This window comes from Amblyomma maculatum, chromosome 3 (assembly GCF_055883805.1).
Source record: "Amblyomma maculatum isolate TAMU_Amacu chromosome 3, ASM5588380v1, whole genome shotgun sequence".
In the NCBI taxonomy this organism is placed as follows: Eukaryota; Metazoa; Arthropoda; class Arachnida; order Ixodida; family Ixodidae; genus Amblyomma; species Amblyomma maculatum.
In genome coordinates, this window is record NC_139346.1 from 75283303 (window position 1) to 75427481 (window position 144179).

Here is a 144179-nt window from a genome sequence, read left to right on the forward strand (position 1 = left end):
TTTTTTCCCCCATTGGTATGGTTTTTCTTTATTGCTTTCCTTAGACCTCCTCCCATTCATGATGTTTTCTTGCCGCGCCATTCACCCACTGTTTGCTTTTTTTTCTCTTTTCTTTGTTCCGTTTTCTCCTCTGCTTCTTTCCTCACCTCACCCATTACCTCTTTCTTTTCCTTCACCTGTGTGACAGTCATTTTGACTTCTTCGCCTGCCTAGCCAATAGATTTTCCGCCCGTCCGAATCTTTACTGTCCCGAACCTTGTTTGCTACGCCGTACTTGTTTGTGTTTCTGATTGTGTCTATATAATGAATCTTAGCTCAAATTATGAGCCACATGCTTTATATGATTTAAGTTTGCCAAGCACCTGTTCTGCGTTTGGATCGGCTTAGGTTTGCGAGAAAAACTACCCGCTTAACAGTTTGCAACAGGTATCGTTTGCGTAGCTCCGGAATGGAAGTGAGTGAAATTCCAAATCTACTACTTGAGAATAGTACTGTTACTTCAGCACCCCTGATAAAAAAAAACCCCGTCTCTTATATTCCACATTTAGTGTCGCGACTTCTCGCAGCAGTACTGAGTTGGAACGCCTTCTTATCTCAGCCTGAGTACGAACACCGCGCGTACTACGAAACAACAAATGTGTACGAATATATACCAAGGCAGTATCCAAGCTCAGCATAAATGCGCACTCCTATAATATATATAATGTCATTCATGGCAGTCAGCGAAATCGAAGAAGTCTATAGGAACATATATAATAACTCTGTCATCAATAAAGGAATGGGTCGCCAGAACTTGCAAAATTTCTTTTGATAAACCCATTCAAATATACAAATGAAACATCGTAAGGTTTTGCAGGAGTTCATGTTTAGCTGCGACACCCGGTGCATTAAGAAATAGAAAAAAAAAAACGGAACAGCATTTGTTGTCTCTTGTCAGCGCGCGCTTCGCGGGGCACCAGAGAGGAGGGCAACCCCCGCTTTTTTTTTTCTCTGTGCTCGCGCACGGCCGTCTGCATGCGAGCCCACGATGGCCGCGCGGCCATCGCGGGCTTGGAGCAAAAACCCCCCGGCGCCGGCCACCGATTTCGGGGAGTACTGGCACCATTAACTCCCCTTCTCGGGCGAGCGCCGGCGCGACGGAGGCGACGGAGGCGACGGAGGAGAGAAAAACCGGCTGTGAGAATGAGGCCTAACCCGAGAGCTACTTCGCAGCGGAGCAGAGCACCGCGGTGGAACCCCGGAGAGGGTCTGCGCGCATTCCGTCCGTGGGCCGAAAGTGCGTGGCGTCACTGTCGACAACACACGGTTCACAGAAGCGCTGTCGGTGAATTATTCTAATTGCTTTTCTGCTAGCTCGATCTGCTTTCCAATGTCAACAAATAAGACGCTTCCTCATACTATGAGCGCTCTTGTATCTTTAGTGAACTTGTTCCCTCACGTAGTTGGTCACAGGTCATACGGTCAGTTGCAGTTCCGAAATTGCATGTAGTGCAAAGTTCTCGAAGACCATTTACGTAAGCTTAAAAGTTCTAACCGGGTAGTTGCTTGCGCTGACAGAACAGGTGACGTTCCACAAGGTCGTTTGTTATCGTTGCGAAGTGGGCATCCAGCGTTCCGAGAGCAGCATTGAAGAAGTAAGTCTCCGTCAGCACTTGAGGTGACAATTGCCCAAGGATCTTCGGAACTTCTGTTGCGCTGAGGCTGTGGAACACTCGTTGGCCTTCAACTCCTAAGAAGTTCAAATGTATTACTTTCCTACACTTGGGCAGTAGCTCATCGCCCCCAACCGCTTCCAGGAAATTTAGGAAGACCAGCTTCCATTATTTCCAAGCTCCTGCCGGTTAGCCTGGCGTAGGCAAGAGCAGTGGGGGAGCGATCCGCCCGACCCGATTCTGAAAGTAGTTCTCGCAATGAAAAACAATGCACGAGTTCTCGTCGCCATCCTGTAGTGTCCGTTATCCGGGCGGAGGGTAGGCTATTCACAACAGTGTGTGAGTGTGCGCCCTAAAGGAGAAAAAAAAAAAAAACTGGTGATGGATGATAGCATGGGCCGAGGAAAACGAAACTGAAACTAGTGCAGGATACAAAAGTGATGAAGAGTGAATTTAGACACGCACATAGAATAAGCCATATAATTGATAGTTATGTGTGTCTCCTTGATACTCGGCTGTTTTTCAGAATTGTATAGAGGAATGACACCGAACTATAGCTCTAATGTGTGAGCACATCCTAGATTCGGTTGCATGAACAAAAGCGTGCCGAGCGGGGAACATTGGAACGTAAGCATCTGTATGTAAAGCAGGGGTTCTCCTCTTAACTTCTTCATGGTTGGCAGCTAAAAGCGCGAGTGTGCAGCCTATGATCTGTCCTAGAGTGGCAAGACGTAGTCGCCATCTTGAGACTCCTCCGCGTAAAGCACAATAAATCGTTGATTATTTTTTTGCAAAAATGTCGCCGTAAGCTCACCTTCAAAAGCAATATTGGTGAGGAGATTCCTGTATCTGTGTGTTTAATGATCATCAATGAGGCATTATCCATGGAGGGATGCGAGCTGTTGTCTACAGAAACTATAAATGGCGCACTGCAGCCGTTGGCCCCAACACATTTCTTCTTTTCTAATGCGAACATCCAGATTTTTATTTCGGTCTCATATGCGCGCGCATAGTATTTCGCTTTTTGTATCGGGTGCTGCCGAAAGCATGCGAACGCGGGAACACCTAAGATTGCTGGAAGGGAAATACGTAGTGGGTTGTTAACATTAAACTTCTTCAAATGTTAGCATATTTTACTTTGTGTAGCTTGAATAAATAGTGGAAAGTAAAGGAACAGTAGTTTAAAATAGGTAACGAAGTATTCGAAATGGTATGCGAGTATGTCTACTTAGGACAGGTAGTCACCGCAGACACAGACCTCCAAAGGGCAATAACTAGAAGAATGAGATTGTGTTGGACAGCATTTGGAAGGTACGCAAACATGATTACTTGCATCTTACAGGCATCACTCAAGCAGAGAGTGTACATCAGTGTCATCCTACCGGTACTGACATATGGGGCGAAAGCATGGAGGGTAATGAAAACGGTTCTACTTACGTTGAGGACAACGCAGAGGGCCATAGAACGAAAAATGTACCGTTAAGAAATAGGAAGCGTGCCGAGTGGGTCAGAGAAATAACTCATGTTACTGACATTATAGTCGAATATAAGAAATGGGCATGGGCAGGGCTGTAGTTCAAAGAGAGGATTACCGATGGCCTCTAAGATCTGGGTTCTATGGGAATGTTAGCGTAGCTTGGGGCGGCAGAAAATTAGATGGGTGGATGAGATGTATAAATTTCCAGGGGTCAAGTTGATGCAGTTAGCACAGGACTGGGGTAAGTGGAGGGAAATGGGAGAGGCATTCGCCCTGCAATGGGTATAGCGAGTCGGATAATTATGATTATGAATAAGTGAAAAGGAAAACGAATTCTTTCTGCTCGTAAATTAAAGTGACTTATTACAGATATTGCTACTGAAGATGAAGGCGAACAACTTGGAAGGGTTGAGTAATTTTGTTCCTTCTTCATGAAGGAGGCCATTGAGAGCTTTCAGCGTGCATTGTTCACGTCTTCAATGCGTTGTGCGAAACTTAACAACTAATTATGTGAATCCGATCCAGCAATTGTTTGCCTAAGTTTAGATGAAGAGCAGCTGTGGCCGAAACGATGTCGCCTTCCATCATTCCTCGCAATGCCAAAAGCTGGCAGCGCGATGGGACGCTGCTGTAAATCGATAAATTCATGACCGCCTAATGAAACGCATTCCCCTCAAATTCCTGACTAACTACATGCAGAGTTCATTCGTATTGCGATTTATAATCTTTGTCAAATAGACATGGCTAAATTCTGATGACCCCTTCATGGATCACTGCCTTGTCGTGGCGGAGGGGCTTGCGAAACTCGATGAAGTCGTGAACTTTGCTGTGTAGGGCCACCCAAGATAGACAGGTCACGGCAGAGAGTTCTGACATTATGTGATTCACTGGAGAAGGTAATGGCCACCCACTACATTATTTCCTGCGAAGAAAACCCTATGGCCAGTCACAATAGCATTAATGATATGGCGGCGGAAGATGAGCCCCCAGGTTGGAAGGCGTCGAACATGTTACTGGCGATGAACAAAGGGCGACTCCTAGTAGCTCCAGGACGAATGAAGCGGCTGGGCTAAATCCAAGAGGACGTTCAGTTGTAAATGTGTCGGGAAGCGACCGGCAAGTCCGATTTTGCAATGATATATATCACATAGCAACATGGAATGTAAGATCTATGACGCAAGGTAAACTGGATGTTGTCAAGCGAGAAATGGACAGATTGAACATTGATATCGTGGGTATCAGCGAGCTCAAGTGGACTGGAATGGGAGAATGTAACTCCGGCGACCATTATGTCTTTTACTGTGGGCACGAATCCAAGAGAAGGAATGGCGTCGCTCTCATAGTAAACAGAGGAATGGGCAAAGCCGTGCTTGGGTAAAATCCCAAAAACGACCGAATGATTTCACTTTGGATCCAAGGTCACCCTTTCAACATAAGTTATCCAAGTCTATGCACCAACCACTACTGCTGAAGAAGCTGACGTTGAGAGCGCCATTTACCCGCTGTTTGCATTTTTTTTCACTCTTTCTTTTCTTTGTTCAGTTTTCTCCTCTGCTCCTTTCCTCACCTCGCCCATTACCTCTTCCTTTCACTTCTTCACCTGTGCGGCAGTCGTTTTGACTTCTTCTTTACTGCCTCGAACTTTGCTTGCCACTCCGTACTTGTGTTTGGTTCTGGCTGTGTTTGTGTCTATATAATGGCTCTTAGCTCAACTTGTGAGCCACATGCTTTACATGATTTCAATTTGTCAAGAACCTGTTCTGCGTTTGGATCGACTTAGGTTGGCGAGAAAAACTACCAGATTAACTATTTGCAACGAGGTACCGTTTGCGTATCTCCAAAATGAAAGGGAATGAAATTCCAAATCTACTACTTGAAAATTACCTCAGCATCTCAGATAAAAAAAATACCCGTCTCTTATATTCCGCTTTTAGTGTCGCGACTTCCTGCAGCAGTTCAGAGTTGGAACGCCTTCTTATGTCAGCCTCAGTACAAACACCGCACGTACTACGGAACAACAAATGGGTACGGATATATATCAAGCCAGTATCCAAGCTCAGCATAAATGCGCACATCTATAATATTATTCATGGCAGTCAGCGAAATCGAAGAAATCTATAGGAACATATATAATAACTCTGTCATCAATAAAGGAATGGGTCGCCAGAAGTTGCAAAATTTCTTTTGATACACCCATTAAAACATACAACTAAAATATCGTTAAGTTTTGCAGGAGGTCATGTTTAGCTGCGATACCCAGTGCATTGAAAAATGAAAAAAAAAGAAAAAAGAAACGGCATCTGTTGTCTCTTGTCAGCGCGCTCTTCGCGGGACACCAAACAGGAGGGCAACCCCCGCTCTTCTCTCTGTGTTCGCGCACCGCCGTCTGCATGCGAGCCCGCGATGGCCGCGCGGCCGCTCCGCCAGCGCTCGCTCGGTCGCGACACGCAAGCCGTGACGTAGTTACGTGAGAGAAGCGAGCGCGCTCACTGGTCCGTCTTTCGTGGGGCGGAGTCCGCCGCTCGCCGGACCGGCGGCGCCTTGGAGCTACCCCACGGCGCCGGTCACCCGATTTCGGGGAGTACTGGCACCATTAACTCCCCTTCTCGGGCGAGCGCCGGCGCGACGGAGGCGACGGAGGAGAGAAAAATTGGAGGCTTATCAAGGTTAAGCCCAGTGGATGCGAAGCATGTTAAGCAGCTGCCTCAGTGTGGATGGGGCTAAGTAACGGAGACGTGGTTTTAGTTTAATCGTCGTACTTTATTCTTTGCAGCCCGACAAACACACTCTTATGGTCCGTAAATGCAAGACTCTTGGTTTGCACGTCACTTACGCATACACGCCCGGCGCAAAGACGCTGGTGCGGTTGCGGGCACAGAGACTGACGCGACGGCGGGCGCGCGCCGCTATAGTGCTCTAGCGCCGCTTCATCCCTGGCGTGACGTCACATATCACGTGATGCAGCGATGGTGGCGCCTCGCGCGCGACTGCGCGAACCGAAGCGTGGAGGCCTCCTCCGGGAGGCGACCGACGGCGCGATATGAGGCCCCATCTGAAGCCGGTGTGACGTCATTGCGTGACGTCATGTCACGTGAACCCACTTCAGGGTCAATGGTGGCTACCGCCGGGCGTCGCGCGAAGGCCCGAAACCTACGTTAACATGCTTTGCATAAAACCGGCTGTGAGAATGAGGCTACCGCCGTCTGCATGCGAGCCCGTGATGGCCGCGCGGCCGCTCCGCCAGCGCTCGCTCGGTCGCGGCACGCAAGCCGTGACGTAGGGTCACGTGAGAGAAGCGAGCGCGCTCACTGGTCCGTCTTTCGTGGGGCGGAGTCCGCCGCTCGCCGGACCGGCGGCGCCTTGGAGCACTCCACGGCGCCGGCCACCCGATTTCGGGGAGTACTGGCACCATTAACTCCCCTTCTCGGGCGAGCGCCGGCGCGACGGAGGCGACGGAGGAGAGAAAAACCGGCTGTGAGAATGAAGCGGTGCGCTACACTGAGGCACTCTCACCACGGCGGACGCGCAGTGCTGATGCGTTGAGAGCGGCAAAGACAGCGCTGATTTAAAGGCGTACCGCGCTCAAGGGCGTTTCGTTTTTGCTCCTGCACTTCTCCCCTCCGAGGGCTTGACTGAGCGGTGCCAGGCGGTCACGTGAGCGTGCAGAGCCAGTTCCGACACCGGCGTTCGATGGCAGCTGCCAAAACGAGTACGCAAGTGTAGGACTCTGCAACCTAGGAGACGCGTGCGCGCAGTATACATTTCATGTATCGCGTGCTATAACATGATTTAAAGGAACATGGATGCGCTATAAAAAGACAGCCACAGGAAAAAGCCAAGGAGACAGACAGAGCGCAATGCTTTAAAGGTTCCTTTAAAGCAATGCACCAACTCGCCCAACAAGAAGTTCTTCTATAACATGATCTCGAACCCAACCTCGGCGGCTGCGTTTCGATGGAGGCGAAACGAAGAGGTGTTCGTGTGCTGTGTGATGCCAGCGCCCTTTAAAGATCCCCAGGTGGTGGAAATTACTCCGTAGCCCTCCACTACGGCTCCTCTTTCTCTTTCCACTTTCACTCCCACCTTATTCCCTTCCCTTACAGCGCGGTTGAGGTGTAAGCAGAGAACAGGTGAGGCAGTTACCGCGCCTTTGCCTTCCTATAAATCAATCGTTATGAGAGAATCAATGTTGTAAACAGTTGCCACGAGTATTGTATGCAGTTTCCATGGGTCTGGGACTGGTAGGTCACTGCCGCTTGCGGTGGGGCTAGCCTGCCACCACATTTTTTCTGTTGTAGGCCGTCATTGCACCCGCAACCATTTTGGTGGTGGACAACAGCTGTTGCGACGCGTGTCGTTCTCTTTCTTCTTTTTCTTTCTTCTCTATTTACTCTACTGTACACACGAGGCACCGGAGCTGGCTCAGCTACAGAGTCAGTAGCAGGCCGGTACACTTCCTTCAGTCGCAACATTTAACGTTCTCAGACTGGCGAGACTCCGTTTAGGTTCGCCTTTGTTTTGATGGCGAGTGTGAGGTGTTCACTGTGTAGTAACGGCGGCTCCGCAGCATGTAGGTAGAAAGTGGTGATCCCCAAAAGTTCTTTTCGTGTTTAGGTTCACATAAGTTACCCTCCGTCTCTCCCCACGGTTAGGCGTCGTTTTCTGCGCGGCAGCGCTGACAATGGGAAATAATTTAGTGTTGAAAAGCGGTTAATTTCTGTCTTCGTCACTGCTCTAATTACCACCGGATGCTATGCGTTATCATAACATAACCCCAGGTGGTCGAAATTTCCGGAGTCCTCCACTATGGCGTTTCTCATAGTCTGAGTCGCTTTGGGACGTTAAACCCAACAAACCAAACCAAACCAAACCAGCTTTTTTAGAGCATCTGTAGTGTACTTGTGGGCTGAACGTCACCTTAAAGTAGATACCACTGATTTCGGTGGCTCGGAATCGTCTCACAATCTTGCCACGGCTGCGCAGTAGGTGCAAGTTATACTGTATGGTGCTAGACATTGCAGTACACTAAACAGGCTGCCAGCGAACTGTCGTGGCGCCCCCTAACATCAATCATTAAATCCTAATATTTGCGATACTTATACAATTTACGTAGTTCAGGACCTGTGCGAGAGACGTACAAATGTAGAAGCTTGCGGCCAAAACTTGGTATCACGTGTGGCGAGAATTAACGCTGTCTTTATAGACCGGAGAAGCAGCCAAGGTAATGTGAAACGAAAAGCTGTCTCAGTGTTCTGTCGAAAGCTTTACATCCCTTAATGCTCAAAAACTTCGACTCTGACAGGCTCTGTGCTGTGCTCTGTGCTGCCTACTCTCTTTGCACTTTCTCGCTATACAAATGTCGGTTGCATTCAGTTCATTCCATTTGGCTCAAGACTTTAGTGGTCACCCAAACCAGCGGTCATAGTTTCCTGTAATTAGGTGAAGCTCTCGCTGCAAAGTGCACGCTTGGCCGAAGCAAATAATTGTATTGTACACTGGACCAAATAAATGTGACGTTGTAACATCTAGCTATTATAGTGATTTATGTTCATATTTTTGCAGAGATGTGTTCTCATATATTGTCTGGGGGTGCGAAACGTGTAGAAATCTGAGTAATTTCGAATACCGCGGTAAAGGCGGTAAAACAAATAACAGTGAGCATGTGCGCCATGAGAGAAATTGCTTGCCTCAGCTGGGTCACCGTTAATTACACCGGATGAACACATAAGCTTTTTAATAAATCGTGATATATGTGTTATAGCGTGTAGAAATTTCTGTAGTCGTTAAGTCCGCTAAAAAAAGAATGAAATACTTTTATTTCAGCGGTTAGTATTTTTATGCTGTTTTCAAATCGCGCGATTTTTGCGAAGCCTTTTGAAGTATTTATCGAACGAAATTAATAGCCGTTTTCTACGACATACTTTACCACAGTACGATCCCTAAAAGTAAACTACGTGAAACGCTAACACTGTATAATAGTCGTTGCTGGAGAAAAAAAGGTGGTGTTTATAAACTTCCCAAAAACGGGCTTTCGTACTTTCGAAGTCAAACCCAAATAGTATTCAGTTTCACTCGATTAAGATATTCCAATTTTTCTGTGTGAGCATTCCATTTTACGCTTGCATAACTTTAACATTTGGGCTGTGTGAGCGTGTACAAATCTCTTTAGGTCTTACGTTTTGTATTCGAGGCTAGATAGCTTCTTTTCTCGCTTTCAAACTCGCAGGAATGCGCCATCTTCCTTGGACCATTCGTCAGATAAAGGGATGCTGCGGTGCCTGGCAGTCATCTGTACGGTGTCCACTTTGGCCTCTACTGTACCCGCCGCTTCTCCCCGACGCATTATATTTGGGCGTCGTCAGCAGCGAACAACCTCACAACGCAGCCGCGTTATCGGAATCCTCTACCACTCCGATTCGAAGAACTCAAGACAAGTGCATCGCCGCCAATGAATGTGCCCAGAACTCGCCTTAGAATCGGCGCTAAAATCACGTGCAATTGTGAATTAAGTACATCTGTATTTCACATAATAAATGTATTATACGGAGCGTAAAAGCAAAATCATTTGTATGGATTGTCATTTTCCGTATGTACCAGGCGCATTATTTTTGCGCTCATTAAGTAAAATTTCGTATAGAAATTTGCGCGAAGAAATGTATACGTTTTGTTTCCGTAGCGCGCACATAATGGCTGGCTTTCTTCAGTTATTGAGCATTACAATATCTCGATGTTCAGGACGTTACTAGAATATGGTGTGAAAGCAAGAAATATTCGTAGTCTTGTGGCACTCGAATAGCTGGCACGCGTGGTCGGCTCGAGCAATGGCGTCCATGGCGTACTCAGAAGGTGCCGCAGCAGACATATAGACAAGGGTGTCGACGTGCCACTTGGAAACTCGGCCGCTCAAAACGTAGAAAAGATATTAACCAGCCGATATTTCGCGATAGAAGTTGTAAACAAATGCAATAAATTGTACAATGAGATCCCAGTCACCGTGGTCTGGTGAAACGTACAGAGCGATCATATAATATATCCGCGAAGCTAAAATTAAGGCACTCGGGGATAGGAAGTGCGAAACGGGTGATAGGTGGCGGATAGGAGAGGCATCGCCGCTATTATAGTGCCTCACAGTGAATGTTTTGACGTGGGGTAATGTTAGTGAGGGAAATTCTCGAAGCTGTTCAGTTTGGGCTTCCTAAGGATCTGTTGCTATCACAGACGTGAAGGCCTCTGTGGAAAAAAACTGCGTTCTCTTTTATACTACATGGTTTTCCTTAGAGCTCACCTCTGATCGTTTCCGGAGAGATTATAGCTATTTTGTCGTGTTTCATGCCTGAAATAAGGCTCGCGTTACAGATGTTATTTCCCTAAGGACTTGCACATAAAGCGTCGTTTGAAGAAGGTTCTGCACATGGCGACCTTGCGCCTCTCATTGACCTACGGCGGTTCACCGTGGCACATTACATTCGCGTAAGGCTGCTGCGTTCGTCCTCCTCAGGTCCCAATATTCCAACATCGGACGTGGCCACCTCTGAATTTGTCAATTCATTCTAGTATTGTTGCTTCAATTAAACAATGTGACTATTCGTTTGAATTTCTTTGTGACACCGCACACGAAGTGGGGTTTATATAGTTTAGTTTCAGAGCGCCAACCCTGGAAATGAAGCGCAAGCGGCCCTCCTATTTCCCTTGCCTTCGCCTACTTTCTGCTGGAACTGTCTCTGCAACTCATCATCATCATCAGCCTGATTATACCCACTGCAGGGCGAAGGCCTCTCCCATATTTCTCCACTTAACCCGGTTCTGTGCTAGCTGCATCCACTTGACCCCTGCGAACTTCTTAATCTCATCCGCCCACCTAACTTTCTGCCGCCCCCTGCTACGCTTTCCTTCCCTTTGAATCCAGTTTGTTACCCTCAGCGACCATCGGTTATCCTCTCTTCGCACTACATGTCCTGCCCATGTCCATTTCTTCTTCTTAATTTCCACTAGAATGTCGGTAACTTGAGTTATTTCTCTGACCCACTCTGCACGCTTTCTATCTCTTAATGTTACCCCTACCATTATTCGTTCCATAGCCCTCTGGGTTGTCCTCAACTTAAGTAGAACTCTCTTGGTTAGCCTCCACGTTTCAGCCCCATAGGTGAGTACAGGCAAGATGCAACTGTTGTATACTTTCCTCTTGAGCGATACCGGTAAGCTGCTAGTCATAATCTGCGAGTGCTTGCCAAATGCGCTCCATCCCAATCGTATTCTTCTCTGCAACTACTCGTTCGCTAATTACGAAATAGATTTCTCGAAGGTTTTAATGTTTACTTAATCTTTATTTTCCACCTCTATCCACGCGTTGAGACTTTCGTCAAGCTGGACATAGACGCTACCTACTAAGCACTGCTCACGAAATATTCTTAGTACGTAAGCTCTACTACTCGAAATGCAACGTTGTATTTGGCTTTGCCGGGTCCGAATGTCATTGATCTCGCCTCGCTGGTACGAAATGGCCTTTACTGAAGTTTAGGTATACACAAAGGGGAGACAGATATTGTGCCATTCATATCACCGAAAAATACAAATTCGTTGGATATTTGATTGGTTGATAAGCTGTATTACCTGAAAATTGGGGGTTAGTGGTAGTGAGTTAGGATAGAGTGGGTGAGGCAGCAATGATTAGCAATTCTTGGTCTAAGGGTTCGTTGGCCTCGACTGCAGCTCTGGCTCGCTCCACTAGCATCAGCTGATGCTGCACGTCTGAGTCGGCTAGAAGGTCGGCTGCACAGGACTGCTCAAGACTATTTAGGCATTATGGGCCTAGCCCTACATCCTTATGTGTCGTATAATGGAGCCGAGTGTCCCCGCACCACGCAAATTAGCTATTGTATCGCGTAGGCAATGTGTTGTACAGGGCTCTGTTTAGATATGTGTTTTGTTGTAGATTTCTAAGTGGTTGCTTTCAGCTCAGTGTGTCATGTCGAAGTGCGTTCTTTCTATGCTTTTTCCTATACGCCCGTGTTGTTTCCTCGCATGTTTCTACTGTTGTAAAAGGCTCTACCGATGGCCCCGCTGCCCGGCTAGCTGACACATTGGGCGACGGAATATGCTCTAGTGTTACCCTTTACCCCAGCGTCTGGGACCCGAACAATCGTGTGTTGCCTATCTGTGTCCTTTCCGTCAGGCCGCGCGGCCAGGAACTTGTTTGTTATGCGACTAATCCTGTTGTTTTGGAAGGCTCGACAGGCAGCCTTGAGTCCTAGACTATCCAGTACCTGTGTTGTCTTCGGTTTGCTTCCGAGATTAGGCTATTGCCACCTTCTCCGCCATCCGTATGCATTTGGTCCGTATATTTCCGTACATGGGCTTGCCTCGTGAGTGAGGTGAGCGCGGTTGCGGTCACCTCTCTGCCTTTCTACATCGCTGCGTCGACGTACATCACAAAATGTTTCCTATTCAGGTGTTGGTCAAGAGTTTTGGCTGTGGCATTTACTCTGCCGTCATGGTTGGCTGGGTCCATATTTCTGAGTAGTGGTATGAAGACGAAAGAGCATTTGATTTCTGGTGCGCTGTTTGCGTGGTTTCCGCGGTATGTAATGGGATGTCCAAGCTTTCTGATCTGGGGGTGGAGCGTAGCTTCGCTAGGTTCTTCGAAGGCGCAGTGCATTCCCAGATCATCAAACTTTCTTTTATAAGCGTATGGTGGCATTACAAGAGCCAGTTTATATACCTTCCTGATCAAAACGTTTATCTTATTCTTTCCGCCTCGGTTGTTTTATAATACGGAAGACCGTGGGTGAGGCGCGGGATGACGAGCGCTGTCACTACATGCATTGCATCTTGTTTCTTGATCCCATTTATTCTGTTATCTTGGTAATCATTCGGGAGACTTGGTTAGTCGCAGTGGTAAGAGATTTGATCGCGTAATCGCGCTTGCCTCCTTGCAACCACAGGCCTAGTATGCTCATTTTGACCGTCTGAGGAATCGGGTGTCCGTTCATGATTATGTTCATGTCCACTGGTTTTTACCCGGGAGACTGTAATGTTACGTATTGTGGCTTCTCTGGTGAGCACTGCATTCCGCTAGAGCGGGCGAAATCTTCAAGGTCTTGCGCAGCGAGTTGAAACTTTCTTCGTTTTGCCCAGTAGACCCCTTCTGGATCCTACTGTTACATCGTATGCGTGGATTGCGGTCTCACATCATCATCATCATCAGCCTGATTTACCCACTGCATAGCGAATGCCTCTCCTATATTTCTCCAAATAAACCGATCCTGTGCTAGCTGCATCCACTTTACCCCTGAGAACTTCTTAACCTCATCTGCCCACCTAACTTTGTGCCGCCCTCTGCTACGCTTTCCTTCCCTTGGAATCCAGTTTGTTACCCTAAGCGACCATCGGTTATCCTCTATTCGCACTACATGTCCTGCCCATGCCCATTTCTTCTTCCACTACAATGTCAGTAACTCGAGTTATCTTTCTGATCTACTTTGCAAGCTTCATATCTCTTAATGTTACCCCACCATTTTTCGTTCCATAGCCCTCTGCGGTATCCTCAACTTAAATAGAACCCTCTTCGTTAGCCTCCACGTTTCAGCCCCATAGGTGAGTACAGGTAAGATGCAACTGCTGTATACTTTCCTCTTGAGCGATACCGGTAAGCTGCTAGTCATAATCTGCGAGTGCTTGCCAAATACGCTCTATTCCAATCTTACTATTCTTATTTCCCTTTCATGGTCAGGATCTGCGGTTACTACCTGTCGTAAGTAGACATATTCGCCTACTACTTCCAGTGCTTCGCTACCTAATGTAAACTGCTTTTCCTTCCCGAGGCCGTTGAACATTGCCTTAGTCTTCTGCATAATGATTTTCAAGCCTACCTTTCTACTTTTCCTGTCTAGGTCATCAATCATTCTTTGCAGTTCATCCCCTGAGTTATTTTGCAAGGAAATGTCATCAGCAAATCGCAGATGGCTGAGGTATTCTTCATCTGCCCTTACCCCTAACTGCTCCCATTTCAAGTCTTTGAATACTTCCTCTAAGCAAGCTGTTAATAGTAATGAGGAGATCGTGTCTCCTTGCCTATAGGTGTTATAACACCTTTCTTTAAAGGAATTTTGTTACTTTCTTTATGCAGAACTATGGCTGCTGTGCAGCCAATATTATCTTCCAGCACTTTCACGTAGGGCTCGTCTACACCCTGATTTTGCAATGCCTGCATGACCGCCGAGGTTTCTACTGAATCAAATGCTTTATTGTAATCGATGACTGCTATGTATAAGGGCTGGTTATATTCCGACCATTTTGCTATCACCTGGCTGATGGTATGGATATGATCGATAGTAGAGTACCTTTCCAAACACCTGCTTGATCTTTTGCTTGATTGCAGTTTAAGATTCTCTAGATTCCATTAGCAATTAAATACCTTATATGCAACAGACATTACGCTAATTGGTCTTTAATTTTTCAGGTCCTTAGCGTCTCCTTATGAATTAAAATAATGTTTACGTTCTTCTATGATACCGGTGCCGTCGATGACACCAGGCACTGCGTATTCAGGGTGGCTAGTTTTTCTTAATCTCCAATTAATCTCCAGCTCCGCATTGGCGGGTCGGCGGGGGGGGGGGGGGGGGCGGGTTTTGTAGGAAACATGTAGGAACGGGCAGCACACTTAACGGTTTCGGATCAGTGCCTTCGCGCATGCGACAAAGAAACGAGCGAGAGAAGTGCGCAGCGAACAGCTAACACAGTGGCCTACCCTCAACCTGCGCTCGTCAGTTAGAGAGACGGACCAGTGGACGCTCCTTCACTTGTGACGTCATTGGCGAGAATCGACGGGCCAGAGTAGAACGTGAGAAACCTGGCTATCCATGGGAGAGCTTTGATTAGCAGTTTCCTGCTTTCCGACGCACATATCGTTGTAGTATTTTGCAGAGACTATCGCCGATGCGTTATCGAAGTATTGGGATTGCTTGTTCAAAATTTCATAAGTTGAACTGTTCCAAAAAACCATAATCTATTACTGCGAGAGCCACTGTCTCTATCCGGTCCCTGTCAAGAGGCTGAATAACGCGCAGGAGCTACCTCTGCGGCGCCAGCAGACAAGAACTCTTCTCTGCCTTGCCGTACCTTAACAATTTGATGCCATCTGTGATGGGCGTTGCCCGCACCATGGAAAGATCTGCTAGATCTATCACAAGAGGCGGTACGTGCTGAAAATCCTCACCTTTCTCCTTCCCCTACCCTTACTTGAGAGGCATGGGAGACTGCCCTTCGCGACGTTTCCACAAGGGCGCGAGACGGCGCCTCATCGTGCGATGTTGCCGACTAAGGACACTAACCATGTAGCGGTGTCTTCAGAGTCGGACTCTCTCTCTGCACATCAAAAAGTTTTCACCACCACCATCACATGGACCCACGCGCTTTGGGAGGTTAAACTCCCTAATTTAAACGAAAGGTAACGATTATTTTGTATTTTGATAGGCTGGCTGATATAGCTTCTAATATAGTTTTAGTTTAGGTTTAAGAGGTCACTTTTAACTATTACAATGGCTATGCCTCCCTAAAGCTTGCTTACCAACTCTCGGTTACAGGGTTAGACTCGACACTTGATATTTCAGTACGTTCATGCGCTAGGGATCTAGATTTGTTTGCGAGAGTAGCAGATGAAAAAGATGCTAAATATTTTGTACGACCGGCAACTATATTCGAATCACAGACATTGCCGCTGTTTTATGAATGCCATATTTGCACATGTGCGTAAAGAAGAAAACGAGGGTATTTGTTTGAAGCCATGAAGTCAATGCAAAATGCATGCTATAAACAATAAACTCCTACGTATCTCCACATGGTTTCATAACAACCATCTAGCTTAAAAAAAAAAAGAAATGTGTTATTTTCATTCAATACAAAAGTTTATTGATCCAAGTGTTCTTTATATATGTGTTGAAAAATATATTATTGGGAGTGTGATTTCCCTCAAATATTTAGGGTTTGTGTTTGATTGCCACGTGTCTTGAAAGGAATAGATGAACACTGTGTGTAAAAAGGTTGCGTATGATTGCTTTTTGGTGGCACATTCGACGCGCTATTCTTAGATCGCTATACTTTTCATTATGGCACAGTCATCTCAGTTATTGCAGTGAGTCATGGGGAACCACATACAAAACGTATTTATCATCATTGTTGAGACTACAAAAACGCGCATTGAAAATCATGGGATTGCCTACTTAACATTTTTGACGCACTAGAAATAACGTTGTTCACAACCTTACGTGTTTACAAAATATCCCTTGTTATTATAAATACCAACTACCCCTTACCTCTTTACATCAGTATTCCTGTCCGCAGCACTATGCAAGCCAGCAATGGCAATTTTATTCTTTCCGTTTGTCACAATGAGTACGGAGAAAGACGAATAGAATTCACAGGAGCAAAATTTGGACCGCGTTGTCAATTGAAATAAGGCAATCTAGAATTTTCAGACTGACATGCAGAACCATTTTCTCGGAACAGAAGGAAGGCTACAAATGTAGTTTTTCTTCAGTGTGGTTGTAATGGTTGACCGCTGACTAGCCTCATTGGCTATCGGCCCAAATATCCGTGTGCAAATTTTCTTTGTGTAATTGAATTTAAGAGCCCCATCGCCCCTCCGATATCGAATGCAGAAGGCCACCTAGGCTGATGTTCCTTGCCTCTTCAGAGGCGGTGCATGAAGTGTAGTGTTGAGCGCATGTGTGCATTTTAGTTCAACCCACGGTGCGGGGTGCAAACTGTGTAGCGTGCCAGACGGAGCCCGGCGTAGCCCGTTTTCTTGGAGGTGAGGTAGTTGCAGGATCTACCTTCATCGGGGTTTTTGATGACCCCGTCCCAAGCTCGCTCTGTGGCCTAATGACCAGGCAGGAGTAGGACATCGAAATGATATTCTCGTTATGACATGCATATGGAGGAAGCGGATAGTCACTGAATCCTAGGTAAGCAAAGGGAAGCTGCAAATTAAAAATTTATATTGATAGAAATTAATCGCTGAAAGAGAATTGACTAGAAAGTTTATTTATTTATTTATTTATAATACCCTCAGGGTACAGTTGTACGTTACAGAGGGGAGGGGCGCATACAGGATATATATATATAAAACAGAAGGTTAACAAAAGCGTACAAATCTGAAAAACAAAGCAAATAAAAAAGAAAAAGGTACATGTGCAATTTAGGAAATTTAGGAAAACGGCATAGGTGTTAAAAACAACAATATAAAAATATAATAAGCAACAGTATACAATGATTTTATGCAAATAACCATACAGTAAGTTTTAAAACTAGGCAAAAAAGAAAGATTGCAGCGCGGATTTAAATTTTTGTTCTTCAGTTATACTTGTTAGTGATGCAGAGAGGTTATTCCAGTCATTACAGGTGCGGGGAAGAAAGGAGTTAAAATAGGCAACTGTGTTTGTGTGCGGAATGTTTACCTTTTGACTATGGTTACGGCGAAACGAAATGTAGGATGGTGGCTGAACCCATGAGGAACGCAAGGTGGAGTTATGGTAGTATATTTTGTGAAAAAGTGAGAGGCGGGATAGTTTTCTTCGAGTAGATAATAGCGGGAGATGTAAGTATGCTTTCATATTAGTAACGCTGTCCTTTGATAGTTATTTAAGATGAACCGGGCTGAGCGATTTTGTACTGCCTCAACGGAGTGTATGAGTGTTGCTTGACCGGGGTCCCAAACAGATGAGGCGTATTCCAGTTGTGGACGAATGTATGTTGTATACATTAATAGCTTTAATGAAAGTACAAGAAAACCGTCGCTGTGATCTGAATTACCACCTCAAAATTTCGCGTACGCTTTTTCCGCAGTCTAGGAAGTTACAAGAGAAGAATTTCATGAAGTTGTTCAGGATTGAGGATAAGATTGCTAGAGATTTCACGAACACTGAGCGCTCAAAACACAGCGAGTCTTTAGTGTCCTCTGTTATTACTAATCAATTTCAGGACGTCAACTGCAGGACATGGGCTCTTCCTACAGATCTATATCCTGCCTGTTAACACTCCTCTGCGAGCTGAGACCAAATTAGATCCGCGGAAGCCTTATTACCCACCTGCCCGTGTAACATGGTCCGAGACGAAGTGTAATCTTAGGTGATTATAAAACATTCTTTGATGGCTAATAGTACATAGCAAAAACAGCAAGAAATGGAATTGAACCTGCTAGAAATGATCCTTAATCAGGGAGTTTATATGAATGAGAGGCGATATGTCAAATAAATCAGGTATTCTAATATGGCAATTTTGAATTATAGCTCAAAGTACCCAGTTATACAAATTTTAGCGCATTTCTTTCATATATTTCGGCTTATGGCTTAGCATCTCAGGAGATTTTAGCGTTATTATGTTCTGTGCAAAGAAAAATAAGATTACACAACCTGAGGTGTCCGGTAGATCGGATTCAAAAAGTACCTGCATTGGGCAGGTTTTCTTACAGCAACGGCCGAATAGCTGCAAAGCTCCAAATATTGAATAACGACACCCCACAAGTGCAAGCATGGCAGATTTATTTGCATGCATTTACACAACACTTTGTTAATCGTCACACGGCAAACATGTTTTAGAAGACAATCCCCAGCTGCTTCATCAGCTCTCCAGCTTTTTTACAAAAGCGTGAAACGCGGAAAACTGAAGAGAAAGAGCGATTTATATTTCAGAAAACATTGCTGACGAAGTTATTGACTCATGAAGTACCACACTTGATTCCTAGAGTTTATACAATTTCAAAAAGATTCCGCAACCATGAGTATATATCAAGAGCACAACAGACACGAGATGGTTGCAGATCCCTGCAAAGACGCAACTGAAAACATCGCAATAATATACTGATTCGCTGAAGAAAATAAAATTTATTTGTCGATAAACCACGGAACGCAATGTAGCCTACCATATGGTGCTGTGTTATCCACGCTGCCATAAAGTAGCTACACCACTGAAACTAGTCTCTTGCGATTTCGGCGACATACTGCTAATTCATGCATGTTGCGTATGTACGCACTCGCAGACTGTTCGACTCACTGTTCGACTCATTCCACATATAATCTCACGTCTGATGTTTACCACGCACGATCACAACGAAGGTGATGCCTGCCGGCTAAACAGGCTCGGTGACACATTCGGAGGTTTTACAGAGCGACTAGTGAGGCATCCTAAATACGACATCGATAGAGGGGCAGGAAATTGCTAAAAGGTTAATCATTCTTCTTACTCAGTAAAGACGGGAATGGCAGTAAGATTGTATTGCTAAATTACCACCACAAAGCAACCAACTTAACAAGTTGCATGTGGCCTTGCTTCTTGTGGCATTCAGAGGTTAGACTGCTACTCTGCTCAAATGGGTGTCTATATAAGTATAGCCTAAATATACCGGCCTCGTCTGAGACAGTGGCCTGTCTCTTGGGCTGCTACAAAATATAAAAAGAATACTCGTAACAAGCCACGTGAATGCCACATTGCATTAGTGCAGAAATCTGCCAAAATTAACCTTTCTCGCGAGTAGTTTTCTCAGTCTTGTGTATGTTGATAATTCAGTTCTGGATACGCATGTGATTGCTATAAGGAGCAACTAATAGTGTTTTGAGGTCACAACTTCAAACCTGTTTCAATATTGTTTCAGTCCCGTAATTTTCAGCCACTTCTTCCTTCACAGGAACCAGATGAAGTTCCGTTAGCAGTATCTGAGCCTAAAGGAAAATGTTTTTGCTACATGCATCACAGTGTTGGTTAATTGGGAAGTGTGTTCGCTCGCGCATACGCTGACTACCTGGAAAGGGTAACGGAAAAGAATGCCAATACCAGCTGCCCTCTGATATACTTGTTCGTGACAAGTGCAGGCGTTTGTGACCCACTTTGCATCTACCTATCTGAATGCGCTTTTTCTGATTGAACTCTGACACTTCCTATGCTGTCGATAACACGGTGACATATTTGCAAACTAGACAAACAGAATCAAAGAGAACATTAAGCGTCCAACGTCTCATGCTATTCCCACTGCCTGACTGCTTACATCAGCCGGGACCGCGTACCCGCAGACTTCTCGATCATTCTTCTGCAGTTATCGCGTGTTTACTGATAACGAACAGAATATCTGCTGTAGTAGCTGCACACAAATTCTCCTTTCAGAATCCACAAGCTTTTTCTTGTGATATAAACATACAAGTCAACGCCTGCTACCGTAGTCTTCGAAAGACACATGTGCCATGACTTCATATCAGCCGAACTGCTCGAGGGCTTGGTGCCTCACTACGGAACAAAGCGAACCCGAACTGAGTGTTTTCTTCCATACGAGGCAGAGTGCTCGTTGACAGCGTTACAAAAAGCCAGCGCTCGAAAGCAGAGAATTTTAGTAAAGCACATATCGCATCTCATATGGAAGCAAAGTTGCAAATAAATAGCGTACTAGATTTACCTTCAAATTTCCTGCAAGGTTGCAGGCGCAAAATTCAGATTTTCAGTTCCTTCAGAATCAATCTGGACGCTGCTGTTAATAGTATCGGAAAATATAATTTCCTATTACGTTTCATGTATTACGAGCACTTTGTTATTGTGATTCTTGCCAAACGCACGTAGCTGTTTACGATCGCGGTCGCCGACCACAATGTTTCTGGGAGTTTCATAAATCTCACCACATATATCCGTCTTACCTTGATAAATACGGTATTCATACGAAACACGAAGGAAGCTTATCTCACTAACGCTCCCTTAATTTACTGAGAACAAGCGCGCGTCACTAGATAGCAATCTATTTCATTGACATGCGCGCAGAAAATGATTTTATCACAAAATTTTGGCAAGGCATTAATGTCTTCACTTCAATGTCAACTGATAATAATTAGTAAATGTTGAACTCAGGGCTTGATGCGTGAAGGCTGCGTGTCACACGAAATGTTTCTCAGTATCTCTCCGCAACCTTGAAATATGTTTTATTACATTACATCTTTATCTTTCAAAGTGCCTGGAAAAGCATTTTCCTTTTCCACGTACTATAACTCCTCTCCGCTATAATACTTTGCTATGAATGTGCTTGGATCGAAGAAATATTAGGGGCTTGATGCATTCATTAGCCGAATGCTGTTTCGATCAATCTTTTTGCAAAGTGGTTTGAAACTTGATTCAGCGACTGGCGCAGAGCACTAGGAAAAATTAAGTTTCGTATGCTTGGCCTTCCCTCTATACCATTAAGAAAGTTGAATATAGGCTGATGCAAACACGCTAAGGTAGACTGTTGCCGAAAGTCACCCACACGCACTTGTTACAGGGTTGATGGGTGTTTCCTTTCCACCTTCAATGTTTGTAAAACATGAAATGCATTCAACGGCTATCTAATAGGCCTTTGGAACATATTCCAATGTTCAGCCTGCTATCGTCTAGTCAACACATGCATTGATTCCATCTTTATTGCCGCAGATCGATATCTTTGTTATTTGCGTCGGTCCCAGTTCCGCTTCGCACCAGAGGGCTGCGCTGCTCGGCAATGAGTCTAGAAAAAGCGTTCTTTTTTTCTTTGTTGAAAGAAAAAACTTCTTGCCTTCGTAGATAATTGGGAGCTACAATCGTCTGCAGTGGTCTCTAATTGTCCTTAAAAAGAGTCAAAATAAACCGCCATCAGGAGTAGCGCGCGAGGCGCATAAAGACCAAAGCGGAAAAGTGCGGCTCGCTCCTGGTATGCAGCCCATTCATGCATTTGGCAGTACAAATTTATATTAAAATAAAAGACAAGTCCGATGGTGCGAAGCTGAACTGAACTTACAGTGAGTGTTGGGAATTAAGTGTTCTCGAGGCTGTTATTGCGGGCTAGTTGGGGTAACATTGCTTAAAAGGGGGATGAGCACAAACAAAATTAAGAGAAGAACGAACAACACAGGCGCTGACTTATAACTGAAGTCTGGGTTTGGGCCCCCACCGTTGACGTTGATTCAGCTGACGGCTTCCCTCTCGACCACTGAATGTATGTGCTTCTTCCGAACAAACTTCAGTTGTAAGTCAGCGCTTATGTTATTCGTTTCTATTTTGTCCAGCGTTTGCACTGTTCCCCCTTTCAGCAGTTGGAGGTTGTAATCAACAGCATATATATTATGTCGGACTTGGCCCCCAACAAGATCCGAAACTATTTCACGCGTGCGCACGTTCGTCAGACCCAATATATGATTCATTAGGATCCAATAGTGGCGTTGACTGATAAAACCTACAGCACAGTTCTTCGGCAATTCGCCAGCATTGAGCTATCGTAGTAACCTAAAAGCTCTGCAATCGGTACTGCGCTCTGTGAAGGTTGCACAGACTTGCGGCCTTCTGCACTGTCCGCGAGACGATGGCCCTTGGTGAAAGAGCGCTGTGAGGTCACATGAGGTAGCCAGTGTAGTCACCTCTACGCGAGGCGTCATGGCATTCCTGGGTGCGGTGGGCTCTGGCCGCGGCGGCATCATCCTGGAAGCCGCGATGGCAACGCCAGCAGAAGAGACGGCGGCACGACCAGCACGCGCCCACCTTTCCACCGCTTGTGGCGCTCTGGTCGAGGCTTGCCGCACAGGCCGGACACACAGCCAACGTGCCGGGGTCTCCCTTTAGCCAAGACTGCGGGAAGGGAGATTTCGGATTGGTCCCAATACAATACAATACAATACAGTACAATACAATACAATACAATACAATACAATACAATACAATACAATACAATACAGTACAGTACAGTACAAAAAATACAATTCATCTTTAGTTTTCAGAAGAGAACTGGATAGCCTCTTGTGCTAAAAACTACAGGAAATGCTTGACAAGGTCCAAGAGACTATTCACATGGTAGAACCATAATGAAAGCAGTGAACAACTTGCTACTAAACATTATTCAACACAAGAAAATGACCAGAAACATAGCAGTTTACAAAGGGTAAATTTCAAATAATGTAACCTGCATCCAACTAAAAGCAACCCATTATAAAACAATGAAAATCGTATAAGATGCAAGGAGTATAATAAATAGATCCTATAGGTGCGCAGTATGAGAATGTAATTGCTATTTTAGTATCATGCCTTTTCAAAACCCTTATTTGCTGAGTATTGTTAACACATACAAAACCACAGGAATTGTTAGGGAACAGAGGGATGCCTTTTGCGTATGTTTTCTGGCAGTCCTCCTTTGGTGCCTGATCCAGGGCAAATAAAAGTTGGCTTGTATGAACAGTGCACATCCTTGTAATCACAAAAGGATCGCTATCACTGCAAACGTAACGTTTATAGGCCAGAAAAGAAAATGAAACAAAGGTGTCGCCACCACCGGCCGATTTTGCAAGTAACATGCTTGCACACTGATTTTGGATTGGATCTCAGCGGCTATGCAACATCGCCGTCCACGTCAAAAAATATGGTAACCTGCTCTTTTCAATACGGGCGCCGCGAGTTTGAAATGCCTTGCGGCAAGGGATTTGAATCCAGTTTTCTTGCTGGTGCATGCGTCGTTTGCGGCGGGACAATTAACTCCAGCACAGCTAGAAAAGGGCTGAGAAATTTTTTATGACTGCGGTAATTGGACAGACCTGCCTTCGGTATCGGTTTAAGCAAGCTAACATTGTTTTCGAAAGTAAAGATCTGCAGTACAGAGCCAAGTCTACGACAACTACGTCGTTCAGCCGCGAATAGTACAAGTATCGAGCTGCATCAGCGCAGGGGCCTAAAAATAGCGAGGAAAGTATGAATAAATAACAACGAATTAGTAAGGCTTAAAAATGTGAATAAAAAAGAAAGAAAAATCCCCGCTCTAAGAAGGTGGGCATTTGACACCACACATGATCTTCAGCGCTGCAGTTATGGACATTCAAGCCTGTCTTTGGGAGAATAAATGTTCATTCGAAGCGTGCTGCCTGCGAACTGAGATATAATTTCTTGGTTTTTCCGCCATCGGCAGCACACAGATATTTCCATTGTTACTTTTCATCGGAATTTACAACATTGTGCTTTTTGAGATAACTTTACACTGAGTAGGGGTTCTACTACGGTGTGGTATTATACGTACATTTAAAGGTTGCGGAGCTGCCAAATACGTCGCAGTGGAGGCGTCGGATTGATTAAGACCTTTTTTTGGATACTTCAGTTTACACCGACATCACAGATATGTGATGTCGGTGTAAACCGACCGGCACGCACAGATATGTTGTAGCGTTTCAAAGGGATTACATCCCATGAATTAAGACTGACACTAATGTTGAATTCAGAATGTTAAACGTAGAATTTTAGTGTAGAATTTTAGAATGTAGTGTTACACCCGAGGAAACCCTGTGGGGTATTTTAAGTTGTTACCAAAAACCGATCTCTATTTGGCTAGAAAGAATAATATTCTTCTCATGTTTCTTATGATACTGTAGCTATGTTGTGCTACACAATCTAGATTGCATAATATACCGATGTGGGTCAGAACTCAAGGCAACAGCAAGGGAGTGCGCCACGTAGACAGGGACGCCTGAACAGCGTGGTGTTAAATATACACAGGTACGCGTAAAAAGGGCAGTGGTAATGCTGGGAAACAGAGGGAAATGACCGCTCTTGAACTGTATACATGATGCTGCAATGTAGGTAAGAATGGGAATTGAGCAATCTCCCTAGTATGTTGCGATACAGCCGTTGCTGCCACTTCCTTGTCCATGGTCAAGAGAGTTGTGTCAGACGTCGCGCATGTTTAGATTCTACTCTAATTTTATATAAAGCTATATTTATTCGAAATAAACATTGAAAGTGGACTGGCACTCTTGAAACGAAAAAACAAATATTCGATTGAATAAACCTACCGCGCGAGCGTTTGGTCTTAATTTGTAGTAAGCTGCAGCTCTAATTGCATACTAGTCAGAGGAAAGTATTTGTGGAAGATGGACCATTTCGGTTAGAATAAACCATTAGTTATGATTGGTTTTGCTCAGTTCAGGGCTCACTAGTTTGTGACTGATGTATTGCCTTCCCGCCGCAGTCTCGCGGTAGTCTTTATGAGAAAAAATGCGACAGACACATTTACTCTTTCTCTTGAGTTACACTCGTGCTTTGCCAGCTACGACCACCTTATCCGTGCCCAGCTTCCAATCTCTTTCACCCACCTAGCATTCTGCCCTCTGCTAGGCTTTTCTCCTCTGTTCGAATCTAGTCCGTTGCCCTTAGCGACCATCGGCTACCTTGCTTTTGCACTGCGTGCCCAGTCCATGCCTGTTCCTCTTCTTGAGTTTCGCTAGAACGCAACTTGTGTTTGTTTTTGTGGGCGCCACTCTGCTGGCTTGTTGCCTCGTTGACGTTACACCTATCATTTTCCTTTGCGCAGCTCTGTGTGTTTCCTCCATTTTAAACTCAATCAGAGTTGCCGTCCACATATTTCCCCATGGGGGATTACCGGTAGGGTACAGATGGTATGCATCATATATTATATATATATATATATGAAGGAAAGAAGCCAACAGTCGGCGAGGCCAAGGAAAGCGTTGGGGATAGTACTTTGTCTTTTTTTTTTAATGTTTTATTTGGACAATCAAAGAAATTAGTAATGTAATCTGTTTAGGGGAAAGATATAATTAAACACAAAGTAGAAGAAAAAATAACGTGCCGATGGTGGGAACCGAACCCACGACCTCCGAATATCGCGTCCGGTGCTCTTCCAACTGAGCTACATCGGCCGCTGTCCCCCCTGCTACTTGCTTGGGTATTTATGTTGTCTGTATACTGAACCTTGAGAGTGTTCACCAGCGCCACCCTCAGTCATAGCAATTATATATATATATATATATATATATATATATATATATATATATATATATATATCTTTGCAATTACTGGGAAATGACCATCCACGATCTGAGATTACCTAGAATGTGCGTTCCAACCCAATCTTATTCTTCTAGTTGCTTCAATCTCGTGGTCCAGACCTGCGCTCACTAGTTTTAAGTCGAAGATTGTCGAACGGCAGCGCTAGCTGACGTGGTAGGGTAGCGCACACAGCATGAGTTTGATTCGCATCTAAAAAGTGCTGTCAGGTTGTCAAGGCTATTCAAGTTCAGGCTTGAAACATCACACAACGGACAAATGGCGTCTCGAGGGGCAGCTCTCGTGCTAAATCATTAAATTTATTTTGTCCAAATAGTGCAAATAGAGAGGAAAACAAAAAACAGCCCCAAGAAATCCTGAAAAGCGCACGGAAACTACTGTACACGAGCGTTCTGTCCTGCCACGTGTTAACTGACGAGTTCAAAGCGTCCAGCGATTCCTGCACCGTTGCTGCCATCAGCCAAGGCACCATTAACAAGCTGTTGTTAACGCGACTCTGAAGTGCTCAATAAGAGCGAAAGGTCTCAGAAATGCATTTCGGTTTCCCTTTTGTAGGTAGCGTTTTGCCCGTTCACTGATGATTTTTGCAAGGTTAGTTGGCACATTGTTTGAAACAGGTAGACGTGAACACGCAAATGTGATATCTGTGGCGCAGCAAGAACGGATACGCAAACGATTGTTACATATAGAAATGGTGGAATGTACCGCATCCCGTTCCTGAACTTTGCCCAACCAACTCGCATACCTTGTCGGAGGAGTCCTTTGGCGCCATCGAGGCTCTGAAGGCGGCGCACGACATTCCATAGTGGTATAGTGAACGGCACCTGCATGAACGAATTTCAGGCATCAGTCACATCTGTGGTTCATTAGAGTAGCCGGAGATTTAGTTTTTGGGGGCAGTGGAGTGCGCTCGACTACTCATAAATAGACTTGGACATGAGTGAACTACGCCTTAAGAATACAGAGCGAACCAAGCGTGTTTAGAAGAAGGGAAGACAGCTTAGGCAGCCGGCAGCTGGTAACTGAAAATTAAAAAGCTTTGGATTCACTTGCTCGGTGCTCATACTCGCGTGACAAAAAAATATGTACTGTAAAAAAGTATGTTACGAATAGGCCACATTGGTGGCTAAAATAAACAGATACTAATTAAAACAAACTCCATCTCTTGATTTTCTGCGGCATTGAAGTTCCCAGCAAGAGAGGATCCCGTAAAAAAATCCCTTTTCTTTAATGGGAGAGCGAATAGTACTAAGTAATACTTGAGGGGTTTGCGGCCTCGGCAGTTTTGATAACGTCTGAGAGTTGCTGACTGCTACACTCTACAACCACCTCGATGTGAGCGTTTGTGTAGCAGCAGTAGCAATATTTTGTCTCCATCCGCAGAAAAGTGGCCAAGGCCGCACTCTAAGGCAGACTGTGCTTTTTCACAATGGCTGGCTTAGCTTAATCGTAGTAGACACAGTACTGAGCGCTTTTGCAGTCTGGGATAAACCGGAGGAGGCCGTGCTGCCACGGTTGTCGCTTCACCGCAGAGCAATGAGAAAACTTGAGGTGTTTTCATCGGTGATATTAGAGGCCTTTATTACTCTGTGCGCTTTTGCAGCCTGGGATAAACAGGAGGGGGTCGTGCTGCCACGGTTGTCGCTTCACCGCAGAGCAATGAGAAAACTTGAGGTGTTTTCATCGGTGATATTAGAGGCCTTTATTACTCTGTGCGCTTTTGCAGCCTGGGATAAACAGGAGGAGGTCGTGCTGCCACGGTTGTCGCTTCACCGCAGAGCAATGAGAAAACTTGAGGTGTTTTCATCGGTGATATTAGAGGCCTTTATTACTCTGTGCGCTTTTGCAGCCTGGGATAAACAGGAGGAGGTCGTGCTGCCACGGTTGTCGCTTCACCGCAGAGCAATGAGAAAACTTGAGGTGTTTTCATCGGTGATATTAGAGGCCTTTATTACTCTGGTCGCCTCCTTTTTCTAATGCGAATATAATGAGGTTGCTCCCACGTTTTTCTATGTCTGCGTCATTGTTACATGCACTAGTCTTTTTAATTTATGATGACACACCAACTAGTGCAGCTTTCTGCTTTGATTACTGCAAAGGATTTTGAACAAAGATTTTAGCTAAGATGAAAGGTGAAAGAAAGCACAATTTACTTTGCTCTACTGGGATGGCTTAAAGGAGTATAGACACCTAACTTTTGGTTGCGTGTTTTATGCCTTGTAGTGATGCCTAAGATACAGATTTACACAAATCGCGAAGGCCTATTCGCCAACCATCGGTTTATATGTTATTTATTTTACCCTCAGGGCCACACAAATATTACAGAGGCGAGTGGGTAGAAAAAATGGGCGTAAATAGTGTAAAAGGGAGTACACAAATAATGGATGCTGTATGCATATCTTCAGCTAAGAAATGGGCAATAAATTAGTTGCTACATACAAAAATGGCAGTGCTTATACAGAGAAAGCTAACACTTTCTAATTAAATTGTTTCTGCTGCAGATACAAATAACTTTTGCAAATATCGTTCGTCAAATTTTTCTTCTCACCTATATCAGTTTCGGCTTCAACAGCTGAATCATGGCTGTGACGTCAAGTGTTGTCTAGGTAATGTGAGGGGTTAAAAGTGGCAATATCGGTATTTTTTCTTTGTGATTCTCCTCAGCACTACAACCAGCCTGCCTCAAAAGTAGGAATGGTGACACCTACAGTGAAGAAGCAACGAATATATAGCAGTTTTTCATCCGTCACTGACTTAGAGTCCACTTTGACATCATAGCCATTGCTCGCTAGTTGAAACTGAACTTGTGAATCAAATTCGATTGTAAATTATTTAGAGGTCATAGCGGGAACCACGTGGGGATCCATGAAATGTTATGTCTTACTTATCATTAACAAGCAAAAAAAAAAAAAAAAAAAAAATCGACGAAACTTTGGTGTCGATGCTCTTGAAAGGTAAGAAAAGTTAGACGTAAGAAAGACTAACAAAAAGATGGGTAGAAGAAGCTTCGCATAGCAACAGTCAACGAGGACTGAAATGACAGCGTGGCGACTAGGAACAATGATCACCATCTCGGCAAATATTTTCCTACACACGGCAACGAAGATTCCTCGAGCATTCTGCGCTCTACGGGTGTTAAGAACTCAATTGAATGAATTTCATATCAAATAAAGGCGTTGCTGCCCTATTGCGTACAAAACGAAGGCCTGTCAGGGGTCTTTAATTTTAAAGAGATTGAGTAATAAAGGGCATAATGAGATAAGAGCAGACGATGAAGGTATTGTCCCATACTTGGGTATGCCATGTAAATGGGACTGACTAAGCGCACTTATCAGCAGTGAAAAAGAGCTTCACAAAGCGATAGCTTTCACTTCCTTGCCTCTTCCACTCAGCTGATCGAAATGAGTGCTGTATAGATGGTACTAAGCAGTAAATGACCCATGGACCTTGTTCTCGGCAACAAATCCTTATCGGTGGCCTGGTGTTGCGGAGGTGGCAATGGAGAACCCAAGAAGTGGGACATGCTATTTCTGAGCCCACTCGTTTTAAAAGAAACGAGTAGTACTCGTTTTTTGTCTTTTATAGCAACAACTGTTAAGTCATTGTATGTAGTTTTAATGGTGGATAAGTGTCGTAATGCCTGAAGTGCGAGTTATCTGCTGCGTGCAGGCCACCTAGCCTCGCCCGTGAATATAAGAAAAGGTATTTACCCCGCGCTCTAGGATGTTAAATCAGCATGCAATAATCTTAGTTTAGCATTTAAGATTTTGGATTTGCATATAAGACGTCCTTGTTATCACACAAGAATATTCAGCTGGTAATATACTCCTCTCATTTATAATTTTCGAATATTCCCTCGCCGGTTCTTAATACTTCATCACTGAGAGCGGTTAATCATTTTTTGATTCTTTTGATTAAAAAAGGAGCCAAGGACACTAACTGGAAGCACACGGCGTTTGTGCAGCCGGGGCAGATGTGCACATCTCCCAAGACGCGGACACCTTGGTCTCCGACTTTGGCCTTGGCGTTCAGGGTGAAGTGGCACTCTGGAGTCGGGCAGGGCAGCCATCGACCATCCGCATCCTCTGCTGCGGCAGTCCACTCAACCGACCTGCGGGCGAGCTCGCTCAGCAGCTCCGCGTCGTTGTTCGTCACGTGGGCGATGTCGGCGATGGCCCACGGTGAGGCACAGTCCTGGAGGGGCCGTGATGCTAAGGTTTAGCGACGGCGATATACATGTTGACACTGAATGATTCAGAGTGAACGTCAGTGTGTAAACAAAGAAAGGAAAACAAGCTTGATCTACGCTTTCTTAAAAAGACTATGTTCGTGAAGAGCGGTACAACACTGCTCGCGCAAAATATTGACACTCGATTTGCAGTAAAAAAAAAGAAAGAAAAAATATCCATGGGCTAGCAAGGGACGCGTATATCTCAAATACAATCTTCACCAGAAATACAGACCACACATGGTGCACTCGCGTACCTGCCCATTTACCGGCACAAGCGTTCCTCGTGACAAAAACGAAGAAATAGTGTTAAATGCGAACCGCGTGAAAAACATTGTTAAGGTTAGGCGTTACTACATTAGTGACGGTTGTACCTGCTGTGACTCCGTCAAGGCCCCGTAGTAGCTGCGCGTTTAAAATTATATGGGACAATTCCGCCTTTTGAGTGTATGACGTGATAGCGTATAGGATACCAGCCTACATATAAAACCTCGCTTTAACCGAGCCGTACGAACGTGCCTGAGTGGCCTGTAGGGGCAACGTTAATATCAGGGTCCTGGCAGGCTGATTCTAATATAACCCTCCTATGTGAATAGAGAGGTCCGATTTTGCAGCTCAGGTCAAACGTAGTAAGGCAACCTTGGGCCCAGTTATTGCTCGGCCATGTCAGCTGCCAGCGCCATGCTCGCGATTGTTTGCTCACTACGCCAACGCCGGCAGATGGCCGCCAGCCGCCGAAGCCGGAATTTTGACTGTCGCGTTAAAATATAATCCTCTTTCTAATTCCAGACTGTAAAGAGGCCCACGAAACGAGTTTCCTTTAACGAATTGCACGGTCCACGCTTGGGATATCTAAGATTTCTATGCGAGTTCAGTTCTTGAGACGTACCCGTTTTTCCAGCTGCGGTCAACGGCACTAAAAATCATGAACGCATGTCACTTTTCGTTTTTAGATATCGTAGTTAGTGGTCTGGTCATGATAAGAATATTTGTCACTGTTCAAGCACAAAACATGTAAGCATAAAGGAGTTTCAGAGGAACGCTGCCACAAATTGTTCAGTTAAGCCATTTTGATGTAACAAGGTGACGTTTGCGGCTTAGTAATACGAGTGCTGACGGAAATCACAAAACAGGTGAATAACATTAACTAATAATCTTGTTGACTAAGTTCTAGGGATTAACGTTTCAACCATTACAGACATACACACCTAGTTGCAGTTAGCGCATAGATGGTAATTAATGATAACAATATAAGCTTTTCTAATTTCGAAAATGCAATTGCTCCTTGTGATGTAGCTCAACCACTTTCGGCCATTTCTGGCGCAATTCGAAAATTGTGCGCTGGGGAAGTTCCCTGGGTGACGCCCATCAAAATGCGTCACGTCACTCTTTGTGTCAGTTCTACGTAGGCGTGTGTATTTCGGAAGGGGGCAGAAGTTGCCGAAACTGGTTGGGCTACAGGGCAATGGGTAATCGCGCACTCGACATTATGAAACCATATATGGTAATTATTATTGCCCAGTTGCATATCTAATTGCTACAAGGCGCATGCCTGTTAGAAATTTAAGCAGAAGAATTTGGTTACCTAGCTACCAAATTACTTATGTTCACCGATTTTCTCTTGTTCGCCAGCAGCGGTGCTACTATGCTACAACGTCGTATCACTGCACAAAAATGTCTATCTTTAAAATTTAGTGTGGGCTTCTCTTGGAATACATTGTACGCTTACATTTACAGGTATGTGTGATATGAAATATTTCGAAGCGTGGGGTCTGTGAGTACAATATCCATTTTTGAGAATTTTTTTAGCCTGCCCAGTTCCTTTAGTCTACTCATATTGGACGCAGAATTTAATAATTCTTGTTCTTAGGTAGAAACAGTACATTTCATTTTAAAACGAATGCAACTTTGCGGCCTTGTCATATTAGCAACATTTTCTTGAATTTATGTCAGTCACACAACCAAAGCAAAAATTCACCGGCAGGCTACGATTATGTGTTTTGCATATAGGGCAGCCAAAAAAATATAAGGGGGACTCTTAAGCTCCGCCATTAAGGGTATGAAGTGATAGCTTAGGCTACCAGACCGTATACGTATAAAGCCTGACTTTAACCAAACAATAAGAATGTTTCTGAGTGGCCTAGGTGTAACGTGAATGCAAGGGTTCTGGTAGGGTGATTCTTACATCGCCTATGTGAACCGAGAGACCCTAGTTTGAAGCTCCTGCAAAACAATGTTAGATAAACCTACTTCCACTCATTGCTCGGCCGTGTCAGCTGTCAGCTACTTCCTGCAAGCGCCATACTGGCGATTTTTCGCTCACAACGCACACAGCGGTTCACAAATATGCAAACCAAGGATTAGCATGCAAAGGGCGTTATAGAACACCTGATAAAAGACTGCCCTCCAATAGAAAGATAGCATAAAAAACAAATTTAACGTTGCCGTGTTAATACCACTCCACAGGCTCCGCCTACGTGAACGCTGCGTATCTACAGCGCACCTTCTCGTAGCACGACAGAGGAAGGGTCGCCCTCTTGAAGGCCAGGATCAGGCACGACTCGCAGTGCCAGTGGCCACACAGCTCCAGGCGATGTCCCAGCATAGGGGCCTCTTTCTTTCCTGGGGGACGCTGAGGCTCAAGGCAGATCGGGCAGCGGTTCTCGGTCTGCGTGGCCTCGGCCTGCACCCGACGTCTGGGCAGCTGGCTAACAAGCTCTTCGGCCTGCAGCAGCAGTAATTGCGGATCTTTGACACACACGCTTTGGCTAGTAGCCTGGCGTTTAGTGAAATATCTTCAAAACATTTTCCCCTACATCAGGACGAAAATGCAAAAGCAATGTTGTACTGTAACTTTACTTATGTCTGAGAAATAAATCTTTCAAATTGCCCTGAAATACACAGATAAGACATCCTCGATAACGCGCCAACATGCCCCTTTTGTTATGAAACTAAAACTTGATTAAAATGAAAAGATCGGTGAAATACCAACCTCATTCTGTGCCATAAGGGAACAAACGAAGAACAGGCGTGAAATGAGCAAGGGAGATAAAGGTGCCACTATGGACCCTTGTGACAACATCTTCCTTGGAAAGAGAACGTATACCCCAAGCTTTCGTTAACGACAGGCTGAAACACTGATTCGTCACCATCACCCCCAGATGCCTTCAATGCTTACCTTGGCGACGGCTGTGTCTGTTCCAACAATCTCGACTAGCCCGAACCGACCGTCGAACTTTGCCGAGTCCAGCTTGCACTCCTTGGTCAGATACCAAGTGTCGTCGCCGAATGCAGCCACGAAGGATCGCAACGAGCTGAGGCCCTCGCCGACAAGCTGCAGTGTCTTCCTCTTGCGTTTGTCCTGTGAGAGAAGCGGGGAATCACCAATTCTTGTATTTTCGAAGCACTTCAGGGTAATACGGTATACGTACAACGGGGAATGGCTGTCATGCAGACACCCAGTGTTCTCATTTATCATCAGAGCAACACGCAGAGACCTCACTCCCCTCAATACGGAATACGGAACTTACATCGTCCTTACATCATTTATAACCTTAAAAAGCGTTTAATTGATTCATTCCGATGACGTTTTGCAGATAGCTATAAATACTTGGGAGCTTGAGCCTATTAAAACATCACCTGGCAAAAAAAATAAAATTCGCGCTATAGTGTGACAGAATGTGTCCTACTACTGGAACAAGGTTCGTTGAAGTAATTATGTTAGTATCCATTGTACTTAAGGGTTGGAGTGTAAATTTGCATGCTAAAAAGCGACAAAGCGAAACTCAGGGGCAGGGGTAGTAGGCGCACTAAATGCCATAGGGCCATGTTATTGATCTCATCTAAGAATCGCGTTTCGTGCATTTTCGACGGCATTTGAGCGTCTCAGCAGAGGGCTTAAGCTCAGCATGGCCTTGAGCGTCGTTTAAATGAAGCAGCCAAATGCGGCAAATCTTTGCCACAAATATGCTAAGCGGAAACATGATAATTTATTTGCTGGGGAACATCTGTAATTCAAGTAAACCTAGCATAGGTTTAGTTTCTGAAGGGTTTAGTTGAGGTCTAGCTAGTAGTTATATGAGCTTTTATGGCGCCATCTCGGCATCACAAACGTATTGAAGCAAGCTTCATTAATGTTTGAAATGCTGTCGATCGAAAATGTTGCTTGTTCTCTTCCCTTTCAACTCAGCACAGGCCAACGAGAAAAAAAAAATGAAAAAAGGTCGCTACGGCACACAATTCATTGGGCCCCTTCCTGGCCGGGTCACGTGGACGCCCAATGAGATAACCATGGTATTTAGTTGACGTCGATGGGCAGGTGACTTGGAATTTGCGGTAAGGTATCGTCCTAGTCTGGTGTGAGTGGTCACGAGGACCAATTAAAAAAAGCTATTAGGAAATTACAGTGCCCATGTGGCACATTTAAATTTCACTGCCAGACAAAGACTACCTGTGTGCATTTTTTTGCAATATAATATCCCCATGAATATCTCGTCAGCATATCTTTAAGGCCATGTTTCTCGGTTCGAGAACGTCAACGTCACTGACGTAACTCCGTGCCATGCTTATCGGTCAACATTCAGAAATGTAAGTCATCGAAGCACTCCAGCCAGCCTTGAAGATTGGTTCGAACACACTGACATCACCCGTAGTTTGCCGGAGAAGTGGAATTAATGAAAAAAAAAAAATATCTTATTGTCAACTCGAAAGTTCTTCGCGTGACTATTTTAAAAGGTTGCGGTAAGATTCACTTAATTCAGTCTCCCAGCAAATAAAACGCACCGCTCTACACGTTAAACAGGAAAAACGAATTCATGTTGTACATCCCGATAGGATTAGGCACACAAATGAGATTCTGACTGTAAGGTATCGCTAGGCACCCCCGGATTAGCGGCTATGTACTCAGTACCTCGTGGTAGGTTTGCTTGTAGCATGAATTGGTGCTAGCTGCACGCAGACGAGAAGGCGCCGAGAATCACCGGATAAAGCAGGGAAAGCCATTAGAGTGACGAGTGTCACTGGGCGGCTGACAGGCGATCGAGTCCCAAGAGGGGGAAGTTAAGCTGCTTTGTGCATACCTGCAGTATGCTTTTCATACGAGCCGACACGACACCGCCGTCGCGGTTGAAACGTCCGTTCATAGACACGCCGCGTCCAGACAGAAAGGTGACATTCGGCGCCGGGGGAAGAGTGATGGGGAACGTTGAACAAAAGGGAAGACGTCCGCGGGAGGACCGATTGACCGGGCGTCTTTTCGTCGCGCCGCCGCTAAGCCGGAGGTCACGGACTTTACAAGTTCTAGGAAGAGCGGGGGCGAGAGACGGTGGCGGTCCGCTAACGACCCTGCTCATTTGCTTTGATGATCTTGACGCGAGAACGCGGCAAGGTGTACAGTGGAATGTGGACAGCATGTGACATTTTGTGTTTTTCTTTCTTTCGTCCTGGGGAAAGGGTTTCACTCACACTGCTGAAGTTGCACGTGGCCACGAACCAATCATGTTGAAGTTCGTGGCGATTGGACGCAACTGAAATGTGGGCTGGACACGGAGGGCTTAAAACCAAGCCCGAGAGACCAGTCTGATGTTCTGAGCTATGGCTTGATGTGTACATCTTCGGCTAGGCCGAGCTAGCCAGATCCATGTATAATTTGCCTAACCTTGCTGTAAATATTGTAGTTTTGTATATAAACTTCAGTTAATCTCTTTGTAACTCTGAAGTGTCGTTATCCATATTTCGTCGTCTCTGATCACCGTCTTGGACGGGGCGCACCTGTGGTGCAATCTGCCACGTCTTCAAGTCACCGAAAAGAACCTAATTTCGAGAAGAACAACGAAAATTCACTCTGACTTCTGATTTGTATTTTATATTCGGTTCCTGAGGTATGTGCATCGTTGGGTGAGAAAGTGTGTCTGCGTCCCCAGAGGACGCCTCTGGTTTCCCGAACAGTTGACCTGTTGTTAAGAATCTCAACACGCCTATGACTCGGCAGTCACCTCATTATCGGCAAGAAATGTGCCGTGCAATTGGAGCACCATAAATAATCATAAAAGGAAAACATATCTGCATTTCTAAATGATGAAAAAAGCGAAAGCCAAGTTTTGCTCATATATGTTGAAATGTCCGCCGTATGCCGGATTTGTCGCTAGACAAACGTTTTGTAAGCCCGCGAATATAAAAAATTGAAATTATTTAAGAAATAATAATCAAAAAATCCCTTTCTCGCTTTCGCGTAATAAACGCATCCTTTTAGATGACGCAGGAAACGTCATTTTTAAAACTCTGCGACCGCTACATAGGTGAAACGTCGAGACTTCTGCAATTCGCCATAGCGGGCAGAAAGTCGATGAGAAACCTGCGAACTAGTAAACGCCGTGGCAGGTCATAAAATGGTTCTGTTCGATCTGTCAGCTGTTCGATCCGAGTTTAATAGCACGTTGGGACCGGTCTTGGAGCCTAAATACCGGAGTAAGGTTTCTGCCAATCATATAAACTTGCTTGGCCTTGAAAGAATTATGGGCCAATACATACGTTACAGGCTTGGGTTCAGAATAAAAGTTACTACACATCATTGCAAGCAGAAACTACTGAACAATGCAGTTTATTTCACTTGAAATCGGGTCGCACCAGAAAAAGCATTATTCCAGCATCCAATTTTTGTCGAGCCTTTAACGCTTCCTATTTTTCTGAACATCTTACTCCACGTAATTACCGCACTCCTTGCCTTTGATAACATTTGTTAAAGAAAATAAAATGAGTTTATTATAAAAAAAAAACACTAATACACCAGGTGAAGCATTCTTACTGTGTTATGTCGGTAAGAGAAATACTACATTGGACACTTACCCATGCTTTGACGTGCTTTTTCAGCATTTCACTTGCCGCCGAAATTAGCTCCGTATCTCCCACCAGGCGGTTTCCATCAGGCTTGCTGTACACATAGATGCCTCCACCCGGCGCTGCGGCCTTTATCACCTCCCTCACTCGCTCATGGCGCAAGCGGGCATCGACGCGAGGAACGTCAGGGCCGATCAGGAGGGAATTGAACAGATGCATAACCTTCTGGAAGTCGTTGAGATTGTTAGCTTTTAGCTTGACGCAAACTGCAGTTCCGCAGGGTGTCGCGTCGCACTTGAGGTTGTCTTCGGGCCGCAGTCCTTCTTGACGGCGCAGTTCCTCTTCGAGTCGACCCTGAATTGCCCGGAAGAATGCGAGCGGAAAATACAAGGTCTCTTCTAAAAGAACATCAATAGTCAGTTGTAGTGGAGTGCTGCCGCCTACAGTGTCAGACTCGATGGCAATCGGTGCCCCCTTGAGCAACGTGCAAACGCTTTGGGCTACCACGGCGTCCTCGAACGACATCCAACCATTTTCTGTGTAATCGGTATCCCTGGGAGACTTGAAAACCAACTTTGGAGCGCGTGTATCGAGTGCTTCATCGAAAGTCTTCTGAATGGCGTCTTCTATGGCTTGCAACCTGGCCTGGGTCGTGATTCGAGCGCGTTCATGGACGAGACACACGGTCTTTGGCTCTACTGACAGTGAACCGCGAATAAGGTTCTCCACAGACGACTGGTCTGCAGTCGGAGGCAAGCCCTGTATATACAACTGGCCCGAAACCTTTTTGTCACGCATGAACGTCACTGTGCTTCCATTTAAATTTGCTCTGAGGGGCAGCTTGGTTGCGATGCGGTCAAATGACGCTTGGTCAGCTAGTTGGGCGAAGCCAATGCCTACGCAGCGCCGACGCGGAAGAGAGAGCTGCGCGTGAAATGCTGGCCTTCTCTGCCTCTGCTCCTTTCGGTACTCGTAAGCGTGGCCCTGCACGAAGACGCGAAGTTCATCTCTCTGTGCGTTGAGGACGCGGTAAGCGGCGTCGGCTTCTTTGGCCGTTTTGTACGTGACCTGGAAAGCATTGTCCTTGTAGAGGAGCCAGTACTGGACGACGTCGCCCAGTTCGTTCACCCTTCTTCCAAATTCGGGTAGTGGGATCCTGATTTCGCGGACGATTAATGTGCGGAAGGATGCCGGCGAGAGCACTTCGTCGATGCGACCTCCGATGCCGAGCACGGCGGACACGGGATGCGTGCTGTACGGAGAGTTTTGCGGCGTCAGAAATGCCTCCCTGTCCTTCTTGCAGAGTTTTGTCACTTGATCAGAGACGATGCCTTGGAGGTACTGGCGAGCTTCGAGGCAGTATTTCTCGTGACCTTTTATTAGTACACACTGGTTTGTGGAATCCAGCGAGAGGGAGCATTGGGCTCCATCAGCCGCGAATCGCAGCTTTCCCTGAATACCTTGCAGAGCTTGCAGGGAGCTGAACTGGCGATTCCAAATTAGTTTCCCGACAGGACCGAACCTCTCCTCAAGATTTGGAGCAGTGTCCTTTTCAGAGCACGTTGAAGTGGGAGACACGTGTTTGCTAGTGGAGTCCGGCAGGTTTGAGAAATTGAGCAGCTGCAGTTTTTTCTCGTTGTGAACCTGGGCGAAGAGAGAACAGACTACGTTTTTCGCTTGTTCCGTGTGAGTATCGAACAAAGAGAGATCTGAAATGTGCAAGTTGTTCCCTAGCGTGGGGTGCTTGTAGCCTTTTTGTGAGGGTTGGAGCACAGCATGTGGAAATGACTCCACAAGAAGTTGGCCTAAGGTGAGTTTAGCATCTTTCTCTTGCTTAAGAGAGTCCGCGCACAGATTTCTTCCTCTAAATGTGTCAAATTCTGCCTGGATGGCCTGAGCGGTAATGTGTAGGCGGGTTATGAATGCTTCGTTGACGCCATTCAGTTCGCACCACGTGCTCTTCATTTTCTTGGGCACAATAACCCAGTTCTTGTAGAGCTCAATCACTCTCGCGAACACGCTCTCTGCGTCAGACACGGGAATAGAACGCTCAGTTCCGTCCTTCTTGAGCTGTCTGTACACAGCTAGTAAGTCCTCAAATGCCAAGATTGAAACAAGGATCGCGTCAAGCGACGGAGCTCTGCCCATTGACCCCAAAACTAGCTTGCCTAGCCGAGGCTCAAGGCTTGTCTTGCATAGTTTTTCGCCAAGTTCGGTCAATCGGCCATCATGGTCCAGCATTCCAATTTTTTGTAGTGCACATTTTACCTCTTTTATTATTTTTTTGGGAAAGCTTCCAAGATAGGAGTCGCTTGAATTTGCTCGCAGAGCGGAGAGTCGCAGGATGATGTCTTCTAGAAACCTCGACTCGCTGACATCAACCGGCGGTGAAGACACGCAAGCTTCCCTGCTGTACATACGATAACAAGTGCCATGGTCGTGAATTCCGGCCAAGGCTCTCCTTTCTTCAGCTTCTACTTCCGACACATAAGCAAGTTGCTTAATTACGGCACCGCTGCGGTAAACAGTTCTCAATGTTAGACCGCTGTCAATGACACAGCGCACGTGCATCATGCCAGCAAATGTGTCTGGGCACTCTGCAGCGAAAATTATCCTCCAAAACCCCTCCATTGGTTGCCCGTTACTGAAAGTGGAGCCCATGCAGCCGAATAAGACTTCGTGACTAATAAGCACTTCCATGTCTTTTCCGTTCAACTTGTGATCGAGAAGGGCATCTGCGCGAAAAGCATCCGCCAAAGATGGCAGAAACACAAGGACATCTCCGCCTGAAGCCTTTGCGTTCAAGACGAACTCAAGGGCGGCTGACACGCATGAATTTATTCGGTTCGTTGGTTTTCCTTTCCATACAACTTCCACGGGAAACTTCACATCGCACTTGACAATGTCATGCGTTCCGAGGCCGAATGCTTCTTGGATGGAAAAGCAGACATCTGACTTGTTGCTGCACAAGACAACACCGACATTGGACACAAAATGCTTGCGTAACATGGTGAGTACGACTCTCTGGTAAACGCTGTCTTCTTGCAGTCCATCGACGACAATAGCCTGGAAATCGTACAGAGAATGTTCACGGCGCACGAACTCGTGGACAAAGTGCCGGGCGCTGGTGAAAACGACTTCTGACTCTGGTTTGACGAGCGTATTGGGCTGCAACCAACACTGCACTGGTCCCATTCCACTCACGGATCCAGCTGACTTGGCGCACTGCTCGGCTTCGAGGTCGCTTGGCTGAATACTAAGCACTCGCTTCCCCACATCCTGCAAGTACGAGGCTATCTCGACGGCCCTTCTGGAACCCGCTGTTGTGACCAGAAAAACTATCTTCTCCTTGTTAAAGTTATCAAGAATCCTTGACTTAACGCTGTAAACGAGGGAGGCTCTTCGCAGTCGGGCTATTTCGACTGTCGCCCAGTCTTCTCCTTCGTGGTATTCTCGGGAGTGGTCAGAAACGGTTTTCATAAACTCGTTCAACTGGGCCTCGTACACAGCAGCGAGCTTTCCTAACGCCTTCTTTTGTTTTACACCTGCACTATTATCGCTTTGTACACTGCACACTTTCTTCCTCACTGCTGCCAGCCTTTCTTTGTGAGTGCTTACAGCGGCTTTTACCTTGGTGGCCAAATTTGATGCCTCTGGCTTCGCTGTACTGTCGCCAATGCCGTCGTTCGAAAGTATTCCTAAGCAGACTGGCGAGTCATCTTCATCGAGAAGGGGTTCGCTGAGAGCTGCTACGGCCGCTTTCGCCTGCTCTGCGCTGGGATACAGTAGGGATACGACGTCTTTGCCGGAAGTTCCCACCTCGATGTCAAAGTGTTGTGAAATATTGAAGTTGGACAAGTAACGATTCCAAAATTCCTTGTTTAGTGGCTCTTTCGGAACGAGCAGGCCAACTTTTGTACACAAGCTAGCCTGTGTACTCGTCACTGGACCTCTGGTCTTGTTTAGTTGTACCGTGCTTTCAGGCTCGGCTTCACTGCCATCGATACTGCTTAGAAATTTAGATAAAGACTTTTTCTTTGTTTGTTGCTGCATATCTTTGTTGCCACTTGCACATTCTTTTCCGAAACCAAATGGCATTTCCTTGATACCAACAGGTCTGTCTCGCGCATTGGGAGCTTTGGCTGTCTTCGTTCCGCTTTGTCTCAGTTGCGCTACGAAATCAGTGTAGCTGATGCTTTCGTTCGCTGCATCTCTTAGCGCTCTCTTTGCCTGGTCATTGTGAATTAACACAACATGGATTAGATCTCTGTATCGCATCTGGTGTATCTCGGCCGCAAAATCAACGTCACCCGAGATGAGAACGATACGCGAGTTGGTTAGTTTGTGGGCGTCAGAGAAGCGACGCAGGACGTGGCGGAGTTTTTCATCCGCCGCGTTCTTCTGATCGCCAGGGACGTGGATCACTGTCACGAGTGCCTCGTTCAACTCTGCGACAACCGCAGAATTCATACGAGATATATCACAAGCCACGATGAAGTCCGCTTCTCGGTGACCTGCGTAGAAATTCTGGCGCACCTTGCGAACGATGTCGTAGGCAGGCACTCCGCTCGGTACTGCGCAGTTCTCGATATCCCAGAACACGCTGATCATGCTAGTAGGAGACAGTGTAGCAGTTTGAGCACCGAGCGGCCGTTTCAATATGGCACCTTCGTTTGACCGGCTGCCCGAGTGAGCTTTGTTAGTGATACCATGCAAGTCCCCAGCTAAGCGTGATGAGGAAATGGAACGGCCATCGTCTTCGCAGTGGTCGAGCTCCTCAAAATTCAGGCAGCTACATTCTTCCGTGCCTCGAATGCGCTCATCTGTGCCGTGCTGACACCTCGCGTCTGATAAGCTATATGCACCACTTTCGGACGTCACCGATTTGGCGGGGTCGGTAGTCATACGACGTACGGCCCTTTTGAATGAGAGGAGACTTTCTCCTGCACTGACGGTGCCATCCCTGTGATATACTGCACTGTGCCAGTAAGCCTCGGTATCAGCTGGGTCTCTCTGCTGGGCGCCCCTCATAGAGGCCTTAGCATTCTGAAAGCTGCCTGGATCTCTGTGTGCGTAACCATCACGGCGTGGACCATGCTGTTCATACTGCTGGTTCTGGTAGTCGTAATAGTTCACGTGAGTGCCTCCTCGACCGTTTGCGAAATGATCTGGCGGGTCACTTAGGTGATACCTGCAACAGCATATAGTGCATGCAATCACAATATGAATATAGTGCGAGATCATGAGAAAAAGGCACACCTAACCTTTCGACGCCGGCTTGCGTAGCATACTTATTGCATATGTTATTTAAATGATTTGATAATAGCATGCGCAGCTCGCGGTTGTTCGTTTGTATTGGAATATACAACGCTACGCTTTCTAATAAAGGGGAGTGCATGCACTACACTTGTGTTTGGTATCGCGCATAATCTGCTCCCCTCTAAATGACCGCGCTGCGTAATTCGTTTTGAAATGTCACGTTCACGAGCTTTCAGTTATGTGCTGCGAAGCAGAGTACGGACGGGAACAGTATTTTTTAAAATTTAAAATACCCTCAAGGTACAGATGTACGTTACACAGGGGAGGGGCGCACACAGGATATATATAACAGAAGGTTAATACAATAAGCGTACAAATCTCTGAAACCAAAGCACATAAAAAAGAACAACGAGGTACATGGGTAAATTTGAAAGGCGGCATAGGCGCAAAAAATAAAACATAAAATATAATAAGCAAAACAGTATACAATGAAGATAAGCAAATAATCATACAATAAGTTTTGATACTAGGCAAGAAAGAAAGTCTGTAGCGCGGATTTAAATTTTTCTTCTTCTGTTATACTTGTTAGGGATGCAGACAGGTTATTCCAATCATTACAGGTGCGGGGAAGAAACGAGTTACAATAGGCAACTGTGTTTGAGTGTGGAATGTTTACCTTTTGATTGTGGTTACGACGAAATGAAATGTAGGATGGTGGTTGAACCCATAAGGAGTGCAATGTTGAGTTATGGTAGTATATTTTATGAAAAAGTGAGAGGCGGGATAGTTTTCTTCGAGTCGATAACAGCGGGAGATGTAAGTATGCTTACATATTAGTAACGCTGTCCTTTGATAGTTATTTAAGATGAACCGGGCTGAGCGATTTTGTACTGCCTCAACAGAGTGTATGAGTGTTGCTTGACCGCAGTCCCAAACAGATGAGGCGTATTCGAGTTGTGGACGAATGTATGTTGTATACATTATTAATTTTAATGACGACGATGCAAGGGAGAAATTACGGCGAATGTATCCGAGAGTACGATTGGCTTTAGCGATGATGGAGTTGACATGCGATTGCCAGATTAGATCACTAGTAACGATTACAGCAAGGTAACGGTATGACTTTACAGATTCTAATGGGACGTTATTAAGCATATACATAGGACTTGTTACATCAGTTCGAGATACCATCATTGATTTGCATGTGTTAATGTTTAATTGCATGCACCATTTACTGCAGAATTCGCTAATATTATTAGAGTCATTCTGGATTAACAAGGACATCAGAATTATCAGCAAGTTTACGGTACAAGACACAGCCATCAGCAAAAAGGCAAATTTTCGAAGAAACACAGGAAGGCAAGTCATTATGTAAATCAAAAATAAGAGCGGTCCCAGAACCGCCCCTTGCGGAACGCCGGACCGGACTGGGCTCTGTTAAACAAATTCTCATCCGTACCTGGCTTCTCCCGTTTGTCGCTGGCCGGAACTGGCTCTTGCTCCGCGAGCAGGCGGGGGTCCGTAAAAGCCTGGACCGCGCGCTGTTGCTCCACCACTGCCTCGACCATCGTGTCCGTATCGCGAGTGGTGATGGTGCCCCCTGACCCGATGGTCATGACTACCGCCCCAACTCATGGCCGGGGACTCCGCCTCCACTGCAGCAAGTACAAAGAAATCTGCTTCAAGAAAGCGTCATTTCGGTATAGTATAGAGGGCTGTTACGTTTCGCCACCGACAAGTGTGACAGCTGACGCGGCCACAGCATAGCAACAGGCAGAACAGCGAGCGGTACGGCCATTTCGGCGCCGTTCATCGGCCGCCCAACGCTTCCTTCCGCGGGCAAGTCTCGACGTGATCTTGCCACGCGCCAAATGTGTGTGCGTGCGTGTGTGTGCAAACGCTGGGCAAGCCCGGAGCTCGAGGGAGAGTGCGTTGCCCTCGCCCGTCTGCAGGAGGTGGAGGAGATGCGGTTGAGTCACCCCGTCTTGCCCAAACTTGTTGGGCTCTCCATTTCCCTTTGAGGGCTCTCCCTTTCCCTGTGAACTGGCAAGACTATAAAAATCAGTGGCAGACTCCGCTGCGACAGAGACTACTTTGACGCGCCGTTGACACAACGCTGGACACCAGCTGTGTGAGAGTGTCTGTATTCTCTCCGGGTCAGCTTCTCTGCCCGTTCCTTCATGATGTTGTAGTAAAGGTTGTTTCGTTAGAAGACGCCTCGTCTTTGCTGGGATCGTTGATGCCGTCCGCCGCGCCACGGAGCCACCAAGCCAACTCTCGAGGGGCCGCGAGCCAAATGTAATAACTGGTGGCAGCGGTGCGATACTCTGGCGCGCAGCCCAAACGTAATGGTGGCAGCGGTGGGATACTCAGCACGCGAGCCCCAAACCTAATAGGGCATAGAAGGAGGCTTATTTGTACGCATGGGCTGGGTGGAGTGTATGAGCACGCAAAAGTTTAGCTCACACCTGACAGTATAGCAAAGGTCGCGCGGGCCCCAATTAAGAATGGGAAGCAAATTTTCTGATTTTGAATTTGACACTTTTTACTGTAATATGTGACATCACGCCTGCCTTTGTTGTTTATAAAAGGCTAATGCCGAGACACGGCGGCTGCGCTTCGCAGCTTCATGAAGTTTCAAACACTGGTTTAAAAATTGGTGCAAAATTGTAGTTCAGGCATTCTAACATGCTAGTATCATTTCCTTCAAGTGAGTAGTTCCAGAGACTAGCCTTCAGTGTGTAACCAACCTGCATGCCTTGTTTCGAATCTACACAGCAAGAATATCTCGTTGACGCAAATGCAGCAGTGTAATTATTGACGAACCCAAATTACATAGATAACAAAGGCTAGCTTATAAGGTACATATTTCTAAAAAAAGCTGTTTTCGAAATACGCACGAATTGAAACTGAGGCGGCTCACGTGGCCAAAATTTATATAAAAATGAATAGACAACACTTGATCTTACTCTAGACGTGTTACATTATATCTATTTAAAAGCGCCAGCGTTCAGGGCCTCGTTCTTTAGAAATTCCGCTGTTGCGGTTTATCATCGTTATCAGCCGGACTATAACCACTGCAGGGAGATCTCTCCCACATTCCTTCAATTAACCCCGTCCTGTGCTAGCTACATCTACTTGACCGCTGTGAGCTCTTTAATATCATCAGCCCTCCTGACTTTCTGCCGCCTCCTAGAACGCTTTCCTCCCATTGGAGTTGCTACCTTAAGCGACCATCGGTTATTTTCTCTTCGCACTATATGCCTTGCTCATGCCCATTTCTTGTTGATTTCCACCAGAATGTCATAAACGAGATTTAATTTTCTGATCCACTCTGCACGCTTCCTTTCTGTTAACGTCACAGCTACTATTTTCCGTTCCTAGCCCTCTGCTTTGTCCTCACTTTAAGCAGAACCCTTTTTACTAGTCTCCACGTTTCAGCCTCATAGGGGAGTACAGGTAAGATACAACTGTTATAAAATTTCCTCTTGTGTGATAGAGGTAAGCTGCTAGCCAGAACCTGCGAGCGCTTGCCAAATGCATTCCATCCCAATCATATTGTCCTAGCTATCCCTTTCATGGTCCATATCTGCGGTTACTACCTCTCATAAGTAGACATATTCGCATGCAGCTTCCGGTGCTTCGCTACCTATTGTGAACTGTTGCTCCTTTCCGAGGCTGATTAAAATTATATTAGTCTTCTGCGTTTTGATTTTCAGAGCTACCTTTCTGCTTCTCCTACCTAAGTATTCAATAATTCCTTGCAATTCATCCCCTTGATTATGCTTAGTTTGTTTTGTGGGGTTTACCGTACCGAAGCGACTCAGGCTATGAGAGACGCTGTAGTGGAGGACTCCGGAAATTTCGAACGCTTGGAGTTCTTTAATGTGCACTGACATCGCACAGCACAAGGGATCCTTGCTTTTCGCCGCTTTTGAAAAGTGGCCATCAAGGTCGGGATTCGATCCCGCATTCTTGGGCCCAGTAGTCGAACACCTTAACAACCAATGCGCCACCCTGGTGGGGTTTATCCCCCGAATTACTTAGCAAGGCAATGCCATCAAGGGAATCGCAGATTAACGTATTTTTCATCAACCCTTATCCTTAATTGCGCCCATTCCAACTCTCTGCATACTTCCACTAAGCACCCACCGGTAAAAATGGGTACAAGCGTCCCCCGGCCTGGCGCTTGGCTTTTCCAGAGGTGTGCGTTTGGGAGAAGCTCCGTAAACCCCGCTGCGCGCCCCTCCTCCGCAGTGGGCCCAAACCCAGTTTCGAACCTCGCAGCCTGCAAAGGTGGTTCTGTTTGTCTTTCAAAGGTACTTCCTTTGACCCCTCACCTGAAGTGCTCCCTTAGAGCCTCAGCTGCAGCAGTCCTAAAAAAAAAACGCAAAACAGTTCACATCCAAGAGCCAGCGTCTCACTAATTGGAAAGAATTTCGTGAGCAATTAGCGGTAGTCACTTCCGAGGACAGCAATCTCCCACTTGACGCCTGGGTAGAAAAGCTTCAGTCTGCACTCAAACGCACCACTAAAAACATCAAAATTACTCCGCCAGCACCTTAAATCGACCCTCATCTTCTGCATCTCTGGGAGGCAAGGCGAAGCCTCGTTAGGAGATGGAAAAGACAACGCCACAACAGAAAACTCCGCCTCCGAATCGCACATATTACCACTGAGGCCATAGAGTATGCATCCAATCTGGCAAACTCGAACTGGCGAAACCTCTGCAATAGCCTTCAGGGTACTTTAGGCACGCGAAAAACTTGGAATATTCTCCGAACCCTGCTCGACCCCACAGCCACCAAACAACAGACAGCCATCAACACGCACCGCCTCATTCACACTACAGCACAACAAGGCACAGACATCCTTCAATACCTCACACAGCGATACATTTCGCCCCCGCTCCCATCTTCTTCCACGCCCCCATCCCCTCCCCCACCTAACCCAAGGCTAGATGAGGACATAACCACCGCGGAGGTACGGTCCACCCTCGCCCATATCACTCGTAGCACCGCACCCGGGCCCGACCAAATTACATACAAACTCCTTGGAAACCTTGATGATACATCTTTTTCTCAACTCACAGCTTACTACAACCAACATTGGAGGGAGGGTACTTTACCAGCCTCTTGGAAACATGCTGCAATCAACTTCATTCCTAAGCCCGGAAAACCCCTTTCCTTAGACAACCTACGCCCCATTTCTCTCACAAGTTGTCTTGGCAAACTCTATGAACATGTAATCCTTAGACGGCTTCAACCTGAACTCGAATCTACCGGTTTTTTTGCTCACTCTCAATTCGGCTTCCGCCCACATCTCTGTACCCACGACATTCTACTGCACCTGAAAGAGACCATCCTAAACAATGCCCTGCATAAACATGCCACACGGGCTATACTTGCACTTGATATACAAAAGGCATTTGACAACGTGAGCCATGACCACATTCTGTCTACCCTTGCCACAACTAACTGCGGGCTACGCATCTGGCGCTACGTTGAGGCATTCCTAACCAAACGCACGGCTCATATCACACTCGGGTCCTACACCTCCCCGACCATCTATTTACCCAACCGAGGCACACCGCAGGGCTCAGTCTCTCACCCATCCTCTTTAACATCGCCCTAACTCCATTAGCCCGGATACTCGAGACTATACCTGACCTTCAGCACGCAATATACGCAGACGACATCACACTATGGACTACTAAGGGTTGCCCTGGCCAAGTTGAACAAACTTTGCAATTCGCTACAGATGCCATTCACACATATACAAAGGCTATAGGTCTTGCGTGTGCACCGCAGAAATCTGAGCTCCTAGTCATCAAGCCTTCCCCACGTGCCCCAACCATCACCGTACTCCTTGACAACGCTCCGATTCCCAAAGTACCACGGCTCCGACTGCTAGGTCTCCACATTCAACAGGACACTAGAGCCACCTACACCATACACCTCCTGCAGCGCCAAATCAACCAGATAACACATCTCATTCGTCGCATTTCAAGCCGCAATCATGGCCTCAAGGAAAAAGACACTTTAAGACTCGTTGATGCCCTTATCGTTAGTCGACTAGCTTACCACCTCCCCTACCATCACATCACCAAAACCAAACTCAATAAACTTAACGTCCTACACCGCTCAGCCGTTAAAGCAGCCCTCCATTTACCTCGTCATACCAGTACAATTCGGCTCCTTCAATTAGGCATTCATAACAATGTTGAGGAGATCATAGAGGCGCACCTCTCCAGCCAGCAACGTCGACTCCGCACAACATCTACAGGCACTCATCTCTTGCGCTCAATGGGCTACAATACCCCTGATCCCTCACCTCATACTCATATACCCATCCCTCCGCATCTGCGGAGCCTCCTCGAGCTCAAACCCCTCCCACAAAATATGGATCCCGAACACCACAAAGGTCGTCGCGCAGCCCGTGCCTCATATTTTTCCAAACAGTACTCCACACGCCAAGACATCATCTACACGGATGCTTCACACAATCCGGACATTCCTCACATCTGCACTGCTGTATTCCCGGACATTCGCCGCTCAACATTCAATGCCGCCTCCATCCACTGCACTAGCATCGCCGAGGCCGAATGCTTGCCATTACACTTGCAATTGCACACATCAGTCAGTTGCAGACTCAGCACACCACAATATGCACAGACTCCCAAACAGCATACAGATATCTACTGCGAGGAACCCTCCCACACTCATCTGCTAAAATATTATCTACTCTACCTACCCCTCCCGATACCATCACCATCACATGGGTTCCTGGGCATGAGGACATCCTCGGAAATGAGCGCGCTCATGCGTTTGCCCGAGAACTAAGCTTCCGGGCGCCGGTGGATGTCCTCCCCAAACCTTCATTATACAACACCATCGAGCCTCTTGACTACGCTATAATTGTTCAGTACTGTCGTCGCTGCCGTGCCACGTTCCCGCCACCACATCCCACGCTTTCTCACATCGACAGCACGTACTGGCGACAACTCCAAACACATTCGTTTCCATCTCCTCAATTTGCCCACATATTTCACCCCACGGACTTCCCACCGTACTGCACCACATGCAACGCCACCCCACCCACCCTCTACCATTACTTATGGGAATGCCCACATCCAATCCGCGTTCCTCCCGTCAAACACCCCACCCCCTCCTCCTGGGAGGCTGCCCTTCTAGCCACGCAACCTGCAGATCAGTTACGGCTGGTCGAGCGGGCTAAGCTAGAAGGAACAGCCAGAGGGCTCCTGGACTAAGAGGTCCTCCTGGGAGTGTTTACATTTTTTTTTAATAAAGTTTTTTCCTCCTCCTCCTCCACTAAGCAAGCAGTGAATAGTGCTGGGGAGATCGTCGCTCCTTTCCTAACACCTTTCTTTGTGGGATGTTTTTACTTCATGCACAATTATGATTGCTATGCAGCAACTATAGATATCTTCTAGTACTTTCCCATATGGCTCGCCTACACCCTGGTTTCGAAATGCCCGATTGATTGCCGAGGTTTCTACCGAGTCGAAAGGTTTTGCGTAATCAATGTGTGCTATTATATATAAGAGCTGGTTATATTCAGAGTGTTGTGGACATTGAGAGCGATAACCCAGTGCATTTCTCCGGCAGTTGGCAGGCGGCATTTTTCAGGTGACATGACCAGGAAGTGCGTCACCACCAAGACATTAAAGAGGCCTGTGTATCACCTTCTTTCCCCACAGCGAAACGCAATTCCCCTGCAGATGTATTGCTTTTCAGGTGCCTTTGGAATGCCTGTCCCCCTTCAAGAAGCACAGGTCAGCAAGGAACCTGCCTTAGGTGCTGACTCATCATCCACACCGCATTGTAGTTTCCCCTGCTGCTGCCGCTTTTTAGTTTCTTTGTCAAGTCACGAGATCACAGGTTTCAGGTTCATGGAAATTCATACCCAAGGAAGCATTCATCCACTCCTTGCCCTGTTTCTTTCTCAACCTCCCTCCCTGGCCTTTATTATTCGTAAGAAAAAACGTATTTAAACATCGCCAGTAATGATCGCGCTGCCCAAGCGAAGACAAGTCCTCTTGTCGAAACGTTTGCTCATCCTGCGCACTGAGGCTCTCCTTTAACCTTTGTTAAGTGCTCTTTAATCACATGACACGTACAGATAGCAAAAGGCTTCCGGTCTATGTCGAATTCAATCCTTCTCCCACGCGGTGTCACGGCGGGACTCAATCTGTGCATGTCAACTGGGGAGGATCACGTGACAAGGGTCACGTAGAACCTACGTCAAGGCTACTATCTGACTCCTTGCTCTTTCAGCAGGCTTTTCAAACTTCTTTCTCGCCTGTCTGACGACCCAGTGCGTGAATGGGATAGTGTGCGCATCCTTGCCATCTCTGCACTCTTTCGAACCTTTTTTCCTTGTTTTTCTGAGACCGGGTGGGGTGAATGGGGGAGCGGTAGCCTGGCGTACAGGAGGAAGCGTACGCGACGGCTGCGCACAAAATGTATTTTGTTCTCTCTCTCTCCCCACTTTTTTTGTGCGCGTGCTTAGTGGGGAGGAGGTTTCGGAGGTGCTGTGCGCCCGCTGCAAAGCAAAGTTGATGTTGATTACTCGGAAGTGGCACGCACCTACGTGTTTACTTGCATTTCGTTTTCTCCTCTTTTCGTTTACAATGGCAGGTCGTCAAGCCGAGTTTCGGAAACGAAGCGGTAGCAGAGTATGTTTAGAGGGAGGGAAGAAGAGCGTGATACCCCCGAGCTGGACAACTAAGGAGAGGCCCTTGTCATTCCCAATGCATCGGAGAAAGTTTGGCGGAAGTGACGTCAAAATTTGGGGTTAGCCAAGTCGGGCCATTAGCAACGGCATCGCTGTTGCTATGAAAACTCGGGCCACTAGGAACAGCGTCGCTACGGGCCTGAGGTACATGAGCGTCGCGGAGAAAGAAAATGCGGAGAGCAAAGGAGGAGGAGAGACATTGCAGCGTCCAGTCGCGGCGCGACCATGCCGTCTTCAAAATAGCGACGTCAGGGCCTCTCAAGTTTTTTCTTTCATCCATGCCTGCGAGTCTTGAGGCTGCCCATCTGGGGCAGTTAGGAAAGGAGAGAAAAAAGTAAAGCAAACCAAAAGAGCATGAAGAAGAACCACAGCCCACAGCGCCGGAGCGCCCGTCGCTAGTGACGAAAAAAAATCGCCAAAGAAAAGTGTGCAGGGGGCAAGGAAGCGCCTACTCCCCCACTCTCCCCAACCGGTCATCAAAGCGGTGGGGGAAAAGCATAGAGGGAGAACGTTCAAAATGAAAAACGCGTTGAGAGGGCAAGGCGGACCAGATTGGTAATACGTAGCCCTGACGTAGGTTCAACGTCAACCTTGTTGTCACATGATCCTCACCAGTTGACATGCAAAAACTGAGTTCTTGCCACGGCTGGTCTCCATAGTCACGCGCTTTCCTCGAGATCGGCCTTGTACGGAGTAAGCGCTGACGGTAGGGTTCCCTCGAGCTTTTCAGCGCGTAGTATTCTCGTAATCCGTTCGCGTTTTATTTTGACTGACTTTCGAAACATCAATAGTCAATGCCGAAAAGGTGTTACAATAAAATGCTGCCATTATTGGGTGCCACACACTGTGCCGCGCTGTGTTAGAAGTCTGTATTGGCTCATCTATCTCGGTCCCCGTGCGTATGTTGCTCATCGGCCGCCGGCCAAATTGCGCGAAAGGCTTTCATAGCTTTCACTAGGCTGCGAAAACGAACCATCCACCATCACTCTGGGCCAGTGATCTAAGAGCTGTCACCGAGTGGAGAGCTACCGGTATAGCAGTAGAAGCGCTATCTATACCGCCACTGTCCCCATCTATCTAGGCTACACTTCATCGTTTGTGGCATGTCCGAGCCTATTACGTCAGGCATCTTTTTTAGCGAGCTTTAGGAACGCGGCAGCAGTGGTGTTCCTAGTGTGTGTACAAAACATCTACTACATATTTTTTGTGCGGTTGTATGTGTGGCGTGGAAGCAAGAAGTAGCAAGCTTACTATTCTTTCCCTTACCGAAACGAAGGCTCAGCAAAAACGATCAGCTATATTTCGGCCGCTAACACTACTAAGACATTATTTAGCCTAGAATAAAGGGGCTTGTGATCCGAATAGCGGTAATGTTGTAGTTAGACCAGATAATTCTGTTTTGAAATACAGGTTAACCGAAGGAATTCGCTAACATGCCTACTGATATAGTGTAATGTGGGGCAAGCCATTATCTTCAGCATCGCTTTTGCGAGTAGTGACACTGTGGTCACGACGCTCGAGCATACTAAGGATCCCAGCCGCAGCGGCTGCGTTTAAATGGCGGCCAAATGTAAGGCGCCCAAATCTCACGATTGCGGTGGGTGGCTTCTTCAGCTTCTGCTGCTTCCAATGAACGAAAGCCGATGTTACGGCATCGAGTTTGACCTTCTTTGTGCCACAGCTTTGAGGAGTCAACTACCCAAACTTACTCTGCGTGAATTGACCCTTCCCAAAAGCGAATAAAAATGTCACTGTGAAACAGTAGTGCATTTTAAGCATGAGGATTAACATGGCGTATCTTAATACCCCGCAAAGTCTTGCATGTCTCTCTTTTCCTTCACTATTTCTCTTTTTCTGTTCCCATGGGACTGAGAAATACCTGAATTAACCCACCTGATGCATTCTGTCATTCTTGAAATATAGGTAATTCATACGGCGTATGTAAGCGTTGCCAAGGCCGCCGCGATCAGTGATATTCGCCAACAACAAAGATAATTTTAGGGCGTGAAGCCACCGGATTGATGACGTCATTCCGCAAGTAACGGAGCCCTTAGCTTGGCAAGGTGCAGTCATTCTTTCATTAAATACGGTGATACATGAAAAGATGCGGTGAGCTATATATCCAGTGACACACTTTAGAAAGCGTGACCGAGTTTTGATAAAAAGCACGGGCTTTTGAAGTCTAAGCTGCACGAAGGTAAGGCGCGAAAAATGTAAATAGACGCAGCGCTGACACAAGGCATTTAACAATGCGAAAACCTAACGAATGTGCAATCAGTGGGTGGCGCTGTACAAAAGGTTATGAATGAGAGGGGAGTCACTGACCTGCCTCATAGACCTGCGATAATTGCGCTGAATTGAAATGAGCCCGGCTGATTATACGAAGCTAAACCGTCCTTCGTGCCGCATCTGAATTCGCGAATGGTATCTTGAATAGCCGCTTGCTGTCACTCGACAGCGCACCAACAAGACATCGCCAACGAAGGGTTATGCTAAAAGCTATGCAAACGAGGCGTGGAACGTAGCGAAACTTGCTGTTCGCGAGCTAGTGCCGCGTGCGCTGTTGGGCACCTGCGGAAAAAGAGGTAGCATCTCGACATGAAAGAAGAGTTTTCATGAAAACGCGTGTTGGGCTTTCGGCTAATGGGAGCGTCGAACGCCGTAGCAAGACGCAGGGGTTGATGTAAGCGGCAATCTTTCCTAGATAGCAATACTTTTAGTTTATCAATAAACATACAAGGCCTGGCGCTTTACCTGACTGCGGTTTCCATAACTGTCTGGTCGCGGCATACATATAAGCAGAAACACAGCAGAAACAAAGCTGTTCTTGCTTCCCCCGAACCGATGCGAAGATGACAGGTTTATTTCATTCCAATCTCACGCGACCCTCTCTTCGTTAGGGCCGTTTAAAGCTGTCTCGTTAATAAAGACACCTAGTTTAACGCTACCGCGCGAGCATCAGTAGCATACGCTTGTCACCCTGATATAGACTGACAACGTCGCGCTCCAGTCAAATGCAGGCGGATTCGGCACGCAGGGGCCAATCAGTGGTTGCACCGCTAACGGCGCGCGGTAGCGGTAGATGGTAGCGGTAAGCGGTAGCGCTAAGCTAACGGCCGCCATGGCTGAGCTCGACCCTCGACTTTTGGGGTGAGATGCGGAAAACAAGAGCTACATACCTTTCCTGATGGATCAGGCAGCAGATGAGTAAAGCTTGTGAGAACAGTGAACATTAATTGCTATCATCTCTAAAATCAGAATGCTGAAAAGAAGCCCACGAGAAAATAACAGGTGAAAACTAGATCGCCACGCGAGAACCAAGTCTTAGCAGCAATGCTTTCTCTAATTTTACATTTATGTCACATTTAACCACTGCAAGGGTTCGTAAACGCAATAGAAGACATTTAAGACATTTTACAGGACTGTTGATTACTAACTGAGTCGTCATTGTAATCCTTACTATCATCATCATTCCTATTGCTATTATAATTATTAACTAAATGCAACGTCACTGTCGTCACTACTATCATCATTTTCACTAAGGTCATCGTCATGACCATCCCAATCATCCTTACGCTAGACAAGGAGAATTACGATCTTGTCGTATGGCCGGCGTGGAGTAGTGGTTTGCGCGTTCGGCTGAGTACCGGATGGTTAGTGGTTCAATTCTTTCTTTACATGTCAGTCTGTGCGGACACTTGCTCCAGATGTCTACAGCCCATGAGCCAAGAAAGGGTTTCGCCTTAAAGTTTTATCATCACCAGCCTAACTACATCCAATGCAGGGCAAAGGCTTTTTCCATACCCCTCCAGTTAATCCGGTCCTGTACCAGCTGCATCTACTTGAGCCCAAAGAACGTAATCTCATCAGACCACCTAAGTTTCGGCAGGAACTCCCTGCTACGCTTGCCTTGGAGTTCAGTCAGTTCCCTTGGCAATCATCAGTTTTCCTTCGCATTACACGCCTTTCCAATGTCAATTTATTCTTGATTGGAACCAGTATATCAGCAACTAGCAATTTATACTTGACCCATTCTGCATGGTTCCCGTCTCTTAACTTTACGCATATCATTTTCTGTTCCATAAGTCTCTGTGTTGCCCTGACTCTGTACTTGTGAAGTTAATATGCTCACAAATATTTTTCCAGGCTCAAGCACCCATCAATAGCAACAGAAGAGCAAACGAATAATCAGCAGCTAAGATGCAGTAAAAGGGTTTGCTTTCAGAATCTATTAATTGAATCATAAAGGTTCCATAGGAGGCCGAAAAGAACCTCTGTGTCTAGGAACGGTGTTACCGCCAGTATAGTCACGTCTATGATAACTACACGAAAATATTTGACTCTGCGTTGTGTTCAGGTTAAAAACACAGCAGTGTCATACATTTCCTTTTTACTCGCTTTTTGCAGTCGTTGACTGTTTTTTAGTTTTATAACACAGTATATGTATGCGATGGAGTTGTCTGCTTTCTACGTTATAGATGAATGTTATTTTCGCATGGACTTTACCTGCTGATTTGCCATAAAATCCTGCTGAGCACTAACGGGCGATCGGGCTTCAGCAATCCAAACTGAATAGCATGTTGTCACCCAAAGTCAAGCTTGTCTGAAATCAATCAATCAATCAATCAATCAATCAATCAATCAATCAATCAATCAATCAATCAATCAATCAATCAATCAATCAATCAACCATCAACCAACCAATCAATTTATATAGGCTAACCTGCACCGAAGCGCTGGTCTCATTACAACGCAGGAAAGGGGAAGAGGATTGATGATATAAACAAAGGTGAAATTTTAGACACAGTGAATACAGATTTAATTTGTGATAATCCAACTTCTAGCATGCCTTTACAGCGTTTAAATCCATAGTGTTCAGTTATTATTTGCAGGTTATTGGGTGGCAGTGCAGAATGCAGTTGCAGTATGCGGTGCATACGCGGTGCATACTGCACTGCGTATGCAGTTCGCAGGCATGAGATAGCTGCAAACACGATTGAAAGGCACATACGGCACGAAAACAAACAAACAAATATAGTTGCAAATAGCGCTTTTTGATTCGAGCACATTGCTTTTCTTGCCCCCTTTATTTTCAGTCTCCTGTTCTTTCAACGCTAAATAGGAGCGAACTATCGCATCTTGAGTCCCGCCTTCGGAAAGAAACATGTTCTTTTAAAGAACCTGGTCAGTCTGGCTGTAGGTAAAAACGTCATCGGAAAAAAAGGCCCGCGAGGAAGCGGCTCCTAGGAAAAATCTTCTCAAAGCAAAATTTTGTCCGGAGGATATAACCTAAAACTGGCTTGACTCGCTCGGAGAAAAAAGGAAGTTTATTGCATTCTGTGCTGACTTCGATAATAGATGAGGGCATTTTGCATGGGCTGGTTCCTCTGGATGCCTGGTTAGTAGCCTTGAATAACCGCTAACAAGAGAAAGCGCTACTGAATTACCCTCACAGATCTTTCAGAGACGAGGGGGCAACCATTCCGGTGGGCACGTCTGCATTACAGGTGGTGATAGGGAAATGAGGATGGCCGCCCTGAAGCATCCCAACCTCCGCTGCTGACGCCGGTGGTCAGCGCGCAAACAAGGCAAATACCAGGTCGCTGTTAGTACCAGACCATGCCACAATCATGCAGTGCAGGTCACCACTTCCACTACGCACTTCTACTAGTGTACGCTTCGATCAGTGAACGTCGTTGCAGCACAGTCTGATCCAGGTACACACTTGCCTTTGGTCTCTCTTTTCGGCTGCCATCATCTTTTTGTTATTGCTGTGAACGCCCCGCATGAGGATAGATCATTGCAACTCGCCATATAGAATCACTGACTGCCTTTGTAGCACAATGAAGAGCTACAGCGCGTGGAAGGAGAAAACACGCCGAGAAACAAAATCAAACCAGACTCAAGCTAAAATCATAAAAGGAGATGCATGGTCATATAAGCAAGCATGCGCTGACATAGTTAGCGTCCTCGTGTTAATTCATCGTGTAAAAGCCGCCGTTTATCACTCTATGTTAGGTAAAACACCATTCTTGAATAAATTCATTCCTGAGAAGCCGAGCGCCAGGTCAGGAGAAAAAATTGACGCTACGATACATTTGACTTCGTCCGTTTGAGGACATTTATTCCTACTTAGCAAAAATACTTTTTTCCGCGGACGTTTGTTCAGGAGACATCTTTTGCAGGGACATTTCCTCCGGAGACCTTTATTCCGGGGACGTTTTATCTGGGGGTGTGTTTAGCGGAACCCGGTCAGTGTATATCTGAAAGCAGATAGAGTGGGACAGAGTACGAAACGTCGCAAAATGCCACACCATGGTACTTGGGGCTCTTAAGATTTAAACCTGCAGTCAAATTAATTACACTCTTACTTGACATGACCCGCGTCATGTTTACTGCAACTTAGCTGAAGTCTTAAGGTAATTTGTTTTCTAAGCAAAAAAAAAAAAAAAAAGAAAAAAAACTCGTGAAGTAATCGTTGGCTATCAAGGCCATGCCTAAAATTCGTGATTTAATCCAGACCACAGTTTTCTGCACTGCGTAGATCAAATGACAAAGCTCCCTGGTCTCATGGAGGGCTCGAGTTTTAATGATCGCGTAATAATCATTCCTTGCGTAACGCTTAGGAATGTTCTGCGCCTAGCGAGAAATATTTTATCCGCACGCAATGCGTTAGCGATAGTTGAGGGGTGACGTTCTACAGGGCTTAAAGCGAACGATGATTTATTGCTTGCTACAGGCGCAACCATTGACCGTATCTAATATAGCACGAGCACGAAAATTGTGTATTGTAAAAGACTTGTAAACTAATTAAGGATTGTTGTTAGAAAAGTATGAAATGAGATCTGAAGAGTATCAAGCAGCGAATGCGGTCAATAATTTTATCGTTTCCAAAGACGCCCCACCACATAACTTCAAACGAAACGACGGAACATAAGGGGCAGAGACTGCTTAAATATGGTTGAAAGCTGAGCTCCGCGCTATTTCAGGTATGAAACAACGTCGCCTTATAACACGCACTCTGAAAACGAAGGAAGCTTGGTTCGGCGAGACCTGCAGTTGAAAAACTGCCGTTTCAGTGATCGGACTCTGACTAACTCGCATGCCAAATCGATAGGATTGATCGAAATAGCAGAAACTGTGCCAATGAAAAACGGGTTTGAAGAAGGTGAATATTCAAAGGAATCATGGAGTCGCCGAATGCAACGCAAAGTCATGTCTTGTCTTTAGGATTAATGAAACAATCCTCTGTGTCAAGTTTGGTTTGGTTTGTGGGGTTTAACGTCCCAAAGCGACTCAGGCTATGAGAGACGCCGTAGTGGAAGACTCCGGAAATTTCGACCACCTGGGGTTCTTTAATGTGCACTGACGTCGCACAGCAGACGGGCGCCTTGCTTTTCGCCGCCATCGAAAAGCGGCCGTCGAGGCCGGGATTCGATCCTGCGTCCGTGGGAACAGTAGTCAAGCGCCGTAACCACTGCGCCACCCCGGCGGGGTCCTCTGTGTCAAGTGGGTAGGTCAACAAATGCAGTAAGTATTATGAGGCCAACTCTATGCGAATTCATTTCAACGATTTGCAAGGGCGTCTCATATTGCCCTATCCACTGTATTGCAGGTTACTCCTAAAATAAAATGAGTTGCAGGTTTATGCAACCTGTTCCCTCACAAAATTGGCAGAACATGTAAATGCAAGACGTAAATACTGCTTCTACTGCCAAGCGTTGCGCTGTGGGTCGTCTATGACATTCCTGTATTGCAAAGAAGCAAGAAAGGAGTGGTTCTACGCCCATCCTTTCGTTCACTACTGCTCTACCTTACTGATAACGGCTGGATGACGCATGTTGTGTACGTACTAACCAGAGACACATATATAGAAATTTACCCCAAGTTAAGGTCAAAGTTATTTTTCTCCAAACATTTTTTTCCTGTCACGCGTTTTGACATTGCTATCACGAGTGCATCAGTTGCAACATCAGCCACTACACCGAATGCGGAATGGCAAGCCTGCCATTTGGGTCACCCAGGTGACGTGTTGCGTAAGTTGCCCATTTCCTGTTATTTCCATAATAACGTTGACCCTTGACGAGGCTATCAGAAGCAGCACTTCCTAGCTACATTGAGTCATCAAGCCGTTATGGCGTATCGGCGTGGAAGTAAATGTTGCGTTTTTGCGAAGTTGTTTCATGCAGAGTGATAACAGAGGACTAGGGATATTTGTTACGCTGACACGACGGAAGGCCAGCGATGTTGGATCACCGCGGTGCTCTTTGGGCCGCATAGATACCTTTTGCATCAGCTCGGTTTTGGTAGTAAAAAATGATACCCTGCAGTACGCGATGCAGAAAAGAAAGAGATACGTCTCATTTTTTTTTTTGAACATCAGCGCTGCACTGTTTCGAGTAATTTTGAGGACGTTTCGAGACTTTAGTTTGCGTTTTGTGAGATCGTATTGCCAAGCGTGACGGGTACGAAAAACAGCCCTCTTGGTGGGCAGGATTTTCATTTGCACATGTGCCACTTCACAAATTTCGCTGTTCACAGTGATATGGTATGACATTGATGTGGTTCTGGTTGGCGATTCTATAGTTATGGTATGGTAATGTTCAGTATGGGTTGGTTCGGCTTATAGCGCTTAACGTTACAAAGCGGTATCGGCCAGGACGGGAGCCGTTGTGGAACTCTTTAGATTATATTCGCTTGCCTGGGGCTCTAACGCGCGTCGACACCGCGCCGCACCAAAGCCAAATACAAGAGGGAGGTGTCTTGGTGACTTTGGCAGTACTTGTGTTTTACCTCCATTGAAATGAAGCAGCGTTGTCGGCAATTGCGATGCGATAAGGCACGATACGCTAGGTTGTGGTTTTGTGTGGCACAACAGGTCCGTGCAAGTAAGCAAATCTGATTGAAAACGCGTGCGCCAACATTTAAGTGCGCACAGAATAATACGCTTACATCCAATCATTTCAGTTGTGTAACACGTTTTCTGTTTTATTTGTTAATGTTTTCGGTGCGAAGAGCTGCTTCTAGACAATAAAATGAGATACAGTGGATTTATAGTTGGCTACACAATGGCTTAAATTGTGACGTCAACCCGAGCACAATGAATTAGCATACATGCTAAGCCAGCCTACAGGGTATGCCGATGCTACTTGACGCTTTTATTCTGGTGTCCATCTTTTTACTCTTCGCATATAGTGACATTTATATGCAAAAAATACCCGTTCCTGCTCTGAGCGCTGTTGCATTTTTTTTAACAGCTTGAGAAACGCAGAAAATAAACTAGTCCTTCGGAACGCCATTAGTACTTCGATGATGCAAAAAAAAAAAAAAAGCTGTGCGTCATGGCGGACGCGACTCGCTCGCGTTAATCTGCGTCATGCGGAGCTAAGTTTCAGGTGAAATGCGCTACGAGACAGGCGGAACGTCAGGCGGATAGAAGCTGGAAAAAACTGCTTAGGAGAAACAATGCACTCAGATGAAGCACATCAATCAAACAAAGCTTTCTGCTGTTATCGGTATGGTGACGTCTAGAACTGTACGCCCAGTGTACAGGAACGTCGAAAAGAAAATTCTAGATTACAGATGCATTTATTCATGAGCAACGTAAAAAAATCTCAAGAAAACGGTTTATCGCTCGGGGTTAGTGACATTTCATGAAAGGCTGAGTTCAGCGGACAAGCACAAAATAACACTTTGGGTGAACAACCGCGAAATAATAGGCGGTGCAACAGTGTGCAGATAAAGAACAATGGTGGTGGTGGTTTGGGCGCTGCGCATATGTTTTGCTCGGCTATAAGGACTTTTTGCAATCCCACTTTCTTTTTGCAAGTACAGTGCTTTGGCAACTGAGGTTACTGAATTTAATTACTTAAAAAAGAAAGTAACATTTCTCAGAAGTTTGGATGGAGATGCAGCAGCTGCATTAGGGTTTGTTACAGAAAATATGTTCTTAAACGGGATTCTCGTTCTTTCGGGGACACTGCGCTAACAGCTCCGTATTTCTCGAACTCGTTTTCTTCCTTTTAACGAAAATATTTCATAGAGCGAAAAAAAGAAACAGGAATTGTTTATAGCGACACCATAGAGAAAAGCTCTGGAATAAATTCGACCATAAGTGGCGGAGGCAATGCAGTAGGCGACAAACGAGCGCACGGGTGTAGCCCTGAAATCAACTCTTTATTGGCCTGACTTGCGCCCACAAATAACTAAGCTGCTCAGCGGCGACAATAGCCGCAAAAGGAGCTTCCTGGTCATCGACCTACGAATTCCCGCTTTATGCAGCAACACTGAATTTAAACTCGGCGAAGAAACATCTAGATAAACTAACCGATGATAACAACAACCTGGAACAATGTGAAAGCTTTCGGAATTGGCTGGAAGTATTCGAGATACATTGTTGTGCATCTTGCTCGACAAAGAAAACGATAAAGCCGTGTCCAAACTGAGCGTGAAGAAATAAAGTTTATAAGATAGTTCGATGCACTACAAGCAAAATGATAAGGCCGCACGCCAGCGTTTGTTAGAAAACAAATAAATATTACACGAATCGCAGCAATCTGGGGTACTTCAACTTGCGTGCGGACATCGCACAGTATGCACATGAGCGCTTTGGGTTTCGCTTCCACCGAAACGCGGCTTCCGTGAGCGAGGTCAAACTTGCGTACTCGAGCTCAGAAGTCAAATACCGCAACTTATTGCTCGCCTTGGCTGGAAATAAAGTTGGAGCAAATAAGAAAGACACAGTGGTTCAAACTATGTTTTGAATTGGAATGCAGTGCCCTGGTCTGGAAGCAATAATAGGCGCTCATATTTGCGACAGAAGTGTAGCATGTGTCTATACATGACCCGAAACTTAAGTCTGCCATCGAGGATGCCAGTCATTGTCTGGCGCATAAAACATACAGTCCCCTATTGCAGTAAAGATAAATTGTAAACATCATGAAACGGCTGGTAATTCACCAGTTTTCGGGATAATGCGCAGTTGGACACAATAGCTATACCTTTGGGTAGGGCGGTTGCATGCAATCGTTAAATGTTTTCGATGAGAGCAATAACCACCCCTAAGATGAAAGCGCAGCAGGCTAATAATCGTTGAGTTCAAAGGAACCATTTTTATGTTGTTCAATGTAAATTATTGTAATTATGAAGATACTTGATCAGAATGTAGAAGAAAAATTTCACGTTGATGGTGCAATCGGAACCCATAACCCCCGAATTCGGCATTCGGTGCTGGTTGCTACAAAGCTACAGTGATGGTTAATTGATCGTCTGCTTTATACTGTATGTTGCCACTAACCTATCCTTCAGTGTTCGTCAGCGTGACTCCATAGCGGCAGACGTGGTAGGTTTTGTGTCCCCGCGAGTGACATGTAGAACATGCTCTAACGAGATAACAGTGGCGCTCGTGCGCGACATTTAGGCACTGAACAATGCTAACAGATCATCGTCCATATGCAGCTTGCAAGTTGCTCGCATAATCTTGCGGTTTTCACACCTAGAACTTTCGAATACTCTGAAATTTCTACTAGCATATTTATCTCTTGTTTGCCTGTGAGATAGATTATTAGCGTCTACACAGCCTTAAGCAAGTTCAGCCTCTCTATGTTCACTTTAGTGCGGCAACAGGTTGTCGGCAAACGTACACCCAGAGCGGAAGGTTTTCTTCTGCTACTTGTACACTCTGTGACGTTCGAACTCGAAGAGTCATCCGCGTCGCTATGAAAGTGGTACGACTGAGAGTATTCAAACTTTGAGGTTCCCCAGAGGACATTTTCTCTATAGGCAATGAAGCCGTAGCACTGTTCATCTCGATCGATCGTTTGTGCAGAAACCTGAAGGCGTTCGTTCAAAACGTTTGTTGAGGAACAGTTTCTGACACACAGGTCAGAAACTGTTCGTATTTATGAAAGCAGCCTATAATAGTCGGCTAGTTTGTCAAGTTGCTTCCCGGCCTTGACATTTTAAGCTTCCTTTGGCATATAGCCGGATATCGTCACTTTGTTAGATGGACTCTTTGAGCGACTGTGGCCAGATGAAATCTGGGACTCTCTTTCGTACCGAGTGAATAAATTATATCCATGTCTTGCTGACACTTCTCGAACATTGCAGGGTTACTCCCCATGCACATGTCTTGTCTTGCCGCGATGGTTGCTCCGCACCAGAGAAATCCTTAAGAAACGGTGGCTTTTGGAAGCCAGAGCAGCAAACAAGGGTTAATGCCTCAAAATAAATTTCGTGAAAATAATGTATGGCTGTCAACATGTAGGGATAAGTAATGATAATTTGTGGGAACTTCCTAACCCACTATTACTCTAAACCCTCTTTCTCTTTACTAACAGACACTCATAATAACTGGAAATTAACCTTTTACTTCGAGCACTTTTGAGCGAGGCGCCCGCACGAGGCCCGCTGACTCCCTCAGAACTGCAATTTCTGAAGCTGCCAACAGAAGACGCTAGTGCCGCGCCGTTTCGCCCAAGTTTCTCATTTTAGCAGAAAGAGCTCAAAACCATGTCGAACGGAGAGCAATATGAAAATTATGTTTTATCACGTCGGAGCAGCAAAAGCCCGATTTTCATTATTTGTGAAGGAAGAAGTGGGTGAAGTCTGATACAAGTTTACGCTCCCCTAGATATAGGATGCGCTTTGCATGCAGTGCATGTTCGAGATATTTTTGTTAGTACTACAACACTTTGTTAATACAACAACCGTCATACACTGCACTGTCTTTGGCCAAGTAGATTCCGTGTGCTGTGCGATGTCAGTGCACGTTAAAAAACCCCAGGTGGTCGAAATTTCTGGAGTCCTCCACTAATGCGTCTCTCATAGCCTGAACCGCTTCGGGAAGGTAAATCCCACAAACCAAACCATTATTTTTATTACGTTATTCCTACTCCTAAATTGCATCCCGTCAGCACTATTGCTGCAGTGCTGCGCTGCAGAAATGTCAGCAAATAAACAAAGCTAAATAATGGCACACAAAAGCAAATACAAATAAAAGTTGACTGGCATAGCAATATTAAAAAAAATTAGAACAGTGGTAGCCCAATAAATATGCTAGCAACTTGCTAGACAAAAAAGGGAAAGAAGATAGCAAGAGTACAGTTCTTACATTGTAGCCTGCTGACGTCTGGCCATCAAAACGTAAAGATCGTTGCCAGTGGCTTAAACAGGAAATAGTAGTTTGCATGATTTGTTTACTACCAACGGGTTAAAGTACGCTTAATTAAGAGACTGGCTTGGTATGAGGTGCATGCGGAGTGTAAGAATAAATAAGTTGCAGCCCATTTCCACAGTTTGCCATGAACACGCTATCTCTACACCGGGGTCTAAGTGGTGCTGTGTTTGCTATAGTAACAGAGTGCGCAGCCATATTGAAGCGAAAACCTTCCCTAGGCTAGTCAACACCGGGTCTTGCGTGCGTGTGATCACTTTTAGTCACAACTGCGCATGCGTGAACTCACTAAGAGAGGTGCAGGTGTTTGAAGCGAAACGTTTCACTATGAGGCTCAGAGCCGACCTTCCAGTATGCCGTTTGCCATGTGCCATATGCCATGACGTCACAGCCAAGGCCAAATGCGCTGCCCCCTCACCAAGCTCTGCCGGCGTTCCCTAGCAACGCTTAAGAGGTGTCCGACTCCTCCTCATTAAAAAATTAGTATCCATCCGGGAATCGAACCTCCATTCCTTTGATCCCCAGCCGAGCGCTTAACCGCTGTGCCACGCTGCTTTTTTTTTTTTTTTTATTTCCTATTACCAATGATATTTACAGTGGGGCAAAGTCAAATTGTAACGCCACGAAGCGCTCTAGCAAAAGGAAGGGTTCGCAAAGTTTCAAAAACGCTTTAGGTTAGCCAGTTCCCTCAAAACTGGCATCCATTCAGGTTTCTCGCTTTGAGTATTACAGATGGCGGTCAGGTTGTTGATACTCTCAATGAAATGCTCCCTCGCTGAGCGAGCATCCACGTCCGCGTGTCTCACAGCCATTCTCGTTTTCCATACACTGTGGAGGCAAAGCAGCATGAATAAGTCATATGGCACACCCTCTTGATTTGGACCGACAGGAGCCGTATATCATAGGGTGTAATTGGTAAGTCCTTTTTTTAAAGTCCTCTGCAAGATATCCCACAGAAAGACTGCATCCCAGCAGCCAAGAAAAATATGGTCTATGGTTTCCGGCTTATGGAAAGTCAAGCAGTCCACCGACCACGGAACAAAAACCTTTTTTCCTCAACCACGGTTTAACAGGTAATGTACCAGTGTGTAATAGGAAGAAAAATCTTTTTGCTGACGACCGTACTGGTATCTTTTAACTCTTTTTTTAGGACCTCCTTACTTTCCCCTCCACAGTGCAATGGTCGATACAACAGCACTGGCATCATTACATCAAGCAGGTCCTTATACATTTGCTTTTGGGTTACAGCGCTTACGTATTCCATTGAGAATCTCACTTTTAAAATGTTAAAGGAAGCCACAACCTCACGCAAAAAAACACTCAGTCTTCTGTGTTTAAAGTTGCTAGAGGACAGTAAAAATACGGGTAAGTCTTGTCTCAGCCTGACTTGAAAGACCGTTTGCAGAAAAGAGCCGGTTTGGTTCCGTAAGAACATAAACCTGGGGCCGAATCCAGCAGAGGTTCCTTTTGTGAACCGTTCTCTACCAAGATGACGTCAATTTGACGTCAGAAAGACAGCGGCCGCCACCTCATGGCGAGCACGGGAAAGGCAGCGGCCAATCAGCGATGGCGCCAGATCGTAGGCTCGTCCACCACCAGCATGTGACTTTTTCTGGTACCAAATACTTGTACCAAAGTGGTGTTAAGCACGAACTAAATCTAATAATTACATAGTAATGCAAACTAGCGGATAATAGACTGAAATACTCTCAGAAACTTCCTGTTAACAACAGCCAAGCAATTTTCTAGGCTCATGAGTACTTTTTACGCCGCTAGATGGTGTCGCGCGCGCGGAGGCGTCGTCTGCTTCCTCGCTCGCTGTGAAATTTTTGTAAGTTCTGTCTTTCGCACAGAATGGCAGATATCCTAAGAACAAGGTCTACCACGCCCGTAGTATGCAGTCCGAGTCACGCTAGCTCTATGACGGAGGAGTTGCTGCCGCCGTTGCGAGTACGAACGAGCTACTTGATACCGGCACCGCGCCGGCGCCTGCCTATGTAGCGGGGCTGCGTCCGTAGCCTTATCGGCCGCTCAAGCATCTTGAGTATGCGTGAACCTTCCGTGAATAGCTGTCAATGTAGGACGCAGCCGATGACATATGGAATCCGACCGCACTCGATCCAGTCAGCCATCGTCTGCTCCCCTTCCGTTGATGTAGGAGGGAGCAAAAACTCAGCCCGCACACTTACGGACGCGAAATATTTGTCTCTATGACTGCCGGATTCAAATGGTCGCACTGCTGTTGACCGAGAGCTCCCTATCGCAAAGTAGCGATCGAAGCGCGTAGAGCACCTTTGCTTCTGACGGCACCCAGGCATACGCCCCTTCGTCCCCACTTCGCTTCGCGGTCAGCACACAGCCTTAGCCAGTGTTGCCGCAAAACCTCCTGAGATATGTAGAAGGTGTCGTCTCGTTTTTTTTTACTGCGTCAGCTTACTAAAACAGCAAAGTGCTGCCCCCCCCCCCAAAAAAAAAAAAAAAAAAAAAAAAAAAAGATACCATGGCCGTACTCAAGCAGCTGCGCGGCGCGCACCGTCGCTCGACTACGACCATGAGGCGCCACAGCGAGCGCAGAGCGGTTCCATTTAGAAGCAGACCAACTCATCGCAGTTCCTGCGCCGGCCGGCAAAACGGTTCCTTTTGGAGCGATGGCCCCGCCCCGTGACGTAGGCGAAAAACGCGGAGCCGCCTCCGGGAGTTTTGGGGATCACGCCAGACGTGACGCAGCAACCAATTAGGAGCAGCGAAAGGAACCGGTTCCCGAACGAAACAGTCACTGGATCTGGCCCCTGGATACTATTTGTCGTAAAAATGAATGGGCCAAACCAAGTTGCGTCCTGTCGGCGATCTCTTCGGCCCACTCAGTGACCCGAGCCTGGATGGCCGGGTCCGAGCAGCGCAGCACTGCCTCCCACTCCTCCAGAGATGGAGCTGGCAGCAATTCGGCGGGTGGCGGATAGGCCGCGCACCCCCATGTAATGTGGTCTAAAGTAGCGTCGACGCCACACTCTTTGCATTCAGGGTCAACCTGCTCTTTGAATATATATGAATAAACTTAGGGGCAGGGGAAGGAGCGGGTTTGTAGCTGGCGCCAGAGTATCTCCTGGGCCTTGCTTAATTAATTGTGTGGTGGAGGGAAGATGCGCCTTCCCAGGCTAAAATGGCGAGTTATATAATGAAACGAGAGCAAGCCCTCCCTCGCGCCCGCGGGAAACGAGGTGCTCACCGCCCGGCCGACGAAACCTCGGGCATATTCGTGAGCCTTCTCGTTCCCGGGATTGCCCGAGTGAGCCGGAACCCATACCAGTTCTATCGTCCTACCAGGAGCTGGACGGTAGCTTTTAAGGATATTCCTGGCGGCAGCCGACAGATGGCCCCTCTCGAAATTCCGTACGGCTGTTTTGGAATCACTGACTATAACATCTGCTTCGGTAGAAGCGATAGTCAGCGCGATGGCTGCTTCCTCTGCAGCCTCGGAGGTTCTGGTGCGTACAGTAGCTGAAGCTAAGATTTTGGTAGGCGTGGACTCACGGGCCCCATCATCATCATAATCATCATCATCATCAGCCTGATTATACCCACTGCAGGGCGAAGGCCTCTCCCATATTTCTCCACTTAACCAGGTTCTGTGCTAGCTGCATCCGTGATTAAGACATCACGGGCCCCAGTCACCGCACAAATCGCGAAACCGCGGTCCGTCTCTTCATATTCGGCCGCAACCGAATGGTTTCCTTTGTATTTGGTGTGTAGTGCACGTGCGCGTGCTAGTCGCCTGCCTTCGTGGTGAATGAGGTGCATATTCTTAGGGAGGGGCTTGATAACAAGCTCCTTCCTGATTGCTGTGGGTATTTGCCTGGGATCGCCCGCCATGGGTTCGGCATTGATGCCTAGCCTCAGCAAGACAAGCTTCCCGGCTTTGGGGCCCGCCAGTCTGGAGTACTGCGCTATTAAATGCGCTTCCTTGAGTTCATCAAGTGTGTTGTGCATTCCAAGAGCTAAGAGCCTATCGGTTGAGGTGTTTCTCGATAGTCCTAGTGCAGTCTTGTAAGCTTGCCGGATAAGACATTCAACCTTTTGCTTTTCGTCTTGGTAAAGGTGCAGCTAGGGCAGGGTGTAGACTAGCCTGGTGATGACGAAAGCCTGAATGAGTCGACAGGTGTCGCGTTCTTTCACGCCCCTCCTCTTGTTGGCTATTCGCTTGGTCTGGCTGTTTGGGTGACTGTTGTGGTCAGTTTATCTAATGTTCTTAAATTTATATGGTTACTCTGAATGAACATGCCTAGGATTCTGATGGTGTCTACTTGTTTGATTGGCAGTCCTTTGAGCTCTACCCTGATTGCAGGAGGCGGAGGTCTGTTCTTTCGATTGGGGACTTCTCGAACTACAAGGAGTTCGGACTTAGAGGGTGACCATTCAAGACCCGCCCTTAGAGCGTAAGTCTCAATGGTGTCGACTGCGTCCTGAAGCACACTTTCTATTTGGGCATCACTTCCCCTGTTCACCCACAGGGTAATGTCGTCCGCGTAAAACGTATGCTGTAGCCCTTCGATGGCGGCGAGTCTGGGAGGCAGTGTTATCAGTGCAATGCTGAAGAGGAACGGCGACATCACAGAACCTTGTGGTGTTCCCTTTCCGCCCAGAGATATGGGGTCTGATTTGATCGCGCCGAGAGTGAGCTCGGCCGTCCTGTTCGTAAGGAAGGACCGGACGTACCCGAAGACTCTCTCTCCAGGATTCAAAAGCGAGAGGTTTTCTAATATCGCCTCGTGCGAGACGTTATCGAAGGGTTTACAGAGATCAAGCCCAGGTATTGCCCTCGTTCCATGACAGTACCTGCGATCCATAACATCCCTCGACAGCTGCATCATGACATCCTGCGTAGAGAGGTTGGGTCTGAATCCTATAATGGTTGAGGGGATGAGGTCGTTGTCCTCTACATAACCCTGCAGCCTGTTGAGAACGATGTGCTCCATTAATTTGCCTAGGCACGACGTTAACGAAATGGGTCTTAGGTTTTCTATGTTATGCTTCTTCCCTGGTTTCGGTATGAATGTCACTTTGGCATGTTTCCATTCTTGCGGTACCTCTCCTTTCCTCCAGTAGGTGTTCATGAGGTCAGTTAGGGCCGAAACTGAACCGATATCTAGGTTCCTGAGGATTTTGTTTGAGAGGCCGTCTGGTCCCGCCGCCGAGGTCGTCCTGAGTTGTCCTATCGCGTACAACATCTCCGCTTCCATAAAGTCCTCGTCCAACTGTTCATTGGAGAGTCCTCCATACATAGGGAGTGGGCTAGTGCTAGGTGTCGTGTTCAGGTGCATTTGACATAGTGCATTTAGTAGCTCCGCGTCCGTACCTTCATACTTTTGTATAATTTGTGCGAGGTGATCCCGCGCAGCAGATTTTGTTTGCGTTGGGTCGAGCAAGTGTCGGAGCAAGAGCTATGTTTTCTTACTGCCGAGCTGTCCGTTCATTCCATCGCAGATTTGCCCCCACTGTTGTTTCTCCACGTCGTTGGCATGTGCCTCGACCTGCCTTTCTAGTTGCGCAATGCGCCTTCGCAGTGTTCTGTTGAAACGCAGCTTTTTCCAACGGCAAAGTAAACTAGCGTGAGCCTCCCACATGTGCAGTAGCCGCGCGTCCGTGGTTGTGTTGTCCTGACCTGCGGATTGTTTTCGGCTGTGGTGCTGTGAACGTCATTAATAAGTGCGCTGGTCCAGTCTTAATGGTCGGTTATGTTGGAGGGGGCGGTTTGTTCCCTCAGTTTGCTAAATTTGTCCCAGTCCGTAATTGTGGCTTTTGAGGTTAGGCGTTTATGTGGCGTTGTGTTGAACTTGACGGAGATAATGTAGTGGTCACTGCCTAGCGAGTGTTGCGTGTTGTTCCAGCGAGCGTCCCGAATGTTTCTGCTTAGTGTTAGATCAGGAGAGTTGTCTGCACTTACGCTGTTCCTTATTCTAGTGAGTTCCTGTGGATCTTTAAGAATGGAGAAACCAAAATCTTGGGCTGCTTCCCAGATTCTGATGCCTTTGGGCGTGGTTTTATTGTAACCATATGCCGTGTGACGTGCGTTAAAATCGCCTACCACCAGTAACTGCGCCCTGGCTGCGAGCTTTAGTACCTTCTCTAGTAGACGCGGTATTCCTGAGCCCGCGTCTTTGGGTGAGCTGTACAAGTTTAGGATCTCCTTTTTTCCTAAGGACAATTTCTAGCAAAGTGTAATTGACGTCGGTGTCATCGAATGTGTGCTGTATGGCGGTGATGTTTCGCTGAATGAAAGTCGCGGTGAGCTGGTCCCGCTTGTTCGACACGCCTGTTTGTACAAAAGCTTTGTAGCCTGGTAAATTGATTGGTCCCCTATTTTCTTGGAGCGCTATTACATCTGGTTTGCTAGCTGAGTTTTGAATGTGGAGCAGCAGGTTGCCCCGCTTGCCGCGGAACGTCCTGCAGTTCCACTGCCATACCTCAATTTCTTGGCGAGGGGCCATCTTTGTGCTGAAGATTTGGCAAGGTTGTCGGAGTTGCCGACAACCTGTCGATAATTATATCTAGTCTGGCGGATTGACTGGCAATTGCTGTTTCTATGGCTGCTACTTTAGTTTCCATGGCTGCCACTCTAGTTTGTAGGTCGTCTAAAATTTTATCCTGTGTGTCCATACGGGCGTTGCTAATTGCATCCCTATCAGTGAGACTTTTGTTTAAGGCATTGAGTCTGGCGTGATGGTCAGTTGTGTTGGCATTAATTATGGCTTCGAGTTTCCTGATGTCCTCGTCCCTGGTTGGTTCTAGAGGGGTTCCCTCAGGGGAGCTTTCCAAAGGTTCTTTGGCTTTGATGCCCTGCTCGTCCCTGGTTGGTTCCTGAGGGGTTCCCTGAGGGGAGCTTTCCACAGGTTTTTTTAGGTATGACTTCCGGCTCACTGTCCGAGGGTGCCGGACGTTTTAAGCTATTGGATGATTCAACCTCCATATCTTGTGGCACAGTCGCATTTACGACACACGTGTTAAGAACGCCAGTAGGTAGGGGTTTAGGACTTTCCGTTTGTTTTGATGTAGGAACTGACGCTCTCGTGATTCTTTCGAGGGTTTCTATTCTTTTCATTATGTAAGCCAACTGCTCTCTCAGAAGTTTGTTTTCTGCTGCCAGCTGCTTTTCTAGAGGAGTGGAAGGCGCCATAATGGCTGCACTGCTCACCTGTGCGTAGGTTCCTTGGCTTAGAAGCGGGGGGAATGCTTGGTTCATTCCTTCCTTTGTCCAAGCTGCGGGCTTTAGGCTGGTCGGTCCGGCCGAGATCGTGGTGTCTGGTCTCCCGGCTCGGTGTCCAAGTTTCACAGTCATGCCACTGTTCGGCTGTCGCTTGAAGCGGAGTTCACACTTCCTAGAGCCCGTGAGGTGTTGGCCTCTGCATACGACGCACCTTGGCGTGCAGTCAGGTTGCTCTTTCGTTGGATGCTGCATTCCGCACCTCCTGCAGAGGCTTTTCCTCTCCTTTATGCAGACGTCTGCGCGGTATCCAGGCTTCCAGCAATTGAAGCACCTTTCCACCTTGTTCCTAAAGGGTTCGCACCGGTAAACTCCCGAAGCGAACCGCATTCCTGTGGGTACCTGCGTGATGCCTCTGAAGGTCACCACGACAGACCTTGACTTTCCTATACGTCTGGCGTCGGCGATCTCGTATTGGGGGTTCAATTTCTGGATGTTCTCAACAATCTGCTGGTGCGTCTGTCCATCGAGCGCTCCACGTAGGAAGCCTTTAATGCAGTTGTCTGGTGCCGCGATGTACGCATTAACGCGTAGCGTCTGGTCTTCGATTTTCACCTATTGCAGGGCTACGGTCCTTTTAGTGCAAGACGAGCTTACTGTGAAGGAGTTATTGGTGGGATTGATCCTCACCTGATCGAGGTACTGGGCTTCCTCGAAGTTTTGCTCGGCTCCTTTACACACGGCGCGCAGGAGCGTCTCTGCAGTGGTTGCACGGAGGTTAAAACCACCTTGAGGCCTAAATACCACTTTATAGTGTTCTATCGGTAGTCGAGGTAGCGGCTTCCTTCTCGGTAGCTGCCTCTTGGCCGGGGGCTTAGGAGCTGCGTTGGCGTCCGTGACCGGAATCGGCGGTGTGTTGCCAGGCTTCGGATGGGCCCTGTCGTGGGCTTTGATGGCCAATGTCCACAATGCAGGATTGTTATATTCCTCCTCGGTGATCTCGTCCCCCTCCACCGTGTACACCATGGTGTCGGATCGCGGTGGAACTTGATGTGGAACTCAGTCGGAACGCGGCGGCCTAGCTCGCCCGCGTAGCCGATGATCACAAAAATGCCCAAAAATGGGCCACAGGACGGTACTTGTCAACTGACAGTCACTCTACGTGGTCACCACCAGCGTTCTTGAGTCGTGTAGAACCAAACTCGCGAACAGAAAAGTTCTTGTCGCAGGAGCCCATGTGAGGCATGTCCTCACAGTCCAAGCGAACGGGCAAAACCCCCTCAGCCGCCGAGGTCGGGCTCGAATCTGGGTACTCCGGCACAGTAGTCGGGCGTCTTTTCAGCACATTCCCGAGCCAAACAAATTTGTACGACTTCTCTCCTAAACCGAATCCCAGACGAAAACCGCCAGCAATCGGTGGAATTTCTGGACGCTAACCCTTGACATAGACAATGCTTGCAAAACATACCAGACTTTCGCAACAATGAACAAATTGCATATCACGGCGCGCCCCGCCGGGGTGGTGCAGTGGTAAGACGCCCGACTACTGTGCCGGAGTTCCCGGGTTCGAACCCGACCACGGCGGCTGCGTTTCGATGGAGGCGAAACGAAGAGGCGTCGTGTGCTGTGCGATGTCAGCGCACGTTAAAGATCCCCAGGTGGTCTAAATTACTCCGTAGCCCTCCACTACGGCTCCTCTTTCTCTCTTTCCGCTTTCATTCCCACCTTCCTCCCTTCCCTTACGGCGCGGTTCGGGTGTCCACAGAGCAAGTGTGACAGTTACTGCGCCTTTCCCTTCCTGTGAACCAATTTATTATTATTATTATATCACGGCGCGGGTCATGAAACGCGACTGATAATTCCGCTTGTGTACCGTGAAGATGATAGCGGGATTCCGCGCGTGACAGATACTGCGATTAACGTGCAATTTGAAAGTACCAAAGACTAAAATAGTTAATTGACTCAATTAGGCTGACATCAAGGATATGACGTCATCCATCTGTCATCAGCTATGAGGACCAAAAGAGAACGAGTGTGTTCGAACGCCGCTGGGCGTTCGAGCGCACTCCGAAATAACTGAAAAAGTTGCGGTAGCGCTCGCTTGCGTAGGAACGGAAGCAAAATTCATAATTAGTCACAACAAAGCAGCCGTCTACAATTACTCAAAGGGGAGGATCGCACCAGAAGCGGCGAGAATCCTGACCGGTGTCACGAAATCGGCGCCCATTTTCATCAAGCCGGTACGGCGCGAGGCCCGCACGGCATCGCGTGGAAGGCATGGAGAGAAAAGCCCCCCTTCCCCGCGCGGGAGAGCGTGTAGCTTTGTACGCGTTGCCGTCACCCTCTTTCCCCTTGCCCGGGGAGGACGGTGGTTCATCGGCCTGGAATGCGCCAGAAAAATGGAGAACTTTCAATGGGACCTGGCCAATGACGACGCGCGGCTCGGCTGGAGGAGAAGAGAGAGCTATAACCAGCGAAGCTAAGTGTGTGTGCGCGCTAGCTTTGACGCGTGCTAACAAACAGACGCGGCGCGCCCTATTTAAAGCGGCCGCGCCGCTTGTTGAGTCAGTCAGTCAGTCAGTCAATTTGTCAGTGTTCTGCGACGTGCTCGCCTCTGCTTCGGCTGGACTCCCGGGGATCACCCGCTGCTGGCAAGCCCACGGACTTTCAAGGGAGCGGCGCTCGTCTCGTATGGCGGCCACATCGTGACTCTTGAGGCGTCGGACTGCAACAGTGCCCGGTGAACAGTTTGGTGTTTGTTTATGTACTCTCTCGTGTTTCATCTGTTGTAAAGCCTCTAAGTTATTGGATACCTGTGTAATTGCATGCTTAGCGTTTGTATTCTGTGAACCTCTCGTCTGTGTATCTCAAGTGATCTTGTGTATTCCTTTGTATCGTCTCTTGCTGTGCATAAATTGTGTTTTGTTTGTTACTTCTGACTCCGATCCTTTCTCTGGTTTGAACCGGCGACCGCTGGGCACCAAACGACCACCCCCTTCTGTCACTACAAGGTAGTTGAATTCCGGCTGAGCTTGCCACGCAGGTCGAGGGCATCTCCTTTGCGACCGGAACAGCTACCCCCTCTCACTCTAAGGGTGTCTGGGAGTGTGCGCACCGTTAAGGGCGCGTCGTTAATAATACCCCATAATTATTAACGGGTGACAATTATTCTGGCGTCCGCGACAGGACGTTTGGTGCATTCAAGCTCAGAGGACGGAGAACGAGTTAGAAGAGTTTACGAAGAGGTCGTAAACTGTGTAGCAGCAGAGCGATAGCGAGAGGTAGTGCAGCGCGGAAGCGTTTAGGCGAGGTTCGCTAAGCAGACTTAAGGCTACGCCCAAACAGTTCGTGCTTCAGAGATGAATCTGAAAGAGTTGATTGAGGCTGGCACCCAGCTGGGGTTGTCCGGTGCCGAACTGCGCAAATGGGTTAGCCAGAGAGAAAAAGAGGAAAAAGAGAGGGAAAAAGAAGAGAGAGAGAGAGAGAGAAGAAAAGGAATGAGAGAGGGCTCGAAAGAAAGCCGAGGAAGAAAGAGAGAGAGCAGAAAAAGAACGAGAGAGGGCTCGAAAGGAAGCCGAGGAAGAAAGAGAGAGAGCAGAAAAAGAGCGAGAGAGGGCTCGAAAGGAAGCCGAGGAGGAACGAGAGAGGGCTCGAAGGGAAGCCGAGAAAGAGCGAGAGAGGGCTCGAAAAGAAGCCGAGGAAGAATGAGAGAAGGCTCGAAAGGAGCGTGAAGAGGAATTTCAGCGAGAAAAAGAATTACTGACTATGAAACTTCAGCTCCAAAACTCAGGGAACAGCAACGGTTTAGCTGAAGTGCATAGCGCCAGTGAAGGACATAGCAGCTTGCGGATAGACGCAAGCAAATTGATCCCGAAATACGACGAGAGAAGAGACGATCTCGACGCGTTCCTCTTGCGTTTTGAAAGGGTCGCCATAAATGCAAATTGGACAGACAGTGAATGTGCTACCATCTTGAGCACTTGCCTTAGCGGCGAAGCATTAAGTGTGTTTGGGAGACTTCCTCCTGAGGATGCAGGCAGCTATAACAAAGTGAAAGCTGCATTACTTAAAAGGTTTAGATTTACGACGGATGGGTTTCGAGAGAAGTTCAGGACTGGAAAACCTATGGACGGCGAAACGGCAACACATTATGTTGCGCGATTGAGTCATTATTTTGACCGCTGGACTGAACTCTCAAAAATTAAACTAGAGTATGGCGCACTTCGCGAACTCCTAATTAAGGAACAATTTCTGGGTAGCTGTCACCCTCGTTTGTCGCTTTATTTAAAAGAAAGAAAGGCACATACATTGGATGAAATGATGGAGCTCGCAGACCAGTATTTGGAAGCCCAGGGAGGCGAAAATTTGAGCAAAATTATAAATTTTGAAACCCCTCGAAAGCCCGAATTCCGACAGACACAACCTATCGTAAAGTCACCCCCGAGGTGCTATCTCTGCGGACAACTAGGCCACATCGCCCCTAACTGCCGCAAACTCGCAACCAACAATCCATCCTCGTGTTGGAAATGCGGACAGAGGGGCCACAAAGCAATGTCGTGTCCCGACGTTGACAAGGCAGCTCCGCAGGCGGCATGCGCGAGGACTCCGTCAGAGTCGGAATATCGCCTGGAGGAAGAAGATGCCGATGGCTTTGTTGAGCTTAAGAACGGCAGGAAAGTCCGCGTGGTGCACAACCTAGAGGAGGAGGAAGCAGAGAGGGTGGTTAATCGGAAGGACAAGAAAATACGGGTGGTGAACGCCGTAGTACATGCACAACCTGGAGCTGCTGTGAATGGTATGCCGGTTTCGAGGGGAAAGATAGGAAGAAAGTCAGTTTCTGTGCTACGAGATACAGGTAGCAGTGCCGTAATCGTTAGACGCAGTTTGATTCATGAGAATGATCTAACTGGCAAGAAATGCCCTGTGAGGCTGATTGACGGCTCAATCCAATTACTCCCTGAGGCAAAATTGGAAGTACAGACGCAATACTATTCTGGAAAATTGACAGCGCTGAGCATGGAACGCCCTATCTACAATTTGGTGTTGGGAAATATCAAGGGCGCAACATTTCCCGAGGATCCTGATCAAGGTCCTGCGCCTGTGCGCTGCAAGGAATCTAAAAAGAAAAATACAAGGCGAGGAAAGCAAGGCCATGAGAAGCCGGAAGAAAAGACTCGAGACATGATTAAACAAAAGGAAGCACCTCAGGAGGAAACCGAAAAGAAAGAGGCAACACAGGCAAATAAAGTCAGGACTGCCTAGGCCTTCGTTGATGCAGGTAGCCCAAGTGTTCGTCCTACTTATGGGGGCGTTACTGGGGATATTTCACCTTCAGCGGAAGGCATACCGCTGCCTAGGAAAGAACACTATTACAGTGATTCTTTTTGTTGGTCTGTGTGCGTTGGCACATGTTCCCGTGTATCCGTCGGCGCTACTGGTTGTAGGGGCAATTATCGGCACACATTGGTTGTGTGATTTGCAAGAGGATAAGTCCTGCCTCAGGGAATTTTCAGTAGCCCGATCGGAGAACATAGAAGCGTCTCAAATGCGAGAGCCTAGAGCGAAGGCAGAAGTCCTGGCGGACAGAAGCGTGTCACGCACTGATCGCGGGTTATAATTACGCTCGCAAATTTAGGTTTGTGCGCTTCGCATTTGAAGAGCTGAGTGTTGTTGATTCCTATGTGTATCTGACGACAGCGTGGTGCTATGTTTGTGAACATCATGGCATTGATGTGTGAATTTTGTAATGGGTTACTACAGTTTGTGAAATTTGTGCAATGTGTGTTATATGGTGATTTGCCCCATATATTTGTGAGCGCATGCATGTGCGCGCGATGTTCGTGGTTGTTGTGAATATTGTGGGACAATATTCTTTAAGGGAGGGGCAGTGTCACGAAATCGGCGCCCATTTTCATCAAGCCGGTACGGCGCGAGGCCCGCACGGTGTCGCGTGGAAGGCATGGAGAGAAAAGCCCCTCTTCCCCGCGCGGGAGAGCGCGTAGCTTTGTACGCGTTGCCGTCACCCTCTTTCCCCTTGCCCGGGGAGGACGGTGGTTCATCGGCCTGGAATGCGCCAGAAAAATGGAGAACTTTCAATGGGACCTGGCCAATGACGACGCGCGGCTCGACTGGAGGAGAAGAGAGAGCTATAACCAGCGAAGCTAAGTGTGTGTGCGCGCTAGCTTTGACGCGTGCTAACAAACAGACGCGGCGCGCCCTATTTAAAGCGACCGCGCCGCTTGTTGAGTCAGTCAGTCAGTCAGTAAGTCAGTCAGTCAATTCGTCAGTGTTCTGCGACGTGCTCGCCTCTGCTTCGGCTGGACTCCCGGGGATCACCCGCTGCTGGCAAGCCCACGAACTTTCAAGGGAGCGGCGCTCGTCTCGTATGGCGGCCACATCGTGACTCTTGAGGCGTCGGACTGCAACAGTGCCCGGTGAACAGTTTGGTGTTTGTTTATGTACTCTCTCGTGTTTCATCTGTTGTAAAGCCTCTACGTTATTAGATACCTGTGTAATTGCATGCTTAGCGTTTGTATTCTGTGAACCTCTCGTCTGTGTATCTCAAGTGATCTTGTGTATTCCTTTGTATCGTCTCTTGCTGTGCATAAATTGTGTTTTGTTCGTTACTTCTGACTCCGATCCTTTCTCTGGTTTGAACCGGCGACCGCTGGGCACCAAACGACCACCCCCTTCTGTCACTACAAGGTAGTTGAATTCCGGCTGAGCTTGCCACGCAGGTCGAGGGCATCTCCTTTGCGACCGGAACAGCTACCCCCACTCACTCTAAGGGTGTCTGGGAGTGTGCGCACCGTTAAGGGCGCGTCGTTAATAATACCCCATAATTATTAACGGGTGACAACCGGAAAACAGCTGAGTAGAGAAAAGTCAACGTAATATGGACTCCAGCGCACGCGTATGCTCCTGGTAACGGGGCTGCACACGAGTTGGCCCGAGATCTCTACTTCCGGGTAATCGTGAAGCTGCCTGATTGCAAGGACATGGACGAACGTCTATTAAATTACACAGAAATAGTCTGAAATTATAGACAAAGCAGAAAGCTGGTGCCACCACCAGATAAGCTCCTGAGCAACAAAGAGACGACCGTATGGCGGCGTCTATAGGCATAGGTGGTGTTGCTATAGGCAGGGAATTACATCCACCCGGTGTCGGCCTATCACGTCCACAAAGATGAGCAACAGGACGATAAATGTAAGCAATGTGGGGATAGAGGGACCCTCCATCACGTAATTTGGGAATGCGCTAGCTCGCCAGGGGCTAAGACAAAAATGCTTAGTAGATAGGCCTGGGAAACCCTCCTGTGGAGCGAGGACCTAACTCTTCAGAAGCAAGCCATCTGCCTGGCAGAAGAGGCCTCAATGAACCAGGGCCTCTTTGCTTGTATCTAATCGCGGAGGTTCTGGCCCTCGTGCCTTAGGCCTGCTTGCCGGGTGCGGGGAGTAGGGGGCCTCCATTCTGTTGGAAATAAAAGTTTTTCACACACATGCATATACGAAGCTGAGCCCGCCTGGCGTCCGATCGCGACGTCCGTGCGACGCCTTTCATTTGCCGCTTTGAACGCCGCACCACACAGCAAACAAGCAGACCAAGGTGTTTAAGAAGCGTTAGCACAGCAGGCATAAGCGGCATTTGAAATTGATTTTCAGGATAGAAAAATTGCAGTTGTCACAACTGTTGTGGCTGTAGGAAGAAAGAAAAAGAAAATACACGAGCCTGCTACTGGCTCCGTAGCTGAGCCACCTCCGCTGCCTCGTGCGGACAGAAGAGACTGATTTATTTATAGGAAGGGAAAAGCGCGGTAACTGTCTCACTTGATTTCTGTGGACACCGCAACCGCGCTGTAAGGGAAGGGAGGAAGATGGGAGTGAAAGTGGATAGAGAGAAAGAGGAGCCGTAGTGGAGGGCTACGGAGTAATTTCGACCACCTGGGGATCTTTAACGTGCGCTGACACCGCACAGCACACGACGCCTCTAAATAGACAAGAAAAAAAAGAAGAGGGAGAGAAAGACGCGCGCCGCAACAACAGCCGTCGTCCACCACCACCGAAGCGGTGGCGGGTGCAATGACGGCCTACAACAGATAAAATCAGTGGGTGGTTAGCCCCCGCCGCAAGCGGCGTTGACCTACCGTCCCAGCCCCGTAGGGCCAGGAACTGCCACCCTTCGACGAAGGCCTCACAATTCTCCGCCGACACATGCACCGCACCGCAAAGGGAGTGAGGAAGGTGGGAGTGAAAGAAGAGAGGCAGATAGAAGAGCGTTAGTGGAAGGCTACGATCTACCGCGCTATAATGACTTTCACCTCATCGCACTTTAGTGGTCCAATGTCCCTGTATAATTTTTCACGCATCTCAGCTTAGCTTCAGGAAAGGCTTTTGCAGAGCTCCACGAATTTGCAATACACTCGCCTGGCTATAACGACTAGGAGCGACCTGCCTTCACCTCCTATTTCTGCACGTCGTATAATGACTAAAATTTTGTTATTTATTGCGTGTTTCACATCGTGATAACCTTTAAAGCATCCCCTCCTTAAAGATGATGGGGCTGGGACAGGTAGGCCACTTCCGCTTGCAGCGGGGGCTAGCCTGCCACCGAATTTTTATTTGTTGTAGGCCGTCATTGCCACCGCTTTGGTGGTGGACGGCGGCTGTTGTTGCGGTGCGCGTCTTTCTCTCCCTTTTCCTTTTCTTTCTTCTCTATTTCGTCCGTGGGTTGTGCGATGTCAGCGCGCGTTAAAGATCCCAAGGTGGTCGAAATTACTCCGTAGCCCTCCACTATGGCTCCTCTTTCTTTGCACTTTCACCCCCACCTTCCTCCCTTACCTTACGGCGCCATTGAGGTGTCCACAGAAAACAAGTGAGACAGTTACCGCGCCTTTTCCTTCCTATAAATCAATCAATCAATCTCCTCTGTCTGCACGAGGCAGCGGAGATGGCTCAGCTAAAGAGACGATAGTAGCAGGCCCGTGCATTTTCGTTTTCTTCTTCCTACAGCCCAAAAACAACACTCCTTAAATTACATGTACTTCGCATATAATAAAAAATGAGAGCTGAGAGTCCATACCGAGGGCATGCGTTCGGATGTAGACGCGGGGATTTGTAGTACCAAGCAGATGGCGAGAGGGCGTTTTTCAGCACTGTTATGGCGCCCCCTAGGCAGAGCATGACGCCTATAACGAAAGCTAGAAATTACTCCGAGGGATCCTGTATCACCGTCCACTCTTTGGATTGACATTCCTACTCTTCACTGGTAGATTATAGATGAAATGAAACGCTCATTCCCCAAAGTACGCAGTCGCCATGAATGTGTTTTCACTTCCAAAAAGTTGAAAGCGTTTTTTTTTTTAATCGGGATAGCTTGCGCTTAAAGGTCAATCACTTGTGTTAGAGCGCAGCTCTTTATTGCCCGTTTCTGCGTTTCGCGATGCCGCCTTTGTTCCTCATAACCACCTCCATACATAAATCCTGTCTCCACCGGGAATCAAACCTCTCTCCCTTGGATTCCCAGCCGAGCACTTTAATCAACCTCGCTGCTCGGCATTGTTAAACGCACATCGTAATTCCCCTTGTTTACCGTGAGGATGATAATAGCAATGACAATAACGCTGCGTTATTGATAATGACAATGATTACATTAGCAATGATAATGACGGTTAAAGTTGATAATAGCAGTGAGAGCAAACATGATGCACCCTGTGCACTAGCAACACTCAGGATTTCATATTTCTGCGGTGTAGATTCCACAGCGCCCGTTCCTGCGCTTCGCTTAAGCTAATAACGTAATCGTCTTCATCGCCGTATTCCCTTGTAACTAACTCGGCAGCCAAAAAAAGTATGGTACAACAGAATAGGAGATCAAAGAAAGGTGTGTATGACTTTATGGTCACTGTAAAAGAGGAAGTGAATAGCATTTCGAATAAAGAATGGTATCATAGGATACAGCGTCAAGGAAACGAGTGCAAGAGACAAATAGGGTGACGTGATTTAATTCAGTAATTAATCAGAGCCAATAACAATTGTAACAGGTTCGCAGAACAAGAAAGCCACAATGTATGTCGCATCACCTCTGTGGACACCTTAACCACGCCATAAAGGAAGAGAGAAATATGAGTGAAAGCTGAAATGTGAAAGGGGTGCTGTAGTAGAGGGCTCCGTAGTAATTTTGACCACCTTGGGACCTTATAAGTGCACTGATATCGCACAGCACACGAACGCTTCTTCGTTTCGCCTCCATGAACATTTTAATAGAGCCAGGAAACCAAAGGCCCAGTAGCTCTCATTCGCGCAAGAGAAATTGGTTGATATGAAATATTTGGGGAAAAATATTCTGTTATTGTACATGTTTTTGCTTGAATTCTTTCACCCAATCTATCGAAAGGCTGAAACAGCTGATGAGTTGCGCTCAACTTTTGCATTAGGAAGTAACGTAATCGTCCGCAGGTTTGCTGCGCAGATGTACAGAGCAGCTTGGAATTTTCGTTGAGGAAGAACTCCTAAGGAAATTCGCAGTGAACCCCTATAATTATTTCTTCGAGCAAAATATATTAAGTACACAAACAACTAAGAACATCACCATCATCATCATGAACCATATTGCAATGAGGTGAAGGCTGAAGAAGAAGAATTTGACTATTGAGCCAAGCCATTCTCGAAGGAACCAATAACCACGTCTGCGTAGCATCAGCGGCGCACCAAATGGATTTTAACAAACTACCGACAGAGATTATTTTAAAGATATTTTCCTACCTTCCCCAATCCTTTCTAGTTACAATCAGCAATGTTTCCGAGAGGTGGAGGAAACTGGCATTCGACCCTTATCTGTGGACCTACGTGTGCATTGACGCACGGCTCCAGAGTGCCCAAGATGTCCGTGATCTCCTGGATAGGACTACAATGGTCCGGAAGCTGGACATTTCAGAAGGTACTGTTCATTTGACCGTGGTTGCGTCGACCTCAAACCAATTTACTCAACTAACTACACTGGTAATTCAGGGCTGTGACCTGTCACATCCTACTATGCCACACATACTGCGAAACTGTCCGTCACTCACTAGCATAACGCTCAGTGGTGAAGGAAGCATTTTACCTTCTGATGTACGCGTGCTCGAAACCTTAACGTCGCTCAAGATGCTGATTGCATATTCAGTACACATTCAAGATGATGGCCTTAAGCAGATATGCGCTAGTTGTCCTACGCTCGAGCGACTGATTTTTAAAGCAGATAGGATCGCTCGCAAAGACACGTGGGAATGCTTTCAGGGACTGCGTTATCTGACTCACCTATGTGTCAACTACATCTCAACAGCCGCACTGCTGCATGCTTCCAAGAGCTGTCCCCGCCTGGAGAGGCTAACAGTGGGCACAATGTCCAATGAGAATGGGATCACTGCAGCGCAGGCGCTCCAGGGATTCATGAACCTCAAAGCACTTAGCGTGATTGATTCGTGCGGCAGCGGGTGGTTCAACGCTGACTTCAGAACGCCAAGACGTCTCGAGCATTTGCACATGCCCTGCCTTGCCATGAATCGCAACCAGCTGAAGGAGATTGTTAAAACCTGCAGTGATACGCTTCGATACATTGGTATGGACGGCCGAGACATTGGCCGCGGCACATTAGGTATGCTTTCTGAATGCAAACATTTAAACAGCATCACAGTATTTTCGCTTATTGGCGTTAACTTAGTGATGTCAACTTTTTGCAAGTTTCCAAAGCTCTCACGGATGCAGCTGACCGTTTCTGGAGGCATGCAACACGTGATGCGCCAGTTAGCATCAATGGTCGATATTCTGGACACGTCAAGACATGGCAGCACAGAGCTGGTGCTCACATTGTACTGCTCTTCGCAGGCGTCTCAGAATGTAATGGTCCACGAACTATCTCTCTTCAATGACTTTCTCGCCTTGAACACGTGCCTACCTCGTCAGCACATACAGGACCTAGAGCAACAATGCTGGCGTATCGAGGACGAAAAGCTGTTCTGGCTACCTAGGGGCAGTGAAGTTGAACGCACAATCAAGACTTCGTTTCCAACAAGGAGCAAGACGTTGAAGTATCTTGCGATTACCATACATGAGCAGTGATTATGTCCTGCTCGTACAGCCAAACAGAAGCCCAATCACGGCCGCATATTTATTAAATGTGGTTTTGAACATTTGAAACTTTGTGAAAATGTTCTTATCCTTTAGGATAGAATCACTGATACACACATTTCTGCGAATGGAGAGTTGTTGATGTTCCACACGCAAAGCAAGTAGAAAAAATACCTCACAGGGACCGCTTGTCCTTTGGATTTTTGTACTGATATTTCTTAGTACAGGTATAGGAGCACTCACTCAGACTGCCCGACCAGTGTCATGAAGCTGGCATATTGCGGGTATATTGGATTAAAGTGGTCCAGCTTCAGGTTGACTAAAATGGGACAGCAACGCGTACGAGAATTTTGATTGCAATAAGTGCATTGCAAAAGATTACAAGCGCTCCCTATAAGGCTCTTGACCAAATTTCTTTAATAGGTGCGCGCAGCCTGCTGGCTAATCAAATACTGCAGTTAATAAAAGAAATTAAAGGGCACTGCAGAAGCTGCACTGGAGCAACGCGAAAGCACGGATGCTGCTGTTGGTTGCTTCTAGTTGCTTCTAGTTGCCTAATTCAGTTCTTGTTTATCCATTTTAGTCTGGTACTTTCACATTTCGCGCCAATCCCTTCCTATGCCTTTTTGCGGCTATACTTGCGGATGCGTGGCGTCACATCCTCCACGTCACATTATTCACTTCTTGTTTATTCATTTTATTCTTCGGTACTTTCAAATTGCGCGCCAGTCCCTTCCTATACCATTTTCCAGCTCTACTTCCGGTTGCGTGACGTCACCTCCTCTGCATTACATTTATTCACTTCTTGTTTATTCATTTTAGTCTTTAGTACTTTGACATTACACGCTAATCCCTTCCTATGTCCTTTTTCGGCTCTACCTCAGGCTGCGTGACGTCAGATACTTGGCGTCGCCCTAATTGACTGCCTTAACTACTTTAGTGTTGGGTTCTTTCAAATTGCGCGCCAATTCCTTCCTATGCCCTTTCTAGGCTCGACTTCAGGTTGCGAGACGTCACATCTATGACGTCATCCTAATTGACTGATTTAATTACCTATTATAGTATTTGATACATTCAAATCTGGCGCCAAGCCATCCGCTAATGACACCATTCTTGGCTGTACTGTTAAATCTTTTGCCTCTAATTATTTACCCAATTACCGTATTGGCCTAATTAATATTTCGGACACAACATTACATCACCCTCTATTGATTGACACCACTCATTAACGCCTAACACTTCTCAATTACAACTGCTGCAGATAACTTTTTTATTTTTTGCCTGTACTTATTTCCTAATTAACGTATTGGCCTACTTATATGTTCTGCAGCAACATTACGTCACCCTCTATCGCTTGACACCACTCATTAACCTCTACTACTTCTCAATTGCTCACAACTGCTGCGGACACGATTTTGCGGACACGGTCTGTGGACAGAAATCTGAACAATGCGAAGTAACGCTTTCGCGTTAATAAAAAAATTAGGGGGCCTCTTAGAAGTCTCTTAATGGGAGATTGTCGGAAGCCTACCCTTCCTCCCCTGTGATATGCTTCTCATTGTCCATTATCGGAGTTCGTCGCAGTGCTACATATAATTATAATTGGTTTACAGCAAAGGCCTGCGACACACTCGCCGGCAAAGAAGGTACACCATCACTCCTGTCACGTGGCGTTCCATAGCGCGCGTTGAAATGTGGGATTGCAGATGGCAGGAACGCTAGAAAAGAACACATTTCGCGGAATATGGCAGATCTGGCACACAACTCTCGCGCATAGAATTTCGTTCTGGGACTAGAAAGGCTTTCGCCTTACAAAGAGAGCGGCATGTGCAGGATAAATTGAACGAGGCAGGGCGAGGATAAATTGCCTTGTCGAAACGCTTGGCTTGCAAACTGATGCTCCCCTTAACTCTTGTTCAATGCTATTTCATGCGTTTTAGCCATCTTATTACTATTGTTCTTTTTGGCATTAGTGTTTTTATAGCGTTCTACACTTTTTCTCTTGCCGAGTATGTTTATTGGAATTAGGAAGTGGAAGTGAGCGCTTGGACCTCTTGTTTTGTACCTATAGTCTCACTCAGTCCCAATATCACGCACGTTAGCTATAGGATCTTGCGGCTGAAGAATACAGCAAGCGTCAGCATCTAAACTTTCAAATTATAAAAAATTCGGCCCACTCCACAATCTGTACTAGAGAAATTCGAAAGCCTGAGCATTGCTGCTGCACATGGTATATCGCGCGTCTTTTGTATAGCTTTTGCTAGCAAGGCCGGGGCTCGTGTCGCATAGTGGAAAATTCCTTTCCTTAACGCACGTTCGTTGCAGTGTTGTATATAATTAGTTTACAGGAATGGAAAGACGCAATATTTTTTACACTTTTTTCGGCAAGTGGGTTTGGACTTTACATAGTTTCTCCAGTGAGGGCGTTTTAATTGTTTCATCGCGCAACCGCAACGCCTCCTAATTCCTAAAAGCCTGCGATGTGATGTGATAACTTTATTTTCCACCAGATAAGGAGGCCCCCAATCCCCGCCTCGGCATGCAGGCCTAAGTAATGAAAGTCGATACCTCTGCGATCAGAAGCAGGCAAAGAAGTCTTGGCTCTTCGCGGCTTTTTCCACCAGGCGGATGGCTTGTTGCTGTGGAGCCGGGATCTCGCTCCGCAGCAGGGCTTCCCAGGCTTCTCTACAATTTATATTTGTTTTAGCCCCCGGGGGACTAGCAAATTAACAGATTATATGGTCTCTTCCCACAATGCTTGCATTTATCGTTTTTTTCTATCGTCTATCTGGTCATAATATGCGAAGACCGGGTTTAAAAAGTTCCCAGCTTGCAGGCGCCGCCATGCGACAGCCTCCCTATTGTTTAGACTTTTATCCGGTGGTGGCACCAGTCCTGCTTAACCTGTAATTTTTAAGAATCTCCGTATACTTTTGCAGGCGCTCGTCCATGTTCTGGCAGTCGTGCGGCTCCACAAGTTACCCGGAAGTAGAGAGCTCGAGCTAACTCGTGAGCCGCTTCGTTGCCAGGGAAGGACGTGTGTGCAGGGGTCAAAATTAGGCGAATTTCCATGTTTAGTCGTCAACTGGCCAGAATCCTTGCCGCTTCGGGCGAGACCCTACCCTTTTTAAAATTCCAAATAGCCTTTTCGCTATCGCCGATTATGAAATTGGCTTGCGTTCCGACGCAAGCGAGCGCTATTGCAACTTCTTCAGTAAAAGTAATAATAATTGGTTCACAGGAAGGGAAAGGCGCAGTGTCTGTCACACTTATTTCTTTGGACACCTGAATCGCGCTGTGAGAGAGGGGAGGAAGGTGGGAGTGAAAGTGGAAAGAGAGAAAGAGGAGCCGTAGTGGACGGCTACGGAGTAATTTCGACCACTTGGAGATCCTAAATCTCCTCTGATGGGGCTGGGACAGGTAGGTCACCGCCGCTTGCGGCGGGGTCGGGCCTGCCACCGAACTTTTATCTGTTGTGGGCCGTCATTGCACCCGCCAATATTTCGGTGGTGGTCGACGGCTGTTGTTGCGGTGTGCGTCTTTCTCTCCCTCTTCCTTTTCTTTCTTCTCTGTTTTTTCTTCTGTCTGCACGAGGCAGCGGAGGTGGCTCAGCTACAGAGCCAGTAGCAGGCCCGTGGATTTTCTTTTCATTCTTCCTACAGCCACAACATCAACAACGCTGACACAGCTCACGGACAGCTCACGGACGACTCTTCATTTCGCCTCCATCGAAACGCAGCCGCGGAGGTCGGGATCGAACCCGGGTACTCCGGCACAGTAGTCGGGCGTCTTACCACTGCACCACCCCGGCGGGGCGCAACTTCTTCAGCCGTTTCGGCGTTGCGGCTTCTAATGGTGGCGGCTGATACCGGGGCACCTCAGCCGTCGACCACCGAGGCGACCGCCCCCGTTTTGTCACTTGCCGCTTCCACGTACGCAACCAACTTGCTGTCTATCGAATCGAAGCGTCTGATTAGTGCTTCTGCTCTCTTCTCCCTCCTATCTGTGTTGAATATGGGATGCATGTTACGAGGGAGGGGGAATGATTAGATTTTCTCAGCAGTCCTGTGGAATACCTTATTTTTCTCGTAGTCCCCTATCTGTCTGCAGGCCTACCACTTCGAGTATAGTTCTGCCCGTGGTCGTTCGACTTAATCTTTCCAGCTCCGCTATTTCGTCCCAGCTATTTTGCACTCCCATAGAAAAGAGCTTCTCTTTGGATGTGGTAATTGTAAACCCAGGGTCCTCTTTATGCACCGTCGAATGAGAGAGTCTAATCTCCTCTTCTCCTCTGACCTGATATTTAAGAACGGCGTGGCATAGCTCGCACGACTTATTACGTAAGCTTGGGCTAGTTTATGCAAGCTTCTTTCCTTCAGGCTTTGTACTTTCAACGCGATCGTTCTAAATATGCCAATGGCTTGCGTGGCGAATCCCTCTAGCTTTTTTATTTTTCCATCAATATAACTATTTTCCTAAATAAATAGCCTTAAAATTCTGATGTGATCTACCTTTGGAACTGGTTTCCATTCTACTTTATGTCAAAGTCACAGCTGCGCTTGCATCAGAGTGACTTTGGGTTATAGATGAATAATTCAGATTTTCGCGGCGGGCATGATAGACCCGTACTGTCAGCGTAGCCTATGACAGCGTCTGCCGCAGCCTGCAGGCGCTCCTCAATGCTCGGATCACTACCCTGGTTAATCCAGAGATTAATGTCATCCGCATAAATACTGAAATTTAGCCCCTTTATGCTCATCACAGCTTCTGGGAGGCCCTTCATGACCACATTGAAAAGGAACGGAGAGAGAAGCGAGCCTTGCGGCGTCCCCCTGGTCGCTAACTTCAGTGTGGGAGACTGAATGTGTTGAAACTTCATTAAGGCAGTTCTGCTTGACAAAAAGTCTTTGATGAACTCGTATGTTCGCGCACCTACTCCGATTTCTTTTAGACCGTGGAGGATCGCTTCGTGTTTAACTTTATCAAAAGCCTTTGCCAAGTCCAGGCCGAGAATCACTTTGGCGTCTCTAGAACGAGAGTCGATTATGTATTATTTGAGTCGGAGCATCACGTCCTGCGTGCTCAAACGCGGTCGAAAGCCGACCATATCGTGCGGCGACAGGTGGATGGCCTCACTTTTAAGGTCCCTAGCGCAGCCCGTGCGGAGGAGGTAGCAATTGCCCTGGCTGCCTCCCACCCTTAATCTAAATTCATCCTACTCGACTCGCGAGGGGCCTGTCGGAATTATGAGCTGGGCTGGATAACGCCTACAGCACAAATAATACTTCGGAGAGCAGCTTGGGATCAGGATCCCCAGACCCGATTTCTCATTTGGACTGCAGGCCACCAGGGCCTTCAAGGGAATGAGGCCGCCACTCGGCCGCCCGCGCACTCACTAACAGGGCCCCCGGCGTAGACCCTACCGATCTGGACCAGGACATTTAGCCTCTCTTAACGTTTCAAGAAATCTGTGCTACCGGGACTCGCACTGTCAGTACTCGGCTCCTCTCAAGGGGCTAGGGAAAGCGGGCGAAAGAATACTTCTTAGACTTTTTACTAATACTCTACTGTGCCCGGCAGTAGTCAAACATTACGACCCTTCCTTTTCTGGCCTCTGCCCTTTCTGTGGAGAGGTGACTGATACCTTTCACATGGTCAGGACATGCGAGCTAAATCCTTCTCTTTTACCCATAACCCCTTCCCCTACCCGAGAGGACTGGAAGGCGGCCCTGTTCGGCTGCCTGGATCTAGCGGCACAACAAGCGCTGGTCCAGCGAGCTCGTGTGGCGGCTCAGACCAATGGAGTCCCGGAATAAGGGACTCCACCTAGTATTGTAAGGGGAGCGGCCCACTAGGGGTGGCTATCCAAGCAGCCTCTACTTTTGCAATAAATGCTTTCCACCACCACCACCACCACCACCACCACCACATGTCGTTTTTCTCCATAAAGCGCATCAATCGTGTCTGGACTACATGCTCCATCAATTTCCCCATGCATTAGGTTAGAAAAATAGGCTTTAGAATTTCTGGTTTCGGGGGTTTGCCCGGCTTTGGGATTAGAATAACGTTTGCCGACTTCCACTGCCGAGGCAGGTGGCCTTTAGTCCAAATTTCTTGCGTATGCTCAGTAAGAGCGCTGATGATGGCATCATCCAGGTTTCTTAAAATTTTATGCTATCGCGTCAGGGCCCGAGGCTAATTTCATTTTTAGTCCAAATATTTCTGCCCTGACCTCCGCCTCCGTGATAGGTGCGTCCAGCTTCTCGTTGGGAGCTCCGTCATACTCTGGGAGGGGGCACTATGAGTATCGCCAATGTAGTACCTGTTGATTGTGCATCCATAAATTCCACGTCTGTACCCTTAAACGCGTGCTTGGCTTTTGATAATCTAATTTAAATAAGTACCTATTAGATCCGACCACCGTGGATCTAATAGGTGTCTCAGCAGACCCACGTTCTGGAAAGGCTCATGCCCCCTTCTATCTCGTCGCATCTGCTGCACAAATTCTTTTCGAAAATTTGACTGCATTTCAATTTCTTTGTCTAGCTATCATCCTTCTAAAATTACGGTTCCACTTTTGCTTCTTTAGTCTGCGCTCCATACCATGTTTTGCCTCCCATATGTGAAACAGTTTGCTATCAGCTATCTTCGGGCCATCGTCCCCTTCAAGAGTATTTGTTGCCTCTCCAACATGACGCATGAGGCCTCCGTCCATTTTTCTACGTTTGTAATCTTCCGTGCGGTAGCCTTCTCTCGCTTTTCCCTACATAGTTCCCATTGCGTACCCTCGGTTGACACACACGGCGCGTCTTTACTCCTTTTTCAGGGATCGAGGCCATAATAACGTTGATGATGAAAACATTTATTGAAATTAGCTTAGATTAAGGGAAGGCTGGTTGGGTCCCTAGTCCGGGACGCCGTTGGTAAAAGCCGCTGCCCGTGCTCTTTCGACGAGGGCTCGTTGTTCCTCCATGGTCCGAGCCGGACAGGGCCGCCTCCCAACCTTCCAACGTTGGCTGATTTATTATGTCAATACTGGTATTTCGTTTACAAGCCCACATTTTTTAAAGTTTACCTTCTGGCCACAAAATTTGCACTGCGCCGAAAAGGATTCGGGCTTAAGGCGTGAAGTGTTGCTGGATTATTAAATGACAGTTTGTAGTTTGTAACCTTCGAAGGCGACACTCTTCTGATTTACTAAGGCCCTTAGCGGCCTTCGGGAATGTCTGCCTGGCGCAAATGCTGTAATATCTCTGAATATGTTGTTACCGGAGAGGGGGAGCCTAAATCAGCAAGGAAGGACGTAGAAGGATTCCGTGGAAGAAAAGCTCGGGCCGAAGCGTGTGCGCGTTCATTTCCTTCAACTCCCTTGTGACCTGGTACCCATAGCTCCTTCCGTGCAGTTGAAGTCCTACATTGACTCAGAATTTTGCAGGCTGCCGGCGTGATTCTGCCACGCATATAGTTTTCATAAGCTGCATGGGAGTCCGTAATTATGTATTTTGATGTGGAGTGCGTTGTAGTTAGGGCTATCGCCACTTCCTTTATAGCCTGCGTATCTCCGTTACGAACTGCAAGCCCCTCCATGACCTGCATTTGGTGCCCCACTGATATTGTTGACATCCCCGATACAGGACCCGCAGCGTCCACGAAGAAGGCCAGAAAGAAACGGTCGCTGCCAAAATTTTGCTCCAAATTTTGCCAGTTCATATCTCACATTTTTGGAGAAGGTCAAGTCAGGGTAAGTGTCTACGCAGACACTGTTACTCACCCTGGATGGAAAATTAGGGTCCGTGTGCAAGGCGAGTCCCAGATCGTGCGTGTCTTCCCATAATTGCCTGCCTTTAGGATCTTGTTTAGCGTAACCCCATTTCGGGTGCGCCGCACTGAAGTCACCGGCTATTAGCAAGGGGTTACTCTCGGCTGTCATTATCGCTTTGCGAAAGAAAGCCATGAATCTCACCTTTCTCTGCTGTGACGTACTATAGAAATTTAAGATGAACACGCTTGGTTGCTCTTTTCGTCCCGTAAGAATTTCAAATAGCACTGCCTCAATTTCTTTCGTGTTGATTTCGTGCATGATTGCAGCAATGTAAGTTTCTCTTAATCAACGTTCTGACGCGAGATTTCTCACCTCTGTCACTTGAAAAAGATTGGTATCCCGAAAGTTTTGCTGCTTTACCCGTCTTTTTCAGGGATATAGCTAGTAGTTTCTCATCTAATAGTGTCATGTACTGTAGCACTCACTACCGCTTGCGTTGGAAGCCGAGACAGTTCCACTGCCAGACTAAAGACTTATTTGGTGCGCCTCTGGCTATTATGGAGCTGATCAAATGTTTCCTCAGCTTTTTGCAGCCATTCTCCAATTGCAATTAATTCTTCCCTTTGCAGTTGTGCTTCGGCCGTAAGAGGTTGGATCTGGCTTTGAGTTTTATTTATTGCTCCCATAATTTGGGCTACAAAAGATTCGAATTTAGCTTTGATTTTGTCTCTAATCTTTTTTCTAGTACCACCAATGGATCAGCGTCTTCCACTTTGCATTTCATTGGGGGCGGTCTAACCGATTCTACAATCATGTTTTCCTCCTCCGGAGCCGCCGGCTGCGTGGGAGTCACAGCCTTAGGGGCCAGGGCAGTTGGTTTCGATACCAATTTCGGTTGCGCTCTATGGGGGGAGAGGGACCCAGTACGCGCTTGCCCTTTTGGCCTATGTAACTCTTGAGTGAGATTATTAATGATATTTTTAAGCTCCCCAACTTCTTTCCTTAATTTATAGATCTATCTGCTTGTCCATCTTATCGTTTAACTGGAAAACGCCACTCCCAAAGCTAACATTTTTACGGTCCCTGCTCGGGCTCCGCTTCTTAGTCCACGGATTCTCCGGATCCCTGGAACTCGACCTCCAGTTGCGTCTGGATCCGAAACGCCCCCTGGAGTGGGAGCTCGACCGGCCGCGCTGCTTTCGCCCTTCGGTAGTCTCCTCCAGCCTCGGGAAGGAGTCGTTTCTGGAGCGATAGTCCTTGTTTCCACGCTTGACCTTGGAACGACCTCTGTGATTTTCCTCGACGGTCGCTTCGACTTGTTGTTGCTGCTGCTGTTGAATGTTGGCCTTGCGTTCCCATTTCCTCTTGTTCACCTCGTATGGAACGCGGTAGAGTTCTCGACATTTTTCGTCACCAAGCGAGTGTCCTTTCCCGCAAAGTTGGCATTTGCACGCAAAGAAATGGTCTTGTGGTGGTTGTTCCATGCCACAGCCACGGAATTTCATATTTGCGGTGTTCGAGCCTGCCGCAGGCGTTGCAAACTTCAACCTTCTTGCGGTAGAGAAGGCAGCATTGCGCCACAGGCATGAATCTCACCCACCGCGGCACCTCCTTGTCTTAAACAGTATTAAAACTGCCCTCGAATTTCTTCCCAGTCTTCGCACTCCCAGGACCGGAGGATTACCGTAGATTTGCAGCCTTTTCAAAATAACTTCGTTCGAGAAGGACAAACAGACTTCATGTATGAAGCCTTTTCCGCAGTTCTCCGGCATAGCGATGTACGTAGTCAGTTCGATTTTTTCCATTCAAACACGAGGAGCTTCAAGTCTACGTACTTTCTCTTTCCGCGCTGACGGTGGTGACAAGAATGGACTGTTGCTTCACATTCAATGAGATGACATCTTCCCCGGCCGCGTCTGGGCTCACGCCAGCCGCCCCAGTTATACGTCAGCCAAATACGCACTTCCGTATTTCATCATACGTGCGAGATCGTCGCGCGGCCTGACGACTATTTTCTCGGCGCCGGCCGGAATACGGGAAAATTGCCTTTCAGCCAACTTTGCCGCCATCTTCCTGCCTGCGAGCTTCTCGGCGGCGCGCTGGCGTTTCATATTGCGTGCCTCGTCGCCCACTAGGGCTGCCGCTTTCCTTTTCTTTTTACTAACGTACCATTGTCTCGGCACGTTCAATTATTCTGGATATATCTCTGCACCTTCTCCGGTCTCTCTCATGGCTAAGGCAGTCTCCGAGCGGAGCTTCCACCGCCGGTGGCTTCTTACCGCTAGGCCTAATCTCAGGCTTAGCTCACCACGTGGCTCGTTGAACACATCAAAGTCCCAAAAATCGTAACGAGACGAGGAAGGCCCACCTTAGAAGAATTGATATCCTCGGGTTCCGTTCGTCGAATATCCAAAATCCGTCGAATCCAACTTGTGGTCGAGCGGCCGTAGTCGATGGAGACCATCGAACGCACCTCCGCCCCGTCTGGTGACGTCACCATCCGCCAGCCTATTGGGCGCATTCCGCCGAACGCGCACTGGGAAGCATCGCAAATCAAGAAGTGGCGTCTGATCGGCGGAGCTCAACTGCGTCCCCTAAATTTCCCCTCTTCCTGCACGCTGCTAGTTTGTCAAACCAGTCGCTTCTGCCAGTGTTTTTTCTCGGGTGAATTCTGCGGCTTGCAGGCTTTGTCATGCGAAACAAGTGCTTCGTACCTATGTGTCCAAGTAACTACCAGACGGGGAACAATGTTAGTCTTTCTGTTACCAAAGGTTGAGGGGCTCTATAATTATAAGAAATGGCTTTTTTTGTGGTTCGCCGAGAGAATTTTCTGCCAACTGCCAAGAAGAAGGTCAGCATCAAGTTTCTCTACTGTTGCCGCAAATGTACGGCGTGTAAGGGAGCCATAGAAAAAAAATTGATCTCTCCATCGAATTTAGGTAGCATTGTGTTGGTAATAGCGCGCAGCACTTTTGCTATTGTAAAGCTAGTGTGCGCGTTACACTTCCATGCATATGTACTCGAGTATAACTCATCGCACACCGATCTCAGTATCAAAATGGTGCCAGATGTTCCACTAAAAGTACCGTGTTCACGTCTAATTTTTTGAACAGAGTTCTGATGTGTCTGGGATGAAATGCGTATACCAAAACTATAGTTTCCTCAACAGCTCGACCGGAAACAGTTTAGCATGATGACTGAGTGAACTTCTCTCCTTGATAAACACCGTCTTTGCCAAGAGTAACCAGGCTGCACGTATTGCTTTTCGTTTGTATTCTAAAGCATGGCTTTCCAAAGGAGCGCAACTTGCTAAAGACAGGAGCTTGCCTTTACTTTTTACAGATTTAAAGCTTCAGAAATGGTACTAATTATCTACTACCTGCCTGAGAAGCGGAACACGCAGCCTGGTTAGTTTTATCAATATATGGTATTACTATTGTATATGGTGTTACTGAACCATATATAATTACACCTTGAGCCTACCTTTATTTGTCATTCACTGATCTATGACCCGATTCGATCAATATGTCTGTGGCTCACTGACGTGTGCCAAGGTGGATCATATTTCTATAGATGGCATATCATCGGCTTCATCGGCATTGATCTAATTGTGTACGGAGTGACGCTTTCTTGTGCTATTTTAGCAAAACCGTATTTGAGAGATGATAAATTAGCTTGATTGGTATTGGAGAATACTTCCTGAGATCTAACTTTTAACTAGTGTGAAATCCATTCGAAATAAAAAAAATATGTGAGAAGAGAATTAGATACCCCATTAAAGATTGTTAAAATTTACAAGAACACAAATACCTTGCCAGTGATAAATGAAGGAATGTGAAAAAATTCTCAAACATGCGAGACGCTGGACAAGCATGTCATGAAAGCGTGTTGAGCATGAAGAAATAAATTACAACCTTGAAGATGCAAATTTCACATCGTGTATTCGAGCGCTGCCACTCAGAGACAATCGAAATGGATCTATAATCGAATACAAAGAAGCATCGACTCACATTATGGAAAAGAACGATGTTCGAAATTTGACATTCTGATGATGGTTCACTTTCTTCCTAGGAGGAGAGAAATAGAACAACGCTTTTATTAGAGTTATTTTTTAAACGAACGCAGCATGAACCAATATCTGAAGGCATAGTTTGGCTTCGAATGAACTAGCAAGTTAGGCTGAGACATAAAAGAGTAGTTGTGCTTATTTTGCAGTTTAGCGTCCCTAAATGATTGAGGCTGTGAGGCACGTCAAAGCAAGGCCATGACCAGCCTGACTTCTTTAAGTACATTAACGTTGCACAACACAGGGGCTGTGCGTTTCGAAGTCATCGAAACACGGCCGCCACGGCCTAGAATCAAACACGGGTTTCCGATTCAGAACTCGAGCGTCCTGACCACTTAGCCCCCTTCGCCGCCTCCTCTCACATCCATAAATGCACGTGCACATGCGAAAACACGCGCAGGCGTGCACAAATACGCATTTAAAACAATTATCGTAATTAAAGTGGTCGCTGTTAATAAATGAATTTAAGTCAGATTGCCCCGATAGTCGTAGCGAGATGGAAGAACATGCAAGGTTGGCGTTCGAGTTCAGTAACTTTCACTGCTCATTTGTATTGTTTCTGAGGATTCGAGCCAGCGAGATGTAAGACCTGGCGTTTGAGTATATATTTTTTTTTCATTATCCGGCCTTATTGTGTATAACAATTTGAAACACTTAGTGATATTCTTTCCTGGATATCTGGGACAGACACGAGACTTTCTATTATTCACAATTAATTTTTTTTGTTGAAGTATTGTTTGGATCATAAGCAGAGGGTTTTTCTCGGAAGAGGCAAAAATAATGTCTGCTGAGAGAACGAACCCCGCCGGGGTGGCACAGTGATTACGGCGCTCGGATACTGTTCCCAAGGGCTCCGCCGGGGTGGTGCAGTGGTTACGGCGCTCGACTACTGTCCCAGGACGCAGGATCGAATTCCGGCCTCGGCGGCCGCTTTTCGATGGAGGCGAAAAGCAAGGTGCCTGTGTGCTGTGCGATGTCAGTGCTCGTTAAAGAGCCCCGGGTGGTCGAAATTTCTGGAGTCCTCCACTATAGCGTCTCTCATAGCCTGAGTCGCTTTGGGACGTTAAACTCCACAAACAAAGCAAACAAGACAGAGAACGCAGGGCCCCCGCCAGCCGCAATGGCTACGCAAACGCCATCATAACGGACAAGAGAGTGGGTCAGGTTGCGATAGCTGTCACGAGTATTCCGCCTAACATTGCATTCTAAGTCTGGCTTTACCGCCGACTTTACCAAAAGTATAACTTTGCGACCTGGAATCAGCTGGATGTACTTTTGCGCGTGTCTGAATCACAAAGCACCTGCTATACCAATGCGCATTAAAGAGACCTAAGTAGTCGAAATTGACCGGAGCCCTCCGCTATGACGTGCTTCACAGCCTTCGTTGGTTCAGGACCTCCAACTCTGCTGTTTAAATTTAGTTGCCATATAACTTGCACTCGCGCTCCCTGGTTTGCTTTTGCACATACCGCTCGTAGTGCTGCTTGCAGCCAACAGCCCCCTTATTTCCAGTTTTCTGACGTATTGTATTATATAGAAGGAAGCGCGCATCGGTAAGAGTACGGTAGCTGTGGGAAAGCCTGAACTATCCTCCCCTCAGTGATTTAGTTCAGTTAAGTGACTCGAACATTACTGACAGGCCTATAAAAACATTTGCACTGTTACCAGATCTAGACCTTGACATTTATATCGCATCATCAAATATATTCATACTCGTAAGTTGGGCCACAAAAGCAATGCAATTCCAGAAACGATAACTGCCTTGCTTCGTTTAGCGTTTCTTTGGCAAGTAAAGGTTCAGCTTTTGAGCGCCTTCAAGACCTCACCATAAGTGGTCTCGTTCGTTAACTATTTGACAGTGTTTTTCCGCAAGATAAAAACTGCCCCGCCGCGGTGGTGCAGTGGTTAAGATGTCTGAATCCTGTGCCGGAGTACCTAGGTTCGCTCCCAACTACCGTCGGTGACGTTTCGATGGAGGTGAAACAGAGTGGCGTCCGTGTGCTGTGCGATGTCAGTGTACGTTTAAGAGCACCAGATGATCGAAAATTTTGAAGACCTCCACTGCGGCGTCTCTCATAACCTGAGTCGATTTGGGGCCTTAAACCCTATAAACTAAACCACACCAAGTTAAAAACCAGCAGAGCCAGAACAGAAATCGCCTCCCAGCGGGAAGCATAAATCCAGCATGCTCCTGAGTTAGAATATATTCTTGCGTATCAGCGGTTATGTGATGACCACGCTAACAGGAAATCGCGTCTAATGTTAGGCCCGAAGTTCAGAGCTATAGGCACGTTGAAAATTCTCTAAACAGGCTGGTCTTCATTTTGTTTTGAATAAAAAATGCGATAATTAGTCAGCAAATCTCTCACACAACAAGATATTCCTACCTACATGAATAGAATACTATTGTAATATAAAACAGGAAAAATTACTCCCCCACCGTCAAGAGTGAGTGCTTCGAATATCAGCGCTAGCCGGCAACAGAAGGATCCTTTTGACAGAACTTATTTTTTGCATGAAACTCTCTGCGCACTGCATAATGAAACGAGATCATAGCTGATAAATATCTTACTTATCCCATATGATAAACATATATGCCCTTCAACTTGGCAACCAGACAAGAAGATACAGAGGTAGAAAACTGGAAGCTTCCAATCGCCAATATGCAGTGAAGGCTGCTGGTATAGCCCACCACCCATTACGACTGCGGTGCCGCTGTTACTAAACCCCCGTAAAGGGCACACTATGCGCGAGGGGAAGACGCGCACCGCACAGTGGAACGCGCGAGGGAAAGTGTGGTGCATAAGCGTTGCCATTTCGTTTCTCTTAGTTTTCGACAGAAAATTCACCAGAATGTCACCGATGCCTTGTCATTGACTGCATTATTCCTTCTCAATGTGCACTGCAAGCGGGCCGCTGTTACGAACGCGAAAAAGGCAATCTCGCTGCTATCCTAGTACCTGACTTACTTTTCGTTGACTTGGAAGTCTCGTGATGTCAATCAGATTTTCAACGCCATTTGCGATGAAGGCTCGCTTGAATGATACCGAAAGCAGTCAGGCACGCTTTGGAGGCGTGACAGGTCGCGTAGGCGAGCCGCGGGAAGTTTCGTCTTTACTAGGCGTTCGAAGCGCTAGCCTGCGCAAAGAAGCTTCGTGCTTATCATCACCACAATATTATCGAAGAACCATTTAAGTAGATTTCCTTAAAGCGAAGCGCATCAGACCACTGCAAAATAACGGTGCTGGCAAAAGCTGTTGATTGTGGAGGCACTAAGGTGACCAGAGCGCACGCTAGGCTCCCCGCACTGACGTCACTCTTCCCCATTTCGCTGCAGTGTTTGTGGCTCTCTCTGGCAGCGATTCGTGTATTTGATGGTCCTGAGTTGAAAAGCTGCACATGGATAATACCAAGCAGATCGATTCATAAGTCGGTTGTGTGCATTCGTATGCTTTATACATACATATATATATATATATATATATATATATATATATATATATATATATATATATATATATATATATTCGTGTAGACAGAAGAGAAAATAGAAAAGATTAAAAAGCAAAGGGAGAGAAAGACGCGCGCCGCAATGGCCGTCGTGGACCACCACCGTAACGGTAGCGGGTGCAATAAAGCCTTCAACAGATAAAAATTAGGTGACAGGAGATCGATTCATAAGTCCGTTGTGTGCGTTCGTATGTATTATCTATAAATATAATATATTTGTGTAACATATATATAATATATTAAATATAATATAATATATAAATATATAATATAATATAATATATACCCGCAGTTGCATCGATAACAAGCTGAAATGATCAAAGAGCATGGCAAAGGTCACTTCGATCTTTACAGCAACAAACGACCCCTTCCTGACTTTCTGAAGTTGGATGCTTCTGGAGCCATTGTGTGACTAAAAAAGGCACACGGCGGAAAAGAACAGACTTAAATCGATGGGAACGCTCATCACAGTGCATATAACAGTGGCGATGGTAATTATAAAGACGCGCTGGTCGCGCGCAGTTTTCATGCTCGCATGAAGCGGTGAACGCCAGAATCTAGATAATGGCTGCGCCTGATGCAGCAACAACTCCCATGAAGCGTTGGAGCATCGATGGCCTACTGGTGACTGAAGTCGCATTATGTCTGCCAGTCATTTTACATGCACAACAGACGATTGTGTTTTGGTCAATGTCCCCGCTGCACTTTTCTCGCTTTCGGAGCATGCATAGCGCCAAATGCCAGCCCTGGTGCGCATGCTGAAATTCGCAGCTGCGTCCTAGTATCATAGCAATTAGAGCCTGGCGACACAGAAGAATCAAAAGTCGAGGTACGAGCCATTAACGTATTGCAATATTCGGGATAGAAAGAGTAAGAACCGAGCGAGTTTCTGAGGATGCTGAAATTACGTGTTTAAGGAAGCATTCGTGAGATGCCTGTTTGCACCGTTCTCGAAAAGTTTGCATTGTTCACGCGTTCGCGCAGGTAAACTAGAAAGGGGAAGTTGCCTTGTTCTCCTGCTCTAGTCGCTCGGCGAACCTCGTCTACTTGACGGTGGCGACGTCAGGTTTCGCTGCATGCAGGCAGTTGGAGGTGCTTGTAAGGAGAGAGTGGCGGAGAACTGCTTAATTAACCAATGTTTTCTCCTGCCTGGTTCTTATCTGGAAATCTCTAACCTTCGTATGTAACAATTACCCTTCCAAAGGGAGCAGCTCTACGCAGCTGGCAATCTGACGTAAACCTGGCCCCGTACTAGCAGCGTAGTTTAGGAGCGATCTGCTATTCCCACGATCTACCCAGCTCATTAACGCAGGAAGCATTCTGGTAGACCGACTGCCAGCATTGCGCAAGCTTTATAACCAACTAGTAACAAATGCCTGCTCTTACGCCAGTGCCCCCACTTTTATGGCTTGGTCTCGCAGAACGTTGGTTTAAATAGTTGGTGTAAAATGACTCTTCATGTTGTAACGGTGCAACGTTGTGGGGCTAAGTACGGTCAGCGCCTTATGCAGCATGTCGGATATTCTTAGGTGTTTTTTGTTTTTGGTTTTTTCAAGATACTCTGTCTTCCAATTATCTCTAGGATGCGGATAGAGATGCAGACGTCCTGTTACAATGACGACGACAACGCTGTTAGCACCCGATATATTCTATCGTAAAGTGGGCGCCTTAGACAAAATTCGGAGCATATTACATGCCACCACCTGCAACCGAACATAATGGACAATATTGACATGTCCCCCTCTTGATTCCTGGCAAATCGAAGTGCACTTCATGACTATAGCTTTAGCTGGCTAGCTCAACTCGTCGGTTTCGCTGGTTGGCCCTGTGCACAGTCAGAAACCACTAAGCACTGATATCGAGCCATCAGGAAGGATAGACTATCGCTTTACTGTCAGCTGAGGATACGTCTTTTCATTGCTATAAGGACCTTATGAACTGCCTACGCATATTTGTGGACGACTTGGTGCCGGCAAAAAAAAAAAAAAGAACGTCTTGTCAAAAGGCTGCATGGACAAAGCACAGTAAAAGGCGACTGCGTAAAGAATGTGCGAGAGCTTGGCGTAAAACGGAGTGTTTTCTGTCCATAAGTATACCCTTATTAGAAGACCGACCATAGCCGCTTACCGTTGTACCTTGAAGGAAAACGGCAGAAACTTTAACTAAAGACGCGAGCGTTGTTAAGGCAACTAATTTGGCTAGCAGCGGATGCCAAACAGTGAGTACCGCCGAAGCGCTGCTTGTCAACGCGTGTAACAGAAAACAGTTGCAAATAGTCTGTCAATGCCGTCACGAAAAGAACTAAGCCACTTCAACTCACCGAGTTGGTCTGAAATTCCTGAAGCCTTTCCAGTCTGAAGGAGGCGGGAACTTGCTCTAACTGGGAAGTCTGTCCGCGTGATAGGCTGCAAGAACCCGTCGGACCGAGCGGGAAGCAGCATACAAACGTATATCGGCACGGCGGGCTCTGAGCAGCCGCGTGTCAACTGATAAGAAAACTGCGAGATAGCGGCACTGCAGAAACAATGTGATCGCGTTCGCACATCTCATCGACGTCAAAACAGAAGATGTGGCAACAGGCGCTTCCACTGCGTATGCACGCCATTAAAGATGAGCCGTTCTTTCAGAATATTTTCTCTGAGCAGCAACGCGCGTGACTAACGGACAAAACAACGCTATTGTTGAACCATTCCGTCGTTGTCCGTTCAACATAGCTTGAAACCGCGGGGCCGCACTAGTTGAGATTACCATCGGGAGGTCCTGCAGGTATATTTCGCGCGTTAATTCGTATTTGCCAGACGCTCAAACAGTTTTGCATTTCTTCTAACTTCGTTGCCCTTTTTCTTATTTCATTTCATACCCTCTCCAGTCGTAGCTTTCATAAGACTACGTACAATGCTGATTTCTCATTAACCGCTAATATGTTTCTAAGAGAAAAAAAAGACAGTATTGTTGTGCTCGCGTGTGCATGAGTACCTGCCTATAGGGAACCTGCACTGGCTAGGCGGCGCTACAGTTGTTCCACAGCGCGCCTAAAAAATGTTGGTGTTAGCCGCTTGGTTCGCGATAAATGACCGAGCATATTCATCACTTTTATGAATACGCATGTGACAGATAAAATCTTTACCTATAGACGTTCTCAATGTAGCCCAGTTATCTGACACATCATACAAAGCTTCGACAGAGCGTGCAATCTGATCCCTGTAAGCTCATGTAGGTCACGTCAGAACACCCTACGAAAGCGCATTAAAAGTATTTGTTGTTCTAAGGATATGTGTTATGACGCGGCGATCGATACAGCAAACTTCACAGCTGGCTGCCTATACATGAGTGTATCGCAGCACCGTATTAAAAATAGTGCGTCTTAGCGTAATCACATCATGATGCTGTGAGCGATGCGGCAGTTTGCTTTATTCTGCTCCTGATGCTACCTGACCGAGGTAGAGTTTCTTAATGCGACGATTGCCTAATTTTGGTTTGGTTTGGTTTGTGGGGTTTAACGTCCCAAAGCAACTCAGGCTATCAGAGACGCCGATTGCCTAATTTTGAGATCTAGTGTTAGCTATGACATCAAAATTTATGTGCCATGAATAGTTGAAGTATCTGCGATTATCACGTTGAGAATCTACTGAAGAAGGTATCCGATACGGAGCCGCGCTCGTCGCAATGATAGTGTCGTTGATAATACTGTAAAAATAAGTAAAGCCTTATTGTTTTCTTGATCGCGTTTATTAGTATCTCACCATTGTTGGATACATACGTAAATCTCCCAGAATCATTCGCCCCTCTGACACTCGACTTTAATCACGCTATGAGCTCGTTGGCCAACATTGACAAGCGTGTTAAATCCACTCGTATAACTGGTCGGAAGCCCTCTTCCGCATTGAGTTGGCCTTAACGGCTACATGGCGCATACATCGGCACATACGTATGGCAATCTGAAATTTACAAAGACTTAGCAGATTTGACGCCCGTTTTAACCGAAATTGCCTCGAAAGTACTGTTGCCACTTGTGGTGTATATATATAGAGAGGGAATAATTTTCTCTGAAAAATGCGCGCATTTTTTTCCCTCGTAAAACCACTTTGAAAACCTAAACTTGTCACAGAGGTCCAATCGCGAGTTAAAATTGTCTAAAAGATGGATGGAGGGGGGGGGGGGGGGGGGGGGGGGGGTGAAAAAGAGGTTACGGTGCGCTGGCTATGCCGGCATGAGTGTCGTGAAAGTGAAAAATGTAAAAGTGTTTACGGCCAGTAACAGTGGCATGAGTCACCGTTATCCAAGACTATATTTTAGAAGAGTGAAAATTTCCCGAAAAGAAAACACTTAAATGACAACGAACCTAGCCAGCATGGTTGATGTAGCAGCATTCACTGTTCAAGTATAAATAAAAAGAAAAAGCTTTTTAACGTTTAAAGGACTGTAGTATCTAGCACCCAGACACGAGAGTTGGTCTTTATGATGAGGGTTCGGTCCAGGCAGTGACGGCCGGGTTGCTTAAGACGCCCGTGTACTGTGCGTTGCTGGTGAACGTTAAAGAACACCAGCATTTTTCCACAGCGTCGCGTATAGCCAGTTGCTTTGGAATGTTAAGCCCAAACTGCCATACCATGCCGTGCTACCACCCAGACAAGAAGCTGTCAAAAGAGCCGTCATTAAAATAAACCAATGGAAAAGGTTTTAATGAGCCAGAACAAAAGACCACGTATGCGTCTTTTGGAACACTATGCGAAAACATATCTTCCAGTAATTCGCTACCTACAGGAAGTAGTGAACAAAGCCTTATATTAGCGAAATGTTGTAAGGCGGCAATTTTAGTCGACAGAGAATGCGAGAACTATGCTTTTTATTTCGTGCGGGAAGAATAAAAATCATGACGACATCATTGGGAAAAGAGTACAATGCCTGTGCGAGCAGCCTTTAGACCTGCTCGGCAGTGCAGATGTTTTTAGACTACGAGTGGTCAAGATTCACCATGAGCTTTGAGTACAGCCAAGAATGCGGGCTATAAATTACTTATTCTCGGTCTCTCTTTCTCTCTCTCTCTCTCTGGGTGTGCTTGTGTGTGTGTGCGTGCGCGTGCGTGTAGGGGATGCTTCAAGGAAGCTCACCAGTAACTTAAGGAGAGATTTAGGGATGCCTGAAGGAGCCTTTTTGGGCCCAGCAATTTATGTGCTAGCAAACACCACTAAAACAAACTAGTAAAGATAACTATAGCAAGCTTCTAAAAAAAACAACAACAAAAAAAAAACAAAAAAACATGATTGTCTAAGCTGTAGAGGCGCATAGAATAAAATACCAGGACAGTGACGCGAAGAATGATGTCACGGTAGATGTGTCGTAAAATAATTTGGTGTCCCTCTTTGTCTATTTTCGCTCTCTTCTAGGTATTTTCATTCCTCCCTGTATATCTCTCTGTTGAAGGTTACTTGGTTATAGCTGGAGTATGTATTGCAGGTGCCATGTTTGGCAATAAAGAAGTTCATCGTTGCGCCTGAGCTGTTTTTAAACGGACATGAAATTTTTTTCTCTGAGGGAAATTTGATTGCTTCGTTTTGGTTTTCTGTGGGCTTTGTAACGTTTGTTTGGAAGCAAGAGGTGCATTCACTGCTAAGAGATTTGGAGTTTAAAATACATCAGATCCTTGCAATGATTTCTATCAAACTCATTACTTTGAGATACTTTGAGCTTGGCTGTTACGGGCTCCAAGGTTGTTGGATGAAAAAGATTCCAGCGCGGTCTAAGCTCCAAGGTAAGCGTAAAAAAATAACACCATTAACTTCATCACAGTTGGCTTGAAAAACGTCTGCTGCTGAAAAATAATTTGTTTTATTGCATGGTCTTTTCTTTATCAAAACAATTGCGTATTATTGATTATTCATTATTCATGCTAATCAACAGATGTAAGCGTTACTTTGTCCACAGGGTCCCTCATTCACCAACTCGGTCGACGCGTTAGAGAAACATGCGATTCTGTAACTACTAACGCAGTCGTCATCAAGCTATACGTAGGCGCCTAAACTATCCCAGGGGTGCGCTGTTATGAGGGATACCTCTTTCTTGACGTCAAAAGAAACTGATATATTGAAGTTTATGTAAAGGGTGTTGCACAATTAGACGCGCGCTGTAGAATGCTTCTCCCAGCTAAACCGCGGAATCCTTGCAGTTCAGATTTCGCACAGAAATCACATTTTGTCGCTAGTATTTTTTAATACTAAATTTGTTTAGGGTACTTGCGTGATTCGATCAGAAGAAGTAAAATATTCCCATCGCCTGCAGCGGCGGCGACGCCAGACAAACCGCTGCCCCAGCGATGGGACTGGTGGCGCCACCTCATGCTGCTTACAACAACTTTGTAGCAGGAAAAGAGGGGGCGAACGTTTCTGGCGGGTTTGAGTTGTTGTAAGCAACATGAGGTGGCGCCACCAGTCCAATCGCTGGGGCAGCGGTTCGTTTGGCGTCGCCGCCGCCGCAGGCGATGGGAATATTTTACTTCTTCTGATCGAATCAGGCAAGTACCCTAAACAAATTTAGTATTAAAAAATACTAGCGACAAAATGCGATTTCTGTGCGAAATTTGAACTGCAAGGATTCCGCGGTTTAGCTGGGAGAAGCATTCTACAGCGCGCGTCTAATTGTGCAACACCTTGTAGTAGCTTTATATTTTCGCCTGAAATTTTTGAAGTACTTATTTCATAATTTCTAAAACAAGATGGCTTTCCTCTACTTGTATTGTTTGGATGAATGATCTGATAATAATCAGAGCAGTTATAGCATTTCCAGAATCTCTTACAGCAATTATTACTTACATCACAATAGCAGCCATATTTCAGGAGCTGTTTGGAAGTGCAGGGGGTATTACACAGCTAGCATAAACTACTTATTTAAGTTGAAAGTCAGGGGCTGCAAGGTTTAAATTAAGGTTTCGAGTGATCGAGTGGGTTAATTTCTTTACAGTAACGTCAATCGCTGGAGCATTGTAGACGGGAGTGGTTTCAGAATAACGAAGCACTTCTGCGCAAAGAGCGCGCGCGCGCGCGCGCGCGCACACACACACACACACACACACACACACACACACACACACACACACACACACACACACACACACACACACACACACACACACACACACACACACACACACACACACACGCACACGCACACGCACACGCACACGCACACGCACACGCACGCACACACACACACACACACACACACACACACACACACACACACACACACACACACACACACACACACACACACACACACACACACACACACACACACACACACACACACACACACACACACACACACACACACACACACACACACACACACACACACACACACACACACACACACACACACACACACACACACACACACACACACACACACACACACACACACACACACACACACACACACACACACACACACACACACACACACACACACACACACACACACGAAAACCAGTGATGTAGCATGAAATTATATCATAATAAAGAAGACAGATAATGCAACACGTATTTTGAAAATAAAGCAAGGAAAAGAAAAAACGATTCATGCTTGCCTCGGCTCGGAAAAAAACAAGCAAAAAACAAACAGGTCCTAAAATGCGTTTGTGACGCCATCAAAGGGGAAAAACCCAAGTAAATTTTCAGAAAAGAGCGCGTAATCATTGACGCATGCCTTGTTGAGCGAGCGGAGCAGGAGGGGAGTGTGGGGTGGCTGCATCGATTGCGTGTCAGCGATAAAAAGAAGCAAGAAAGACGTTTTCAAGCGCTAATAAATGCTTAGAACCCCACATTTGCCCAACTGATTCTTTGAAGATTCAAGATAAGCTGCTTCACAATAACAGCTGGCTTACAGAGCAAGGCGCCAACATGGGCGCTGAAAGCATCGCATCTCCTCAAACCTCGAAAACAACTCGTTTATTGCTTGACTTGTAATTAAAATCGTCTTTAGTGGACAAATGTCCGCACTTAAGCTTTAGTTTTTGGAAGGCGCCGTAGTTGTCAGATTATTCCTACGCAAACGTTTATGCCTTGCGCTGCTCGATAACTATGATTGATTCAATCTACATTTCAATATTGAGCAAGATGCCCACCCACCTCAAGCGGCTTCAGAAAGCCCACTTACCATCTCAGCTTGCTTTTGGGGGCAAGTGGCACATCTCACAGCCTGGTGGATTTCTTTCCAAAGAGCCCTACTCGGCCGCTTCGCTGATGTTGCCCCGCTCGCCAGCATGAGCCGTATATGGTAGCACGTACGCGCTGCGTGGATTGCGCTGAACTTGCGCTTTTCAACTTGTGCACTGTCGGCACGCAGCCGCTGCTGCGATGTAAAGCGTTTCATGGAACACTGTCTTGCTCCGCCTCTGAGGGCTGTTGCTAGCAGAGCGGGAAAGTCATCGAACTTTTATGAATGGTCTACTTGCTTGCATTCTTCGTCAGTGGAACTGGACTGTTTCCCACAGGTGCTAATTGAGGTAACCTTTCGCTTTTAAAACTCTCCCTGCCGAATACAGGCTGGGCACGTTGTCGCTATTCCAGGTTCATACCACGCATTGCAGACTAGTTTAGTTGGTGCTGCTTGCATATGCGGCTATCAACATACGATGCTAAATAAAAAAAGTGCTTCATAGATCGGCCAGTCTGTCCAAATATAGTTCAGTCGTTCAGTCGTGTCCGACTCTTCGTGACCCTATGGACCGTGTCACGCCACGCTTTCCGGTCTCTCACTATCTTCCTAACATCACATAACTTCATCTGCAGTGCCTCGAGGATGCCATCTAACCATCGCGTTCGCTGCCTACCCCTTCTCCGGCGGTCCAAATATAATATGGACGCTAAAAACAAGAGACTAAATATAGTAACCTTCGGTGGAGTCGTTCTCAGGGACGAGTCTGCTCAGAAGAACATGAGAGAGTGGACGTTTATTAGGGATCATATTCTTATCTGATAGCAGCCATGATAAAAGTGAACTGTCGGGGTCCACATAACAGGCGATGTATTCTGAAGACAAATAATTTTTCAACGTGCCGGGCAGTTGAAGAGTGTAAAAGTAGACAAACGTCCACCTATGCCTCCTTTACATTCAGAAACGGGGAGCAGACTCGTGTTGTGAGTAGCGGAAACCCACATGTCTGGAAACCTTCAACCTCGTGGCCCAAATATAAGAAAGGTAGGCCGTCCGACACTTTAGTGCCATAACCCATTCGGTAACTCTTTCTGCGCACACTACACGCCGCTGCTTCATTTGCTTCAAATGGTAGGAGGGGGAAAAGGTAAAAAGTATATATCGGGAAAGAAACCAGGACGTGGTGTCAGTAAAATCAGTCGTGTCGTCATGTACTCGGCACTCTCTTTTGGGAGTACCACACCAACCTATCCCTTATTCATCTGACAGCCTTTTTCAAAGAAGTTATTATTGACATCCATTTTTCTGGACAATCACAGCATATGAAAGTGAACTTTTCAGACAAGCACTTAAGAAATGACTAAAAAATGTGGCAAAAGGCGTGCAGTGAAGCCGAAATGCTGAAATGTATTGTAGTGGTTCCATATTTTTGGAGTGTTTTAAAAACTAATACAATTTTTATCCATAAACAAAGTTTCTCGCCTTTTCTCTCAGATATTTTAGTTGTAAGTCCAGTGGGGCAAGCGCCTTTAGTTTATTTTTTTTTTTTTGCTTTTAGCGGGACTGACGATGACGTCACCGGTGAGCTAGGACGCCGCTTCTTGAAACTTGATGCGTTCCAGCACGCGTTCAGATGAACCCGCTATTCGCGTTCAGTTTAACGTCGGGTCACTCCACCGTTAATATGACGCAATAGTTTCATACACAGGAACAATGTTTTCTCATATTTTATGCTTTAAATTTTTACACAAGAATGCTGAGCATCAGCAAACATCGCCTTTCTGTTCTGAGCACTTTGATATCTTTATAGGTACCCTACGTTTTTTCTGCTTCGTTCTTCAATTATTTCAATTCATTGACCAAATACACATTATTAATTTTCTTAATCAGCATTATCAAGCATTGCGTTTTCATTGTGAACAAGCTGGAACCTTTATTTCCTCTTTTCCCAGTGTTTCATACTTAATTCTTTCAAGTAATTATTCGGTCAATTACACGCTCTAAATATTTTTATTTAGCATCAGCAAGCATTGCCGTTTGATGTTGAGCAATTGAAATCTTTGAAACCCCTTTTTACAATTTTTTATTCTTTCAATTTTTTCAAATAATTGACCAATCAACGCTCTAAATATTTTATATTATCATCATCAAGTCTTTTCGCAATTTCCAGCCCCCTGGTTGCAAAAAATTGCAACCAGGGGGCTGGAAATTGCGAAAATTATCAGTTCTTTTAATTCATTCTTTAGTCAAATATACAACTACAAATTCTAAGCATCAACAATTAAGCAATGGCTCTCCCTTCTGAGCAATTCACACCTTTGAAGCTCCTTTTTCTAATTTTCATTGTTTTAAATATTGTAATTAAATAAATATTATATTACACTGTCTAAAACGTTTTTAATGGGCAACATTAAGCCTGGGCTTTTCATTCCGAACATTTTGACACCTTTAAACCCCCTTTCCGCATTTTTGTTTCTCCAGTTGTGTAATTCGTCAGCTATCACACAGCAACCAATCATTAATAACTGGAACTCAAATTACCATGACAAGATTTTGTTTTACGCAGCCCCCATTATTTCACACACGCAGTGCCGAGAACTCCTACAACTACGACGTCGACGGAGTCGGCGTAAAGCTGTTTAAGCTATCGCTTAAAACTCCAGAAAAGAAAATGAACAAAAAATAATCAGACTAGTTGTGAACTCACAACGAATCACCCTGGAAGCGGAAGTGCTTCCCAGGCTTAGTAGTCACAGTCATAAATATATTGTACTTGTCATATACTTAAGCTACTTTAAAAATGTTTTGGGCGAACACCCCCTTGTAAAGCATTACTCAAGACACTAACAGCTTAAGGGGATAGTTCTCGCAATGTTTCTTTATTGAAATTTAATTTGTTCCCAGGAATCAGGGTATCACATGCCTAAATAATTAGGTGTGCACAATATACTATTATTATTGATCAAAACCGAAGAGTTTTCTTTTACCTTTTCACCAGCTTAGGCAGGTCTCCATGCACACTTCAAACTTAAACAATGCTAAAGAGACCTCAAGTAATTTAGAGTGTACAAATGCGCAAAAATGAGCTCAACTTTATCGTTCTTAATTTTCTTCAGGACGAGTTTATTGATTGGTTACATAGTGAGAGTTAACAGTGTTTGGGTTCACCCAACACCACATTAATTTTGTATTTTCACCAGTGGCGCGGTGTTGTAGTGAGGTAGGCATTACTCAGTGACATCCACCCAAGTGCGGCCATAAGGCTACAAAGGAAAGCTGTGCAGCTTTCTCAGAAAGTTCGTAGTTAAGGGAAAATTCGTCTTGGTCTGGAGATCGAACACAAAACCACCGCCTGTTCTGGGCAGTCGCTCTACCAACTGAGCTAACCAGAACGGTCAGGGTATCAAATGGTAGGGCGAGAGCGAATTGATCAATAATTCGAAGCGGGAATGCGTTCCTGTGCGTACCAATGAATGTTTATTCGCCAAGTAACCACCTGTTTGGCATATCAACAAATCATTTAGGAAGGGGAGAAAAATGCTTACAAAAGGGCTAAATTTCGTCGTGATATGTCGGGAGTACATTAGCCGCTTTTTATGGGTGCTGCTGATAAGAGTCTACAGTAAAAATGCATGCTAAGAACATGGTTTCAATATTCGCAGCTATTAGTGACCTATGTAACGTCACTATTTGGCAGGTGAACCGGGCTTCCCTGTCTGAATTCCGTTTCTGCTGCGTAATGCGGCTTTCACACATCGACTTGACGAGTGAAGAACTAATCACCCGCTGATACATGAATGTCAGGTTTCGGGATTAAATTTCATCTGTGGATATCTCGCTTATCCTCACCAGCTGACATCCTGTATCCGGTTCGATGTCAACTCTAAAATATTTTTTTCCCATAAGTTTCATTAAGGTGTTCGGGCCTCTTTAAAAGCAAAGTGTTCAGTAAACAAGATATTTGGTTAAAAAACAAACAAACAGATGGTTCTGCATATTTTTCAGTTGCGTCTATTCACCGCTTCCTCAAAACAATCATCGGAATGTTAAATTTGAGCCCATATTATAAGTTCAAAGGAAAACAAAGGATCTCTTATCGATTTTTTTTCTAAAGATCCCAAAATATAGCACTATTTTTGCGAATGGTTTCATCTGGGGCCGATGTAAGTTCCCAGACAGTCACAATTAGCTGAGATGAGCTACTAGCGCCAGAAGATATCTGGTTTTCAAGCCAAGCGCAGTCCGGCCCACGGCTGCCACATAGCCGTCAAGAGAGAAAAAAAAAGAAAACAGCCTCTTCCGGTTCGCCACTGCCTTTTTCTCAGCGATGAAAACGGCCTATCCATTGGTACTGAGAACAAAAACGTTAACTTCAAGCTCCGATTCTCGGCAATACTCTTCGTTTCGTGGAACAAGGAACCCTGCGGAATCGAAAACCGCTATCAAGCGTTTCGGAAGCAGTGCTTGTCAGAGAGGAGGAGGAGAAAACATTTATTTATGATGATATGATTTGGGAAGGGAGGTGCGTTTCGTTGTGGAGCTGAGTGGCAGACCCTATTCCGGGACGCCTTTGGCCGAAGCCGCTGCTCGGGTTCTCTGGACCAGGACACGCTGCGCCTCCAGGTCCGAGCTGGACGGGGCCACCTCCCAGCCCTCCCTAGTTGGCTGTTTTATTGATTTTAGTTTTGTATTTTGCTTGCAGGCCCACACCATGTTGTATAAGTCAGCATACTGCCCGCAGAATTGGCACCTACCCGTGAATGTCGGGTCCATGTGTTTTAGTATGGCGGGATTTAGAAAACACCCGGTTTGGAGCCGTCTAAGATGGCACTCCTCAGATCTGTCGAGACCTTTTGCGGGTCCCGGGAGTGCCGTCCTGCAGAGGCGTAAATCATTTGTAATGTACGCATAAGTTATGAGTGGGACTGGTAGGGTTGCCTCGGTAGAACTGGAGGTTTGAGCGGTACCCCGGGGAGGAACGCTCGGGCAGCTTGTCAGCCCAATGTTGTCTGCTACCCTACACCTGAAATCCGCTTTTTTTTAAAGTCCGCATGCTGTTACTGAAATAAAAACTTGAGGAAAAGGCTCGCCAGGCGCCATACTTTGTCCTTATGAACCTTTTCAAACGTACAAGACTTACATGCCTCTTGGGTGCGTAAGAGAGATAGAGAGAGAGAGAGAGAGAGAGAGAGAGAAGTAGGAAAAGAAGAAGCGATGTGAATAATCTGATGTGGCCACTACTAAAATCTGGCTAATCACCCGCCATGGTTGCTCATCAATTCGTCAGAGGCCAACAACTGTCCCAACAAGATTGTCCTCGCTGCAGTCGGGCACTGGCATATAAAAATGTACACGAATTCACTGCTGATGAATTGGGAATTAACACGCATGAAAAGTTTCCCCGCTAACAAAAGGTACGCCACGTGACGCTTTTGGGACACAGGCGACGTCTTAGTCTAAGTATACCGCCCTATCAGTTGTCGGAATTTGCGGCCGTCGTACGCCGGACATTCAATTAAAAAAAAAGTCTGGAACTGCAGGGGCCAACGAAGCGTAAACTCTGCCCCGCGACATCATCGTAGCCAGATGATAAGCCAAACACTAAGGAGTGGACTTCTAGACCAATGTATCGGCACCCACTGACCAGGAGTATATTTTGACTCAAAGAAGATTCATTTCCAGAAAGGTCCATGTCGATGTTTCATATGTCGGTCTAGGTTTCGCTACCTGATTGCTCGTCCTCGGAGGGCTCGTGCACAAATATTTGCGGCAGGGGCTAAACAAGCCAGTATGTTCTGAGCGAAGGATATTAAGAAAAATGCCTACATGAAGTCTAAGATTGGCGTATGAAGTCTCTAGGGAGATGGTGAGAAGACGATGCGGGTGGTTGTTGCTTCATCTAATGGAACGGCTTGAGAGTGGATAGTAAACTCTTGGAGAACGTCGCAAGGGGGCCTGCTCCGCGTTTTAAGGCCACGAAAGGAGGCAGGCTCCAGCGTGCGCCATCAGGAGGCTGCGGTAGTTTCTTCGGCGTGTGATAGGCGGCACTCTCAGCGCTGGTAAAGTAAAGCCCTGGTAAAGAGGGCGACTTTCATTAACCCCCTCTTTTCGCTCCGCCCCCCTTAGCTTTGAGATTCGGCAAACAAGGAGGCGGCGACAGCAGCGAGTCATTAGATCGTGTACGCCACCCGAAGTGCCCTATACACGTTTGCGGTCGCGCGGTTATTCAGTGACGGTTGGGGTTTCTTTCTTTGCAATTTTTAACTTTCAAAGGCACCGACGCGGATATTTTGTTTGCTTAGAGAGGCTCATTTCGGGAATCTACCCATGTTTGGCTTTGTAAAATTTGAACGACTGGCCATGCGGGTTTGATGGGGAAAAATAACCCAGTGACTCGTACAGTTGCAGCTAGGTGTAGCATACGCCGAAAAAACGTCATTTGATGACGTCATTACTTCTGGAATAATGTGACCTGCACGGTATAGCGCTGTTTCTTCCTTGCGTCATTCAGTGACAAAAACAAGCCATTCTAAGCCACTCCAGAGCACAGCGCTCAGGCCGAGGTTAAAGGAGAGCTCTGTAAGCGAGCATAGAATGAGTGTTACATTTTCGTTTTTTAGGGCGGGGGTTGGTTGAAAACTGTGACGTCATAGCCAAGAATTCTTCAATGCCTTAGGGCGAATATCCGTGTAAACAGTTGCGTGACGCACCCCTCTGGCTTCGACTAATCATAAGAGTGGTGACGTTCAGCCAGTCGCCTTACTGCACTAAAGTTATTGCGTCTGACGCCCATGCTCTGGATCTCAAGAGTGCCACTGGACCTCATTCAGTCTGGTGGAACCAGTACACTGCCGTAGGGATAAGTTACGGTGCACCGACTATGCAAATATTCACTCTCACTTGTGGTCGATGAAATGGCGCAGATGCCAATATTGCCAGGGTTTAAAGTGCATCATTGTGTATTGTTTCAAGCGGCCATTCGCACTTGCGATAAGTATCATAATATCATTTTGTTTACAGCGTTGACACGGATACAATTCGCCTATTCGCCATACAGGAGAGTTTGTTCATTGGTTACTCGTAGGACCTATCTTCATCGCAGAGAACTGTGATTAACAATGACTCAATTCGTCAAGCTCCGAACTGCTTCCAGACCATGTACGTGGTTAAAGTATGTAGTTAAATGAAATGTAAAGAAAAGAAACAGCAGAGGCTGGCTTCCTCTCGGTCACTTGAAAAGATGCTCTAAATGCTTGGCATTTTGTAGGGCATGGAGGTGGCGTACGAAAAAAAAACAAAACAACGTACAAATCTAGTCACATATTAAAACAATCTTTTTTTTGCATTTTAGATCTTGCTCTCAAACTTGTTCTTGACAAAGCGCATGTCCTGAAATATGCTGGGAGGTAATCGGACGGTGTCGTCTCACACTCCTAGCTAGTCGAAGAATTTTTGAACGCCTAAATTTTGACACATTTCTTTGCGCGTTCATAGTGCGTGGTAACGCTCCTGTATTCAGGTTTCTAATTTTATTCGTCAGCTGAGCACAAAATAAAAAGTGATGTTGACCTTTGGAAAACATTGCTATGAATGTATCCAGAAAAGCAATCTGGATTCCATGCTTCAGTGATTTCATGAGACACTGCCTTGCGCCGGTATGCATCTGAAACCGCACTAACCATGTGTTGAGATGTATTAGAACTTACATTTGGAAGAACGTGCTGAACTACAAAAGTTCGTTCCATAAATAATTTAGGCGTGTCTACCCGTTCTCTAGTATATGTCGGTCGTTTATCATTGACGTGCTCAGTGTTGACCTTCTTGTACCGCTTAAACGACTGTCGCGGTGGTTTCGATAATGACTGCCAATAGCATACGCATCAGTACGGTCGCGTTTGAGCGTGCTTCTCGGTAATTCTTTTTTCATGTTTTCTTTTTAGCCCCAGTTTTAAGGGCCTCTTCAAAAATGCTCTACCGAGCGAACTGTGTGAGAGACTTTACCCTGAGATTGTTTTCTTAAATGATGCCGTGGTATAAGCGTCTAAAACGGATGATTATCTGCAGAGCCAATCTCGGCGAAATAACGTCGCCATGGCCTCCATAAAGAATAAAATAAAGCAGGAGAGGGTTCATTTAGCCAAGTTTCAGCCCGCCCGATGACCATCTGCACCTTATCACCCTGAAAATCTTGAATTACACGTAGAAAACTAAAAATATATAAAAAAAAATGGTTATCACTTCGACAGCTCTGACTACCATAAACGAGGATTAGTCTCTTAAAGCTAGCTTACCTCTGAAGAAAACGGAAGGCGTCACAGCCATTTCGTGACGGTGGTCCTTTAATAAAGCTATGTTTTCATTTACTAAGTATGTTAAGTTTGCAATGCTCTTTCGGATATTTTTGAAAAAGAGCGCACCTACTCCCCTAGACACACTGGGTCGGCATCTGCTGCATCGCCGCCATATCTATTGTCATCACCATCTGCACCCCATTTCCTAACCACATTTGCATATGCTAAGCTATCAGTTTTGAACAATAATGCTAAAACAATATAATATGACGATTTTCTGCTTCTGTCATGTCTTATTCGCCTCATGTTATAGGCATCTCGAAACTTCACGGTACCTATAGCGTCCACACGAGCCTCCTTGCCGCACGAAAAAGAACTACAAGATGGTTTCTCGTGATTCAATATAGAGCAGTTTAAGAGGCGAATACAGGCAGAAAGAAGGACACAGAACGGCCATCTAGCCCGCCTCGAAGTTATTTTAAGACAACTACAAGATGTTTTTCCAGTGTTGTGAACGCCATCGAATAGAAGGCGCAGGTGGTGCCACGCGTTGCGTGCTCGCTGCTCTGCGTGCATTACGAGTCCGACGTGAATTTGGTTCAAACTTGCTTGATACTATGAGCTTCCCCACGCTACCAGCTGCATTCTGCCGACGGGATGGCACATAAGGTTTGTAAACAAGAGATGCGCAAGTTTTTGTGCTCTTGATGTGAAGCCCACAGCCTCGCTTCAGGTGCTTGCGCCTCCAAAACTTTGTTTTCTCCTTCATAAATCTAGGTGAATGAAGACCCCTACCATTTATAGAAGTTAATTTTATATATGTAAATATGTTTTCAGGTTTGCCATAGCTATAGATGCCTTCTCGATCTAAATGTCATCCATGAGTGAAAAAAAAAAGCGCGTCTATGCGCAGATGCACAGATGTGCAGACGTCACAGTAGGCATGAAAGAGCAATGCAAAATAGTTTTTATTGCCTCTAACGCACAACTATGTAACTGAATAAATTAATGTCATCCTCTTAGAATACAACGTTTTGGGATATATTTGTATCAGCTACATCATTTTTAATAGTTGATCCCTGAATATGTTTAAAAATTTGAATAATAAAACGTGTCAGACTATATATTTCATGCTTTCAAAATTATTTGTGCCAGCTTTGGTCTTGATGTTATAACAATTGGGGCTTGTAACTTGTGACCAAAATACATGTTTGGCCCAAATTAGTCAGCTGAAAAAAAAAAGTACACTATTCAAAAGTTGCAAGGGCTGACCAGTGAGAGAGCTCAGTTATGGCGGGGAATCTGTTATTTTTAAAACATTCTTTCTTGGAAGTGTGAAACAGCGAAGCTTGTTCTGGAATTCTAAGAAAAGGCATAGGTCTTCCGTCTTTGACACATCATGCATTTAGAAATGGGTTCAATCGGCACCTCTAAGCAGGATATACTCCCGATAATTTCCAGCACACATTTTTTATAAAGGGGAAGAATAATCACGGTTTCTGAAGCAGTTAAAATCCCATAACTAATCTCCTGACAGAAATTTATAATTTTCCCAGCACCGTGTCGACCCTTACGAAATATAACTGATCTTCGCTTAGTTACCTTACTTGATTCTACTGCATTGTTAGCTCACCAGTAACACAGACAGAAAGAAGGGAAACTTTTTTGGTGGTGGTGAAAAACTTTTATTATACTTTTCTGGTGCGACTCTTCTTAATTAATGGCAAATCAACTAGCCCATTTTCCCGATTTACTGATTCTAAGGCATGCAGAGAAAATAAACCAGAGGGTACGGCGCCTCTTTTAAAATCGGGCTCAGCGACTTCTCCTTGCATTTGTATTGTTCTCTTCACTTCGATCGTAGCGTGAGCGTGAATGTTTCGGTAATCCTGTTAAAAAAATTGCTTAGTCTTAATTACAACCCAGCATACGTAGAAAAAACGCGTTTGCAATGTGGGCACAATAATATATTCTTTCAGGGGTTATAATATTTGTGTGTGCCTCCGAGAATTTTGACATTTGTTATGGTGGGGAATTACCGGGTTATAACGGGCTTGCATTATGTAGCCCCGTGATTTTATGCACGAGTTGTTTTAGGTTCCCTTCCTCGGAAGTTTTACCATGCAATAAGGACAAAAAAATGAGAGAGTACTGTGGAATCTACCATGCAGCAATGCGAAAGCCAAAGCGTTGCTGCTTCACATGTTGCATCATGTTAGCTCTCATTATGATTATCAACACGATGCACCGTCATTATCATTGCTACTGTCAGTATTGTAATTATCCCTAATTGCAGCGTCATTGTCATCGCTGGTATCATCCTCACGGTAGACATTATTCATCATCATCATCATCAGCCTGATTATACCCACTGCAGGGCGAAGGCCTCTCCCATATTTCTCCACTTAACCCGGTTCTGTGCTAGCTACATCCACTTGACCCCTGCGAACTTCTTAATCTCATCCGCCCACCTAACTTTCTGCCGCCCCCTGCTACGCTTTCCTTCCCTTGGAATCCAGTTTGTTACCCTCAGCGACCATCGGTTATCCTCTCTTCGCACTACATGTCCTGCCCATGTCCATTTCTTCTTCTTAATTTCCACTAGAATGTCGGTAACTTGAGTTATTTCTCTGACCCACTCTGCACGCTTCCTATCTCTTAATGTTACCCCTACCATTTTTCGTTCCATAGCCCTCTGGGTTGTCCTCAACTTAAGTAGAACTCTCTTGGTTAGCCTCCACGTTTCAGCCCCGTAGGTGAGTACAGGCAAGACGCAACTGTTGTATACTTTCCTCTTGAGCGATACCGGTAAGCTGCTAGTCATAATCTGCGAGTGCTTGCCAAATGCGCTCCATCCCAATCTTATTCTTCTTGTTATTTCCATTTCATGGTCTGGATCTGCGGTTACTACCTGTGCTAAGTAGACATATTCGCCTACTACTTCCAGTATTTCGCTACCTAATGTAAACTGCTGTTCTTTTCCGAGGCTGTTGAACATTACCTTAGTCTTCTGCATATTGATTTTCAAGCCTACCTTTCTACTTTTTCTGTCTAGGTCATCAATCATTATTTGCAGTTCATCCCCCGAGTTGCTTAGCAAAGCAATGTCATCAGCAAATCGCAGATTACTGAGGTATTCTCCATCTACCCTTATCCCTAACTGCTCCCATTCCAAGTCTCTGAATACTTCCTCTAAACAAGCTGTGAATAGTACTGGGGAGATTGTGTCTCCTTGCCTAACACCTTTCTTTATGGGAATTTTGTTACTTTCTTTATGCAGAGCTATGGTTGCTGTGCAGCCACTATATATATCTTCCAGCACTTTCACGTACGGCTCGTCTACCCCCTGATTTCGCAATGCCTGCATCACCGCCGAGGTTTCAACTGAGTCAAATGCTTTTTCGTAATCAGTGAATGCTATGTATAAGGGCTGGTTATATTCCGAGCATTTTTCTATCACCTGAGTGATGGTATGGATATGATCGATAGTAGAGTACCGTTTCCGAAACCCTGCTTGATCCTTTGCTTGATTGCAGTCTAAGGTTGTACTGATTCTATTAGCGATTACCTTAGTAAATACCTTATACGTAACAGACAGTAAGCTGATTGGTCTGTAATTTTTAAGGTCCTTAGAGTCCCCTTTCTTGTGAATGAGGATAATGTTTGCATTCTTCCATGGTTCCGGTACCGTCGATGACACCAGGCACTGAGTATACAGGGTGGCCAGTTTTTCTAGCACGATATCCCCCCCGTCCTTCAGCAAATCTGTAGTTATCTGACCTTCTCCAGCTGATTTCCCCTTTTCATAGTTTCTAGTGCTTTCTTGACCTCGTCCTTCGTCACTGGTGGAACGTCTGACTGCTTTTCCCTACCGCCAATCTCATTACGGTCCTGAGTACTTTGGCTACTGTAGAGATCTGTATAGAACTCCTCGGCTACTTTGACTATCTTGTCCATATTAGTGATGACGTTGCCCGCCTTGTCCCTTATCGCATACATCTGGTTTTTACCTATGCCCAATTTCTTCTTTACCGCTTTAAGGCTTCCCCCGTCCTTTACAGCATGCTCAATTTTCTCCATGTTATACTTCCTTATATCGGCCACTTTGCGCTTATTGATTAGCTTTGATATCTCGGCCAATTCGATCTGGTCTAGACATCTAGACCAGACATTATTCATTCATTCATAAACCTTTATTCATGGGGATGACCTCAGGCCTAGAGGGAAGGGGGTGCTCACAGCAAGCTTAGTGCCCTCAACCTCACGGTTGACAAGGAGAATTATGATGTGCGTTTCACGATCGCCGGCGTGACGCTTTCTCCGTGGCGTCTTTCTTGAAAGACGAAGATGCTATTCCAAGCGGTTGAATTCCGTTAAAGCTCCGATCTTAGCGTGCTGACGTGGAATTGTGTAGCTCTTCGGCTTGATCCTTTGCGTTTTTTGTTTTCTGTGGCTAACGCACGCGATGAGATTGTTAATTTAAGGTAATGTCGACGCAGTCTCCAGACCAAGGGAGCTCCCCTTGATAGACTTCTCTTGTGCCTAATGATCTGGCCTTGGAAGCTTTTCAGAACTGTGGCGTCTGCAGCATCCCTGTGGCGCTCGCTCCTTAGAAGGGTGGTACTAATAAAATGAACAACCCAGGTGCTGTTCGAGCTGCCCTTCAGGAAGCCACTTCCTTCAACGAAGAAATCATCGCTCCCTCCTGAACTTCATAAAATGAGCCAACCTTTTTCCATTCATTTTTTCATTTATTCATCTTTCATCGCATACCCTACTGATGCCATGAGACAATAAATATCGATAAAAAAAAAGCTGGGGTACGCCACTTTGGTCGCGGTGGGATTCTGTGCCGTTCACCGGACCTGTCATGAGTAAAGGATCTTCTAAACTGCTATTCGCTTCCGTCTCATCCGGTAACAACTTCATTCCTTCGACTGCACAAAAGGTCTGGTACGAGGTGTAGATACCGTCTTGAATCCAGCAGAATTCCCTGACATTCTCTCCGCTGCCGGTGTTGTTGCTGCCTATCGCTGCAGCCGGGAGGTAAATAATGTTCGGGTGCTACAGAATCCGTAATCGCTACCTTGGCGGGTACTATATGTGCCCATCAGAGATTAAGCGTGGCCTTTGATATTCCGTGTATACCCCTTTCCATCAAAGCCTTTGCAGTGTAACAACTGTTGGCGTTAGGACCATACTGCTGGTGGTTGTAAGTGTTCTTTGCGATGTTGTGAATGCGGTGATGCCCATAAGTCGAATTTATGCTCAGATCAAAACGTTAAATGTGGTCGTTGCGGTGGAATTCACTCTGCAAATTCTTTGGACTGTCCTTCTGGGGCTCATTAAATGCAAATTCTTTACATAATTGACGAAAACGCTGCTCGTGGGGTTAGGCAACACAAGAAATTAAGGAGCTCACGGGTGTGCAGGTGTGTCCGCCCGTTCTGGAGCCACATTAGATTCCTCGCTATCTAAAGCCATAGTGACTGCTGTGCAAGCAACCATGGCTAAAATGGCTGATAGGATTGTAACCATTGTTACAGAGCTCATATTCAACGTTCTCACAGCACAGGTTACACAGGCTGTGCAAACAGCTACGGCCCCTTCCGCGACACCTGTGCCTTCATTAACAGCGCAGCACTCCTTAGCTGCAATGTCTCGCCCGCAAGATGAATCTCCTTCCGCTTCTCCGATTCAAAACTGACAATTTAGGCGAGGCTAATGATGCAGAGATGGTGGAGTCAGATACGCGAATCATAAAACGCAGTGGATCCCCGATGTCTAGCCCGTCATCACAACTTCCTCAGGCAAAATACGAAAAAGCAACAGCTCGGCTCTAAGCCAAAGGAAAACATTTTGGGGCAGGATGCTGCTGCCGTCTAGATTACACGAACATACTAGCGTGAAGCGTTCTTCAGTGCAACTGTATATCTCTTCCTTCAGCTATTACAGATTTAGATTACATCTCTTTAAAACAGAATCCAGACATAATTATTTTGAAATAAACGTGGTTTACAACTAAAAGACATTTTCATTTGCAAATTTATCGGTCAAACTTACAAGATCGGCTGTGAAGAGGTGGTGGTTTACTAATTCTAGTTTCTTCAAAATTTTGTGATAGGGCTAAGATCTTCTTTTCAATATTCTACTTCAGATTCTGAATTATTGGCTTTAGATTTAGAAAACCCAGGGTTCGGTCCGTTTACATTAGCGAATGTTTATTTCCCTCATGCTGTTTAGGACATTAGATCGCTAGACTTCTCACTGATCAATTATCAAAATTAGGTTATTTTTTCTGGAGACCCTAATTCTCCTCATGTTTCTTGGAGTTACATAATGGATCTTGGCGGCAAGCGCCTGTGTGGTTGGTATTCCGATAATAACATTTATTGCATGAATTCTGGTTTACCTATTTTCGTACGGGCCCATAGTCAATCTGTTGTAGATTTAACTTTCTCCAGTCCTAGTATTTGTATACTGATTGGTCGACAGTTGATGGTGGCACCTCTAGCTCCCATATGCTTATTGTTTTTGATGTTAACTGCCGCTTAACTCCGCAGACCTCAGTTGCGGTCATATGCTAATTATAACCAATTTCAGCCATATTTGAGTTCTACTGTTGGGTCAGTGGTTAACACTACGGAATAACTAAAATCCCAACGCTTTTTCCAGACTATTGAATCCTTTCGTTAAATGTCCAAATTCTCGGTGCGTGAATCAAAATGCTGTTCATCCACAAGTTGTTGGAATGCAGATTGTTTGCGTGATTATAGAAGAAGAATGCATGGAAGAGGCTCCTTCACAATCAGTGCCCCCAAAATTGGCATGATTATAAATATTTTGCATCTACTTTTAAACGCACAGCGGCAAAAGTGAAATATGAGTACTATACTTAGCATTTAAATTCCCTGTCAAAATCTAATAACCGATATGCACTTTTCGGGCTTTTAAAATTGCGAAAAAAAAATTCCTGGCTCGGAAAATTTACCATCATGTGTTTTGAGTCCTAAAGAAGCTCTGAAATTAATAAAAACAATTGCTAGAGGTGTGGAAAAGTGTTTTTTATTGACACTTTCTTTATCTTTTATGTTTGTAGGCCCAGTAGATACGGTTAAGTACGATCCCCAAAATTACACTTTCTGAGCTTTCTCCGATAGTGATGAGATTGCCAGCTGCTGCTCCTGCCCCTGATGGAGTAACATCAAAAATGATAAAGATCTTCTATGAGGTGTCTCCAAATTCCTTATTAGAGTTGATAAATTACTCAGTTTATCATTCTTGGATACCTGGTGAATGAACACCAGTGAAAGTGATTCCATTATTGTAACATAATAGTGGTGGCTATACTTTGGACAAAATCAAACCAATATAATTGACACCCAACTTAGAAAAATTAATTGAAAGGGTGTTACAGAGCTTGTTGAACAAGAACATATTCTTAGTCCCTGTCAAATAGGTTCTCGATCAAAATGCTCAACATGGAATGTGCATACCGACCTTGAGAGTCCAATTCCCATTGCGCAGCGCAAGAAAATGCATGCTGCTTTGGTGACACTGGATATAGCAGAGGTTTATGACAGTGTTGAATCCAGAAGTTTATTGCAAAAATACAGACTCTGTGGTTACCCCAATATTTATTTGACTGGATATCAGAATTCCTATAAAACAGACTATTTTATTGTGCAATTAATGGTGAGTATTCTGGCAGATATCAGCAAACCAGAGGTGTTCCTCAAGCGGCAGCGACGATGCCTGAGCCATCGCTGCGGATGCGGCTCGGCTCGTCTTGCATTAGCGGCGCTGCATACGATGGGAACATCCGACTTCTTCGGATCGAATCAGGCAAAGCACCCAAACAAATTTGGTATTAGGAATACTAACGACAAAATGCCATTTATATGCGAAATTTTAGCTGCGAGGATTCTGCAGTTTAGCTGGAAGAAGCATTCTACAGCGCGCCGGTAATCGTGCAATGGCTTTATGGTGTGGGTACCAGGTGATACCAGGTGACAGAAATGTGACAGGCAATGAGGTTGCTGACACTAGCTAAAGAGTCTCTCAATGGCCCCCTGTTGCCCTCCCGGCTACAGAGCACATAACACCAACACACTTTCGCAGGCAATCCTTATTAAGGATGCAGACTGGATATATTTTTAATATCGGATGATTACCTGCATTTCAAGCATTCCTGGAGTAGAAAACTATATCACGGCACACTGGAGTGTCTCTAACTAGGCTGCGCTTCCATATCCCGCCTTTAAATTTCTATATGCACAGATCTGGTTTGGCGATTAGTTCCTTCTGCGCATTTGCGGGGAACCGGACACAATAGAACATTCCTTGCTGTTTTGCTGCCGTTTCATCATAATGAGAAGATGGTATTTGGAGAAGCCGTTGCAACAGCTTTGAGAATTTGAGCAGCCAGGTCTTATTTTTGTTCGGTGCCACCATGCTTGGGTACAGCCACAGGTCCGTTTTAACTTCATTCAAGACTTTTTAAAAGAATCTAAACGTCAGCCTTGCTAATGAGGTTTTAATGTTGTTTTCTGGAGATACAAATCTCACAGTCTGACCGAGGAACTGCTCAGGCTACTACCAGCAGTAATGTATTGTTTTGCTCCATCTCCCAACGGGAAAGCTGGTCGCTCACTCCGTTTTCTTGCATGCGAACCTTGCCGGGTGCCCGTAGAGGGCCCAAGACTTCAGAGACTCCCTTCGGAATATTGTGAATCTAAAGGAAATTAGTTCAATTGACTAATTTTAAATGTCCCATATGTGGATGGTCACCTGAAAATTGGTGCAATCGAAAGAGAAACTGCTGGGTCGTCGTGGACCCAAAACAAAAGAGGCGAAATTGAAGCTTCTATGGCTTCTCGAGCGCTTAGAAAAGACGCCTTCATACGTGAGGCACTACAGGCGTACGGGAAGTTGACTTCGATTTCGACGGAAAACTGGAAAATGACGGAAGTGAAATATTTGAGAACGCTGAACCGGGAGGTTGTGCCTCTCGCTGAAAGAGCCGGCGTTGGCGATGTCCCACATTTTGTGGAATACAGAGCCTTGTTTTAATAACAGGCAGACCACCGCTATGCCTCCGATGTAACCATGGTGGCCATATTCGTAGGCACTGCCGTACGCCGCGCTGTGAGTGCTGCTGGCGCTTTGGTCACGCCCCTGAAAAGTGCGTCGATACTTGTACGAATAAGCCGAGTCATTGTGTGCGGCCCCCAGACGACGCTCTACAGGAGCGTATAACGAATGCCACAAAAGTGCTTGATACGACTGGTGTCCTTTCAGCCGCTATTGTGGACACGCCTTCCCCAGCTGACAGATCGGTTAGTCCTCAGGGTGGTTACAAGGAGAGTGAGGAGAAAGAAGAGAAATTGGATGAGCGTGAGACGCTGCCTCGATGTGATACTCCGAATACGGCACACCGTGTAAAGCCTGACACCTATTCTAATCCTACCATAGGTGCCGCTCTATTTTCTTCAGCCCCTGAGGTCTATGCTGAGGAAAGGCTTGCAGGGTAGGCCACTCTACTTGCAACTCAGGCCGTCCCTCCTGTTGAAGAGCATCCTCATAACAACCGGGCTTATTGCACATCTGACTAAAGTGACGATGGTGATTTGTTAAGCGTGAAGCATCGGCGCCGTCGGCCTATGTCGAAACACAAGAGGAAGTGCCAACACTCGCGTTCCCGCTGTCGTGGCGAAAGTCTGGAGGCGACGTCGCCGTCTCCGGACAGAAAAATGCAAGTCTATTAGCACTTGTGTGGTCACCATGGCGACCTCTGAAGAGCTGATGTTTGCAATGCTGAATTTGAGAGGCTTTAGGTCTCGCCAGAAGCAGATGCAACTTCGCCGTCTTTTCAGCAGCAGGCGGCTTGATTTTTTCGCCGTCCAGGAAACGAAGATTGAGAGTGAACATGATACAGAGATGGCACTAGGGCCCTTTTTGTCTGATTACAATGTTATTGTGACGCATGCCGTTGGCTTGCCAGTGTGTTGCTTCTTGTTTTTGCGAAAGGCTGTCCCTTATTCTGCGTTATCTTACTATACTGACCCTGAAGGGCGGCTAATAAGCTGGGAGATTTTGTTCCGCAGGAAGCTATGGAGGCTGATCAATACTTACGCGTCCAATAGTGCAGCTGAGCGCGTCGATATGTTTGTAGGCATGGCTACCCTCCTAGATTGTGATAGGAATGTGGTGCTAATGGGAGACTTTAATTGTTTATGTCACCCGAGTGGTCGTGCCGTGCTTGTGCACACAGAGATATGAGTGTTGAAGTGTTGTTGCATGTTATAGAAGCACAAGACTCATTGATACAGGGGCCTCATGTCATGCAGCTACACTATTCTGGCTATGAACGTTTGCGACGTTCATATGGTCATCCAGTTTTGAGCCTATGCGGCGGGATAAGTTATTCAGGCCTGTTTCTGCTGACGGACTAGGTTTGACACATCTTACTGTCAGACAGTTAGTTGCTCGTTTCTTCTTTTTCCGTAATAGCTTCCATCCAATTATCAGAGCATCCCTGCAAACTATCTCTGTGAACCTTCTTCCCAACTTAGTGGTCTATGAAAGAGGTTTACGATTCAGTGCTTTTTCTGGCAGTTCGCTTTTCTTATGAGTACGTATTCTCTGTTTCACGGAAAAAATTATACAAAGTATTGGTATCTATGCTGATCCCGCCTCCCATTATATCCTTCTCTCTATTCTAAATTAATGGGGTATGATGTGTTAAAAAAAGTACGTAAAATGCCGGTCTCGCCTTGTACTAAAACGTTTTTCTTTTAACTTCATGCCGAAGTTCTACCTGCTAAAGTGTGGCTTCGCAAAAAAAATATTTCGTTTCTTCTGTTAATTGCCGGCTGTGTGGTGCACCTGAAACCATTAAATACTGATTTTGGCCTGCTAAGGTGCGATACTATTTTAGGACGTTCTCTTAAGAATACTGAAGAAAGACTATTTGAAACTCTCACAGTGATCGTTACCTAATGGCCACCCAATATAACCATGAACCATTTAATATTATTTTCGTCCTTAGACTGCACAGCCTGTGCAAAATGTATATGTTGGACCGGAATGCTGAGCCTCTCGTTTCCCCCAGCCTCATTTCGGCCAGATGGTGCACCAACGGAGAGATACTTACAAAGATAGTGATATCAAGCTGACGAGCTTCCATTGTTGATGTGGTTTCCTTGCCACCGTTTTAGTGGAGTTGGGCATGTTGTTTTGTGGTGTTGTGTTGTATATTTCAATTGGACTAGTTCGGCTACAGGCTCATTACTTGTATATAGTGTAAATGAGAACAAGAAGAGACAAGGCCGCTCTCTCGAACGCCATGCTTTATTCTATCTTCCTCGTCTTCTTCCGTTCTGCTTCCCTGATCTCTACTTCATCTTTGTTGTCTCGGCGTCACACTCGTTCACGACTGCGGACCTGGAAGGAAGAGACACCACAGTCCTTTACACATAATACGCTTTATGACGGGGAGGATTCTACAAATGTCTGTGGGAGCCCGAAGACGACAGATGTAAATCATGACCCGACGCACAGGGATCTTATAAACACTGGAATCGACTGTGACCGTAATGGCAGTTGCGCTGAACACCAACGCTTCAAACGAACCATGCGAACACTTTCGCTTAAGCTCTGACGGTCATGGTAGTAGCTATAGAGGCACCACAACTTATTCCGTCCATTACGTAACCAGTCTTGTAGGCGAACGACCCGTGCACTGCGAAATTGTTTCTCCTCCGCCCGTCCGAACCTGCCTGAAATGCCGCAGTACACACACGCCACGTATTGTCTGTCTCCTAGGCGCTCGGTGATTACGTAGGGCCCATCATATTTCGCGATCAGCTTATGTCTTGTTGATTGTAGGCCGCGCCGCACCCAGACCTCGTCTCCAACTCTATAGCGAGGAGATGGTCGATGTCGACGATCATAGTTGCGTTTTTGCGACTGTTGCGCACGAGACGCTCTATTCCGCGCTTCCAACCTGATGCGCTGACAAGCTGCCTGTCATGGTACAGGGGTCCCGATGCTGATATTTGTTTCCAAGTTGCACGTTCCTGCAAGTTGAGGCTGTTGTGCGATAGTTCTCCAATGGTTCTTCCTGATCTTTAACTGCACTCGTAATGTATCCTCAGTGCTGACAGAAATGAAAAAAGCTGCACCGAAATACCTTTTCCTGCTGCCACCGCTTCCATCGGAAGCACCGTGCCGTGCAGAGCTTCGCTGGGTACGCCGGTTTTTGTGGGCTCATTCCTTCCACACGAACTGGTGACCTGTGCGCAGGCTTCACGTCTATCACACTGATATCGGCAGCAGTGAGGCCTTTTGCTCCTGGTATCACTTCATATTTAACTTCCTGCCCTTTCCGGATGCGGCGAAGTTTACGGGAGTGTTGTATCGCGGTGCGGTGAACAACAATTTGCTCGCCAGTGTCAGTGCGGTTGATGAAGCCGTAGCCGCCGGTCACGTTAAATCACTTTACTGCTCCACTCATCCGCTCTCGGGAAACAGAGGCTTCCTTCGCGTGCTGCACCTCTTCCTGTTGTTGTTGCACGCCATTAGTCTCACCTTCAGGATGCTTGTCCACGGGTGGGCTATGGGCGGTACGGCATGTGCGGAGCTGCACTTTGACGTTTTGGATGGATAGAGCCATGCATGAGCGGACAGCATGGTGAGGTGCTGCTGATGTAACGGCGGCAGCAAGAGCCCCGCGACGACTGGCGGTGTCAAGCAAGGCGGCCGCCCGGTGGGGAAAGATGAACAGGCTGTCTGTGTCCAGTCAGTCATAATGGATGCGTGGGTGGCACCGTGAAGGCTGTCGATGATGTATTGTTTAGCAGCGTGCGCGGGCCACTCGATATTGCAGGCCTGAAGAAGACGGGCCTTGCCGTAAATGTACATATAGGGTGACGTCTTCATCTGGAGCCTGGCGCCGCGATCTCATCGCCATGAATTTCACGTCGTACGCCCTGGCCAAAGGTGTAAACACGGCAAGGAGGGCAGAGGTCCAGGCCGACCAAGTGGTGTAGCTGTGGCCTTCGTACAGGTGCAAGGCTCGGGCGGCACCCCGGAGATGGTCTTCTGCGACGGCGAGCGTGGTGGCTGAAGACAAGGCGGAACATCGGGCAGCAGCGTCGACAACTTGAACGCACACTTCGGCGTCGTCAAAAAAACCACGGAATTCCGGAAGCGGTACCGGCGGTACTGGACACCCAGAGGACAGCGATGCGCGGCCAAGCGCTGCAGTAAAAAAGGCGGATAACTCCCGCAGGGTAGAGAGGGCTTCAGGAAGGAGGGCCGTCTGAGCCGAATCCGCCGAGGAGACATGGACGCCGTTCACGGTTGGAATAAAAGTTCCGGGAGCAGAGAGAGCTAGTCACGTGACTACCCGACCGCTTCGAAGGAGGAGCGGGTCGGGAGGTCCGTGTCGGGCCTGAAGTTGGTCAACTGCGCCATTTTAACGAAGAACAAGCAGAGACACGGCCGTTCTCTCGAACTTCCTGCTTTATTCTGTCTCCCTCGTTGTTGTTGTTGTTCTCCTCTAATGTGGTGGCACATACCCACACAGGGGGATCGGCCAAGAATTGGGGTGCAGAGATATTAGATTTTGAGATGTAGAACTACATCGGAAAAATAAAAAAAAATAAATGCTAGGGAATAGAGAAGGAAATGTAAATATGAAAAACCAAAATATAAAAGAGTAAATACTAACGCACGCAGTAGGAGAATAGTAAGATTTATATCTACAGATTAAAACTTCAAAGCATATTAGCAAGGTAGACGTTTAGTTTCTATTAAGAAGTTTTGAATGGCGTTAAAAACAGGCCTGTGGATGTACCCAAGCATGGTGGCACCGAACGATAATAAAATTTGGCTGCTCAAATTAAGACCCAGCTGTTGTAACGGCTTCTCTAAATACCGTTTTCTCATCATGGTAATACGGCGGCAAAATATCAAGAAATGATCTATTGTTTCCGGTTCCCCGCAGAATGCGCAGACAGGAGAAAGCGCCAAACCAGACCTGTGCATACAGAAATTTAGGGGCGTCTTCTTCCGCTCCGCTGCTCTGATCTCTACTTCATCTTTGTTGTCTGAGCTTCACAATAGCTTTTGCCTGCATTTAAAGGTGTGCAATAAATGCCATGCTAAAACAAATTGCGGGCGTGGCGCAATTCGTTAAGACGCTCGGCTGGGCATCCGAGGAATTGAGGGTTGATTCCCGGTGGAAGCAGGAGGCGTGTGTCTTCCAGTTTCTCTGTGGTGTGTGTGTGTGTGTGGAAGACACACACACATTCTCTCTCTCTCTCTCTCTACGCTGCTTTCCGCGCTGTACACCAACTCAAGCCGACACAACATGCAATAAATTTATTCAGACATGCTAACATTGCGCTAGCTGGTCATAACGCGGCTGTTTGAAAAGGTGGGCAACACAGCCGGTACCTAACACTAATGAATACTTTGAGACCACGAGCGTTGTCAGCTCGGACATGGACTATGCTGGCTGCGGCATGTCGTCAGTGCTGGAGCTCTTTCGGCACTCTGTCGATTCCTTTAGTTTACGAGGAGGACCTTAAAAGTTTTAGCTCTCACGTTTAAAAACCGCTAATTATTGAACGTGAGATGTGATCGGTGTTTATTAGAATCAATGTCACTTTCAGCTACAATTCTGTGCCAATACACTGCGAATATTTCGTTATAGTTCTTGCTCTTCAGCTGCCACGCTCCTCGCGTTACAAACTCGCTCAGCCTTTCTGTGCGTAGCTGCTTCCGAATGTCCGACCGCATGTATGTCATGACACACTGAGACCGCGACACCACAACATATTTCACTCGCCCTTACAGCAAGCCGAGGCTTCTGAATCGCACAATGCACCTCAGCGGCTCGGTTTCTGGAGCATCATCATTTTTCATACTTGGCGTCAATATATAGTAGCAGACGAGAGCACCTTTTTTCTATCACTTTTTTTTTTCTCTTCTTTTTTATCAGAATGCGTAGCCCGATAGCGTGCTTATGTAGCCTGGCACCGTCCTACTACACAAGTCACGCGTACGTCATAATTTGAACAAAATGGCGAATTGTCGAAAATAAGACCCCCGGTTTAGTTACAGACTTTATTCTGGACTGGCTTATAATGTGACTTGGGTTGGATTTGATTTGTATCTGTCGGAGCTGACAGATGTTTATCTACAGCCTCCCAAGAGCACACTACACCGAGCATTGATGGCTTAGTTTCTGCTAGTTCAGAATTTCATGTAGCGAATAGGGCGAATTTTCGCTTCAGCTAGCGAGCGTAAAAATGTTTTCTGAAAATAGAAGGCGGTGCTATCCGGTCTCCCGGATTTTCACTCATGCAGGTCAAAGAACGAATTCTAATATGACTTATTAAAACCAAATTTTTAGTGCCATGACTATGATGAAACTGAAATGCGATTTCAGAGTAGTTCGGGCATTTATAGAATAAATTCCGCTATGTCGTTGTAACATATTTATCTATTGGGACGATTACGAAATTTTGTGTATTTCAGTAAAAATTGACATTCGGCATTTTGCTTTGAAAAATCGGCCAATCCACCTTCTCCACGCTAATGTGAACTGCCTAAGCAAAAAAATACTTTTGCTTTATATTGAGTGATCTAGCGGCGCCTGAAAGGTTGAATGCTCTTTATATGACGAAAGCACGATTGAGTGCCTAACTTGAAGCAATTAACCAGATTTCGAATGCTTCAGCTACTTTGCGAGAAAGCCCAGCGCTTGTGCCGCCTCAGGCCAATGGTAGCAGCCAAAAGGCGTTGCCTGCCGAGGCAAGGAGCGCGACCTCCGTGAACTGTAGACAGTGGACACCACATTAACGGCTCGCTGGTCCGCGAACGGTGCGCGGCCACCGTCACTCCGAGGCACTGCCACGCCGGCTGTCCACGGCTGCTCTTCGCAGCTTCTCTCCCGCTCTTTACAGGTTGTCGGCGAGTTCCTCGAACCTTGGCTACCTCTGGTTCTTGGTGCCGCGGCCCGCCACCCAGAGCCCAGGCTTTTAATTACACAGACGCACCATCGGACGGGCCGCTGGCCACCTTTGCTACGCCCTAGTAGTCACGGGCCACAGACCTCGTTCAATATCAGAAGCGCCAGACTCCTCGGACTCTAGTGACAAGCCGTATACGTGCGGCTCATCTTTGCGCGGTTATCCGAGCGCGAGAGGAAGGGACGAAGAGCGTTAAGAGCGCCTCTTGGAGTGCAATGTTTCTGTTTCTATGCACCTTATGCTATTCTTGAGCTCCGTACGCATAGATGAAGAATCTCTTTTTCTCCCCCCCCCCCCCCCCCCCACACACACACATACACACATTCTCTCTTTCTACCAGTGGTACACGGGCAGGCAATAGACCCTTTCAATGTGTAGAGGTTCTCCTCTTATCGACTCAATAGGGAACATTTAGCGAAGCAGGTCAAGAAGCTGCAGTTGTGTGTGCAAGAAAAGTATTACGGCGCATTTTAACCTGTTAGATTCAGGAATTGTTTGCAGCAGCGATAGTGTGTTGGCTGTGGTTTATAACCAAGATCTCACCAGGGTATATTAGGTGGGTGAGAAATTTAAAAGTTTGAGGCTAGCTATCACGCGAGCTCCTTTTTGTTTACCCGGGAAGGAGGCAGTGACGACATCTGATTTGAAATGCCAATAAATTCTATTAGTGTGCGTTCTTTACCACTTCAATAAACACTAAATCAAGTGATAATCATAGCAGGAGCACCAGTAATTTTATTCTACTGCCCTGAATTTCAGTTATTACAGTTAGAATCCCTCCCCGGCGTACGCCCCCAACAATTCATTGGAGGCATTAGATACTTAAGTGCGGTAAGGCGAAAGCCCTTATGAAAGTATTTGTACTCATTGCCGGCGTTTGACATCCTTCGTTTCTTTTGCACTCATTTGCTTCCTTTCTCTTTGTGTTATTGTTTTCATTTATGCTCGTTTTGGTTCTTCTGGTGTAATTCGATACAAATCCAGCGTTTCATGGTCATTTTGGGAGATCTCACTCTGCTCCGACATCTTTCCGCCGGATGTGGCGTCATCATCCAAGGTTCTTCGTTTCTTTTCTGGAATTTGGGTTCATCGGTGATCCTAAGCAATAATTGCTCTTAATACATGTTCCTAATCTAGTGTTACACAAATCCAGTGTTTCTAACCCAATTGTGACGTTTTTTGTACTATTTGGACATTCGAGTTGTTTTCACGCATCCTGTCTATATCAACGTCCGACGTTTCAACAAAAATTTTGACATTTGTGGCTGTAATTAGTTAGGTGATTACTCTACAGTCTTTGTACTTAGCTTCTGGATCCAAGTGTTCCTACTCTATCTCATACAATTATTCATTTTATCTTCCTTTTTTTCTTTCAAGTGCTAGCTGGGGTGGATATAACGCGCAGACGCACACTTTCTGGGCACGCCCATGAGTCCAGAAAGGCTTTCGCCTCAAAAATTTCAACTCTTGCCCTCCCACGTACCCCATGGCCTCGGGTGCCGTGTAGATGCAGGTATGTACAGCCTTTGTCAATAGTGTACGCTTCAAAGTGTCTGCTTCCGAGCCGCGCAGGAGCGCTGATTTAGCATTAGGGGAGGCCCTTCATATGATATAGGTAAGACGGAAAATCTTCTTGCCATCAAGAAACTCGGAATACTGGAATTGCATTACAGGCTGCAAGAAGTGGCTCGAATGCAGGTCGCCTGGGCTCTACACTTTTGACAAAGACTGTACATTTAGACATACGTACGCCTTCACTGAAACCATGTTTATTGATATCAGGAGTCACTTGGCATGAAAATGAAGTCCTTCCAGCGCGCTTGAAGTATAATGAAGCGTCATCCTTGATCTTTATCAGAACATGTAATTTGTCCAATAAACTACCTTTCTAGCAATGCCCCACTTAATGGGGCCAGCGTAATATGGCTGAACGAATAAAATAAGTACGTAAATAAGTATTTTATAGATAAATAAAAAGGCTGTCCTACACGGTGCAGCATAGCAGTCTTTTAGAGCTGTACTCCTCGCAAGGCAACCCCCAAAATCAAAATCATTCACTTGGGTGTTTGATCTTGAGTCGCCGAAGCGGGCCTGTCACGAGTTCTCCTGGCCATGCCAAGGCCTGTTTATTCTCCTCCCTCGTCCCTATAGCACTACCCGCGGTCACTAGCGACCTTGCCGATTGTGGACGCGCAAGCTCTACCCTTTGATACCACGTGATTAGGCGGGGTTTTAAAAACTGCTTCGACGGCACTTGGTTGATGAGTATCGCCATAGATGCATATGAGGTGCGTGCCTGCCCGAATGCTTCAACGCTTTTGCGCAGGCATCCGGCTTAGTTTGATCATCCAGGCGATATAGCTTGCCAAGAAGTAGGAGCGAAGAGAAAACGTTATCGGCTCGAGGCAGAGGCCGACGAAGAACGAAAAGCTCGCGTAGAGAAGAAACGTTCTCATGACCGCGCCGCCATGCTTAACAGAGCTTATGCTCAGTTACGCTTACGCTTAACTGGATTGAACTGCCGCAATTTTATAGCGCGCCTTCACTTTACTTTCATGTATGATAGGGAACGTAGCGGAATTAAAAGGAATTTAGCAGCTTTTTCACCCGGTGCAAGCAATACCGGTTTTTGTTAGCAACGTGTGGCTCGCACCCATCATCCTTCGCTTTCAGTTCCGTTCGGTTACACCTTGAATGGAATATGACCACTTACTAGCACCACAGGAACAGAAAATATCCAGGTATGCGGTGTTTTTTGCACCGGCTGGTTTATACGCAGCTGCTGTGACGAGCATTTGACGCCTTCTCACCGTCTCTTGCCTTCGCTGGTGTCCAGCAGCGCATGAAGGCGAAGTTTTAATTACTACTATAAAGCTTTCAAGGAGAAATTCAGCTCCCTTCCGTCTTCTGCGTAACATTTCGTATCACACTGACATCATTTACAAAAGTGTCCGACGCAATATAATATAAGCTCGAGACCCTCTTATAGTGACCTATAGACCTGGTGCCACCCACGTTGTCTATCACGATGGCTACTACCAAGGCGTCCGCCATGAAGCGCTTTATTTTGTCCTGCAGGACTCGAGTTAAATTTCAAAACCCTATTTACGAAGAGCTCCTCGGGCTGAACATAAATTGAGTGCTTGGTAACGTTGCAGTACAACCTTAATACGCCGCCAGAACTGAACAGTCGAACATACGCGGCCGTCAACGTGCGGGTTGTGCTTTTATCACGAATGTTAATGCTGGGAAGGTGATTTCTACACAATGACGCTGCTATCATAGGCATCCGGAAACAGCGTGACGGCGGAGTTCTATCTCCAGTTGAAGCTTTGAAGTTGAAGTTTCCAGTTGAAGTTGAAATGTTTTTGTGAGCTAATTTGCAAAGTACTGCTTCATGTTTGCGATCTGTGTTGATCAGTAACAGTATTTCGACCTGGTGCTGTAATCTGTGCTGTAATCAGGGATATTTATGATGAATATCTTGAACATCAAACTAGATAATCCGACATAAAAGGAGAGATTCCACAGCGCTAACAATACAAACTCACTAATAGACACCGACAGGACAGGCGCCAGTACTGTTAAGTAGGAAATATTTGCTCTTTGAAACTTCAAGCAGGTCCTGAGCGCGACTGCACGGAATGATAGATGTAATGAGGCAAGGGAAAACTTACGTCATGTTTCATAGCTATCAAGATTTGTGTAATGGCGGAAGTGACTGAGAACTCAGGTTCATTTTTGTTCAAAGTTATAATTCTGAAGCCAATGTTTAAACTCATACTCGATGCAGGCACTTGGTTCTTCAAAAACGAGTATTGCATCATCTGCGTACTTCTACATAACTGCTCGAAGGCGGAGGCAAGAAACTACGCCTGTACTGCGACATTCGAAATTCTCCTTAAAAGCAGATGTAATAGCTCCTTTAACTCCGCTACTTCATTTCGCGAATTTTTTTTTCATTATACCTTTTGTTTAGGTTGTTTTTGTGGGGAAAGGGAGGCACAGTATCTGTCTCACTTCTCGGTGGGCATCTCAACTTAATTTGGGAATTGGTATATAGGAGAGTAAAGACGCAATACCTCAGTTCCCGATGAAAAACTGAACCGCGCCATTTTTCCTAACACGATCCGAAGATTTCCGACAAAACCCGGCAATACCAGAGCCCAACGTAGTGTTTAGAGTCGGCTTTTTGACCGAAAGAGCTGTATACCCTTCGCCTAGTAGCAGAAACGGGGAACAAACGAAACGAGAAACCAATACAACGGACGCTCAACTCTAGCGAAATCAAACTGCAAGTATTACAGCACAGTTTTGGTAACTTAAACGAAAGTATTTTTCAATTTTGTTAGTTTTAGCTAGACAGTTTCTTTTATACGCCACATAAAGCAGACGGAATACTCATCTATAAGACTGAATATATGCGCATTATTACGATACATTTCGGATGCAAAGGCACTGTAAATAGACGCTGTTCAGAGAAAAAAAATAATATAAACAAAAAATATGTTGGTTTTATCGCTTAAACATCGTTGTAGCACAACACCATTTTATTATTTCCACCTTATTGTTTCACCGCTAGGAAAGAATTGTGTTTGCCGGTCGTTGGCGTCTTTTGAAGAGAAGACAGAGAGCGAATGGTATTCCTATGCGTTGTCGACACAGGTCACGTTCTGCTGGCGGCTTTCGTTCGTGTGGTGCCAATGTATCGCGCTTTGATGCGGTCAAAAGCGAAGAGGCGCGAAAACGTTGTTTTACCGAGTCTGCAGGCGACAGAAGTCAGAGCCAATAAAAGGGGCCATTCAACCAATTTTCCCCTTACTTTTCTTGGTCGACGAGGGCGTTTTTGCCTAACCTCCTGCGTGCCTTGCCTATCAACGACAGTTTATCGAAGGTTGGTGTCGTAAGATGTCAGCTTGCATTGCCAACCGGGGGTCGTCTACAGGGTTAGAAAAGCACAGATTCGCCTGTACCGGTCGAAGCAGTGTGCGGTAAAAGTCTGATGGTATAATTTTTTTTTTGTCACTGGTTCGGTGTTTTGATATATCGATTCCGCTTTCGAGCTTGGCGAAATCTGCGTGGCATGCATTGTGGGTTTTATAATCCAGGAAATTCCTTTTTATAAATTGGGGAATAGAAAAGACTGAAAAAAACAAAACATTTGTTATTCAGTCTCGCGCAACACTTCTCAATATTTTACACTTTAAGCGGTTTGTTTCAAAGAAAACTTTGCGCTGTCTGCAGGACAAATGGGAAAGAAGGCAGAGAGATGAGAATAAAACGGAGCAGCAAGGGGAAGGACAACGTGTGACCGTCTATGCCACCGCTTCGACTGACTTTTTTTTTTTATCTCAGTAGACGCTATGGTCGTTGCAAATAAGCGATCGTTAGCAAATATAGGCGAAAGTTTTGCTTAACTGTATGCAGATCTTAGAGACGCATATTGCACACCAAAATAACCAACTGGCTCGAACATCAGTACTGATTTGAGAACGTGCGGTGTACGACTCCTAGCACCAACATATATTCTCAGATTTTCTAAACGGCTGGCGCTAACTTTCTACATGCTGGGGTGAAGCGCTCTGAGAAAATTGGATCGTAAAATTCACCTCGTGCAGACCGAAGCCTGCTGGCGATTACACTGATTGGCCGAGCTGCCCTCGATCCATTAGAACCTAATCGCAATAATCGCCAATCGTCCACATAACAGACGTAAGCTCATCACTGGAAGTGTGTCGGCACAGATAAAGAAAATGCGATAAAATACTTGCGGAAGTTTTAACTTTTGCATGCATCATGAAACCTGCTTCAATGCAGACCAAATGAGAGGCTAGGGTTTATAAGTATTGACATTTGAAGGGAATTTGGGCATCTTCTGTTTTTATTCGAAGTGAGAATCATTTCTACTTCTCCTAAATAAGCAGTACAACAGATGTTTGATTGGTTATAAGCCATCCGTAGAAAGAGCGCAGTAGGGCTCGGAGGAATCTCGCCTTTATCTATCCAACCTTTCCACCTTGTCCCTTCTCCGTAGAATGATGAAACTTGAACATGGTGTCCGAGAATCCTCGAAGAGTGAATGTGAAAGTATTCTAAAGAATCTGCGCATGAAATTAAGCGAGCTAATTATTCTTGTATTTGTGAAGGAGCCGATGTCCTGAGCGTTCCCGGTCTAATTTTGGCCTAGAAATAAGTGACACAACGAATGTTAGGCTTAGTGATAGCCCATTACAATCTTGCATTCCCGCACAACACCTTGTGATCCCTGTGATCGTGTGGGGTATGATCATAATTCTGTGCTTTTTCTTTGAAGCTGAACCAAATATTCGGAGGAATAAAGTCCCCTGGTTTTAAAGAGAAATGTGATTTAAGGTGATAGAGCAATACACAATGATTGCGCAATTATATATAACTGCTTTATGGGCGCCCTACTTGTGGGACCTTTGAGACAAAAAAAGAAACTAAAATTGTGCGTTGGGCTATAGTGGGTAGAGTCTCAGAAAAGAGTTAATGACACCTTAGTTGCACCCTCTGTGCCAATGGCATTGCCCTGATAAAAATTAAGGGAAGGAAATGCAGCAGATGTTTCAGGACCTAAAGATAGGAAAACAGAAAAATAACGGCAAAATTAACGTGCCTAAAACTTTATTAATTTTTATAACTCCAATAAGGCCGCATCAGTTTACAATATGTGGCGCGGTACAACAAAATGGTGACGAAGTACTTCAACCTAAACGAAGTAGTGAAGGCAAAGGCCAAAGACTAGGGTTTGGGCAGAGATTTCCTGCATATGAACAGCCGTTTATTATTAAACCTGCAGATGAAACCATACAGTATTTTTATCTCGCAAGACTTAGTTTATAAGGCAGAAAATAAATTTCAACGAAATGGCTAGCAAATGCTTGTTTTAATTGAGAAGGGCATGACAAGAGAACCATAATGTAAGACGCTCTGCTGTCACGAGAAGCTGTGTACCGGATGAGTGGATCGAGCGTGTTCGCATTTTGCGGTTGATCATTAAGAAAAAGTCCTGTACAAGCCAGGAATCGAACCACCATCCTACAGTGTCCGACTGGAATATTTCAACCACTACTTTATGCAGACTTTTATTTTCTTTTTTGTATGAGGAACATCCGAAAAGGAGAAATTCGGACAGCTCATTAATCAAATTACCGGTCTGTAATATTGCGAGCAGTTCCCAGCCATCACAAATGTGAAACTTCAGGAGGCAGACACAGCTCTTGCCTTGAAAAAGCTATTAAGCTCTTTCAAGGCAGCATATACTCCTTGCAGCAACAGCGCTGCTATCGGAACAATTATTTTCATGGTCGTGAAGATTCGGCATGGCTGCGAACGTGCCGATAATTCCCTCCATGTCCGGGACGCTGGAGGGTGTTGAGGAAAGAAGAAGAAAGGCAAGGCTGATAATAAAAGAATGGTAAGAAAAATAAGGAAAAATAAACAGAAAAACATAAAAGCCGATTGAAACTGAAAAAAAAAATAGAATACAAGAAGAAATATTGAAATAAAAGATAAACAAAAAGATACACAAAAACAAGTTTAAAACAGTAATCATCATCATCATCATTAGGCGGACTATACCAATGGGCGATTTTCCCTGCGGCCCTCCTGGAAAGAATGGGACCGACAGAGAATGAGGCTGGGGCAAATATTTCGAGAAAGACATGTATGCACAATTACGCAATAACTTTTAGGCAGGCGGTTCGCATTAGCGAACCGATTGCCTAAAAGTTCGGGCGGAGCACATATTGATATCCGTCGCCAACGATCTGGCGCACTGATTGCAGCCGCACAGGGGTGGCGTTGGAGGAGGAGCAAATAGAGCAATTAAGTTATCGGTACTTGGGAGGTCGCGGGAGGCAGCTCGCGTGCCCATAGGAACGATGCGCGGTTAAGAGATAACAGCTACTGACTGATGCCTCTGACGCCGCCAGCCAGTCAAGCCAACGTGGCTCTGCGTTTTGGCTTGGGATGCACGCACCGTGATTCGCTAATGCAGAGCCGGCGATTCGGCAACCGTCGCCGTCGCCGCCGCGCAGGAAGAGTGGTGGGAGGGGAGGGGGTAACAACAGCAGCGAGCGATGGCGGCAGGAGCGCGAGCCGCAATCGGAGATTGGTTCACAGGAAGGAAAGGGCGCAGTATCTGTCACACTTGCTCTGTGGCCACCTGAACCGAGCGGGGAACAGTGGCGGCAGGAGCGCGCGCTGCCTAAAGGCTCTCAATAAAGGTTTATTGAGGGGTTTTAGCGCTTCCCCGACTGCGGAGCTGGTTATGCGGGGCAACGGCGACGGCGACACGGAACGCAGGAACGGGCGCCAAAGAGCTGCGCTCTAAAAAGCAGAAATAGCTCATAACGGCAACTAGTCCGGAACTCGCAGTGCTTTTGCTTTTCCGCAAGTATCAGGAGAAAAAAGTGCACCTCTGTAGTTTTCTGTTCTGCTGTCACGCCTATAGTTTTTTAAATCGTGATAGTGCTACGGCCGTCCTCTTTGGCAGTCATGTCTATTACTCTGACGGGTGGATTTTGGTGTGGATTGGCCTTTTCTGCGGGTAGATCAGAGCGGTTGAAGTGCAATCGTTTTATGACCAGTAGCAGCTCTGGAATTAAGGGGCATATTTCAGCCCACACATTTTGGCGCATGTTCGGGTGATGGCATCGGTATGGTTTCTCCTAGTTGTGCGTGTTCCTCCAAGCGTCATTCTTTGCATATCATTATATCACCCCTAAAGACGCTACTGTATGTTTCTTTGATCTCGTATAGTTGCCTGGCAAACTTCAATAGTGCCATATGTTAAAGAGCAATGGCAATAGCATTGCTGTATGATGAGTACCCCTGCAACATAGTTATGCGGTGAAGTCTTATGTCGTCTATTAAGACTGATGTCCTACTTCTAGCACGGATGTCTTTCTTGAAATAGTAAGTTCTGCTATTACAGCCGAGGCCGCGAAGGTTTCTCCTTACGCCAACCTGACAATCAAACCGGAGAAATATCACTTCGGCTTTGAGGAATTTCGCTTCCTTGGTCACGTGGTCAGCGCAAAAGCTGTTCGCCCGGACCCTGAAAGGACAGCTGCCGTTTCTGGTTTTCCGCACCCTACTGACAAGAAAGCGGTTCGACGGTTCTTAGGTTTGTGCTCCTATTCCAGACGCTTTGTACGAGACTTTTCGCACATCGCAGAACCGCCAACCACACTGGCTCGAGATGACACGCCGTTCCTGTGGGGAAGTGAACAAGAGGTCGCTTTCCTTGAGCTTCGCAGCCGACTACAGAATCCTCCGATACTAGGCCATTTTGACGAAAACGCCGCAACTGACGTTCACACTGATGCCAGCAACGTTGGGGTCGGTGCAGTACTACTTCAGTGGCAAGACGCGAGCCGAACACTTACCCAGCACCTCCACCAGACTGTAACGGGTATTGCGCCAAACGTCCAGGCAACGCCCTGAGCCTAGAAGACTGCCGAAGTCCGAGAGTGGTCCGAGCAGCGGTCTGAGCGCGGTTCCAGGCAATCTACTTCGTCTTCTACGCCAACTAGCAACCACTTCATCGTCTACGTCAACTAGCCACTGATTGTCTCCGCTTCGTCGTCGACTATAGTTTGTATCAATATTTAATGACTAGCTATGCTGAATGCCCATTTAAAATTGGGGCTCAGAAAAAAACAGCGTGACAAGAACAGAGGATGAAGACGAGATAGGACAAGCTCGTCTTTCGTTATTTGCGTGCTATGCTTCCTGAGTTGCGATCGTTTATCAACCTGGCAAAGTCTATCTCCTTCTAAAGTTGAGAGATAGGTGCACATGGAATCTAAACGTTGTGCCTGTAAATCGCTTTTTATCTCTCATGCAAGTATGAAGTCTTCTGAGGGCAACTTGTTACATCACTTCGTCAACACACGATGTTACCTAGTTCGGGTTCAGATTTTCCAGTTCTGGGTTCTTGCTGGGTGCGGTAGAAGGCGGATTACCGCTCATTTCTCCTCTAGTGTGTTTTTTCCAAACTCCAAGATTGATATAATGTTCCGTGAGCGCAGTGATTCAGTTATCGCCCAGGTTCGCTAACACTGCTTGTGATCTTATCCATTCCTAGAGATGTGCTCTGTTTAACTCAGGATTGAGATGCTCCGATCTCTATTGCGTTGTCGGTTGATCCAGCTATACAGATTCTATAGCCTTCTATAGGGGGGGGGGGGGGTGGAAGCAAGGATTGTCGGTATGTATCTTTTTTGGATGACGCGTATGACAGGATTTATCGTTTTATAAACTGACGTAGGATTCGACGCTTTGCTTTGATGTTTCATCTCTTTCTTTTAGTCGCCGCTATCAAGTGCTTAAGCAGGTTATGTCTTCAGTCGTTTGGAGCATCTTTCACGTGATCAAGATTTTTTAGCAGCTTTTGGCGGCAGGATATCTTTACTTATGGTCCTGCCACTGTAGTTATTCTCGCTACTCATGTAAACAAATTGCTAAGCACTAATTCTAGAATAGATCATTGTACTGTTTTAGCTACTTCGCCTAACATATTATCGAAGTGAATAAAGTAATTCAGCACCTTCTCAGTGCTTTATGTGCACTTAACAATTTACTTAGTTATGTCTCCCTTGTCTTAATCACTCAGTGATATTCCTTACCAGGACACCTATTACTATTGCTGAACTTCAAAGGGTGGGTGTCTTTTACTATATATTAAGTTCAGATGCAAACAGAATGCAAGGACCCTGTCCCATCATGTTTTGTTTAAATAATTACAATAAATGCAGTTATCCTCTCAATTACATGTCGCTCCCGGCGCTGCACCCGCATCGTGGAAATTGGCTAAGCTGAGTTGCGTCCAAAAGCGACACAGGTTATTACGGACGCCGTAATGAAGGGCTTCAGAAATTTCCGCAATCTGGGGTTCTTTAAGGTGCACTGACATCGCATTGCACACGGGCGCCTTGATTTTCTCCTTTATCGAAAAGGGCTTCTTTTGTTTAAGCTTCGTGAAAAACGAGTTGTACATAACATGCCAAATTCATTTACATCGTTTTCGTGCAGAACGCTGAACATTTAATTGATATGCGACAACCAAACAACGCCACAAAAGCGTTGAAAATGCTTTTAGGCCCTGATTTAGTACAATATAGTTACGCAATTTTTCCTGTGCATTTCTTCTGCCTTAGACTGTGGTAATCAAAATGACAATATTTAAGGGCTTTGTCAAGGTTTTTGATGCCATGATTAGTTTTAAACTTTAGCTCAGATTGAACGTAATAATAGAAACTCCCCTTTGATCCCCTGTAGGCCTAATTCGAATTCTGCTCGCTGCTATTATGGGAATACTATTCAGATCAGTATCGTACAGATACGGCACCGTCTGGTGCGCATCAACGGCGAGGCTTCGTTCAAGGAGATTTACTTCGGTTACCTTGCGTTAGTGATCCGCTGATCCGCGTTAGTGATTCGCCACGTGTCAGTTATATATTCATTTCGAGTGCGTGTATTACGTTACATTATAAAATCTCATGACAATTATGACCCTAACGAGGTAAATAATACACATTATATACTGTGCGCTAATTTGCAAATGCATTATAAATTTCGAAATATATGATCAATCACGTTACTAGCAGTTCCTGGCTTTTTGTCCTTGCCTGCTCAAATAAAAAGAGTTTACATAGAAAGATACCTGAATATAAGAACTCGTGTATGTGTGCTACCAACCGTGTGGAAAGCTATGAAATAATGTCTAATGTAACTTTGATGAAGTGAGGATATTTAAGACATAGTCTCCCTCAAGCAGCAACAAAATTTGAAGTAATGATATATAAGTCCACACTTCAAATAATTCTTCATTTCGAACTTCGCCTGCATTGCCTGAGACCATTACAAACGGTCCGATATTGTTACGGTCAGAAATTTGAATAAAAAATTGCATTTCATTTTTAACCACAATCCCCACGACTATTCGTCTACCGCATCCTCGCTTCTCTGAAGGAAATTATATGGTGTAGTGGCCGGCATTCATAATATTCAAAACGTTTAAGTTTTATTCAATTTCCGTTACTGCTTACAATAACCTGGAAAAGGTATTGTCATGGCCTTATATTAGTTCATAGTGCTTTCCCGAATAACGCACTTAGCTTTTGCAATGTTGCAAAGAATTGTACACCACACAATCAACGTTCGAACATTCTGGCAAGATCGGTTCGCTGATTTACATCATGCAAACATTTAGAAATCATCAGTGAATAATTGCCACTTATAGATTGTATTTATCAGACAGAACAATAGCACTATTAGGTTTATGAGTTATTTCCCATTAATCTCTTGTTTTATTGCAATAAATTTTAAATTTTTCATTGTTTGTACTCGAAATGTTTCTACAGCACTATACGGGGCATCATTGCGCAGTAAATAAACAAAGAAATTAAAGGAAATATGACGCGCCATATACGCTGCTTATGAAATGTTAAATTGGTTTAAAGTTTTTAATCCTCTATTGCTTTCACTGTTCAGTTTACATAAAGCCCGCATTCCAGACAGGCCTCTTTCGTGTCTTGTGTAGCCATTCCAAACTGGAAGCGGTTGAAGCAGTTAGCAGTATTTATTTTTTGAGAAAGCACTGGGGAATCCCTTTGTGGAAGGCCTATCTTCTTAGCAGTATTTACATAATATAGAGCAATTCTAGAGTGAAACGGGGTTTGATACCTACACGGTCTCGTATGTAAGGAGCGCTTACTAACGCAAAGCTTGGCTCCTATGCTGGCGCCACCATGCGGGCTTACTAGTTATGTGGACGGTTGATCTAACCTGATTAAGACCAGCAGCTAGGCGTTTCTTAGT

At 46.2% G+C, this 144179-nt stretch overlaps 1 protein-coding gene across 10 annotated transcripts; it reads right to left on the reverse strand.

Annotated features, from left to right (window-relative positions):
- Positions 1–18648: 18648 nt before the first annotated feature.
- Positions 18649–101511, reverse strand: LOC146195003 (uncharacterized). Of its 10 annotated transcripts, XM_084597610.1 has the most exons (11): positions 101163–101511; positions 95277–95333; positions 55532–55628; positions 54205–54287; positions 43728–43923; positions 37019–42200; positions 33354–33536; positions 32679–32900; positions 29888–30141; positions 26693–26771; positions 18649–22731 (listed from the first exon to the last, which is right to left on the reverse strand). In XM_084597610.1, exons 5-11 carry the CDS (start codon positions 43901–43903, stop codon positions 22498–22500), a joined length of 6330 nt encoding a protein of 2109 aa, XP_084453736.1. In that variant the 5' UTR covers positions 43904–43923; positions 54205–54287; positions 55532–55628; positions 95277–95333; positions 101163–101511; the 3' UTR covers positions 18649–22497. The 10 variants fall into 10 exon arrangements, with proteins under 10 accessions (XP_084453736.1, XP_084453735.1, XP_084453741.1 ...); XM_084597609.1 differs by lacking the exon at positions 54205–54287; XM_084597615.1 differs by lacking the exon at positions 95277–95333 and having other exon boundaries at positions 101163–101289.
- Between the last annotated feature and the right edge of the window lie 42668 nt (positions 101512–144179).

Bases quoted from the DNA above. Each gene is read 5' to 3' on its own strand.
- LOC146195003 (XM_084597608.1), bottom strand. From the start codon at position 101,283: ATGCTGCTTCCCGCTCGGTCCGACGGGTTCTTGCAGCCTATCACGCGG. The intron at 30,142-32,678 runs GTGCGCTGTAGA...CGGCCCCTCCAG, and splicing joins CTCTGTCGTGCTACGAGAAG to GACTGTGCCTCACCGTGGGC. The intron at 22,732-26,692 runs GTATGCGAGTTG...CCCTTCCCGCAG, and splicing joins CAAAGGACTCCTCCGACAAG to TCTTGGCTAAAGGGAGACCC.